This window comes from Ictalurus furcatus, chromosome 3 (genome assembly GCF_023375685.1).
Source record: "Ictalurus furcatus strain D&B chromosome 3, Billie_1.0, whole genome shotgun sequence".
NCBI classification, from domain to species: Eukaryota; Metazoa; Chordata; class Actinopteri; order Siluriformes; family Ictaluridae; genus Ictalurus; species Ictalurus furcatus.
The window spans coordinates 20,555,116-20,699,294 of NC_071257.1; the positions used below are offsets into that span (position 1 = coordinate 20,555,116).

General features: G+C 38.6%; 2 protein-coding genes across 7 annotated transcripts; both read right to left on the minus strand.

Annotated features, from left to right (window-relative positions):
* Positions 1 to 68,566: 68,566 nt before the first annotated feature.
* ly6pge (lymphocyte antigen 6 family member pge) lies at positions 68,567 to 71,001 on the minus strand. Its single transcript, XM_053620180.1, has 3 exons — positions 70,935 to 71,001; positions 69,240 to 69,356; positions 68,567 to 68,874 (listed from the first exon to the last, which is right to left on the minus strand). Exons 1-3 carry the CDS (start codon positions 70,999 to 71,001, stop codon positions 68,678 to 68,680), a joined length of 381 nt encoding a protein of 126 aa, XP_053476155.1. The 3' UTR covers positions 68,567 to 68,677.
* Positions 71,002 to 71,287: 286 nt separating this feature from the next.
* Positions 71,288 to 120,299, minus strand: tacc2 (transforming, acidic coiled-coil containing protein 2). Of its 6 annotated transcripts, XM_053621330.1 has the most exons (20): positions 114,835 to 120,299; positions 113,635 to 113,742; positions 109,154 to 109,429; positions 90,710 to 90,843; positions 87,943 to 89,395; positions 86,415 to 86,475; positions 85,947 to 86,145; positions 84,537 to 84,580; positions 84,302 to 84,411; positions 83,811 to 83,964; positions 83,213 to 83,347; positions 82,346 to 82,438; positions 80,704 to 80,763; positions 78,306 to 78,440; positions 77,905 to 77,981; positions 75,585 to 75,628; positions 73,959 to 74,119; positions 72,687 to 72,793; positions 72,379 to 72,499; positions 71,288 to 72,226 (listed from the first exon to the last, which is right to left on the minus strand). In XM_053621330.1, exons 1-20 carry the CDS (start codon positions 120,234 to 120,236, stop codon positions 72,161 to 72,163), a joined length of 8,940 nt encoding a protein of 2,979 aa, XP_053477305.1. In that variant the 5' UTR covers positions 120,237 to 120,299; the 3' UTR covers positions 71,288 to 72,160. The 6 variants fall into 6 exon arrangements, 5 of the variants coding, with proteins under 5 accessions (XP_053477305.1, XP_053477307.1, XP_053477306.1 ...); XM_053621332.1 differs by lacking the exon at positions 82,346 to 82,438; XM_053621331.1 differs by lacking the exon at positions 80,704 to 80,763.
* Positions 120,300 to 144,179: the final 23,880 nt, after the last annotated feature.

Consider the following 144,179-nt stretch of genomic DNA (forward strand, 5'->3'; position numbering starts at 1 on the left):
AACACAGACATCTTGTTTAAGGTACATCGAAGTATTCAATGTCATTTGTGTTGCAGCACACGTATCTGCTATGCTGGCAGCTGTAGCATATTACTTAATCATGTGGGCTGCCAAATGAGTCCACATGTCATCTATTACCCTAATAACCTTTATTCCAACAACAACAAAGTACTGCAGAATGTCTACAGAGGTGGGTAAAATGGCGAAAAATATATCACTAAACTTTTCAGTATATAGGATATATAGGATTTCAGTACATATTCAATAGGATTTGTGAAATCCTATTATTTCTTGTATTTAAATACAATATATTACTATCCATCCATCCATTTTGTGTACCACTTATTCTGCACAGGGGACTACACAGAGAATGTGAGGCACAAATCGGGGATACCCTGGATGGTGTGCCAACCCATCGCTGGGAACAGACGCACACACATTCGCATTCACACGCTACGGACAAATTTAAAATGCCAATCAACCTACAACACAACATGTGTCTTTGGAGTGGGGGAGGAAACCAAAATATCCAAAGGAACCCCCTGAAGCATTGGGAGAGCATGCAAACTCCACGCACACATCCACATCCACATCCAACGTGCTAACCACTAAACCAGTACATTACTAAATTACACTATATAAAAAGGAGCATTCACTGTTATTCTGCATAACATTGTAGTTGATTCACAGCTACACAGTACGTACACAGACACCCTGAACCTCACCCCTTCTAAGTCAAGTCAAGTCACTGAATTTTTTGTGCTGCATGTTTATAGTTATAATACTACTCATCTAGTCTCATTTTGAACACTTCCTGCTGTTTCACAGTATCTCAGCCTGCTACAAAAACTAGTTCCTCAGCCTTTGAATAGCCTAGACTATTAATGTTGTGTATTGTCTGGAAATAAAGGCACAAGTAATTCTAGAGCATTCTGTCACACAGGTAGATGACTCAGTGCCTGCTTCCCCACAGCTTGCTAGATAATCAAACTTGTCATTAAAAATCTTTATTGATTTTGTTAAATTGGAATTTGGGAGGTTTCAGCCATATGACAATGGCTTTAATGAACTAAATATAATCAAGTGGACAGCACTTAACTGAAGATGCTTTTTTTTTTACAGTCTTGTGAATGTGAATTTCCTGATTCTTTTCTGGCAAATAGAAATGCTACAGTAAAGTCTTAAAATAACTAGGCAAATGAAAGCCAGCATTTTCTTGCCTCTTTGAGTTAATGATCTGATTACAAGTCTAATCCACACTGTTATTGATCAAACTACTTAAAAAGTTTTGTGAAAGTTCGATTTGTTTAGTATATTTAGCAACAATCTGTTGGCCAAACCATCCTGACTGAATAAAGTGTTTAACAATACTCACCTTACTCTCAGAAAAAACCCCTTACCTTAACATTTATTGTAATAATGAAATCATAAAGTCATACTACTCAATCCCAATTCTATTATATGCACTATTGGTAAAATATTGATTTATTTCCTTCACATTAAATGGTGTGTGTATATGCTATTACTCAGGTTCAGAGGCGTTTTTTTTTTTTTTTTTTTTTTTTTGCTTTTTGGAGGTTATGCTGCATTTGCATGACTTTGGAGATTTGCATTGCAGTTGCCCATGAAACCCTGACCAATCATAGGAGAATATGCACTGTGCCTACAGGTGGTTTACCCCGATGCACTAAGTTTTACGTTCTTACATCAGATCATCTGTGCCATGATGAGAGCTGTTTAGTTTTCACCATTCACATCTTTCCTGAGTAAACTGAAGTAAGTGTCTCACTATAGGGATTGCACCAGTGGTAAAGAAGCTAGGTAAATCAACTCCACATGCAAAGATCCCTGCATATAGCTCACATGTAACTTTTAAAAAACAAATTCAGAAAAGGGAGACCAAAATTTTTCCATCACGCCTAGACTGAATGACATGCCCTAGGTAAATGTGCTCATGCAAATCCTTTTAGCAGCCACATGCAATAGCAGCATTCTTGTTTGTGCTGTTGTGTTCACATTCATTATTTACCATATTACCTGCTCCCCCTTATATCAGCCTACTCTCCTTCTCAAGTTTAAAAACAAATAATGTTTTATGTGGTTTAGTATGTATAGGCATCAGTAACTGCGGGCTAGTCCTGTGTATCAGAGGTGCCCTTGGAAACCTTATTGCATCTCAATTAAAACACAAGCCCACAGGCCTCCTCAGAACCTTCATTGCTGTAGTTCTCATCTGTTTAATTAAAACACACCCCTGACAATGCAGTCAGACAGTTCATCCTTTATCACACACACACACACACACACACACACACACACACACACATTATATCCCCTTCCTGCTCCTATCAAGTGTAGAGCAGGCACCTGGGGACCCCCTACTGAGTCAATCAGAGACAAGTGCCATGTTATCATTACAGTCTGTAATGACTGCTTTAGCTGGCCGTTGTTAGGGGGCTGCGTGATGGATCCCAGGAGGGAAGGGTGGGACTGAGGCTCTGGAGATCCTGAAAAATGCTGCACTGCCAGTCAGAAATGTATTGTATGAGTGCCTAAAATATATTCTTAAAATGAACCAAGATCACAACAATCACTTTTAATGCATGAATAATACATTCCAATTCATGCAAAGCATTTAATACTAAACCAGTATAGAAACAGAACATAATATGATTTTAGAATATGATTTTCAGTTGCACATGCCTAACAGATTTGTGCGTTGGGTGATTTACAGATTGTTAGTGTGCAACTTTTCCTTCTAACACCCTTACCACCTGTGAAAATGCATAGGGGCAGACGACACAAGTGAACTAGAAAAAAAAACAAGCTCCCTAAACAATTATCTTGCTACCACCTACACTATCACATTTATCATTTGTTCAGACTATTTTGCCATTTCTGTTTTATTTTGTTCAGTGAATCCTTAGTGATGACTATTTAAAGAAAAAAAACCCATCTCACTATTGAATTTTATTTTGAACAATATAGTATTTGATCAAAATCAAAAAGGTTTTTGGTAAAACATTCTATGAATCCAGTGTTCATATACATAGTAAATATCTATGCAATGTGTCATATAGCTCATAATACCTTATTATTACTGGTATAAATCTGTATACATTCTCACTGGTAGTTAATGATAAACATAATTATAAACAATGAGTAGACATGGTAACTTAATAACGTGATGTGAATCAATATAATTTCTATTTATAATGCACTATGACATTAGAACTTGCCATTCAGATACTATACAACAGCCTGTGTTATATCAGTGTCTACAATGCATATATTGTAGTGTGCTACATAACCTGACATTATTAAGTCATATAGAGTGCTACAGACAAAATTAGGGATGCATCAATACCATTGTCTTCACAGTGTGTACATGTTTTTGGTCTTTACCCATACTGATACCAATACTTATACAAGAATGAGTAACCTACTTAGTATTAATCACTCAAGGACATTTTATTTAGCTCTGTATTTGTTTCCAGAGTTTACATGATGGCCATGAAATGTGAACATGTGCATATTCATGCACTAGGCTACTAGGTTCATCCTGTATAACATATGCATGTAGATCCAAGTTACCTTGGAATGTGTGAGGTTGCAGTGGAGAAGAGCAGGTTTTGTTTCACTTCAGAAAACCGCTTCTGTACAACTGCAATTAAAGTATGGTTCATTGTCTTCATTGCATCAGAATCCCTCATTGTCAATGACCAATATTGGCTGATCATCAAGACTGTCAATATACTGGGTAACAGATGTTATTTTTACTCACCTACTTTTTCATCATGTAGAGTTTGCTACAGTGATGGTTGCTGCTGTGGGCTGCTAGCAATGAACTCCTTGTGCTGATGTTCTGCCACTGGGATGAAATTCACCATGACTCCCGAGCCAAGTGTAGACTCTGGCAAAAAGGAAACGCATGTGTCTCAGTGCTCACAGAAGTGAAGTACTTGCACAATTTCTCTCTATGCTCACTTAACCGTACCACACTCAGGATTACCTCTTTTTTAATGACCACGCTTGCTGATTCTGCTCTGCACTTATCAGATTATCATAATTTTGTGGTCATTGCCATTTTGGATTCTTTTCCCTTTTCATTAGCTTGACAACGTACACTAGGCTTATGCACATAGCATCACAAGCGATGGGATGTTGATACTGAAGCATTTGTATGAATACAAGCAGGAGTAAATCAGCACAATATCATGCCAATATCCAATACCAGTATCTGTATCAATGCATCCCTACATAAAACAATAACCAGAGGAAATTTTCTTTTCTCAAAGGTTTCTCTTTCATATCTTCGGAGACTTAAGTAATTCTTACTGTACTGTTTAATTTACGTATCACTTCTTTCGCAAATGTTTCTCCTAAAATTACTTAGGAGAAATAGATTGAGACAAAAAAACAAACAAACAAACAAAAAAAACGACATACAGTATTATCCAAGTACACTTTATAGTATATCAAAAGCAAAGTGCACATATCACTATACATTATTATGCTTGTAGTAAGCACGGTTTAACTTATATAGTATATTTGAATCATTGCCTGGGCAGATCTGTGTTGAACGCTGAGGTGAGGAGCGTGAGATTACTAAGGTCTTTTGGATCAGAAGAAAAACTGGAGAGACTGGAGACTTAAGCAGAAATCTCCTTTTTTATTCCATTTGATCTGTTTGCTGTCTAGGAGAAACTACAGATAATAAAGAGATCTCTTTCTAAACTTTCTTTTCCTATGGATGGGGATTTATAGAGACATATATAGTATGTCAAGCAATAAGTCATTGTGTATGCTATGTAACACATTATAAATATCCTTAAAATTGATCATGAATGCTGGATTCATTAAAACAACACTTTTTCTAATCTGGCCTTTTGTGAATCACTGCTTGAATATCTCTAATGGCTCCTGTGCGCAAATTCACTGAAATACTCCTCTTACCCAGATACAGCATATACCATATACAGTGAGGGAAAAAAAGTATTTGATCCCCTGCTGATTTTGTACGTTTGCCCACTGACAAAGAAATGATCATTCTATAATTTTAATGGTAGGTTTATTTGAACAGTGAGAGACAGAATAACAACAAAAAAAATCCAGAAAAACACATGTCAAAAATGTTATAAATTGATTTGCATTTTTATGAGGGAAATATGTATTTGACCCCTCTGCAAAACATGACTTAGTACTTGGTGGCAAAACCCTTGTTGGCAATCACAGAGGTCAGACGTTTCTTGTAGTTGGCCACCAGGTTTGTACACATCTCAGGAGGGATTTTGTCCCACTCCTCTTTGCAGATCTTCTCCAAGTCATTAAGGTTTCGAGGCTGACGTTTGGCAACTCGAACCTTCAGCTCCCTCCACAGATATTCTATGGGATTAAGGTCTGGAGACTGGCTAGGCCACTCCAAGACCTTAATGTGCTTCTTCTTGAGCCACTCCTTTGTTGCCTTGGCCATGTGTTTTGGGTCATTGTCATGCTGGAATACCCATCCACGACCTATTTTCAATGCCCTGGCTGAGGGAAGGAGGTTCTCACCCAAGATTTGACGGTACATGGCCCCGTCCATTGTCCCTTTGATGTGGTGAAGTTGTCCTGTCCCCTTAGCAGAAAAACACCCCCAAAGCATAATGTTTCCACCTCCATGTTTGATGGTGGGGATGGTGTTCTTGAGGTCATAGGCAGCATTCCTCCTCCTCCAAACACGGTGCGTTGAGTTGATGCCAAAGAGCTCCATTTGGGTCTCATCTGACCACAACACTTTCACCCAGTTGTCCTCTGAATCATTCAGATGTTCATTGGCAAACTTCAGACGGGCATGTATATGTGCTTTCTTGAGCAGGGGGACCTTGCGGGCGCTGCAGGATTTCAGTCCTTCACGGCGTAGTGTGTTACCAATTGTTTTCTTGGTGACTATGGTCCCAGCTGCCTTGAGATCATTGACAAGATCCTCCCGTGTAGTTCTGGGCTGATTCCTCACTGTTCTCATGATCATTGCAACTCCACGAGGTGAGATCTTGCATGGAGCCCCAGGCCGAGGGAGATTGACAGTTCTTTTGTGTTTCTTCCGTTTGCGAATAATCGCACCAACTGTTGTCACCTTCTCACCAAGCTGCTTGGCAATGGTCTTGTAGCCCATTCCAGACTTGTGTAGGTCTACAATCTTGTCCCTGACATCCTTGGAGAGCTCTTTGGTCTTGGCCATGGTGGAGAGTTTGGAATCTGATTGATTGATTGCTTCTGTGGACAGGTGTCTTTTATACAGGTAACAAGCTGAGATTAGGAGCACTCCCTTTAAGAGTGTGCTCCTAATCTCAGCTCGTTACCTGTATAAAAGACACCTGGGAGCCAGAAATCTTTCTGATTGAGAGGGGGTCAAATACTTATTTCCCTCATTAAAATGCAAATCAATTTATAACATTTTTGACATGCGTTTTTCTGGATTTTCTTGTTGTTATTCTGTCTCTCACTGTTCAAATAATTCTACCATTAAAATTATGGACTGATCATTTCTTTGTCAGTGGGCAAACGTACAAAATCAGCAGGGGATCAAATACTTTTTTCCCTCACTGTACTGTACTTACTGTACTGAACCTCCGCCTACACTTAGAAAATATGAGATTGCCCATGTCAGTACAAGCTAGACCTTAAGCTAAAGCTGTTATTATGAATCAAGAGGTCTGAACAGATCATGATGAGGAGGTGAAAAAGAAAGATTGAGTGAAATTGAGCCAATGAATGTGATAATAAGTAAGTTATGCAACTGAGGATTTTAACAGAAGGTAATAGAGAACCATCTGTGGTTGTGTTAAAAAGTGATAACTTTCACTTAAATACTAGCTGCTGCTAGACAATGTGGCCCACATATGTTTCTGAACAATACAATCCTAATCGAAAGAGAGCCATATACACATCTCAGTACACAAACTTTCGGTTGAAATTTCAGTTGTGTTACACAGGAGTGGGTGGCAGCAATGAATTGCATGTATACACACATTAATCATATGCATGTATTGGTAAAAAAAAAAATCCCCTTTTATACCAACACAGTGCTGTCAATTAGCTTGGTAAAATACAACTGATTAAAAATGGTAGAACAGCATGATCCACCTCTCATGAAGACAAAAACTAAACTAAACCATTCATGCTAATAATGGCATAACAAGGTGTTCTTATAAGTAAGCGCTTTATAAACTGGACATGTCTATACTCTGCAACTGCTCAACAGGACTCAGATAGTAAACCATCACCAACCCGTTTTTGGTCCATGGTTTGCTTCAAGAGAGAGCGAGAAATCCATATCTCATAGAAGATTTCTCAGAAAGGCAGGACTTTAATCTTACCTGCTCACCTGAGATCGATACCTTATTGGAAGAATTTGGATAACATTTTATTCAGTCTTGGCCAGCTCTTCATCATTTTCACGTGTTTTTCCCTTGTCTCTCTCCTGTTCTGACATATTCATTATTCAACCCTTCTTCTCCACTCTGGTCCCACAGGACGGGCAGTCTGGGTAAAGATCACTCCTCGTAATGATCTCTTATTTCTCCCAAGTGACCCTTTCCTTCACCAACACGAAAGAGAAATTCCCAGAAATCCTCAGCCATGAAAAGATAAAGAGAGCAGTAGAGTGAGGCAGATTGGAGAAAAGGAAAAAAGTAAGAAAAAAATACAGATTCTTCCACCCAACTGTGACAGTTGTGTCACTCACACATACTCTGCTCTCTGCCAAGGCATTTGAGTGTTGACTTGATGGGGCATGTACATCCCTCACACTGCTTCAAAGTGTCTGAGGACTTTAACTGATCAGAGTTCCTCATTAAAAGTGGGCCAGGGTTCTTCTTCCTTTAATGTTGCTCCCGTCTCCTGCTGCTTATACCCCTGCTTAGATTGCCCTCTGCGCTAAGACATCATGAATTTATGAGTTCAAAGGGTGCTTCTTATAAAATGCCCCAGTCTGTCATATAAATGCTGAATATAGCAGCACAAATGGATTCTTCTAGCCACAGAGATTTTTCATTATAGTGTATTCTTATGAATGTTTAAATGGAGGATTACTGAGGAGGATAAAATACTACTTCTTATATCCCATAAGAGAGAACATCTGAATATTAGGTAACATTTTGCACCATTAAATACTGATATACCCATTGCTCCTAGGTGCCTTATTGAGAACTGACTGTTCCTACATAAATTTCTGTCTTTTGACCAATAACCCATTACTAGTGCAGCAAATGCAACATGTTTCAAACATCAAGAAGATGAAAGCCATCTGTTAAACAGTACCAGGGCTTCCTGTCCAGTACAAGCCAATACAGCCTCTCAACCCATCTTTTTTCTAAATTCATATTTAATGAATATGAATTATATTCATATTACCTTTGTTCCCTTTTTTGTTGTTTATCAGATTTTCTCCAAATTTACTCACATTCTGCTACCTTAAAAATGGTATCTTAGAAATTAAAATGTAATTTTTCTGTTAAAATATGCAATAATTATGAAAGAATTAGAACATTAAACACATTTTTAAACGTGTTTGTTTTGTTTTACTAAAGTAAGAAATTGCTTTATTTATTTGGCAGATAGTTGTAACTTTGAATAACATTTCTTATTATGGCATCATGGGGTGGGGGGTGGGGGGTTGCACAGTGGCTTAGTGGTTAGCCTTACAACTCCAGGGTTGGGGGCTTGAATCCTAACTCTGCCCTGTGTGTGTGGAGCTTGCATGTTCTTCTTGTATTTTGGGGGTTTCCTCCAGTTACTCTGGTTTCCTCCCCCAGTCCAAAAACATGCTGATTGGCATTTCCAAATTGGCCATAGTGTGTGGATTTGTGTGTGCTTGTGCCCTGCAATGGGTGTCCCCTGCCTTGTGCCCCAAGTTCCCTGGGAAGGGCTCCAGGCTCTCCCGTGAGCCTGTGTAGGGCATGCGGTATGGAAAATGGATGGATGGATTATGGCATCAATGTGAAGGAATCATAATAGTACTAAACATGTTTCTAGCCATTTTACTACAGACATTTTTTTCCTTCTTTTATTCATTTATTTAATAGCAAAACTATATGCCAATAAAATTACACAATTCAAAAAATGAAAGGACCCTGACTCGACAAGCTGACACGTAATAACTACCAGCAGATAAGGTAAACTGAACATCACCTCTCTTCACCTTACTTTTTCTTGCACTTGAACACACTTCAGAGTGCATCTGACTGCCCTGCAAATATATTCTGTGCATGCACGAAAAGAAATAAGCCTTCATTCCTAATTGTGGCAACTGTCTTTGTTAAAAGAAAAAAAGGAGAAAAAACAAGATCCAGAAACATATATGGAACTTTAATTTGAACAAGCTACTGTATTACTCTGTGGCACTTTAATGTTTAAAGTATCTTTGCCCTGTGTAATGTTTAATTGCTCACAGCATGTGCATTGTAGAATGTCTCTATATTTCCATCAGTATGGTTTATTATTTATGTGTTTCCCTTATGAATAGATTCTTACTATTTGATTTTTTTCATTCTGTTGTATACCCAAAATGTATTGTTACACTCTACCATGCTGAAACTAGTACTGATGACTGTTACAGTTTGATCCTATATAGCAGTGACCCCAGGGCTGGAGGCAGTTAAACACTTGTTCATTAAGGCAGGCGGGCTGGCGCTCCACTGGACGGGACAGCGCCAAGAAGTGGACTACACTGAGGAGAGATCGATGGGCCAGAGTAATTAAGGAGCAGAAGGGGAGTGAAGAAGGCCAGTGCCAGTAAATACAAAGCCACATCAGGAGATGTACAGCTATATGGAATACTGCACAGTCATGACCACATACACAAACAAACCCATACATACATTTTATATCTCAACCATGACTGTCTATTCACTGTCTAACATGAAACAAACCAATATAACATGCAATGTAAAACCAAATATATTTAAATATAATGGAAATACTTAAGCATCAAATATGCTCACACCATATTTACACTGTACATGGTTCTAAGAGATATACAAATTCTATACAATTATTTTAACTGCATGTGATGAGATAAACATTATCAGGGTTGGTGGCAGAATCATTTAAACCATATCATGCTTTCACAATTTTCAGTGCATCTAAATATTTGCTTTTTGACAGATTGTTATATTTTGACAGGAAGAAAACTAGAATATTGTCAAATCAGAACAGAACAACACATTTTAAACAAGTCATCATGTGCAGTGTTTATTATTATTTACTATTATATTATACCGACTATTAGGTTTGTATTCAACAGTAATTTGGCAATCTTCTCTCATTTGATGGATTTGTAATTTTATTGTAATCCACAACATAACGAGGGTGACATTTACATTTAAAACTTTTTTCTAACTTAAAATGCTCAAAGTATATTTAGTCAAAAGTGGCATTTAAATTGCTCTGAATTAATGAGTTTGATTACCTGTGATTGCACCAACAGACACATTTACATTTAGAAGCCAGCAGTGCCAGCAAAAAGACCTAATTAATGCATATAATTCTTTATATGATCTATGATATCAGATGATAAAAAGACCATTTTATTGTTCTTGCTTAGTTTTACCATGTAACATTCAACCATTAGCAATTCTAAAATGGAGGAGGAAGACATTCAATTTTTCTTAAGTATGATAGACTGACTACGGAGTGGTTATTATGGAACATAATGTAGTGAAATGTCACTTACATGCTCCATAATGTGCTAGAGCGTGGCCATGGTTCATCAATGAAACCTATTAGACCTAATAACAATGAACATCATCCCATATTTCTGCTCTAAAATAAGATTCATTAAAAAGAGTAGAAATCTGAGTGATCCAGAGAGGCTATGCCCAGATCTACAGTAATTGCAAATTTATTCACTCAACCTAAATTCAAGCCCCTGAAGATTTGGAATATACACAGAAAAATCAAACAATTTGTATTTAATGGTAGAAGGCACAGACTGTGTTGATGTGGATGCATGCAATTTGAAAATGTAATGTTAAATGAATGTTAAACCACCCCGTACTCTGTCTGTTTGGCATTCAGTGTAGTGTATGAGATGTGAGGGTTGTGCCTTGTTGAATTTGTAATATCACAGGAACACAGCACATTAAAAATCTGACAAATAAATTAGCGCTTAAGTTGTATTTAGGTAGAAACCTGGAGGCTTGAATTAACGTCAGTTTCTCTAGTGAACAAACAGCAATGATGGGATTCAAATGTGAAAATTATTACAGTAGGCATTATCTTATTAAATTACTCTTATTACATAAAAGCTGTGTTCACATTTGAGTGTTACTTCACAAACCTTAAGAACTTCTGATATACTTATAACAATTCTGGTTGACCCAGAGTTGATAAGTCCTGAGTTTATCAGGGATAGAACCTGACATGTCAAGTGGGGCTTACAGGTGCCTTTTCTCTTCCACTGGCCCAGTCAAGTAATTGATTGATTTACTGATTCACTCCAAGAAAAAGCTAGCAGAAGGAAAAGGCGGATCAGCAGGTCAAAGAGGAAAGAAGAAGGATCAGGCTCTCAATCTTGCATCTGATGGACTTTGATACTCTCATACTGATGGCTCATTCTAAATCATGAATGGTCTTTTTTTGTTTGTTTGTTAGTTTTGTTTTGTTTTATTTTACTGTGTCACACATATTAAGGTGCTGTTGTGTTTTCCTCTTGTGTGTTGGTAGGAGCAATTACATATTGTGAAATTATTAAGCATGTATTAAACATCCTGTACTATCAGGCACAGTTTTGGAATATGCTCACTAGAAGTCAGTCAGCACACTAGCTCTTTATTTCTCCCCTGATTAGTCAGTTTTGTATAACCTGCAGCACTCTTCATGGACTGTTCTCAAACAGAACTGCTGCTTTGTTCGTGCACTTAAAAAAAAAACAACTGCTGCACTGTTCATTGAATGTTCAAAACCAGAAGCTTCTGTACTGTTCATTGACTGTTCAGAAACAGAAGTATAAGGTGCTGACAGATAATTTTGGTGTGATTGCCCACTTTAAAGTCCATCACAACTTGATGAGCATCAGTATATGATGCCACTACTCAAAACTACACACACTAGCATTTTGATGCAAAATTCATAGCATTCCTTCTAAATGACTAAATCTGTCAAATACAGCACATATTTCATATACCTGTATCAGAATTACTGTCCACAGCTCCAGGGTCGCCGGTTCAATACTGAGGTTGGGTTTTTGTTTGCATGGAGTTTCTCTGCATGTTCTAGAGAAGCATGTCCATGTGGGTTTCCTCCAGATTCTCTGGTTTCCTCCCACCTCAGAAAACATTAGGAGCCAGTAGATGTGTTGGTTAAGATAAATTGCCTCTAGGTGTGAATCAATGTGTGAATGGTGCCCTGTAATTGGACTGGAGTCCCATCCAGGATGGATTCCCACCTCACACCCAGTGTTCCTGGGCTATGGTCCGGATCCACCATGACCCTCACCAAGATGAAATGATTACTGAAACTGAGTTAATGAGTGAGAAATAATGTCCATCTTGGCAAGATTGAAAACAACGAGGAATGCAGTAGTTAGAAAGTTAGAGTAAATAAGACATCCTAGCGTCTTTCTGGATACATTGGCAAGCAGCTATTCTCTACTGAGAAATGCTGTCATGCAGACAGAGCAAAAAACAGAGGCGATTGATCTGATCTGCTCTCATTAAAAGCAGAGTGACCGATTTCCTTCAGGCTTTGGTCCCTCAAGCGCAGGTCAGTCATAAGCTCCAAACAGAAAGAAATATTTTGAAAGCTTAGAGCACAGTGGATTCTGGCACTGCTGGGCTACTGGGATGTCAGGCTGCATGAGGAAAGTTGCATTAAGCTACCTTGTGGTGTTCCTTTTCTGAATAGCAGTGTCAACATGAAGCCGAGTGAGAAATACAATGTGGCACAAGCCACGGCATCCACTCATCATGACATGAATAAATAAAGAGAGAGACAATGTTCTCATACTGTGACAATGGACAGCCTGCAGAATTCTCATTATGGAAGCACATCTCTAAAAGACAGATGAATTAGAAAGCGCTGTGCCATTGCTGAAGAGATCAAAATTGATCACCTCAGAGGAACCACTTACCACTGTCCTGAGTCAGTATATACCCAAACTTACAGCTCTGCATCTCTCATCTCTCTTCTTCATCTCTCTCTCTCTCTCACTCTCTCTCGCTCTCTCTCTCTCTCTCTCTCTCTCTCTCTCTCTCTCTCTCTCATACACACAAACCCACACAGACACACAAAATCCAACATAGTTACATTATAATCAACGTGTAAAATTCTTGTTAAACTGAAATAAAAAATTGATGATGTTCGACTGGGCCTAATAAAGATAATAAAGAAAGGAATTGAATTACCACAGTGCTGTAATTACCCCCCATTTGCTTTACGGTGCAGGAAAAGGTAAAAGATTTACAATATGGGCAGTATATGAAGTTCACTGACAGAGCTGAGGAGGGGTGTGGGGGTCACATTGTTTCTCATTAACAATGTGGTTTGAAGACAGCCGCAAGCCAGCAATATTAATTTAGCTCACATTAACTCTATTCCGACTCAATATGTGATTGCACTTAATGCAATGAGTGGAGTTAATCAAAACTAATAATGTTTGTAGGCTAAGCAATGGTCTGCATCCTGACTCTAAAAAAAACAATGCATGTTTATGTTGAAGCTTATTTTCAACTTCTGTATAAATAATATAATACTGAATTGAATTGAATCTCACTCTAGGTTTATACTGCATGGTGCCCTGTAAATAACAAAAAATCAAATACACATATAGCAGACATAGAAGACACTGAGCATGCACTAGTGACCTTTCACAAGTCTTTTTTTTTCTTGACAACTGTGCAGCGATAATTATCAAGAGTGCAGTGAACTACATGACCTTTCACTTTGTCACCCATACACTACAGACACTGTCAAGGAAACGCAACCGCACCCAATAAAAACTTGTATCATCATCCATGTAATTGTACTATTATTAACACATATAGTATATTCAGAGTGCATAAAAACTTTTTTGAATTATTATTATTATTATTATTATTATTATCCTTTATATTACTATACCTCATTCTTTACCTGTTTCCCCACATCTTTCTTCACTTTGTAACTTCATGTAATAAACTCTCCATCTTTCTGCACTCATTTAACATTATTATTTATTTTATGATTGATTAATAAAAGACCCATGAATGATATCCCTCCACTGAGCATTCACATCTTCTGAAATGTCTGTATGGGCATAGCAGCAGTTTGATGCACAACCAATCTGTAGCGCAGGCAGGAAAGGTGATTGAAATTCATTGCTTTGCTACGTGTGTAATTTGTTACCAGATCATTTCCCACATGGCAAGTCTAACGAGAGCCGAGCTTTTCAAAACCCCCAATTAAACAATGGCTGGGGCTGAAGACATTTCTGTTTGGGCTCTGTACAAGCACTGGAGCTGGGTAGCAGTGATGAGGATGGGAGTGTCTCCTCCAATCAGTGACACTCAGAGAAGTAGGGGGTATACAGATGAGAAACAGTAGAGATACAGAATTAATTGTGGTGCACTTTCCTTGATTTCAATTCTGAATTTGTCTGACAAAACCTTTTTGGAATTGTAACAGCTACAGCAATGTTCACCTTATTTCATTTACCATAGGGGATCATATATTACTCATATATGCTACTAAAGGTCACAAATGGTCAGGAACTTGGAGTCAAAGACAGCAGACGCAGATTTATTGATAAACAGTGCAAGCAAACAGCAAAATAGTGAAAACAAGAATCAAAAAACCTGAACCAGAGACAAAAGATAAAACATGCAGGCTATGAGCAGGACTATGAAACAAACATGACAACAAAAAAAAGCTTCACAAAGAGGTGCTTACAAATTAGAACTTATAAGGGGTGCTAAATCAGGGTGCACCAAGACACAGGTGAAAGTAGTTAGGACATGTGACATGGTCATCTGACATGTTGGGGCTGATGGGAAATGTAGTTCTGTGCCAATTTTGGCACAACCGTGACACTAATAAGCATGCATATAGTACAGTATGTAGTGAGTAGAATTTTTGGCAACATTACCTAAATACCTTGCTCTCATGAAGAACAAAAATGAAAACCAGAAATGCATGGTATTTGTTAGAAACAACTCAAGTGAAAACATAATCATCCATAACTATTGCAGAGATCATTTGAAATCATTATTAATAAGTTAACTTTTTACCACCGAACTCTCAAATGTTTTTTGGTTCATCACATCTTACATGATTTCATACAGTGTATGTTTTAAAATTCTGTTTTCATTATGGTAAAGGTTGCTTTAGCAGATAAAGCCTGTTTGTTGTTTTGCTGCACTTGTGAAAATGATAGAAAAATAGCTTCGCTAGTTAACAGGGAGAACAGGTGTGCATTTAGCCAGCTATGTCTATGTATTTTAATCAGGGAATTTGCTATCTATGGACTTATTCTGAGTTTGTGAATTTAGTGCAAAAGTTACATCAGTATTTATGTGGTGAAAGGTATATTCAGAGATGGATTAAGCACCTGCTTAAATCGATTTTCAGGGTGTGCCATTCAGATTACACAAATTACCTGTATGTAGCTCATGTTTCTGAGGTTGCCAGATTGATTTTGAGTAGAGGCGTCCAAGGCCTTTTTTTTTCAGTATTGTTTACCAATATCAATGCCACAAGCATTTGACCCCAACCCCCCACCCTCACCCACCCAATGTTTTTTTAATTAAAATAATAATTGCAAACTTTGGACTTTTTTATTTTTAAATTTAAAATAGACTTTAAATTGTATAATCATTGCTGTCAAGTGTAGTATAACATAAAGTGACAAATGAAATTACTGATTACTGATTATTGATGATAAATGAATATGATGGCAAGCTTTGAAAATAAAAACCCCATCTAATAATAATCTATTAAATTGCCAATATATTGCTGAATGAATAGTGCTACTTGTAATTATGACATGAATGACTGCAAATTTGGTTTAATTTAACAGTATGGTTTCTACCCTTCTATTATTCAGCAGCACTTGATACAGCACATCCTATTATCTTGCATTTTATTTTTGCATATCGTACATGGGGATAGAGTGGTCAGCACGTTTGTCTCACACCTCCTGGTTGGGGTTTTGATTCCTGCCTTTCATGTTTGCCACATGCTTCAGGAGTTTCCTCTGGGTACTCTGGTTTCCTCCCCCAGTCTAAAGGCATGCGTTGTGGGCTGATTGGCATCTCTAAATTGTCCATAGTGTGTGAATGTGTGTGTGTGTGCGATTGTACCCTGCGATGGGTTGGCATCCCATACAGGGTGTCCCCCACCTTGTGCCACGAGTCCCCTGGGATAGGCTCCAAGCTCCCCACAACCCTGTGTAGGATAAGCAGTACAGAAAATGGATGGATGAATATTGTACATGGACCAAGTAACTGTAAATTGAATCCACAAGATACTAAATGAAGGTCATGAAATCATTATGTGTGCATGGGATGCATGGGAGAACATTTAATTTGCTGTTTTGATATAACTTTTTTTTTTTTTTTTTTTAAATAATTCTAATAGGTGGTTAATTTGATGTGTTCTCCTGTGAAGAAAATGTGCCCGTAGATAAGGATAAGGTGATGAAGCACTATGATATGCTTACAGCTCACATTCATTTAATTAATAAATTTATCCTTTAAAAAAATCTGCCTTTATAAGGGATAAGCAGTGTATCTGATTAAGATCCTGTCTCCAACATCCTCCAGTCTGTGGACTTGAAAGGGACAATACTTAATTAATAGTGCCATATTTATGTATTTAATGTTGGCCTCAAATGGCATTCTATAGCAAAACATGAATTTGCATGAAACATGAATTTCAGCATGACATATTGTGTTTACATTAAACTGCTGGCCAGTGGTGCTGGACTTAATAGTGATCCTTGCTTGCTCATGTGTGGATATGTCCTTGTGCTGCCATGTGTAATAGTGTAAAACTTATTATTTTATTACAATAGGCCTACATACAGCTTGTGTAAATAAGTAAGTACTGAACATACACAATTAAAGCCATTTACTTATGAGCTATTATTATTTATACATCTTACTGTATGTTGAGACATTGTCTTAACAACTAACTACTTACTAATAATTTACAACACATTTCCTCATATAAATGGTTCTACAATTTCAAGCTGAGATGTGAAATCCTTCTACAACACACAACAGAGATGCAGGAACTTAGGACAACATAGATATCCGATATAACAAAACACACTTCAGACTGAAATGTTTACATACAATATTTAATGTAACACTTAGAAGATCATGTTCATTCTTCAAACTAATGTTTCTGAATGCATCAAACACAAAGACAATCACACACCTTAACCATTTCAGACAGAATTTTCCACAGCCAAAGAGAGGGAGTAGGGTGTCAGTCCCTCTGGACCCTGACATGATTAGGTGGTAATTAAAGCAGATGAGGAGATTTTCACATTGAGGTAATGCAAAATTGTTGATGGGTCACTGGACTGCCACAGCTTAACAGAACAATCCTTTATTCTTTATCTCAGTGGTGCATGCAGAGAATAAGCGAGATGCTATAATCAACCAGTCAGTTATTATGTCCATCTGTGAAGGGTGGGATCAGGAAATTAACGTTAGCTGAGGGGGGAACCTGATAAGGTGTTTCAAATGTGAAATCCTTTCAGGCATAGGAGTACTAGTCAGAATCTGTGGTCAGGGAGAATCCTTGGGGCAATGGTTATGCACACCTTTAAGGATCAAGTTAATGGTATAGGGTGTTATAATTTGCACCTGCTTGGTGGGGCCTCCTTTGGGACTGTGTTATTATGTGCAATAGTAATCAGATGAAACCTAGCAAAACCTGGAATTCAATGGATGCTTGCCTCTTCCAGGATCTTCAATAAAACAACACTCTAGACAAAGACAACTCCTCAGTTGCATAGGATACAATGACCCCATGTATTGTATAACCAAATAAATGTGACACGTTATTGTAGAAGTGGTCACATATTGATTTCATTTTCAATAAAAAGACAACCAAAATGGAATTATCCTTCCTCATTCCCTTATAGATGTAGTGGGCAAATCCTTTAAGTACTCATTTTGAACATAACTAATCAGATTCATCCTCCCTAGATTCACCACAACACAACAGATTCAAACATCACTGTGGACCACATGATAACTAGAGCTCAGAAGGACGTTGCTGTGGCACAATTATTATTGATTATTGTATCACAGCATATGGTTGGGTTTTCAACTCTCATTGTTTAGAAAGTGTGGATTAATTTCATATATAATTTTATATAACTACACAGCTCTTAGAGCAGCTCCAGCTCTAACAAAAAAAATCATAGGTTGATATTGATGGCCTGGTTCTAATATGTGATTGTTTCTATAGTAACACCTCATACACAGGGACTTGAATAGTAGACATGCCACATAATATAAGACCAATAACAAATTGATTGGTTGTTTTTTAGCCAAGTAAAGTATATAATCGTTGATTTTTGTTGGGAAAGTTTATGTAACATTTATGGATGGCTTTATAACAGTCATGGTGCTTTGTAAATTTTCTCAGCACAGGAAAGTCTTCAGGACTTATAAACTTCAAGAAAAAGAATACAAGAGAGGCTGGTCAAGGAGCAATTGTTTATAATGTAAGCAATAACAGGAACTTAGTTGGATGGACATTAGTTAACATTATATATAAATTGTTGGCAAATAACACACTACAGGCATGTGTCTGTCATAATTATTCTCATAACTAATCATTTCAAATATCAATTAACTGTTAAATGTGTTTTAATAGGTCAGATGACTTGATGGCATTATGGCCATCATGCGAATATAACAGCATTGTATTAATTGTAATTTTAAAAAAAAATACTAACATTTTATATATGTTATAAATACCCAGATGCAAATCTTTAATTGACTATACTGAGTAAAACAATTTATTATTCTTTATTGAGGTTAGCTTGGCACTATCGCTTCCCTGAGTTGGGACTGTCTACCCTAGTGTATCAGTTATTAATGAGGCTATCAAACTGATTACCAATTACCTACACCATACTTTCTGAGTTATAGTGGCACTACACAAAAGTACATGCACACTCATTCATCATTATCATCAACGGGAACAGCTTTAGCCTGGTATCCTGGAATACACCCTGGATGAGACAACTGTTTAGGGATGAATACAGTAGTAAATCCACCTACCAAACTTTTATTCAGGAGGTGGGAAGAAACCCACATGGACAAGAGACACATTAAATGAAGCTTGAGCTGAACCATGGACCCTGGAGATGTGAAGCATCAACACTATGCCACTGTACATACTCCATTTAATTTATCAAAATATCATTAATTAACTTTCTTTTTGTCAAGTTTATCATGTTAACTTCTATGAGGTTTTAATTATGCTCCTCAATACAGTGAGGGAAAAAAGTATTTGATCCCCTGCTGATTTTGTACGTTTGCCCACTGACAAAGAAATGATCAGTCCATAATTTTAATACTAGATTTATTTGAACAATGAGAGACAGAATAACAACAAGAAAATCCAGAAAAACGCATGTCAAAAATGTTATAAATTGATTTGCATTTTAATGAGGGAAATAAGTATTTGACCCCCTCTCAATCAGAAAGATTTCTGGCTCCCAGGTGTCTTTTATACAGGTAACGAGCTGAGATTAGGAGCACACTCTTAAAGGGAGTGCTCCTAATCTCAGCTTGTTACCTGTATAAAAGACACCTGTCCACAGAAGCAATCAATCAATCAGATTCCAAACTCTCCACCATGACCAAGACCAAAGAGCTCTCCAAGGATGTCAGGGACAAGATTGTAGACCTACACAAGTCTGGAATGGGCTACAAGACCATTGCCAAGCAGCTTGGTGAGAAGGTGACAACAGTTGGTGCGATTATTCGCAAACGGAAGAAACACAAAAGAACTGTCAATCTCCCTCGGCCTGGGGCTCCATGCAAGATCTCACCTCGTGGAGTTGCAATGATCATGAGAACAGTGAGGAATCAGCCCAGAACTACACAGGAGGATCTTGTCAATGATCTCAAGGCAGCTGGGACCATAGTCACCAAGAAAACAATTGGTAACACAGTACACCGCGAAGGACTGAAATCCTGCAGCGCCCGCAAGGTCCCCCTGCTCAAGAAAGCACATATACATGCCCGTCTGAAGTTTGCCAATGAACAACTGAATGATTCAGAGGACAACTGGGTGAAAGTGTTGTGGTCAGATGAGACCAAAATGGAGCTCTTTGGCATCAACTCAACTCGCCATGTTTGGAGGAGGAGGAATGCTGCCTATGACCCCAAGAACACCATCCCCACCGTCAAACATGGAGGTGGAAACATTATGCTTTGGGGGTGTTTTTCTGCTAAGGGGACAGGACAACTTCACCACATCAAAGGGACAATGGACGGGGCCATGTACCGTCAAATCCTGCGTGAGAACCTCCTTCCCTCAGCCCTTGCATTGAAAATAGGTCGTGGATGGGTATTCCAGCATGACAATGACCCAAAACACATGGCCAAGGCAACAAAGGAGTGGCTCAAGAAGAAGCACATTAAGGTCCTGGAGTGGCCTAGCCAGTCTCCAGACCTTAATCCCATAGAAAATCTGTGGAGGGAGCTGAAGGTTCAAGTTGCCAAACGTCAGCCTTGAAACCTTAATGACTTGGAGAAGATCTGCAAAGAGGAGTGGGACAAAATCCCTCCTGAAATCTGGTGGCCAACTACAAGAAACGTCTGACCTCTGTGATTGCCAACAAGGGTTTTGCCACCAAGTACTAAGTCATGTTTTGCAGAGGGGTCAAATACATATTTCCCTCATAAAAATGCAAATCAATTTATAACATTGTTGACATGCGTTTTTTGGATTTTTTTGTTGTTATTCTGTCTCTCACTGTTCAAATAAATCTACCATTAAAATTATAGACTGATCATTTCTTTGTCAGTGGGCAAACGTACAAAATCAGCAGGGGATCAAATACTTTTTTCCCTCACTGTATGGTTAGCAATCAGCTACCCTTTGGGATAGCAGAGTTACCAGTATATACCAGTACTATAAACTTACAGTAAATAATTGTAAAATATATTTACAATATAGTACTACAATATATTTACGTAATTACAATACTTTCTTCAAAATATTACCCCCCCCCCAAAAAAAATTAGCACTTTACAATAACAGTACATGAATAATCATGCAATGATACCTGAATTAATACTTACTTAAACATGAAGTAATGAAGCTATAACCTTAACTATGACGTGAGTCTTATGCATTCATGAATGAACAACGACCGCCTTAAGTACATGTTAGTACATGTTTGTTGGTTAATGACTTAATTAACACGTAGGGGTAAACTAAATCAAGCATGCTCTATAAGAATGAATATGATTTAAACATGCATAATCTCAAATAGTTTATATAATTTGGCATATGCTGCTGCATACACAAACATCACTGGATGGTGCTGGAATTTCTTTCAGAATTTACATTGATTCTCCTTATCAGACATAGAAAGATGCACTAATAATAAACACCAATAATTTCATCTCAACCCATTCTGCATAAATCCTCCATCTATTTCTCTTCAAATCCCACTGTAGTACTAGTACATGCTCTGGGTGGCTAAGACCTGAGGCACTGCACCATGTCCACAAGAGTGAAATTAATACAGGAACATTTAATCATTTAGTAGAAGCTATTCTCTCACATTTAAAACCAGTGTTCTATAAGATTTTCCGGTGTTTTAATCTAAGATATCACTGTGTTTACTTTGACTGCTTTATATGAATCGGGTGCATATTTCTGCAATCGCTAAGGAGGATCAATGTAAATTATGAAATTAATCCAGCGCCAAACAATGATGTTCGTGTAGGAAGCTGCATATGCCAAATTATATAAACCATTTGAAATGCTGCATGTTTAATTTGTATTCTTTTTTTTATAGAGGATATATGATTTAATTCACCCCATGTGTTAATTAATACATTAACTACAAACATGTACTTAAGGTGATCATTATTCCTGCAGGAATTCATAAGACTCACGTCATAGTATTAATTCAGGCATTAGTGCATGATTATTCATGCACTGTTATCGTTAAGTGTTAAGAGAAAATATAATCCACTACATTTGCTAATTTGCCTGATGTTAATTTGGCTTGACTTACAATTAAGGCAGGATACAATTGAACACTTGAAGGTCAAGGGACTTGCTTAAGAACCCAACCATGGCAGCTTGGTATTGCTGAGATTTTAACTCACAACCTGAGTTGCATCTCAAAGGCTTAACCAATTAGCCACCACTTCTATCAATTAGCTTGCACTGACTCAACCTCCCTTTACTGTTGAATTAACTCACACAAAAAGAAAAGTTCAGTGTGTGAACTGAAGTTTTTACTTAAAGTAACTTCAAGAGGGTTTAGTCGCCTAAAATGTATGGTTCTACTAATTTTCAGATGTCAACATTTTACTGTCACCTGAACTGTTAGGTATCCCAATATGCATAGACTTTTCTGGTATTATACTGTAAACCAATACACTGCTCTAATTTCCCAATTGTTTACATGAGAATCCTGCAATTTTACTGTTAAAAAGAAATGCTGTGAAATTACAGCATTTTTACAGTGTAGTTAAACATTTAAAGATGAGTTATATCCTTGTACAAATCTATATTTATTTGGACTGACAATTATATAATAGGTGATTATCTAATTAACAGCTTACACGAAATAGAACCAGTGCTTTTTCTGAGTGACAGACACCCCCCTGCAGACTGCCATGCTCACAATACTGTCAGTTAGAGACTAAATCAGTACCTAGCGCTCATCAGCCACCGCAAACAATGAAGTCCCTTTCTCTGGCACACATGTGACAGAGTTGTTTCTGATTGCACTCCATCTGTTGCAATTTGTTGCTGAAATGTACTATAAACCATTACAAGATATCAGGAAAAAAAAGAGTTCAATAATTTTTTTTAAAATATTCTTTAACCCTAAAATATGGCTAATAACACAAAATAAGCAAACCTTGTTAATGAAGTGAAGACTGTGTCAGCCCAATTAGCATTATGCAAATTCGCTCAGGCACCTCATAGCTCACTTAATATTTCCTTCTTTTCATTGCATAATGTGTACCACCATTAAACTTTTTAACAAAACATTTCCTAGGTTTGTCTTTGAGTATTTACTATGAGAACTTCCTAGATGTCTTCGCCAGACACCACAATTAAAATGTAACCGTTAGTTCACTAAACTTAGGTAAAACAACAGATATGTGCATTTTAAGTGTACAGTAATACAAGCCTCTTGTGTCTGAGTGAGCATGGCACAATTCAGACCTCTGACAAATCAACAACAAAAAAGAAAACAATGAAACTGACACACACTTTCTCTTTTAGAGCAACACAGTCTCAGAAATTTCTGTATTTTTCACTTTCTCTGAATTCCCTGTCTAGATTGACAGCAATAAAAAGGCCCTACAGCTACATGTTGCTGTAGTAAGAGTTACAGCTTCACTAATACAGGCTTTCAAAAATTGTTATATATTGTAATTGTTGTACATATTTATCTTTTTATCCTACACTTATATTTCAACCTATCACTACCCCAATATCATAAGGATATTAAAGCTGATAAGATCACTGGTATGTTTGTGGCTTATTAATCTAATGCTATTCTTCTTCTTACTGCTAATTATTCTCACACATTACAGTAACTGCTTTATCTTGATCAGGGATGCGGTGGATCTGGAGTCTATACTGGTAAAACTGGACACAAGGCAGTAGAAATCACCCCGTATGGCAGGGGTGTCCAATCTTATCCGGAAAGGGCCAGTGTGGGTGCAGGTTTTCATTCCAACCAAGCAAGAGCCACACCTGATTCCACCTGTTTAATCAGTTGATCTTGGCTTTCAATAGACTCAAGTTTTGCTTCTGCTTGGTTGGAATGAAAACCTGCACCCACACTGTCCCTTTCCGGATAAGATTGGACACCCCTGCCGTATGGGATGCTAGTCCGTCACAAGGAACCATTCACACACACTCACCCACACCTAGGGGCAATTTAGTGTATCCAATCTACATACCTACATGTTTTTGGACAGTTTGAGGAAACCTGGAGGAAACCCATGTAGACATGGGGAGAAAATGTGAAACTCCACACAGACAGTAACTCAAATTCAGGATAGAACCCAGGACACTGGCGCTGTGAGGAGACAATGCTAACCACTGCAATATTATCATGCGATTGAAATGATTATTATTATTAGGGGCCAAGCACCACAGGTGAATAGGCACCTATTGTTTTCTGCAACCTTCTTATTATTATGCTTCTTCTTGTTCTGCTCTTGAGTCTATGGCAGCCCATAGAACTGTATGTAGAAAAGTTATGAAATACTAAACAATAAGTACTGTACTTGAATAGTGGTGGTGGTAGCACAGTGATTAAGACATTGGACTTCTGATGGGAAGATTGTGAGTTTGAATGCCAAAACCACTAAGCTGACACTGCTGGGCCCTTGAGCAAGGCCCTTAAGCCTCAACTGCTCAATAGTATAAATGAGATGAATAAGGGCATCTGCCAAATGCCATAAATGACAAAGAATTTGCCCCATCCTGATTTATTCTGTTTTTGTGTGTATCTCATAGCAACTTGTTTCAGAAATTAAAACAAAATCTACGATAAAACAAAAGCAACTTGAGCAAACATAACATACAGTTTTTAAATGATAATGTTATTTATTAGAGCAAAAAAGTTATCAAATACCAACTGGGCCTGTGTGAAAATGTATTTGCTCCTGTAGTTACTAATTCTGAAAATCTATGAAACTGCATTCATAATGGGGTTCAGCTGGACTAGACACAACCAGGCCTGATTACTGCAAACCCTGTTCAATCAAATCTACACTTAAATAGAACTTTTTCAACAGTATGATATTAAAAGGTCTCACCCAGTTACACACTGTGCCAAAATTGAAAGAAATTCCAGAAATGATGAATCAGAAGGTAACTGAAATACATCAGTCTGGGAAGGGTTACAAAGCTATTTCAAAGGCTTTGGGACTCCAAAGGACCACAGTGAGAGCAATTATCATTATTTAATCAGAAAATGCTTTTTCACAGCACTGTAACTTTTGAACAGTTTGCCATGAAATCATGATTGCTCTCTTTAGATTCAGTTGGGCATACCAAGGATAATATAAAATATTCCTATGTTGGTCATTTCGGGTGTTGTCATAAAATCTTGTATTTTATGAATGACTTGGCATGTCGTTATGAAAATCGATATGTGTCATCGGTACCAGGCTATATTTCTGTAATGTTTTAGCGTATATGTCATAGCCATCATGACTTGAGGGTAGCTGCACAAATTCGGAACAGTGGCACCTTGTGCTCACGAGAGCATATTTTTGCGTTTCAGATTGTTCATCCGATTTTCACCAAATTCAACTCAGATCATCTTCAGCCCATGTCAGCAACGTTATGGATTTTGTGTTAAAAAACTATTTAATATCTCAAACCGTTTCCATATAATGCATATAATGCATCATACAATTTTAAGTATTAATACTTTAAAAACAAGCATGCATACTAAAATTTTAAGTACGCATTCCAAAATTTAAGTATGCATACTTAAAAATAGGTTTTCATGAAAGTATACAAAATAAATATTCTCACAAAATCCAGTATGCTTTTATTTCAAAAGATTTTAATCTACGTCTGTAACTCTCAGGGGTTAAATTAAGATTTAGGACATGGGGATGCTCTACTTCTTTTATGGTTGCCATCAACATGGGGAACAGTACTGCACACTGCATATTTTATTAAATGTACATCTTAACAATGATATCATAGAAATGTGATTAAGATTATTTAATTAATTTAATTTAATTAATTTAATTTATTTAAAATGTGTAATGAAATAACAGTATTTCATTACACATTTTTTTGTTCTAAGATATTCATCTAAAAGCTAAAGTTTAACTAAGTTACCCAATGGATTAATTAACTAAGCAACGTTTACCTAATCTACACATACAATACACAATACATAGAAGTTTTTCAGCATAGAAATGTGCAACTACAAATCACTACAAATATGTACAAACACTAAACAATAAGTATACTAAATAAGCATGCATATTTTTAAAGAAGCTGTACACAAAATATGTAAAGGTAGTTAAAAAATCATATGCATACTTCAAATCTGAGTGTGCATACTAGAAATTTAAGTATGCATATTTAAAAAAACAAGTATGCATACTAAAGTTTTAAGTATTCTTACTAAAGTTTTATGTATGCATGCCAAGATTTAAGTATGTTTACTTAAAAATAAGTTTGCATGAAAATATGCTCAATAAATATACCCACAAAATCCAGTATGTTTTTATTTCAAAAGATTTGATCTACATCTGGAAGTCTCCAGGGCTAAATTAAGATTTAAGATATGGAATCATCCTGAATCATACTGAATCATCGTGGTCAGAATCACAGTAGTCTCACAACTGAGACCATTAGCTAAACTGTTATGAGGCATGTTTTCAAAAGTTGGGAGAAAACTGGAGAACCTGTAGGAAAACACACGCAGGCCCACTAGGAATCGAGATCTTCTACACACATGACCACAATCCTTGGAACATGAAGCAATAACACTACCCATTATACCAGCTCACCACTGCAGCAGGTTTTAATTAAAGTTTAACTAACTTACTCAATCGATTAATTAACTAAGCAACATTTACCTAACGAACTAACAATACATATTAATATTTCAGCATAGAAATGTGAAACTACAAATCACTAAAAATATGCACAAACACTAAATAATAAGTATGCTAAATAAGTATGCATATTTAAAAAAAAAAAAAAAGTTGTACACAAAATATGTACGGGTACTTAAAAAATTAATAGCATATTTTAAAACTAAGTGTTCATACTAAAATTTTAGGTATGCATACCAAGTTTGCATGAAAGTTTGCAAAATAAATATACTTGCGAAATCCAGTATGTATTTATTTCAAAAGATTTGATCTATGTCTGTAAGTCTTGGGGGTTAAATTAAGATTTAGGACATGGAATCATACTGAAATGCTTAATTCATTACCATCTAAATGACATCTAAAGCAGCAGTAACTGACTGGAGGATATTTGTAATAAAGGTAGAAGCTAGTGATAGAAGCTATTTAAAACTCAAGAAAAAGTGCCAGACTGAATGAAACAGCAAGATAGAGTGCTTAATGTATATTATATTATTCTTTAATCATTGTTATTTATGTCGTCTGGAAGTCCTGATGAAGAATTCCCTCTTACATAGATTTATTAAGGCTATAAAAAGGATGGGGTAAAAATAACTGACACTGATATCCATATTGCTCACCCAGCCTGGCTGCAGAGCAGTCCCTGCCTGTGTTAAAGCCTGTGTTAAGTAGCACTCACATTGTAGATATGTGGCTTGTCATAAAGGTACAGGCTATTCAATAAGATGTTGATAGTTTTAAGCATGATGTTCATAAAATCAAAATATGGAGCAACATACAGTGTGTACACACAAACATGCACAGAATGTAAAATCTAAATTAAAAGAGCATGCAAAATTCTTTTCTGAGGCAAATTCCTATCATTTCCCTTGGATAATATTCTTTCACACAGACATTCAGATTATCATATTAATTCACCTAGCTGGATTTGGGGACCCTTGGCATTTAAAAAATCTGCTGCAGAAGCTGGAATTGCAATTTAATCTTGCCCATTAATTGAGAAAAAATAAATAAATAAAGCATATTAATTAGCATCACGGGAGAAGGACCATATTGCCTTGGATTAACTAGCAAATAAAGAGGTATTATGTTGTATATTAAAATCAACACCAAGGAGAGGTAAATTCCCTTATAAGATGCTTTACTAATATCACTCTCAGCATTACCATAGCAACAACATGAAGTCCAGTCTCAAGCATCTTTTGAACCTTTATTTTTTTTTTTTTGCTTGAAGATGAACTCTGCCTTATGCACCTTTTAATAACCAATTTAGTTCAGTACTGAGTTTATGAGTTTAATAAATTTAAGAGTTTACGAGTTTAATAAATTAATCATTATGAGACTGATTTTGTCTATCGTTATTTATAAGTTTTACCATTTTTATTCATTTGTACCCAGTTCCCAGAACAGTGTGTCTCTAATTAAGTGACAGTACCATCTGGAGAGATGAAGGCTTGCATATTTCTTCCTCTGAAGCACATGAAGCCTGTCGCTGTGTCACTTACACACTGACACACCTACAAGAAAAAACTCCCTGAACTCTTCTAAGAGTTGGGACTTTAGAATGATCATTGGGGAAAAAGAAACAGACAGAAACACAAAGGAAATATTTATTTTCACATTAATGCTGGTAAGATTCCTTTTCAATATAAATACGAAATCACAGACAGGAGAACGCAGATGAACAAACAAAGCTGTCTACTGCATATTGCTGCCAAACAGACACTGCCTCTGTGGACTATACATCAGTATTCTATGTCACAACAGCAGGACGTCTACAAAGTAAATGAACACCAAAAAAAGTACATGAAAACAGACTCACAGACAACAGTGATAAGGAGGATGCTTACTGACTTTGAGGCAGAGCCTACTCATACATATTTGAATTAAAATGTAACTGTAAGTGTTAGTGCCTGGGGTAGAAGGAAAAGTCGCAAGTCTGTGTAAAAAAAAAAAAAAAAAAAAAAATTAAAAAAAAGGATTGTATGGCATATGAAGGTGTTGCCAATGTACATGTGCATCTATGAATACAGCATGGGAAAAAGAAAGTACACCCTCCTTTATTAAGGCCTAAATAAAAATTGTGTGGTCCTCATCAACTTCTATGAACAAATACCCTCATGTGACAACAAGAAAACACAACAGATTTCAATATGTAGTCATTTTTCCCTCTGAAAAAATAAACTAACATTCAGAAACCAGGTTGGAAAATTATATAATTCACTAACATGTAGAACCATATTTAACAACAGCAACTTGTTAGAGTTTATCAGTCTCTCAGTCTTCTTTTCAACATTGCTTCAGTTCACTGATGTTTGAATGCATTCATTTATGCACAGCTCTCTAAAGATCCTGCCACAGCATGTCAATGGGGTTGAGGTCTGGACTTTGACTTGGCCATTCCAACATTATTTTTTATCTTAATCATATAATATGTAAAATAATAATAATAATAATAATAATAATAATAATGCCCAGCAAAGTGTCCCAAAAATGACAGAAAACAGAATGAAAACAATGAAGATTTAGAGTACGTATCTCCTTACTTTCTGATACTGAGACTCTTTGGAATGTTTTATCTCACTTGTACCATAACAACAACTTGCCAAGAGATGCTTTGTAAAACGGATGTTTTATTTCATCATAAATGAAATTGCATCTCATTGTTATTTTAATAAGCTAACATTTCTAATCCCATCCATCCATTTATCATTTTCATCCATCGTGAAAATATTTCTACATGTAAACTATAAATCATTCCTTTCTGTGTGAAACCATATCTTTCATTTTTAGTGTCCTTGGCAAACACTGGGAAAGGAGCACTTTTCATTATAACCCTAAAATGTGGCAAGCATTGGAAAGGTTAAGAATAAAATGAATGTTTGCCTGTGTTTAATGTAGCCAGTCTGTGTGAGTGCCTATTGTTAGCATCGCAACCATTTGTGCGGCCAGGCGATCATAGAGCCCTGTTAACTTCTTCAGCCAGTAGGTGTGGCTCATATCAGGTCCTGGAGCTGTCCAGCTGTTCATACCTAAGACTCATGGTTGGACGTCTGCCTTTGTGACGATGACTGGTTGTTGCTCTGGGAGATTGCTGTGGTCCACTCTTAGATCCACATGCCACTTGACATTGGTGTTGTTTGATGCCTCGTTCTCACATATGTCCTTCCAGTATTGCTCAGTCTCAGCTCTGGGTGGGACTCTTCTAGTGCCCTTGTTCCCTTGCAGGTACACCCTAGATGGGTCTTTGGAGAACAGCCCATATACAGTGGGGGAAATAAGCATTGAACTTGTCAACATTTGTTTCAGTAAATATATTTCCAATGAGGCTATTCACATGAAATTTTCACTAGACTTTCTTATTAACTCAAGAAATCCACACCTATATGGAAATCCAAACATTAAAGTCCATAAATGAAGTTATGTGTAATAAAGTGGAATGACAGGAAAAAGTATTGAACAAGCTAACTGAAATTTATTTAATATTTAGTGGAGAAGCCTTTGTTTGTAATGGCAGCTTCAAGACGCGTCCTGTATGAAGAACTTAATCGGCCGCAGTATTCAGGTGTGATTTTGGCCCATTCTTTGAAACATATTGTCTTTAAATCTTGCTCAATTGGATTCAAGTCAGGTGATTGACTGGGCCATTCTAACACCTTGATTTTTTTTCTCTGAAACCAGTTGAGAGTTTCCTTTGTTGTATGCTTTGGATCGTTGTCCTGCTAGAAGGTCCACCCACATCTCATCTTCATCATCCTGGTGGATGGCAGCAGATTCTTCTCAAGAATCTTCTGGTAAAAAGCTCCATTCATTGTTCCTTCAATTATATGAATCTGCCAGTAGCATGCAACGAAAAACAGCCCCACACCAGATGCTTCCACCTCCAAACTTCACTGTAGGTATAGTGTTTTAAGGGTGATACGCAATGCCATTTCATCTCCAAACATGGTGTGTAGTATGACAGCCAAAAAGTTCAATTTTGCTCTCATCTGACCAGACTGCACTCTCCCAGTATTTCATAAGCTTGTCCAAATGAGTTTTAGCAAACTTTAAACAAGCTTCAACATGCCTTTTCTTTGGTCTTGCAGGGTGAGCATGTGCAGTGGAGTGCATTGCCTATTGTTTTCTCTGTGACGATGGTACCTGGTGCCTCCAAGTGTTTCTGGTGTGCTTTCTGAGTTGTCTTTGGCTGTTGGGCTACTCTTCTGACTATTCTTCTCACTCGCTGGACAGAAATCTTGTGAGGAGCTCCTGTGCATGGTCGGTTGATGATGGAGTGACGTTGCTTCCATTTGCAGGAACGTGGCTTGGGAGGCTGCCTCGTCAACCTTGGTCAGGAACATGGCTTGGGAGGCCATCTCTTTGACCTCAGACAGGAACTTGGCTTGAGAGGTCATCTCTTTGACCTCGGACAGGAACTTTGCTTGAGCGGTCGTCTCTTCGACCTCGGACAGGAACGTGGCTTGGAAGGCTGTGTCTTCGACCTCGGACAGGAACGTGGCTTGGCTTGGGAGGCCATCCCGTCGACCTTGGACAGGAATGTGGCTTGGGAGACCGTCTCGTCGACCTCAGACAGGAACTTGACTTGGAGTTCTGGAGATGAGGTCGCCACGTTGACCGGTGGCTGGAGCTCGGCAGGTGAGACCACCTCGTGAGTCTCAGGCAGGAGCTCTGCTATTGCTCTCTTGTGGAGCTGTTTGGGGGCATGCCAGCTGCCCATGGAACATTCCTGAGATCAGAAATATGTTCCGGGTATCCCAAGTTTACTACAGGTAAAACAGGTATGCACTGTAGCTGGGCTCCTTTACAGCAGCCCTTGGTCTTGCAGGTCTGTGTCACCTCCATCACTGCCCTGTCGGCTGGGGGCTGAAGCTGAGCTGTGGAGGCCATCCTGTCGATCCACTCATAGTAAGTGTGTAACGGCAGATCAGGCTTGTTCGTCACACTGACTCCCCTCAAAAGTTGATCCAGGTTGTAGCTCTGCCCTGGATGCCTAAACTCCCTCATGAGTAGTTCCGCAAACTGATTTACATTGTTGAGGGCTCTTGACCCTGTACTGGCCAGATGCTCTGCCCAATTATAAAGCCAGGACACAATGAACTTGAGCCACTGCCTGTTGTCTGGCTTGGGGTTTACCAGGCTCGAAAAGTACATTTGGCAGTGGAACATGAACTGCCTTGGGTAGCTGCCCAATCCATAATTCGGGTCCAGGAGTTCTATGTCCATCCACTGAGTAAACTGGACTGACATGAATGGTGGCCAGACATCCCCATGTACACTAGCGTGATGATCTCCCTCTCCTGCTGCATCCATAGTGAGGCAAAGTATTCTGTCTCGTAATGAAGGTAATGGAGGTTAGGACAGATGCAAATGCAGATAAGAGCTTTTAATAAAGAGTGGCAGGCAGACAAATCCAAATCATGAGACAATATCATGTTCAGAAACAGTCAATGGGTCAGGCGATCTGCAAACAGGCATAAACTAGGCAAGGCAAAAGCATGTAATCAGAAACAAGAAACAAGATCATTGACTAAGAAACAAAATGAGGAACAGGGTACCAATGCTTGGTATGGTGATAACACTCAATACTTCATAACGTACAAGATACACGAGGGGTTTAAATAACAAGTGTAATCAAGGGTGAAACACAAGACAGCTGAGAACAATGATGTACACATACGGGTAACAACCAACGAAAATACAGGGACGGAGACAGGAAATAAACCATAACAAATGCATGTGTAAACAAAGTCAGTGTCACTGAACCCGCAAAAGCGTGCTTTGTACTTGTGCATTGAGCTCGCGCTTAGAGCTTGCGCACCGAACACATGCTTCGGTTTTCCAATCATGCTGCGTGCTTCAGCGCTAAGATTGACGGGAAATCGTGACAGAGTCATTCCACTTTATTCCACATAACTTTATTTATGGACTTTAATGGTGTGAATTATTTATATTTCCAGATTTTTTGAGTTAATACTGATGTCTGATGAAAATTTCATGTGAATATCCTCATTGGAAATATATTCACTGAAAAAAATGTTTACGCGTTCAATACTTATTTCACACACTGTATTCTCTTGGCCTCAGCTTCTCTAGTGTATCTCTTCAGCCTAGCAGCCAGAGCTGTGAGTCTTTGTTTGGCAGTCTCTAGAGTCTCACTTATGGACATCTTGTTGTACTTCTTATCCATCCAGGACCTGTCTCTCATGACACCTTTCTGCACCTTTCTTAGCTGACTGACATCCCTCCAGGCTTTCTTGACCTTGGCTTCCAACCTTCTGCTTGTTGAGTTCTTGATACATTCATCCATCCATTTTCGATACCGCTTATCCTACAGGGTCACAGGGAACCTGGAGCCTATGCCAGGGAGCATTGGGCACACGGCAGGGTACACCCTGGACAGGGTGTCAATCCATCGCAGGGCACAATCACATACACATTCACACACCCATTCATACACTGTGGACACTTTGGACATGCCTGCATTCTTGATCTTATACCCAATTGTAACATCAGTAGATTTGATAGATTAGAACTGAAAATAAATTTTGACTAGATCTACTTTAAAGATGTCACAAAATAAGAAACTACCAAACACCGACTACCCACATAAAATACTGAAAAAAGTAAACCATTCATCAATGTATTTAAATTAAGGGCAGAATTTCCACATGTAAAATATATAGCTTTGATGCACTGTTATCAGGTCTGTGTTACTACAATAAATTAAGCTCTTAAATGTATGTATTTAATTTTTGTTTAACTTACATATTTAACCTAAGTGGAAATTCTCCCCTCAATTTAAATACATTGATCCATGAATTATTTTTTCAGTGAAGTATTCTTTGTGCATAAAATGGCATGACAATTTTCATAATGCAGGTGGTGTGATGGTATAGTGGACAGTGTTGCTGCCTTACAGCTCAGAGTTCAGGTTACAAATTTTCACGTTCTACCTGTGTCTTTTTAAATCTCCTCTGGTTGTCTAAAATATGTCAGTAGATTTGCTAAAAATTATGCTACTGTTTATTCCTGTCTTGTTCACAGTGTTCAAGTTTTCAAGGCTCTGGATCCATCACATCCTTGACAAGGATAAAGCTCTTGGTGGAGATAAATGAATGAATGAATGAATGAATGAAGTTTCATAAAGCACATATAATTTTTCTCATAAAACTCATCTTAACTTGTACTGACAGCTATCATGACAAATATTGTACCTGTAACTGTCAATTTATCTCATTAAAACAGATGAGATTTTTCATTACATGGTTTTGATAATGTCTGTCTCTTTAAGCAGTGTTCAAGTTGATGGTTATGAATATTACTAATATTAGTTAAACATGAGTTTCAGTTCGTTTCAGTTCACATATATTTAAATCACTTGGTTTCAGTGTGAAATAGGCTGAGGCTCATCTCTGTTGAAGATAAATGAAGTAATAACAGCATACATTCACCACTATATTCTTCTTCTCTTGAGACACTGATGTCCTGGCAGCAGTAGATATGTTCTGGGGAACACAAATATGCTACAAGTAATTTGTTCAGGACCAGAGGGACTTCAGGCTTGCTTTGCCAGCTAATGATTTAAATAGGACTCAATTAGTGCACTTCTGACAGAACGACAGGTATCATTTGTCAAAATGTAGATGCAAAAAAAAGAGAGAAGCTCACAGCGACTTTTTGAGGTTAAACTTCAAAAAGTTTTTTTTAATTGTCAGATGATTACCTAATCGAAAGTATGGTACAATTTTACATCACATTCTATATATCCCATTATAATTTTTAATGTTACATTTAAATTAAATGTTTAATATTTAAATATTTAATTGAATATTGAATAATTACAATAGGAATAATTATCATAAATGGTGAAGTTTATACAAATTATAAATCCCCTTGACTGACCTCACCAAGCCAAATGTGCAACTGAATGTGCAAATGTGCAAATGAATAAAAGTAATAATAATAATAATAATAATAATAATAATAATAATAATAATGATGATGATGATGATGATGATTTTAAGAAATAGTGATACATCTCTTTGCCTAATGTGCAGTCTGCAGGTAAAATGCTGACAAAATAAAAGGTCAATTCTGAAACTAAAGTAACTGCACTGAAAATATTACTGATATACATTCAATATCCAATTTATTTCATAATTTAAAATAAAACCCTTTCAGCTATTTACTGAAATTGTCTGGACGCATTAAAAGATGCTTGTGTAACCTAAGGAGACAAAAAAAACAGCCTGAGCATTGGGCTTTGTGCAGTTTGACAATGTTAACACAGAGTAATTGTGACAGCTCAAATGAAGTAAGAGGCTGCTGTGGCCACTGCCTCATGCCACCCAGCAAAGTGCAGCGTAACTTGCTGCAGGGGAAACTCCTACACAACAAACCAGAAACAACTCTGAACCTATGGGCTGCCTCTGAAACGACTAAGAGCAAGGGGAGACAGATAGATCAGGGTGTGTCTGGGTATTGACTTTATGTTGAGACCGACACCGCTACTGAAAGGCAAGAGAAACAGCAGCTAGTATTACACTAGAACAAAATGACAAAACAAGCACATTCCGATTTCAGCCAGCACAAAGGAAACAGCAGGTATCGCAAGAAGTGGAGAGAATGCTTGGTCCTCCCCAAGGTCAGCCTCCCTTCATGTATCACATGGCCTTGCCCTGCAGCTGCTGCGGCCCAAAAAAACTACAGCCATGCTCTGGCATTAGGCACACACTCACCAGCAAAACAAATCACCCAACAGACCCTTGTTCATATGATTTCTCTCAGCACTCTATTTCCAAAGGAGCTGTCTTACAAAGGAACATCACATGTGATCTATGAAACAAAATGTGTTAATACTGTAGATAGATACAGACACTACATGTGATTAACTGAGGATTTAACTTTGAATCAAATGAACAAACAACATATGAGTGCAAATCCCATAGCAGAAGGTGTAGTAGACTGCAAGTGTATGCAAAAAATCACTAGCTTTTCCAAATATAGTAGATTGTAAACATGATGGGCTTCTTGGCACAGATACACAGAGCTTTGCCTCACTATGCACTATATACAGAGCTGTTCCATAGTTACTGCTGAGACCTTTCACTCAGCTGCCTCCATTTCTGTAGGTTGTATTTTAACGATCATGAATCAATACACCAAATAAGTGATGTTAGCACATGAATAATTGTTTTCTGCTGGAACGTTCACTAAATAATGAACATCTACATTACTGTAACTATAATTTATAAGACAACATAATTTTGCATAAATGAAATTACAGAATATTATGTTGATAATCATCATCATATTAGTTATTAACTCTAAAGCCATGATAATGTATACTTACTGGTAATTTTTGCATATATTTAGTTGATACAATAAAATAGTAATTTAAAAAAATACAATAAAATATAGTATTTATATAGATTATAAACAGAATATGTTTACCTTAATTTTTTTTGTTATTACTGTTATTTATTATTATTAATATATACAGTATTAGTTTATCTATCTATCTACAGTATATGGTAGCAAATGGTAGCACAGGAGGTCTAAGGAGTGCAGCCTAATATTTTGACATTTTGGGCTTTATATATATATATATATATATATATATATATATATATATATATATATATATATATATATATATATATATATATATATATATTTCTTCCCTATCATTTAGGTCTCCGCAGACTTGGCCATTATTGATTATATAATAAGGCTTGTATCATTAGAGCAGTGTATCGCTAGCCATTCTGGGGAGTCTTCCAACTGGCATTATGGTTTGCTGTGAGGTCATGCAGGATAGCAGTGCTAGCTAGAACACCTTTTTCCTGGAAAAGTTTTTGACTGAGCTTGTCCAGCTTCCCGGCATCCACCTGAGCTGCTCATGAGTCTCAGCTCTTCAGGTTTCCTGCTTTAATCCATTGTGGAGGCTACAGTTTCCTCGGGGTCTGCTTATGGCATTTCTCACCACAGCAGAGCAGCAACCACCCTCACCACAAATGGACATTGACACCATCAGATACAGTCCCTTAAACATGCAGATGTTTACTTTCAACAAACACACACAAACACACACACACACACACACACACACATACACACACACACACACACACACACACACACACACACACACACACACGTACATACATCCACATATAGACACACATATTCCTGGCAAATGCAGGACATTTATTATTAATATAAGACATAATAGGAGGCCTCTAAATTGGAGACGTTCTCTCAATGTCCCAGTGGTAAGTGGGGTGCTGTCAGTGCCCATCTCCAGTTCTGTGATAAAACGGTGGGATGTCACACTTTTATGTGTGCCTTCCGTAGACTGAGAGGGATGTAATTTAAACCTCCCTTTCCTTCCCCTCCCTGTCCCAGGCTGATTAGCCCAGTGCGCTCCCAGACTGGCAGATGCTAATTCAGGAGCTGTAGTCTGGGGATCGGCACCATTAGCGGCAGGTAGTGTGCCGATGTGAGATATGCAAACCTCCAGACAACTCAGCCCAACTGTCAATCACATAAATGAAGTCAGTAGTTCGGCATGGCTAATGATATCTCACTAAACAGAGGACTCAAAGAAAACGAGAGTCAAGTGAGACAGAAGTAGAAAGTCAGACTACAAAGAAGAGAGAAAATGTGAATAAGAAAGAGGCATAATTAGAGTGTAGAGCTATGTGTATGAAGACACAATCACAGGAGCAGACACTGATGTGTGCTAATAAGAGGGTGACCAGTAGCTGTCATCTTCCTGTGTTTTCTTCAGTCTCTTGTGTGTCACTGATGCTCTCTGACTCCCTGACAGACACACTGTGCCTGGGGCAGCAGAACAGGATACTACACCAGCACACAATTTCATTCATCCATCATTACAGTCACACCCTAGCAACTTTCATGTCTTATGCATGTCATATTCATTCTATTCCAAAAGCCAAACAATCAGAACAAATATGAAACACTGACAAGTATAAGGCTGTGATGACACATTGAAAACCTTGATTGCACAGTATGGTCAAGTTAGACAAAAATCTGTCATGAAGCCTCAGATTGAGCTCACCACAATCCCAGACTGCAACCAAGCCAAACTCTGATTATGCAAGAACTGAATTGATAACAGCACCTACCAAGCCAACAGTCTGCTCTGCAATGGAATAAATACGTGTCTCTGATTATTTAAACCACTATTAAACGTACATTAAATTTAACTGTGCTGTTATTCAAACCCAACTGCTGCTTGACCTCCTTGCAAATGGACTAATTCAAGCTGAGTTCATGTTCTACTGTTGCTCATCCACTTTACCAAGCTCCAATATGTCCCTCTGGTAAAACCAAATTAAAAACCTCCCAGTCGTCACATCTTGAAAAATGAAGTTTCTGAAGCCCACTTGCATAAGACTGTCAGTAAGATGCCTGAAGCACACCTACAGAAGGCTCAGTTTTAGAACTGCAGTTTGTTTTTAAACTGAATGGCGTGTGTGCCCCGTGTCTCTCTGTCTTTGGATCTAATGCTGTATGTGTGTGATATTAGAATGGGTTTGTGCAGGATGGCGGTGCCACACTGAAGCTGTGAAGTACTGCACCACTTGGCATCACACATCTCTCAGGGTGAGAATTACGCCGCAAGACTGCCATTGTTTGCTTTGATGTGATATGATTGCACTGTCAGTGACAGTGGAGTCCACACACCACCAGCATGTTCCTCCTGTGCCCCCGTCAGGCCTGCTATTGTTAACCCTCCCACTCTAACCCCCACTGCCCTCAAATACACACACACACACACACACACACGTCAGTGACATCCCACCTGCTGGCCTGATTATCAGGAAGGGTCCCAGCAGAAAAGTCCAGGCCTACATCCTGAGAGGTGCAAATGAACAAGGAGAGTGAGATAGCACAGGTTACAGCCATCGAGGATCGTATCTATTTCTTGCTCAGATGCACCACGCAAACAGACTATGAGCTCAACAGCAACCTTGCGTCTCACACAAACACACTTATCACTCTGAAACCTATCTGTAGAAACCTATACCTTATGGCATGACATATTACTCAATAGAACACATAGCTGAAGCCAAGTGTCTATGTAAAAGTGAATAGTTCTGAAGAGCATTATGTATTGTTTGGCTTTCATTAAAAGCCCCTGGCAATGTGGTTTCACACATGAAATATTTTTTGTGATACTTCAAATCTATCATTTAATAAGCATTTACCAGTGGTTGATTCAAGAAAAAATACATCCATAATTACTAATTAAAACTAAAAGCTACAAAAAAATAAAACCTTCTCTTTTTTTGTCTAATCAGAGCTATGTGGCCATGTTGGGTTGCATGCTGATTCACAGTGTCTGGTTTAATAAAATTGATTAAAATGTGCTATATTCTGCTGCCATTTAATTGCCTACTATCATATGACACCGACTGACTTATTAACCATTTAAGGTTGTGAGTTTTGTCAGTGAAGTTCAGCAAGATCAGATTAACTTTGCTGTATTTTTTCTGTTCATTTTGTTATGAATTCTGAAAAGCATAAAAACCTGAAAAACATTTTCAGAAACTGCAGGCTTTTTAATGCACTTAAGTGTAAATAAGGAGTTACACAACATAATAAAAACACAAACAAAAATTCAGCATGCAAACTTTTTACAGTAGTGGGTGTAAATCATGATTATCTTAATTACAGTGCCGCCACTCTTCTAATTCTTATTGCTTCACTGTTTTAAAAAAAAGTCTCGTTCTAAAGGTAGAACTATTCACCGTTACCACAGATAGACCAATACACTAAAAATGTATATAAAATGGTGAAAAAATAATAAATGCTAATTAGTGTCATACCACAGCAAACCAGCGACTCCATTTCCCTGAATGCACCACTAATTACAAACATGGCCGAAGACGACTACAACTCCCAAACACACACACAGACACATTCACCATCTCCAGAGTACTAATTAGACACACCTGTTCCTAATCACACTCACATTCACACCACTCCTTAAAAGAGATTATTCACACACCTCTCAGTTGTGAAGTTTAGTTGTTTAGTTGCTATTGTTTCTGTTGATTATTAAGCTCGTATCTCATGTTGTTATTCTGACTTTGTTTATTCCCTTGACTGCTCTGCCTTACCTATTCTGGGTTGTTTGCATGATCGTTTGACCTTTGCCTGTCCATGTTTATCAATTTCTGCTTGACCCTTTGGATTTGTGTTCTCATTAAACTGTCATACCTGCATTTGCTTCCATCTCATCCTCCATTACATGACAATTAGATGCTGTTTTGCTCGTAAATTCTCAGTCTTTGCTCAAAAGTAAAAGCACCAAAAGGCTTGTCCAAAATCAAAAAGGCCAAAAATATTAGTAGGGTCAGCCCTGTCATGCTAAAAAGCAACTAAATTTCACTGAAAAAGGTAGTGACAGCTGGGTCAACCCCAAAATGACACCAGAGTGTACTTGGATCTGTTCCTGGATCTTGGAGTTCGACAGGTTGAAAGGAGGCTTGAAAGGAGATTTTCACGCAGGCTGCACTGAAAACAGTTGGATGAGTTGAATTTGTCATTTTTTTCACTCGTTTGAAATTTGCACCAACTTTGTCTTGAAATTAGTCTTAAGTGTCTTAGTGTTCCCCTCAAAGCCACACCCCCCTCACCCTAAACATACAACCCTTTGGATGCTACTGCATATAACAGCTTACTGATCTGGCAAACAACCTGATTGACAGGTAGGTACAGACTCTATCTTGTTTTCATTGGTTGGATGTTGATGGTTAATTTGAGTTGTTTTTACCTCTGTTTACAAACCCTGATATTTTATTGACAGCTGACAGAATGTGGGAGGAACTTCAGCAAATAATATAAAAGTGTTCTGAGAAAAAGTTGCTAAGCCCACTTTTATATATTATAAGCTCCCTGTTGTTGAGGGGAAAAAAACAACATCCACCTTTTTATCAAGTGTGTGTGTGTGTGTGTGTGTGTGTGTGTGTGTTCTACGCTACTAGAGCACCTTGCCTGCAGCGTTGCCATGCATAGGACTGGCAGCATCTGCTGCGGTTCAGCTTTGCTCAGCCTGGCCAGAGTGAGTGGAGGTGCAAGTGGAGCCATCAATTAGATTTTAACAAATGACTTTCTAAATGCATTACCCAGCAGCTGTTAACTCGGCCGAGCCTGGCCTCTCTGCACTTTGGAAGAGTATCACAAAAAAGGAGGGGGGGGGTCACTTTTTTCCCTCCTCATTCTTAGTGCTTTGTTCTACATCACGGGCAGGTGCATGTAAAGTCAGCTATGGCCGGGGGCGGTTGAGTGCTCGATGGCAGAAGCGGGACCTCAATACATCTCTGGAGTCCAAAATGTAGGCAGGGACATTCAGACAAGAACAGCAGACCATGTCCACCTCAGGCAAAGGCCAGAAAGGGCCTCACTTACACTGCTTCTCTCTCCCTTTCTCTGCTTTTCTCTCCCAGTGTCTAGTACTCACTAATACTCTTTCTATCTTCCCTCTTCTATCTTTTTCTCAACCTTTCTCTCTGTCTCCTTCACAGTTAGGGTCAAGTCTGTCTCCTTCTCCTATCCTCCATTCATTTAAAGAGCAGGCAGAGAGAGAAGACCTTTAGCATGTGATGCTTTTTTCCTTCTCAAAACTCACTTAAAACCATCAGTCTTGTTTGCTTCTCCATTTCTCAAACATTTGTTAATATGTAACAGTCCTCTGGCACATACTTTATAACCCATGTCTGAATCATAGTCTTTTTCATTCAGCTGTAATTTGGCCCATATGACACATTATTACACAAGCACACAGCTGAAATGCACCCGCGTCTCATGCACGATTCAGTGGTCATAGCTGCTACAGTTAAGACCACATTTCAGTGTTTTTAGTGCCTTTCAGTGGCTGTGTTAAAATGCTTTAGTGCCACTAATAGCCCATTAAAAGCACTTAAGAGTCAGTGTTGACATATACTCTGACATTCAGAAACAAGCCCTCAGTCAGGAAAGCAGGAAAGCATGGAGGTGTAGGTGCTGAGGGCATTTATTTCTACATGGAGTTGGAGCAGAGAAAATGGGCGCAGGCCACTGAAAAATTAGGGGTGTTAAGATTCACCAATTTAAATCTGTGTATTGATCTCAGTACGTACATTATGGATGCCCACACAACAGGAAAAACTGGGAGGAAATCGTGACTGAATCTAAGCAGATGTATGATACCACGCATGTATCTATTTACCGGTGTACTGTTATTTAAAAACATTATCCAAGTAATTTCCTTACATAAACGGTGCGAGCTCACACTCACTCACAGCACAAAGAGGCTGAGTGACAAGGAAAGAATGTATGTGGTTCAGATAAATTAGCAGATTCATTAACTTAAATTAGCTTGGAGAAAATAACAGTAAAATTAATTTCAGAAATATAACTGAGTTATCCAACTTTCTTTTGAAGTCAGCTGTAAATTCACCACAGAAGCTACAGCTAACAGCAGTGGTGGCTCATGGCTTTTAAAATAGGGGCAGCATAGGTGTCTGTTATAAAAGTATACAGTCCACTTGGAAACTATTGGAACGGCATGGCCAATTAAATTTTTTTTTTTTTTTTTTTTGCTGTAGACTGAAAACATTTGGGTTTGAGATCAAACGATGAACATGAGTAGAAAGTTTATTTCCTGGTATTTATATGTGAATACATTAAACGGAATAGAACATAGCACACTTTGTATCAGACCACCAATGTGTAGGCAAGAAATAATATTGGAACATGTGACTGACAGGTGTTACTTGTTATCCAGGTGTGTCCTGTAAGATTGATTGCTTAAACAATAAAGCAGAATAAATAAGAATAAAGCAGAATAAAGAGAAAAGTGAAAAATCAGTCAGAGGCATTTCACAAACATTAGGCATAGCCAATATAACAATTTGAAATGTTGTGAGAGCTGTGATTTAAAAAAAATAAATAAAATAAAATAGTCAATGACATCACCACCAGCCTTCACAGGTCAGGGGTGAAGACATCACAATCCACCATTTGAAGAAGACTTAGAGAGCAGAAATGTAGAGGCCATACCACAAGATGCAAACCACTCATCAGCAGTAAGAATCAGAAAGCCAGATTGGAATTAGCAAAGAAATACAAAGATGAGTCACAAAAGTTCTAGAACCAAGATTAACCTCAACCAAAGTGATGGAAAGGCCAAAGTGTGGAGAAAGAAAGGATCTGCTCATGATCCAAAACATACAAGCCGCCCCCCCCCCCCCCCCCCCAAAAAAAATAAATAAATAAATAAAATAAATAAAATAAAAACAATAGCTGAAAGATGCTGCAGTAAAAGCCTGGAAAAGCATCACAAAAGAAGAATCCAACAATTTGGTGTCGTCAATTGCTTAATGCAGTTATGTCAAGTAAGGGATATGCTACCAAATATTAAAGTATTTTTTTTATTTAATTTACTTCAAGTCTTATGTGTTCCTATACTTTTGCTCGCCTAACAATTGGGTTGTCTGATACAAAAGGTTCTATGTTTTATGTTGTTTAACACATCTAGATGAAAATACCAGGAGATGAAAGCTGAAATCGTAACTCTCATCTCATATCCATCTTTTGATCTCAAGCCCAAATGTCTTTGGTGTAGCACAAACAAATTAATTGGCCTTGCCATTCCAATAGTTTAGGAGGAGACTGTATATTTATATAGTTGTGTGTGTGTTCTGTTATGTGTTTTATATGTTTAATTTTTTGACCTGGGCTCTTGTCTCAGTCTCACATCACGATGATAAAATTAGTAGTGTCTGTTGTATTTAACTAATTTCCTTGAATAAAGTGTTTAACCCTTTCTCACTTACTCTGCTGTATGTCAGTCCCAGTAAAAGTGGTGCAGCCTATATGTCTGTTAGACCACACATAGACCAGTTTCTCAACGTGGGGTCAGTGACGCATAGCCGTCTGGGTTTTTTTTTTTCTTACAGTGATGAAAATCTCAATTAATAAAGTTTTAATTTTTGTGTTCTTATAGTTAATAACCCATTTGTCTGGTCCCTTTAACCAAATGGGTTTAATTCAAACCTCAATAATGCTTATAAATAATGTCAACTTGGCCCTTATGTGCAATGGCAATGGAAACTTATAAAAAGGAATAAAAAGTTCCAATAAATAGCCAAAATATTACTATACACATTTAAATAATGTGTCTTATATTTCGATGTTCATGAATTCCATTGAATTTATTTTAAAGTTAAATGTGCCCCTGGTTGCAAAAGGTTTGAGAACCCCTGATATATACTGCATAATATTAAACTGTTGTTTAGTATTTAATCAATTTGTATTGCATTGCATATTATGTTGCAGCCTTATTGCAAAATGCTTAGCTTTTTTCGCATCAGTCTGCTCTCCATACCCCATGGAGCAAAAGCAAAAACCACACTGCAAAAAACAGATTTGTGATAACTTTGCAATTATTTATTTTTTTAAACCTGAAATATCACATTGCCATAAGTATTCAGACCCAAAACTCAGTACTTATTTGAAGCACCTTTGGCAGTGATTACAGCCTCAAGTTTTTTGAAGTATGATGTGACAAGCTTTTGCACACTTGGATTTGGGGATTTTCTGCTATTTTTCTCTGCAGATCCTCTTAAGCTCTGTCAGGTTGGATGGGGGTGGTCAGTGGACCGCCATTTTCAGGTCTCTCCAGAAATGTTCGATTGAGTTCAACTCCGGGTTCTGACTGTGCCACTCAAGGACATCCACAGAGTTGTCCCTAAGCCACTCTTGTGTTGTCTTATGTGTGTGCTTAGGGTCATTGTCCTGTTGGAAGGTGACCCTTCAGAACAGTCAGAGGTCCTAAGTGCTCTAGAACAGGTTTTCATTAATGATATCTCTGTATTTTGCTGCCTTCGGCTTTCCTTCTACCTTGACCAGTGATCCAGTCCCTGCCATTGTAAAACACCCTACAGCATGATGTTTCCAGGGGCATCTTTAGATAACCAGAGGCCCCTGGGCTACAGCATTACAATAGGCCCCCTTACCCCAATAAAAATGTCACTAGGCCATTAGTCTATAAATATCCATTTCAATTTGTGCTCATTGAATGAATAAATTCTAATTTATAAAATTTCTTCCTTGTTTTTCTTGCTGAGAAGTCCTTGATTATGTAGCCTGTTTTTTACCAAGGCCAGTTGTGAGAATGACCGCCCAGAGGGTGCATTTATTACTGGCAGTGTGAGAAATAAGCGGAGAGCGATGTCTATGTTTGGAAATACAGACACCAATTTCCATTTTTTTATTATCTTGATGAGAGTTCTTGCAGTGTTGTCAGATTCATTATGGATGAGTGCTTTAAAATGTAGAAGTTCATCTACCAAGTCCATTTCCAAATTACTGCAGTATTTATTTAGCAGTTTTGTTGCAGACACATGCAGCTCTTCTGGAGTCAGGGAGAGAATGTTATTTAAAAAGCCAAAGTGATGGTTTACATTATCATATGAACTGAATCGCCGGTCCAGCTCGGGCACTAGTCTGTCAAATACCAGTATAAATGCGCTAGATGAAAACAGATCCCAGCCTGATATGTGTTGGTCTGGCTCTGTGGCTTCATCACTGTGCTTTTTGCGCTTTCTCTGGCATTGAGTGTTTACTTTGTACACCACAGATACTGTTGGAGACATTTGTTTTGCTATTGCCTCAAAACTGTCAAACTGATTTTGGACCTCTGCCACAAAATACCTCAACGATCTTAACAAATCTACAGCAACACACAAATCAAGATCAACAGTCTGGAGGATTGTGCTTTTCTTGTAAAATCATTGCAGAATTGTGTTCCACGTGTTACACAGGAAAGCAATTTCCAGTTTATTTTATTTAAAAGGAAAGTCACACTCTGCCAGAAATTTAACAACTACTACCACTCTTCTTAACACTTCAGTTTCAGGGCCTTCATATTTGGGTACATCCTTGAGTTGGATGTAATGTGATACTGTAATCTAATGACTTTTTCTGATAACACAGTAATGTAATGCATTACATGTTAAATTCATGTAAATTGATTGCAGTTACTGATGTCAATAAAATTACCTTACTTGCATTACAAATGTATTGTTAAGAAAACAATATTAAGTAAAATGCATTTTAAAATAGATCACATTTATCACTGAATAATTCTCCACTTAGAGTGGTTTGTCACTACGTAACTGAACGTCAGAAAAAGAAGACCACCTGTAATTTTATATCTTCAGTGAACGGAGGCGAGACAGATCAGACAGGGTTTACAGGAAAATATATGGAAACACTCGTGTATTATTGGCTGACAGTTTCTCAATTCTGCCAAACACTAGGTCACAGTCAGTGTGAGGAAAAATGGATATATTTTTTTAAAACCAGTAAAGGGGTTGAAACTGAAACACTAACATTCTCTGATGCTGGACAGGAAAACAAGGTGTGTAAATGTCTATATGAGTTCCAGCTTACATGAACATGATCTGAGTAGAGCATAAGGAAAGATAATGTACTTTGCATGACACTGTAGCAGCTAGTGGTGTTCACTTTCTGAAGGTTTTGTTGTTTCATTGCCACTGTCTTGATTGTCTATAGGGCACGTTTTAGATCCATGCAGCCTGTCTGTTCTGTTAGCATTCTCTAAAGGCTGATTGGTATCAGTTGTTGCAGAAGGCTTGAAATATCCTGTACTTTTTTTAAAAAAAAAAAAAAAAAAAAAGCTTTTTTTTTGTTCAATCAATTTGTGCATTTTTCTTTTATGTTCCCCATTCTCATGCTTCATGAAATCCGCCATCTTTCACACTATATCGCTAGTCACTGCTGGGCAGGTTAAAAAAAGTATGCATCCCCCTTACTGCATTAAAGAAATGTATATTTTATGTATATCTGTATGTATTAATACTATCTGCAAACATTAAAATTATTAAAAATATTTGTTTTAAAAAGAATTGTTTAAAAAAAAGATTTTTATTTTCGTGCAATCAGTAGGCCCCTCCCCAGCGCAAGGCCCCTGGACTTCAGCCCATGTAAACCTGTGCATGTTCCCACCACTGTGCTTCACCACTGGGATGATATTGTGAAGGTAATAAGCAGTGCCTGGTTTCCTCCAGACATGGTTGACCTTCCACAAATTTCTCCCATCTCCACACATGATCTCTGGAGCTCAACCAGAGTGACAATCAGGTTCTTGGTCACCTGTCTTACCAAGGCCCTTCTCCCCTGACTACTCAGATTGGTTGGGTGGATAATTCTAGGAAGAGTCCTGGTTGTTCCAAACTTCTTCCATTTATGAATTATGGAGGCCAATGTGCTCTTGAGAACCTTCAGTGCAGCAGATTTTTTTGTAGCCTTCCCGAGGTCTGTGCCTTGACACAATCCTGACTCTGATCTCTGCAGGCAGTTCCTTTGACCTCATGGCTTGGCTTTTGCTCTGATATGCATTTTCAGCTGTTAGACCTTATCTACACAGGTGTGTGCCTTTCCAAATCATGTCCAATCAGTTGAATTTGCCACAGGCAGACTTCAATCAAAGTGTAGAATCATCTCAGAGATGATCCAGAGAAATATGATGCACATGAGCTAAATTTCAAGTGTCAAAACAAAGAGTCTCAACTCTTAAATCAGTGAGATATGTCAGGGTTTTCTTTTTATTAAATTTGCAAAGTTATTATAAATCTGTGAAATCAAGCAAAAAAAAAAAATAGCTTTGTCATTATGGGGTATGGAGTGACATGAATAAAAAAAATTAAAGCCTTTTAGCATAAGCACATAACAAAAAAATTAAGGGGTCTAAATGCATTCTGACTGCACTGTATTTGTGCAAATTGTTATCTTGGACAGACAGATAAACAGTACACCCTTAATATACATTTAACAAATGCATTGAATAAATGGGAAAGATGAAATAAACAATGCTTCTAATTGAACCATATAAGAACACAAAATAAGGTCCTTGGCTGCAAAAAAAATTAAAAAATAAAATCATAATAGATACACTTGTAACATTGTCTCAGGCCAGAGAATAATACAGCATACCCAAGCAGCAATTTCTCTAAACATAATTTCATTAAGCATGACTGTCCACACTGGAAACAGACAGAGCACACAATGTAAAGTATTTCATTTACTGTGTCATTCAAAAAGAATGATGGGGAATTAGCCACCACCAAACATTCAGGCCAGAAATGTTTACAGCCTGAAGTGTTATTATTCCTGTGAAAACTATTGGCCAAGTAAAAGAATTTCACTTTAAAACCCTGTTGATGCCACATAACAGAAATTATTTAGAGATAGACAGAATGTTCATGTACACAGGAGTCACTGCTAAAAATGTAACATAATGCCTGAATGCCATTTTCTGTGAATGCGGTATAAGGTAAACAAATATGGCATTCAGACAAAGCTAAAATGGTTCCAATAGATTTTTGCCAATTAAAAGGCAGGTACAAGCATACTGACATATGAACTTCAACGAAGCACTTCATCATTTTCCCCAGATACTGTGTAATATCTTTGTATGATGCTTGTTTTTGACAATGTACTGAAAAGCCACAAAACCGCAAACATACTGGTGAGAAATCACAGAAGGTCTGTTTACAAAGCAGTGTCTACTGGGAGAGACGGCGACTGGATGAATCCTAAATGAGTGTGTTGGATCTACACGCTGCTCCCGTTTTTGTTTACTGAGAGAATTAGTCTGGAAATTAATTTCTGCAGCACTGACAGCATGGCCTCACCTCTGAGGTACCGTCGTTGTTTGGAGTGTGATAAAGAAAAGTGTAATTAAATAGTTTATAATGTTTTATTTTGGTTTTATTGTATGTTGGTTGTCCTTTTTTTAATTAAAAAAAAAAACCTTAAGGTATTTGCCTTAGGCATTGTCCATTTCAAGATAATTGCTGAATAAGTGTTTACTGCAGTTAATGCAGTCTCTTTTTTTAATTATGAAAATTAGGATTTGGTGTTTGTGGACATTTGGTTGGCTTAGTGGTTATCACGTTTACCTCGCACCAGCAAGGCTTGTCGGTTTGATTCGCACCTCCTCCCTGTGTGCGTGGAGTTTGCATGTTCTCCCCGTGCTTCGGGGGTTTCCTCCGGGTACTCCAGTTGCCTCTCCCAGTCCAAAGACAGCTATTGTAGGCTGATTGGCATTTCCAAATTGTCCATAGTGTATGAATGGGTGTATAAGTGTGTGTGTGTGTGTGTGATTGTGCCCTGCAGTGGGTTGGGATAGTCTCAAGGCTCCATGTGACCCTGTGTAGGATATATGGTACAGAAAATGGATGGATGTTTGGTGTTTATAATGTATATCTAATGATTGTTCTGAGATCATTATAGCTTGACTGCAATCAAAACCAATCATCATGATTTTGTGCTGCATCATTAATCAATATCTTAGTTACATTGATCCCAAACATCATTGTTCTCATGCTATTAATGTAAATTTTAGTACTTGTTTAATCTTACATGCAGCTCATTGAAATCTGTATCTCTAACTTTTATATTCTCTCTGAACAAGTGTGCACTACCTTACACATACTGCATTCCTTCTTACCTCATACCTTTTGTCTCTAAAAAAGGATTGTCTTAATCAAACAGCAATTTCTTTTATAACTAAATTATGTAAAGTTAGAAGGAGGTTTTGAGGGGGATCTCCTTATCTTTACTCCAAGAATGATTCTTTTCTCTGGGTGCTAACTGAGTTTCAGGCTGGTGGCTTTTCGTATTTGAATGGCGTTTGTTTGATTATGATTATATACCGTTTACATATACAGTATATCATGCTTTAATTAATCTTTTGTGGGTTTTTTTATAGAATGTTCAAGGAACAATGATGATTTCTTTGCAGGATTAAGGTAATTACTATTTCCAAATAAAATAATAATCATCATCATCCTGAGTAACCGCTGTATCCTCGCCAGGATTGTGGTGTATCTGAAGCCAATCCTGAAGTGTAGTGCCTTCTGACATGCTTTTCTGCTCACCATTTTTGTAAAGAGTGGTTATTTGAGTTACTGTAGACTTCCTGTCAACTCAAACTAGTGTGTCCATTCTCCTCTGATTTCTCTCATCAGCAAGGTGTTCCCACCTACAGAACTGCCTCTCTCAATCTTTTTTTTTTTCTGCAGCATTTCTGCATAAACTCTAGAGACAGTGTATAAAAATTCAGCAGTTTATGAAATACTCAAATCAGCCCATCTGGCACCAACAGCCATAGCATAGCCAAAGTCATTGAGATCACATCATTTCCACAATCTGATATTTGATGGTAGTGTTAACTGAAGGCCGGTATCTGCATGAGTTTATTCATTTTGCTGCTCTCACATGTGAAGCATAACAGAGATCTCAGCATAGGCCTACATGTTGAAGAAAAAGAAAAGCTGTTCTTCAGTGAACTGAACAAATGACTCATAAAGTGCATTAGAGTCACATAGCCCTTGAAGAGTACTGTATGTTGCACTTGTTCCTAGTGATTATCAGTGATGTATAACCTTGTTATATTAATAATTTCATCAGATATCATATTTTCCCAAATGTATTAAATATGAGTCTGCATGTAGAGTGTGTAGGTGTAAACGTGATATGAAGGTTTAATAGACAGCGAGCAGCAAGCACTAATAAAAGACTGTTTCTCAATATGGTGTGTACCATGTGACCTTTGAGAAACTAAAGAGATAGAAAGTGGATTGCTTTGCTGAATAAAATGTGATTAACTGGAACAGAAATATATGCACAGTCTCATCAGACACAATGGCTCTCTAAGAATGCTGACAGATTGTTAAGTGGGGAACATTAGATGAATCAGAATAAATCTTATGAATTTATCAACTGTAAATCATGTTGTAATTATGAAAACAAGCCTTGTTTTTTTGGAAAGGCTTGCGTGATGCACTAATCAAGAGAATAATTAATAATGAATAATATAATTATTAATAATTTAACTATAAATAAAAAGCCCTGGCTGCCATCTGTCAGGTTATATCACGTGACCTGTCATTACACTACAGCCACATGCCGTGACCCAACATTTGTGCTCCAAATAGCGAGGTGCAGATGATGTGCTTATTATGTTTAGAAAAGAGTGACTCTCAACTGTATTTATGTTGTCGTGTTGTATTTATAGTAGTACACTTATTCGGGAAACTGTGCAGCAGAACAGAAGACGATATAGCTTAAATGCTAATTCACATCGGACGCCTTCCTGACACATTTTAGCACATCTCATACATTTGCTTAATATGCCATAATTGTATTTTTTTTTTTTTACTCACACATAAGTGAAGTGTAAACTCCATTAAAATCACACTCTCTATTTTTTGTGAACTGTGTTTTAAATCCTGATCTACAATTTCGAAAAAGTTGGGACAGTAAGGAAAATGCTAATAAAAACAAAGAGTGATTTGTAAATGTACTCTGACTTGTATTTAAACAAAAAATGTATAAAGACAAGGTATTTATGTAATCAACTGCATAGTTTTTTGAAGATAAACGTTTATTTTGAAATTGATGCATGCAACATGTTCCAAAAAAGTTGGGACAGGGCAATTTAGGACTAATAGCAATGTGACAAGTTGAAATAAGAAGGTGATGTGAAACAGATGAGGCAATCATCTAATCATAGTATACAAGGATCCTCCAAAAAAGGCCTAGTCCTTCAAGAGCAAGGATGGGTCGAGGATCGTCAATCTGAAAACAGATGCGTAAGCGAATAATCCAACACTCTGAGAACAACATTCCCAAAAGACAAATCGGTAGGATTTGGGGTATTTCACCTTATACAGTGCACAATATAATTAAAAGATTCAAGGAATCCAGTCAAATCTCCGAGCACAAAGGGCAAGACCAAAAACCATTTCTGAATGTGCGTGATCTCCGATCCCTCAGACGTCACTGTCTTAAAAACCATCATGAGTCTGTAGTGAATATTCTGGCATGGGCTCGGGAATATTTTGGTAAACCTCTGTCAGTCAACACCAAACACCAGTCAACACTATTCATAAACACTGTCCAGAAGTGCCGCTGACTTCTCTGGGCTCGGTCTCATCTGAGATGGACAGTAGCACAGTGGAATCGTGTTTTGCGGTCCAACAGGTCAACGTTTCAAATAGGTTTTGGACAAAACAGCCATCATGTTCTCTGGGCCAAAGAGGAAAAGAACCATCCAAGCTGTTATCAGCTTCAGGTCCAAAAGCCAGCTTCTGTCATGGTATGGGGGTGTGTCAGTGCCCATGGCATGGGTAACTTGCACATCTGTGAGGGCAGCATTAATGCAGAAAGATATGTACACATTTTGGAGTAACATATGCTGCCATCCAAAGCAGGACAACACCAAACCACATTCTGCCCAGATTACAAGCGCATGGTTGCGTAAGCAGAGAGTGCGGGTGCTAGCATGGCCTGCCTGCAGTTCTGACCTGTCCCACGATTGAGAACGTGTGGTGCATTATGAAGCGCAAAATAAGGCAACGAAAGCCCGGTACAGTTGCGCAGCTGAAGAAATGCATAATGGATGAATGGAGGAAATTTCTGCTTGTTAAACTTAACCAACTGGTGTCTTCAGTGCCGTAACGCTTAATAAGTGTTATTAAAAGAAAAGGTGATGTTACACAGTGGAAAACTGTCGACTCTCTCAACTTTTTTTAAAATGTTTTGCAGCCATCATATTCAAAATTACCTTATTTCTTTCTTAAAATGGTACATTTACTCAGTTTATACATTTGATATGTTTTCTATGTTCTATTGTGAATAACATATGGGTTTATGAGATTTGCAAATCACTGCATTCTGCTTTTAGTTACATTTTATACAACTTTTTTGCAATTGGGGTTGTAAAAACAAAAATAATAATTATGCGGGTTTACATATAACAGACCCACACATATCTCTCTCTATTTGAAACCAATTATGATCTCATGTGATATGAAACTCTCAGAGGCAGAATTCACAGACAATGTTGGCATTTGTTTTTGTTTTTGTTCATTTTTAGCATTGGGCCATAGTGGTAGGGTAAAAAAAAACAACATTTAATTAATTAACAAAGAACAACAACAACAACAACAATCCATCCATGCATTTTCCGTACCACTTATCCTACACAGGATCAAGGAGAGCCTGGAGCATATCACAGGGAACACCCTGGACAGGGTGCCAACCCATTGCAGGGCACAATTGCACACACATTAAGGACAATTTGGAAATGCCTACCATGCATGTCTTTGGACTGCGGGAGGAAACCCTCAAAGCATGTCGAGAACATGCAAACTCACGACGGAGGTGGGATTTGAACCCCCAACCCTGGTGGTGTTAATAATAATAATAATAATAATAATAATAATAAAAAATATTTTTTTAAATTACAAATAAAAAACTTCTAGTCCATGCCCCCTTCAGGTGAATACTGACACTGATACTGATACAGATAGTGTATACAAAAGTATGTATGCAAAAACACATATGACAGCTGCATGACATAAACTGAAAGACTGTTATATCAGTGAGAGTGCAAACAAATGAGCTAATGCAATATACCAGATTATTCCCAATATGTGCAAAGTACAGAAGTCAAAGTATTGCTTAACCCTCCTATTTTGTTATGGGTCAATTTGACCCGTTTCCACATTTGAGATGTCTGAAATATTGGTTAATCTCTATTTTTCTCTTTGAAATGTTCTGACTTTTCCTCATTTAGGGTCATGAACTTTTTATGAGTCTTTTTAGGGCTTGTCTCAGACAAGCCATAATAAAGGTTTACTCTTTTAAGCTGTTCTTTGCTGTTTTTTGTGTGTATTTGAACTGTGGAAGTCATCTTGACCCATAACATAATAGATGTAACTTTTTTTTCCAACATAATAGGAGGCTTAATACAGAATCTGCACAGTCCTAACATTGAACAAATGTGGGTACCGTGGCTAGATAGATTGTTCAGTTTTAGGTATACTGTAGAAGACTGCTAAGGGCACTGGTTATCCTTATAGCCACAGGTATGAAGGAACTGTGGTATCATTCTTTTCTGCACTGTGGGTGGAGCAGATGATTGTTGAAATAGCTGCCAAATGCCCGCAAAATCTTGTGGAGTGGGTGGGAGGTGTTGTCAATGATAGCTGTTACTTTGGCTATCATTCTTTTTGTGCTGACCTCCTAGAGAGAGATGCCTTCCTGATCAGCTTGTCCAGTCTCTTTTTTTGTCAGAGTTATTCAATTAGACTTTGGTGCTTTCTGTGTATGGCATCAGTGTTGTCTAACTATTCAAATTTATTGTTAAGAAAACACACAGGTATTTGTGTGATTTGACAGATTTATTTGGCACTCTGTGGATGATAATATGGTGTGGTTTGTTATGTTCTGCCTGAATATCGGTTGCTGTAGTTCAGCAGGTTATGTTGGAATTGGTGTTTTCAAATCCATGTGTCCCTTTTTAACTTTGAGCACCTGCCACTCTAAGGGTACAGCCCTGATGGGGTGACACTGCAGTAGAACTGTCAATCCAAAACAGACCCAGTGGTGCTCAGGGTGGTCATGACACGAACAACCAATATAGCAGCCCCTTAATACCTTTGCTGCCTACTATAACCTGTATCATCTAGCATTCATGCCCTCATCTCCTCCCTCTCCAAGTGTCCAGACTGTCCATCACATCCTACACACTTAGTAAATTTAGAAAATGTAAGTGGAGCCCTTAAAGGTCCATGTAGATCTCTACAACAGAGTGCTTCCCCATCAGAAATGGTTACTGGGAGGTCCCTTTTTAGAAGCTAAGGGCCTTTTTTGTATCCAGTTAACCTTCTAAGCACCCCTGAAGAACCTTCTTTTCTACAGTGAAAAACAGGGAGAAGCTTGGGTGATTACATTGTTCTGTCAAAACAACACAGGGAAAAATATGTTCAGCTCTGGGAGGAAATAAGACCATAATATGTTCTCTTTATCCACGTCTCTGACAATGGATCATGTAAAAAAAGAGTATTTTTCTTACACAAATTTGCATAAAGATGCCTGTTACCCTGTGTCACATTTGAGAAACATTGACAGCAGACACTATTATTGAAAAAGGACTACAAGAAATTCTCACCAGAGCATGCAAGGTGAAAAATATGAAATATTGCTGAAAAGAAGTAACCTACAAACATGGATTAATGTCTTTATAAAGACCTACATTACATTACCAGCATTTGGCAGACACTTCTATCCAGAGTGATTTACATTTATCTCATTTATATAATTGAACAATTGAGGGTTAAGTGCGGGGATTTAAACTCACAACCTTCCCATCAGCAGTCCAACATTTTAACGACTGAGCTATCACTCCCGTAATGCATACCAAGACCTGCATAAAAGAATCCAAAATCTCGACATACAAGCTGTTTGTTTCTTAAAGGTTTCCATGAAGAATTTATAAACTGTTCACATGCACTACAAATGTTCCCAAATCCTCCCTACATGTGGTCTATTAATCATTTTTGGTCACTATAAATCATCTTAAATTCATGTGCATGTGGACAAGTGATTAAGTAATTAGTCACAATACTTTGCTGTTAAAGCATCATGTGAAGTGCAGCTCCAGAATGAAAATGAATATGTGTCTGCAAAAGAAATTTTGTACGCAAATAAGTCTAATCAATCTTTGAAAACACACCTTCTGAGTAATGTGTGTGTACAGTATATACTAATTATGAGGCATTATAAACACTATGTGTGTGTGTCTATATATATATATATATATATATACACACACACACACACACACACAGTGGTGCACCACCAATGGTTCAAGTTTGTGAACCATTTATAGTTTGATATTTCTGCATGAATATGACCTAAAACATCATCAGATTTTCACACAGGTCCTTTATCTACTTTCACACAAATAAAGAGAACCCAACTGAACAAATGAGACAAAAGTATCATACTTGTTCATTTATTAATTGAGGAAAATGATCCAATATTACATATTTTTGAGAGGCAAAAGTATGGGAACCTTTGATTGCAGTATCTGGTGTGACCCCCCTGTGCAGCAATAACTGCAATTAAACATTTCCGGTAATTGGTGATCAGTCCTGCACATCAGCTTGGAGGAATTTTAGCCCATTCCTCAGTACAGAACAGCTTCAACTCCGGGATGTTGTTGGGTTTCCTCACATGAACTGCTTGCTTCAGAATCTTTCCACAACATTTCTTTTGGATTAAGGTTAAGACTTTGACTTGGCCATTCCAAAACATTAACTTTATTCTTCTTTAACCAATCTTTGGTAGAACAACTTGTGTGCTTTTGGTCGTTGTCTTGCTACATGAGCCACTTTCTCTTGAGATTCAGATCACAGACAGATGTCCTGACATTTTCCTTTTGAATTCTCTTGTATACTTCGGAATTCATTGTTCCATCAATGATAGCAAGTCGTCCTGGACCAGATGCAGCAAAACAAGTCCAAACCATGATACTACCACCACCATGTTTCACAGATAGGATAAGGTTCTTATGCTGGAATGTAGTGTTTTCCTTTCTCTAAACCTTTCTCTTTTAAGCCAAAATTTCTATTTTAGTCTCATCTATCCACAAAACATTTTTCAGTAGCCTTCTAGCTTGTCCACATGATCTTTAGCAAACTGCAGAGGGGCTTCAATGTTCTTTTTGGAGAGCAGTGGCTTTGTCCTTGCAATTCTGCCATGTATACCATTGTTCAGTGTTCTCGTGATGGTGGACTCATGAACATTAACATTAGCCAATGTAACAGAGGCCTTTAGTTGTTTAGAAGTTACCCTGGCTCCTTTGTGACCGCGTGGACTATTACACTGTTTGCTCTTGGAGTGATCTTTCTTGGTTGCCCGCTCCTGGGGAGGGTAACAATGGTCTTGAATTTCCTACATTTGTACACAATGTGTCTGACTGTGGATTTGTGAAGTCCTAACTCTTTAGAGATGGTTTTGTAACCTTTTCCAGCCTGATGAGCATCAACAATTCTTTTTCTTAGGTCCTCAAAAATCTCTTTTGTTCATGCCATGATACATTTCCACAAACATGTGTTGTGAACATCAGACTTTGATTGATCACTGTTCTTTAAATAAAACAGGGCACTCACTCACACCTGATTGTCATCCCATTGATTTAAGTCACTTGACTCTAATTTCACCTTCAAAAATTCAACTGCTAATCCTAGAGGTTCACATACTTTTGCCCCTCATAGATATGTAATATTGGATCATTTTCCTCAATAAATAAATGACCAAGTAGGATACTCTTGTCCCATTTGTTTAATTGGTTCTCTTTATATATATATATATATATATATATATATATATATATATATATAAAATTCTAAAGAGTTTACAAACTTTCAAGCACCACTGTATTTATATACTGATATAATAATCTGTCTCTGAGGCTAGATACCAGGAACCTCATTTAGAGTATGTGTGTGTGTGTGTGTGTGTGTGTGTGTGTGTGCAGGCATGTATATGTGGAATTTAAGATCTGATCAGGCTGTTTTATAAATGAGGTACCTCATATCTTGCTTCAGAGACTATATTTATAAAGCATTCATGATGCAATTTAGAATTATGAAACAATATTAAATCATTTAATGAGAACAACATATTGAGGCATTCATTTAAAAACATTAGCGCATGCATCATCTTAGTCAGTAAACACATAGTTAGCTTCATTCTTTGTCAGTGTAATTTTGTGGATACCACTGGCTTTGCTAGACAACCCCTAAACATCAAGAGCATAGTAAAACCTTGACAAATTGTTGTTCATTTTATAATGAATAATAAGATAGCCCAGGGTCTTATACAAAGAATCCTCAGGAAAATTAATTGTGATGTCCGCCTACGTAGCAGGGGCATGCAGGCGAAGCGGTCTGCCAGTGGAATGGCAGACGTTCCTGGATGGGAAATAATCAGCAAAAAGAGTAGTGCCTGCTAGACACATACAGACTAATGACACTCAGGCACGGCTTGAGTCTATCCTTGTATGCAGTTGCTGTCTGCCACTGTCTGAAACTCGGTATGTTCTTCCAGCCCACTGCTATCATGAGTTCAGCTGAGTGGGAAGGAGATACAGTACAGACATGCAGAAATGAAGCCAGTAATGCGACTACATCTGTCATAAAACAAAAAAGCAACTGTAATAGCTGCAGTGTGTGTTTATTAAGAGGTCGGCGATGACTGGTGAATTTTGATCGACATCTATTGGAAGGATTCACGCTTCGAAAGGCATAAATATGCAAGTATTATCCAGTCTGAGTTGCAGTGTGATAAAGATGACTCTACTCCTGTGATCTTAACACCTTTTCCGGGTGTTCGAGGAAATTTTTCACTTCACATTATCAAAGCCATCTGCTCCTTGGACCTCCCCCTACCTCGCTTTTCAGCGCTGAGCAATGAAGAAAAAGGAGCAATTTCTCAAATGAGGAACTCTTGCCTAATGGCTTGACTTTAATTCATGCACTCCATATTAAGCAAGGCCCTTGCATATCCGATGGCAATAAGCTGCGTCAGGGCTCCATTACCACGGACCATTATTTAAGAATTAGTGCTCAATAGCAGAGGACCATTCTGCCAGGTATTCCACACAAAATACTTTCTGTGATAACACTGTGTAAGCAGCTCTTTTTTCAGAGGCTTTCTCAATACACCCTGGTCCACCATACAGCGCAGTTCTCACCCCAGCAGGGTCGGCAAAGGCATGGAGCCGGCCTCACTCTGTGTGGTAAATATCAAGAGCCTAATGCTGCTTTAGCCCCTGCAGCTTTCCCTTCACTCCTCTAATCCTCTGTTTCTCTTCAAACACATGAAACCCCATTTTCTTGCATCACCAACACAACGAACCATGCAGTAAATAATCATTGCTGTCTTATTAACAGGAGGGAGATGACAGCTGGGTGTAGCTCCTCATAAACAGCAGAGAGATGTGCTGCAGGTTTGGGCCTGATCTGCAAAAACGAACCACTGGACAAGGCTAATTTTGCTAAATTTCTGCAAGCCCAAACCTTGTAAACCTCATTTAGATGTGAAATAATCATCAAGCAGATTTCCTCTACTGAACAGTCACCGGCAGGCCCATAATTATACCCCACAGCTGAGCCTCTTCTATTACATGGCTCCTTGCCATGACAATATGTACAGGTGAGGATGTGATAAGGGGTACTCTAACTATGAGCTACATTCACACCAGGGCTGTGCTCCAGGGCTCTGGGACTATAATCACCCCCTCCCTACCGGTCCCTTCTGTTATCTCATAGTATTCCTGCATTTGCTCCTTTTTTATTTTTAAAAAAAGTGCATTACTTCCACCTCCCCAAACTTGTCAAAACCAATTTGCTCCCCTATTATCCCTCCAAACTCATTTCACAGTGACCTCCTCCTGCCTCTCCCCCTTTCTCCACATCTTCAAACCCTTGCGTTCCTCAGTAAAAACCCTCAACACATCCTGAACTCCCCCTTTACTAAACAAGCCAGCAACCTTAACCCAGCCATTCCCTCCTGTTTTTACCCTTTCCTTCTATCTCTCTTTATAATTCCCTCCTGTGTTTACCATTTCTCTCTATCTCTCTTTATAATCCCCTCTGCAGTCCTTCTATGGACTTCTCTTTCATCCAGAAACAGACAGACCACAATGCACAAACCAACATAAATCACAAACCAAAAAACAACACAGGAAACAGGAAGCAACAAAGGCAATAGAAAGCAACACAGGGGAAAATGAACTCTTGACAGATTTCAGCAGAAGATTTGATCATCAAAACACTCTACACTTTCATGTGCGATAAAACATTTTCTCAGCCTCTGCTGTCAAATCGCTCTTCTGCCGTCAGTTAGCGCCTTGTCACTGACAACATGGAGGATCTTCATTAGGGGAGAATGCTCAATTATATCGGCTGATATTCCTTTCCAAAACTAATTATCCCAGTTGCACAGCACGGCTGAGTGAGTCTACCTCGGCCCCAGAGCACAGTAGTTACTGGTGTGATTTGCTCTTGGCTCTGGTGCTTCATGCGTCCACGAAGTCCCTCTTTCCATAAATCTTACAGCCTACAATTACCACAAACAAAAAAAAAGTGCACAAACAAATTAACAGGCTTTCATTAATGATCATTCATACGCAGGTCACTTCTGTTTCAGTGCTTTTGAATTTATGAATAACAAATGATCATATTAATGCTATAATGGCAGCAGAACGCAACAACGTTTAAGGTTAATCTAAACAATACTGATGTTGACCTTAAGGTTATTTTATTTCACCTATGTTTATAGTTATTTTAATGCCAAAAGTCAATAGTAAGATAGTTTTCTCTGAGATTCCTGTACCCATACAAAAATATGCAATTTCCAACTATAAGGAAGGCATCTCCAGTGTGGCTGCAGGGTTTCATTCTGAGCAGGAGCTACACCTGACACCATTTGCTTAATCACTTGATCTTGAGTTTTCAAATCATTATTAGTTGTGGCTCCTATTTGGCTGAAATGAAAACCTGCAGCCACAACTGCCCTTTGCAGATAAGATTGAAGACCTCTGCTGTAGGGTATCCCAGTTCTCATTTTGGGATTCAAAAGCATACTCACAAGCACCACTGAGTTCTTAATGCTCCCTTTGGAGAAACCTGCATTGATACAGACTACAGTGATAGTATCATTATCAGTCTGGCCAGCATTATTTTTTAGCCTGTGGTGGACTGTGCATGCAGTATCTGTAGGAACTGAATCTGCTCAATGTACCATGTTGTTCCAGAAAGATACCTTCTGTATTGTTTTTACACTTTGTACATGTGTTAATATGTGTAGTGTGTGTAGGTTTATGTGTATACTATCAATGGATTTGCTAGTATACCATCTGAGAATCAATACAGCAGAGGTACCAATTTAGTTTAGTCTTAGCATTTGCAATTTTTACCATTTGCTACAACAATACAGAAGAAACCTGAAGAAACAGCTTAAGCAGTTGTCAGAGCAAACACATTATAATTTGTCCGGCAGAAAAAAATCAATGCATAGAAATGGAAAATTACAGGACATTAAACAAACAAACAAAAAATGTGTACTCCGCATCACTCTTAGTCCATTAAAGATGATCAGCCATCTACTATAACGTCTCAGATTCAATGGTGGCTTCACACTGTCATGGAGAATAAATAAATTGTAAAGATGGGCAGAAGTTCACCATCCTGCGATAAACTGCATCTACAATTTGTGGAACAATTTCAGAATAATGTTCCTCAATGTAAAATTGTGAAGACTATGAAGATCTCATCATCTACAGTACATAAAATCAACAAAAGATTCTGAAAATTGGAGAAATTTCTGTGAGCAAGGGACAAGGGTGAAAATCAATATTGCATGCCAGTGATCTTCGGGCCCTCAGTTGGCACTGAATTAAAAACATGATTGATTCTGTAATGGAAATCTCTGCATGGGCTCAGAACCTCCAGAACTCAATGTCTATGAACACAGTTCACCGTGCCAGCCACAAATGCTGGTTAAAGCTCCATCATACAAAGAATAAGCTATATGTGAACATTAAGAAACACCGGCATCTACTCTGGGCGAAAGCTCATTTAAAATGGACTGAGGCAAAGTTGAAAACTGTTCTGTGATCAGACGAACCAAAATTTGAAATTCTTTTTGGACACCACGGACTCTGCGTCTTCTAAACTAAAGATGACTAAAGAGGAGAGGGACCGTCCGGCTTTTATATCAGCCCTCAGTTCAAATGTCTGCATCTCTGATGGTATGGGGGTGCATTAGTGCCTATGGAATGAACATAGGCATAGGCTTGCACATCTGGAAAGCACCATCAATGCTGAAAGGTATATACAGGTTTTAGAGCAACATTTACTTCCATTCAGATTCCATCCCATCCAGACTCTGCCTCTCTAAGATACACTTATTATACGCAATCATGTTACTGACCTGTTGCCAGTTAACCTAATTAGCTAAATGTTCCTCCAGCTGTTTCATTTTAGTAACACTTCTTTTCCCAATTTTTTTTTACAAAATGACCTTATTTATTTCTTAAAATGGTAAATTTCCTCAGTTTAAACATCTGATATGTTTTCAATATTCTATTGTCAATAACATATGAGCTTATGAGATTTGCAAATCATTGCATTCTATTTTTATCTACATTTTACACAGCATCCCAACTTTTTTGTAATTGGGGTTGCAGTATTGACATATAATTTTGCACGAGAGCAAAAGAAATCCACAGGAAGGCAGAAGGTATTCTGGTCATGGATTAAACTGCTGTGCTTTCAACGTTTGCCAGTAAAACAGCACCATAGGACCATTTTGTCACATTTCAAAATAACGGAGGTGGGGGACCACTCTAATTATGTACAACTCACCTTGCATCCTTGCCAAACCCCCACCACTCCTCATTCTTCTCACTAATCCTTATCAATTTCTTTCCACTCTGTGCTTACCCCCTTCCACTTGTTGCAAAACTCTGCATCCTCAGAGGTAGTTCACTTTAATTCTGCTTCATGAATCTTTTTCAATAAGACCTCAGTAACTGAGACCCCAGAACCAATGACCACAGCCTGACCCTGGCCAGCCAGTCAGCCTCTCAGACTCGTAAACACAGCCATTGTATCATTTTCTCTGCTCCCCTCTTACACTTTTGTTCTCTTGTTGGAGACAGAGGGCATTTGATGTGGCTCACTACAGTACATGGCTCTAATCTGGATATTTGGTTTGTTTGATTGCATGCCATTTTATTGCGTTGTCCTAATTGGTGCTTCTGGTCAGTGCACAACTCCCAGTACATTGCAGCTGCAGTGGATGTAGCAGCAAATGAAAGCATTGATCAAATGTATATCATGATTCTTCTGCATTTTTTACTTTTGCATTCTTGCCAGATATTATATACAGTACATTAAGTTCAATGTTGCTAGGATAAGCACTGAAAAAAAAGTTTTTGAAGCACTGGATACTACATGCATTAGGTGTCTACAATATAGTGCTGCATTCCACACCCACTACACTTTTTCGGATCACAGCTGTCTAGGTAGCCGGGCAGATGTGGTCTAGTATTTGTGACTATGCAGCCAAAACCAATTAAATTAAAGAGAACTATAAAATGAAAAAAGATCATTTTCTGTGTCTTCATAGAAGCAATAAATTGTTCGATAAAACCTTAGTGTTCTTTCTGATTGACACAAGTGAAGTGGGAATACACCCTACATGGGATGCCAGTCCAATACAAGGCACCATGCACACACACATGCACACATTCATACACACATTCACAGCTAGGTTGCCAATCCAGCTACTGGCATTAAAGTAATATCTGTAAGATATTGTCGATTTTTCCAATCTTCACCTAAAGGAGCCTGCTTAAAAAGTCCACTCATTTGTGAATGGCCCATCACTATGAAGCACAAATTAATGAGTAACCAAATTCGATTTACTGAAGCCCAAACCTACACAGGAAAATCCCTAGTGTTGAATTAACACCCAGAGTGTTCATTTGTGTCCAAATGGACTTATATAAACACTGTTGGGTGTAAATTCAACACTCTGGGTGTTAAATCAACACTGGGGATTTTGCTGTGTATACACAAACATATTAACATATTTTGGTTAAGACCAAAATAAATGCAGTGGGCAGTAATGCTCATTTTAATGCTCATTTTAATGCTCCTTTGCCACTTTGCCAAAGCTCACTGCCATTGCTAGGTAGATAGCTTTTTGGACAGTATTTTCTTGGCAACAAAATAACACTGTCTCATTTGGAAGACATCAACAAATGCCACTTGCACAGCACACTACACATTTAAATGTGTAGTTATTTACACGACTGTGCTAATATCCTAAAACATTGTAAATCAAGTAATAATTGTAATCTAAAAAATTATAGCACATACTGTACATGCATACATCTTTCTTGAATTCATTTGTAAAAATTAAATAAATAAATAAATAAATAAATAAATGATACAGAAAAAAATCAAGTTATTAACACCTCTTGTGCAGTGCCTTCAAAATGTCGTTTGCAAGACCTAAAACCACAAAGATTACACACGTGGAACAAAGAATATGCAAAATTTACAGGATCAAAATAACTGCAGCCATGTCTCTAGCCTGTAAAGGGCATACAGCTCAAAGGTCTGTGGAAGGAAGATATAATTTACTGTAATAATGCCCTTAGGAAGGAAAGGATTAGGTCTGAGCACATACCTAAGGATGATCAAGTGAGAAATTTCTTCCTAGGTGATGGCCACTGTGATTATGACCTTTATACTTGGCATTCATGGCAAATGGTAACATTATTTTTATTTTTATATGAAATCACTTCCCCTGCAAAGTTGAACCAGTGTTGTATTTTGTGATAATAAAATGTTTCTGTAAACTTCATAGTTCACATAAAACTGCCAGGAATTTTTCCAATTTATTTGGACAGGCCTCCACCTCCACTGTTTTTACCACTCCGGTCAAAAAGAAGTCTCCAAGTAAGACACTGTGCACCTTGTGGTGTATAATAACAATGCAATACATTGTTATGTATGTAGGAATATTTTTACTTCTTAGCCCTCCAATCACCGTCCAGTTAGATTTCAAAGATGACAAAATATGCTTAAACTTTACATCACTGGTTAAGGCATTGTGGATCAATGTTGTTTGTTTGTTTGCTTGCTGGCTTGCTTTAAGAGGACCTATTATGCCCCTTTTTACAAGATGTAATATAAGTCTCAGGTGTCCCCAGAATGTGTCTTTGACGTTTCAGCACAAAATACCCCACGGATCATTTATTATACCATGCTGTAAATGCCCCTTTTTAGGTGGGACTAAAAACACGCTGTTTTCATGTATGTCTTTTTAAATGCAAATGAAGTGCTGCTCCTCGCAACCTTTCCCTGCCTTCACAGCTCGTGCTTCGGATACTAGCGCAACAACAAAGGCGGGTCAAAATATATGTTGTTCGCGAGCAGCCAATGAAGACCAGAGGTGGGTTTTTTTGTTACAAACCTATGTAAGTTTGTGCAGGAAGTAAGTTTGGAATTTCTGATGACTCATTTCAGGTGTTCAAAATTGGTTCTTTCTTTTGGGAAACAATAACTTTATTTGTCGTGTGCTTTGATTTTTGAAACTTTGCAGATTTTGTACAATCACAAACAGCTCTATAACAAACTACATGAACGGTAATATCTGAAAAAGCATAATAGGGGCACTTTAATAAATAAGCTGGCTATTGTTAGCTACTACTACAACTACAGTGGACTGAGATGTGCTAAGGCAATACAGTAGTTGTTAACTTCAGTCTCATTGAGCAAAAATTCATTTAGAATCAGTCAGCTAATTCAAAATTTCCCCTATTTAGTTAATGTTATGTACAGTATAACATTGTTGAACTGCTGCAGGACCATAACCAAAAATATTTAAAAATCATGTCTGAAGCACACACTCAGTATGTTTTGAATCTGCACCCAATTATTATAACAAAACTGTATTACCATCAGCTAACCGAAGGATGAATAAAACACGATATTCCTAATAATAATGCATTTTTACTTGATAGCCATCTCCAGACAGACAAATGAAATGAATAGTTTATATCAGTCAATTTTCTCTACATTTTCCATACAGCTTACCCTACACAGGGAGCCTGGAGCCTATCGTAGGGAACTCGGGACACAAGGCAGGGGGCACCCCAGACAGGGTACCATTCCATCACTGGGCACACACACTGTACAGACTATTTGGAAATGCCAATCAACATACAATGCACATCTTTGAACTGGGGGAGGAAACCAGAGGAAACCCGCAAAGCTCAGGGAGAGCAGGCAAACTCCACGCACACAGGCTGGAGGCAGGACTTGGAGGCAGAACCCCCAACCCCAGAGGTATGAGGCAAACATTCTAACCACTAAGCCACTGTGCCCTCAGTCTCAAGTCTAATTATGCGTCATCTTCTTTGTGCCAATTAAAAGAACAGGGATAAACTAAAAAAAAAAAAAAACACACACACAAGTACAGCTGAAATAAGTATAACTTTGCCAGATATTAAGGGCTAAAATGGTCCATAATTAATTATTGTTCTTCCGGGTTTCTTTTAACTTTTACTTCAGTTATTTTCTAGAATGGTATTACTACTTTTACTCAAGTATACAACAATCCTGTGACCTAATATCCTCTAATAATGAAGTGTACATTTGTCTTTGAAGTTAAACTTCTTTAGTGAAAACACCCAGTAGTCATGCACCATGTCCTCATGTCTTAATGCATGTGAGCTGCAAATAAAGCTGATGAGCTCTGACATTGGCAAGCAGAGCACTCAGACTCTTTGTCCTGGAGCGTCACAGTTTGGGGTCAGTCTCTATCCCCCTCCAGGGCAGTCTACTCACACTATCACACCTGCCTGTCAAAGGAGAGAGCCGCAAGGCTCACCGCAGGGAAGAGTAGAGGAATACGGGCTTAAGGAGGAGAAATGCCACGAAAAAAAATTATGTCAGAGCCCTGACCAAAGGAATGAGTCTTTTTCTTTCAGGGGCAGAAAGCATATAAAAATGTTTATTGGGGAAAAAATATATATATATTTTTTTTTTTAAATGTGCCTCTATTTCATGTCAGTGTTGTAGATGGGCAATTACTAATGATGTAGTGACACCTAATACCAGCTTGATAAATATTGCATTTTGTAAAAACTAGAGCTTGAATAGCCACCTGATAATCGGTGTATGGCCTGGGGCAAACTACCCATGTGAGGATCTTTAAGAACAGGTATTACAGTACAGGTATGTAAAAACAGTACAGGTATTCAACTAAAATTTCTGAAGGACCAGCTGCATAAAATTCCTTGCACAAAGGACCAGTTAAGCAACTAACCTGATTAAATGTTGACAACAGTAACCATTTAATTCTTAACTATTAATGATTAGTTATTAGCTATGTATTAAGAAGACACATCAATTTGAATTCATTTCTGAATTTTTTAATTCTGTTTGTTTTTTTATTAGTGCTTCATGTTACCACTTTTAACTAGTGCTATGGACTCTGGACAGGTCTGTTTTGAACTTTTGCACTTTTTTGAATAAATGCATCCTTCTACCATTCTGATCAACTAATACAACTGACTTTAAACATCCTCTTTTCCTTATCAACTTATCCAAGTTGTCCCTTTACTAATTAGATCAGTGAGTTGTCTACAGGTAAAATATTTACATATATGCACACATTTCACGGCAACAGGCCTCAGCTGAGTATCTGCTACAGAAGCCGTAATAGGTCATCAAAAACAAAAAACTGAAGAGTTACTGAACTATGGCCAGTTTTTTTTTTCCTTCGATCGGTTCTGCTCCAGTCTTTTTCGAGTGCTTAGGTTGATCCACCAGTTCATGACCCTTACCCAGAACATATTTGTGTTTGATCATTTTGTAGAACCACTTTTATTTTGTACAATAGCGTTTTTTTTCTTACATAATTCTTAACATTTAAAAATAAGTATTGTTTTATATTGCAGATTAATGTATCAAATTCTAATGTATTTTATTATGAAAAGTGAGCCATGCTCTGTTTAATAGCACTAGAGAGTATACTGCATGTAGTCTACTGTTTAAAGAGGTATCTAAGAAGCTTGCATGCCTCAAAAACAAAGCAAAATACCTGTTTTACACATGGTTGTATACTGCCCTAATTTCAAGCTCCACAAAATACACTGAATAATAGTCACGGCTACTGTACAGCCTGTGACCGTCAATGCTGTGCTAATGATACCATTGATATAATAATACCATTGATATTTTTACTGCTGTTATTGGAACATGTGTTAAACTACCCAGCTAAGACCTGCCATTTGAAAGTTCAGAATAATGGCTGTTCCTTTACAGAGTAGCAGCAGATCCTGTAAATGGTCACGCTATCACTACACAATAACCACAACATTTGTGAATTTATACTGACCCCTAGTGTTAATGCCATAAATAACACTCAGAAGCAAAATGAGACTGTTGTGAAAGTCTGTTGTGTTAATGCCGGAATCTAATGAGTAGGTCTACCTTAAAGAATAATAGATCTTCTTTAATGTTTGTGCCTTTACTTAAATATCTTCAACAACTCACGCATTCATTGAAACCTCAAAGCAAAATCAGATTTGCATAAGATTGATATCTAGAGCATATCTGCAAACAGTGAAACATGTAAGAACATGGAAGCAAAAACCCTAAAATAGGTGTACAGTGAGACACATAAAGAATATTTTAGTGGCAAAACATCAATGTTTTAAATACCCCACTCTCTTGCTAAATGCTATATATACAGAAGGGATGTGCTGAAAAAAGAAAACAGCCGCCTTTATACATACAAATGCATGGTACAAAGAAATTCTTTCCTTTAAATATGGCAGCTAGGAAACTGGGATCAAAGCAGAGGGTCAGACAGTGGTAGCTTGGAAATGCTGGGATTTGATCTCTTTAACTTCCAAAGAATCAATTTATTGGTTGCTTTGCCAGTGGACAATTTAATGTGTATTATATAGAGTATATTATCCTGAGTCTTCAAAGATTTTCTGATCTTCAAAGATTTGATTTATTTATACTTTTATTTTATTACTTTATTTATTTACTTGTTTACCGTTGCCTAATTAGCATTTGAATTAAACATATTCTGTAGCACCATGTGTCTCTAATTCAATAGAGCATTTTTTTTGTTGTTGTTGTTGGAAAAAAATGACTGTGTTGTTTTACTATTTTATATAAAACAACTAAATATAAATATAAATATCGAGTCTGCATGAAGAGTCCATTTGTGTGGTATTATTATTCTGTTTAATAGGCATGACCAGAGACATTATTACACTCAATGGCTATTGCATTCATTATGTGACTTCCCCTGTACGAAGCACATTTAAGCTCGTGCTGGCAATTTTAGCTTGACAATAGATGCCAAAACAGTGGCAGAAGGACTAAGAGATAGCTAAACCCTCTGCTGAGTCGGGTGCCATGTCCCATCACGTTACAGTCATCTGAGTAGCAGCAGTGAACCTTCACCCCTGCAACTCTGTCACCTTTGCTGTTAGCTTGACTGCAGAAGGATTTGTAGGAACATGACTTCAGCACACCGCCTGTTAGAAAAGATTAGAACAGATAAATTCAGTGTCAAAATATAAGCAATACAATTTACATGTACATTTATTCATTTAGCAGACGCTTTTCTCCAAAGCAACTTACAAATGAGGATAATTACTTATGTTTTAATGTGGTTTAGTGGATAGAGCAGCCACCTCTCTCTCTCTCACTCACACTCTCTCTCTCTCTCTCTCACACACACACACACACACACACACACACACACACACAGTGCATCTTTTCAAAATCTTCTCCAGTGTTAACTGAGACAAATTAAACATCTGCCTCTCTAAAAGATGACAATACTGTTTGCACACTTAACAAGAAATCAATCACATTTAAAATCAAGTGTAAAACTTACTGCCATCTCCTTTAATAATAGCACATGCGTCTGAGTAAATTGGACACGATTTGGATCCCTGGCGATTGCAGTCCTCATCTGTCGACCCAATGCAGGTGTAACAGTGCAGTGCCTCACCTAATCAGACAGACAAGACACGCATTGCATGCTTTATTAATCTACTATGCATCCCTTTCTTATCCTTACTTAAGGACTAAGTCTAGAATTGATCTAAAATTCAATAGGTGGGAAAAGAATTACACTGAGCACTATTATTATTTATTAGTAGTAGTAGTAGTGCTTGCTTAACCATCACAGCAACTATAGTAATTTATTAAGACAACCATTAGTAAACATCATAGAAATGTATTCACTAACAACTTAAATCCCAGATGTGTTTTCCCACACAAGCACTATTTGAAATCCAAGGCATAAGGTGCAGACACACACAACCCATCGTAACTGTAATCTAAGACAACCCACACTCACTTTCCTGTTCATCTCATCTATATGCAATCCCCAAAGGTTATCCAAACCTTGAAGAGATGTCATCAATATTGCAGGAGTAAGGCCTACAGCAAACTCTAATCCTGCTGAATTATCATTCAGGTAGCAAGTTTCCAAACGAATAGAAATCTTTTTCAAATTAAATGTGATCTTTTTTGCTCCCACCAGCTTTATTAATGATATATCCTCCAGTAATCAACCATCATATAGCTGTAGTTTAAAAAAACAACTGCCCATAGTTCAGCTCATAGTTATCATTGCCCAGGAAATGTAACAAATTTCCCCAAAGACAATGTTAATATGCTATACATGGGGTCCACATTGCACAGTGTTAGAGCCTCCAGTGGGAATGGATTCATATTGGAAGAAGAGCTAAAAGGAAATTTACTCAGAGAACCAACCTTAATCACCTGAATACTGCCAAGGCCTCTTCATGAATCGTTATCACCCTTGACGCTTAAATCAAATTAAAGCACTTACTGCACACAAGTCAGTCACCTTAACTACTTGAACACAAACAAAACCTGAAAAACCTTTCCTTGATTACATAAATCTGTTATAAATCTAAGATTGAGAGAATCAATATCCTCATGGCAGCTGGTAAAACTGACAGTTATCGCACCATGCACTGCAAATTGATTTAACATCTCTGAACTAGATAAATACGTTCTCCATTGGAGCAATCAATAAAATGTGTTTGTTTGTTTGTTTTTTGCATTAGCCAGACAGCACTGAGCTTTTTTGCAACTCACTTTGGTCTCATTCTTTTTAAAGGAGTGGTTTGTCTCTTGCCATTAGTCCATTAACACTTTGTCCAAATGAAGAAAACAGGAACAAAAGACAATCTTATCAAACAGAGTAACATTCTATGAGAGGCACTTAATGGACTTTATCAAGGAAGCTGGCTAGACGTAAAACTGACAGTACACATGAGGGGAAAACAACAGATGGAGGTCTAGACAGAAAAGATTATGAGATAGAAGTGCTCGCTTTGGTGTTCCTTTAAGGATAAAATAAATGTGGTGGAGAAATGGAAAGAGTACAGAACAGGAAGAGAGATACTTACTGTGAACACAGCAGAGTAGAAGGAAAACACCAAACAACAGGTAGCATTGGACAGCACTCATGTTGCTCTTGGTCCAACCAGATTGATAAGCAGGTTGTTCTCATCTAAACCTTGAAGTCTAAGACAGAGAGCTAATACCTCACCAGTACTGAGCAGAGCCAGATTACCAGCTTGTCTGCTGAGACAAGTCTCACCCAAATAGTGAGCCATGATTTTAAATCTTTCACTTTCCCATCATACTCAGCAGTCAGTTGAGCGTAGTTTTGTAGTACTGTGATGAACTGAGAGTTTGTTTTTCTTTTCCAAATGGGTGCCCAAATAAGCTCAAGTAAAAGGTGCCAAAATGATCCAAGCCACTCAAATGCTCAAACCATTAATACATGCATAACAAGTACATATAGGCTGTTTTCATTCTCAGGGCAATATGTTATAGCATTTCATTGTTTTAACTCGAGTGTAGAGTGGCTTGTGTAGGATCAAACAAAGAGGCAGCAGAGTTTATTGCCTTCTTTTATTGCACTTTGTAAGCAGGTGCTGTGTAGCCAAGTAGAGCTCCTTTTTAAGGGAACATCTACTGTGTCACATCAACCAGAGCAGGACTGAGACAATCCTATTCAAATGAATTGAGCTATTTTAGTACCAGAGACAGAGGACGTTATTAACATATTAAAATGCTTACTAACATATTAAAATGAAATTCAAAAAAATACAATTGCACATCGGTTTTGCTAAGAGGCAACAAAACTAGGGAGTATCTACAAAGATACATGAGGAAGCTGATTAAACCATATCAAAACCTGCATTCGTGTTCCTATGCTATATTCAGCTCATATTCACAAAAACAAATGAAATTAACACATGCATATTTATAATCGTTTCATAATTATATATATATAGACATGTCTTTCTTCTCACTTGTGATTTCAAGTTCAAAGAGGTTACCACAGAAATTAACTTAACAGTCAGCTCCATCAGTGGCTGTCATGGCATCGTAGCAGTTAAACTCATCCTCACTCTCTCTCTTTCTCGCTCTCTCATTCTCTCTCTCTTTCAGACGTACACACACTCTCATAAAATTTCTGTACTGATGGGGAATACATCTCGAACATAGCCACAAGACCCCTATTACAGGTAAATTGGTGTACATCAAAACATCAAAATGCTCGGTAAGTAGTTACAGTGGTATGATAGAGTGACCAGAGTGTCCTCCTCGTCAACAGGGGCCCCATTTCTTGAGGAGTGTCAGTAGTGTTTAAGATTTTGGGGACAGTCTGTGGTTCTGTCCAGCAGTCAATAGGACAATGGTTTTTTACAACTCTCTTTCAGTTCATATATTGTCCTATGTGGACAAGGACCATGTGACAGTCAGCTAGCTCTTCCCCATTTTAGCAATCAGCTCATCACAGATCTTGGTCAATTCTTCGATCTCTTTGTTCTGTGAAAAAAAAAATCAAACATATTGTGTCAAATAATTACTTCATATTTTAATTTATGTTGCAATGAATTAGTTAAGTGTATGCTAATATGACACTGTGTATTTGTCTTATTAAAAACGCTGGGTAGACATTTATGGCAGTGAAGACAAACCTTCTGATCTAGTGTACGCTCCAGGGAATCCACCTTCATCTGTTCTTTCCTCAGACTGGCCTGGTACGCTGCTTGCTCCTGCTTAGATTTGGCACGCACTTGAGCAATTTCTGCATTCGCCCTGCAGGATGCCACAAAGCGCACAATAGTCAGGCACTGCCACTGCACATTACATTCAGATTTTATTTCCACAGAACTCATTTACTCACTAACAGCCATTAGGTGCATGCATTAGGCAGCAGTAGACAAGACAAATCAAAATAATGCTGCAATAAAGCATTTAGAACTTCTCACTGCAGCGCACTTACTTATCCAGTTTCTCCTCGGCATGAATTTTCAGGGCCTGGTAGCGCTGCTCCTCTTTGCGCACTCGAGACAGATACTCCTGTGCACATTTCTTCAGTACATCCTCATTCTATAATGAAAATAGAATTTTTTCAAACCATTAAAGCTCACACGAGATTATGGTCTTAGCATGTTGGGTGTTAGCAGGAGCATAATTGAAAAAAATGAGTTGAGTAAGAACAAACACATTATTTAGAAGTGTGGTTATGTGATATATCAGAGCTGCACTGTCTGCCCTGCCCAGTGCGGTGCCATGTATGTAATGATATACAGTATGATCTGATTTCACAATATTTCAGTGGTATAAATAAAATGCTGATGCACAGCACTTAGAAGAAATACATTTTCTGTCCTCTTGTGCCCTTGTGGGAGTTCACTCACATGTGTGAGCATTTTTATTTTCTAATTCCTCTGGGCTCTGACGGCAGTTAATTTAGTAAGTCTTTAATATTGAATTCAATTTATTTTAGACATTCTGTTAAATATCTGTTAAGTGATGTCTGTCATGATGTATCAGCTGAATTGTTTGTTTTTATCTGTTACAGGTCAAATAATTTAGTCCATTGTATGAACTGGATGAAGTAGGCTATATACTGAACTGTATATTTAAGTGTGATGGAAAAAAAAATATTGTATATCTATAACACCATATAAAACCAGTTTGCAAGAAAGGTGACAGTAATAGAAGACAGAAAAGGGTGTTTTTGCCCTTGTATCAAGATACTGGAGTCGTGGAGTTTCTTCGTCCCCCCCCCCCCCCTTTTTTTTTCCTTTTGTTCTTTTGTTGTTGTTTTTAACTAAATTTGTTATTAGTAATAACTAATAATTACACATAGTGCACAGCAAATCCGGCCTACTACTGGAAGACCTACTTCTACATGAATTACTTAAATTAGCACAAAAATAAATAAAAACTTTTTTTATTTCTACACTTTTGTTTATAAATGTTATTAAAATATGCTTTTTTTAACGACAACTAAAACCAAAAGTAATTAATCAGTGGTGTACTTAATTTTGTGTTTTTAGTTTGCTAGGTAATTTGTAACATTCAAATTGTTTATCTAACAGTGGGTTACGATTATGTGTTTCCTGAGCACTCACTATTAAGTCTGATTTCACTTTGGTGTCTCATTTACTGCTGCCCTATAATGTGCTATAAAACAGTCTATATAGTAAACAGGGGATGTTTGAATAAGGGTCTAAGTATGTGTTTATCAGCAGACTTTTGACTTCACCTTACGAAAACCTTCTAGAACATCTTTCATTTTCTCATAGCGGCGGAACAGATCAGCCAGAGACTTCTCCACTGAATTGAGATCAGCCAGTGCCTGGTCCTTTTCCAGAATGAGCTGTTGGATGGTGTGATGGGACAGAGACTTCTCCCTCTGCTCATCCTCTAAGATACGTACATACGCACGCGCACACACACACACACACACGCAGATGAGACCGCTGCCAACCCTGCTTTAATGTCATAATACTGACAATGATGTGAAAAAGTACTGCTAAATGTCATAAATAATTAAGTATCACACACACAGTCACACTCAATTCCACACAGTCAAATCCCCACTGAGTAGACAAACGGAAGGCCAGCAATAGAGACACTATAAATGGATACAGAATTGGAAAATATGATATGCATTGGATCATTAATGATGATCACTAATATTTGATGACATTCTGTTGAACCGCATTTCCCCTGTGAAGCATGCAGACGAGACACACAGTAAATGATGGGCAACCAAAGAGACACAGGGTGACAGATGAGACCACCACAGAGGATCATTTGACTTCCCTTTACACAAGAGACTCTTTCAGAAACACCTCTGACTCTATGATATCACAAGAATTATGGACCACTTCTAAGTTTCGTGAGAGACAGGAAGAATATGAAACATCCAAAATTGCACATGTCAAGTATGGTCCTTATGTTTTATGTTTCCTTAACATGTCAGGACTGGAAATGTGAGTAGTAATGCCCTGGATTTGAAATCACAAACAGCTAAACATCCAAAAATGGGGGGAAAAAAATGTAAACACATAAGGAGACAAGGATGGAGAGACTCCACCTTGCCCGATCTACCAGATGTATTTGGGCGCTAAACAAACAGGCAAAAAGAAGAGTCCTTTTGTTACTTACCAGGCATGCCTGATTGGTTTATCAGGTATTTATGGGCAAAGGAGGGAGGCAAACAGAAAGAAGGGATTGTGTTAAAACAAGCCAGCTGGGAGTGATATGTGGGAGAAAGTGTGTTAGAGATATAAAAAGAAATCCTCTTCCTTCCACTGAGGTGTCACAAGATAAAATAACCCAAAAGCACAGATTTACATCAAAGAAAGTGAGTGGTGAAATAATTAAATAACATAAGCAAAACGAATAAGCAAGAAAGAGACTTGGTGTGGAAAAAGGGGAGAAAAGTAAAGCTGAACTGAGTGAGAAATAGAATGTCACTGCTGGGGCTGACAACTCAAACAAAATGTGTGAGCAAGAGGGTATGAAGAAGCTATTATATATCACAGCACAAATATATATCTAACATTAAAGAAAAAAATATAGGGGAAGGATAGAAAAATAGCATTAAAAGTTAATGTTGTAAAAGACAATTAGACAAGAGCAAAAGTTGAGGAGTGAAGGGTAAGAGAGCCTGTGCTTGGAAATGATCCACAACCCCCCAATCCCCAAGATCAATCAAATTAAGTGGTATGTGACTCTGTAGATATGTTTATGACTCAGAGATTAGTGTCTGATATTCGGTCTTGTTGTGAATAATATCTGTAAAAGAAAATGACAGTAGAGCTGCTATACAGACATAATGAACCAAAGACATTCAGGTGTATTGCAGACACTTAATACTCACCAATCATTTGTGCAATGGTTTTCTCATACTCTGTAACTATTCTCCTGCAGACAAAGGAGGAAATAAATTTGAATTGATTTGGACTAAAAATATATATATACAATTCATAGTACACAATTACCGAGCGAGATCAGAATGTTTTCTATGCTTGTGCTGTTTCTCACATTTTTATCTGTGCTTTCTAGTGATGGCTGGCTGTGCCATTTTTCCTGAAGTTCCCCTACTAAAGGCAGTGCTTGGAAGGCTGCTGTTTGTTGCCAAAAGCCCAAGGGGCAGCTTATTTTGGGAAAAGCAGGTTGCCAGCACATAAGCAGATGGATTTGCAATGCTTTCTAGGTCTTCCTTATGCTAAGACCAATCAGTCTAATCAAGTAAGCTGCTGTCTTTATTCCCCCTCCCTTTCAGCCTCCAGCACATGCCTGGGCCAGAAAAAAAGTAAAAAAAAAAAGTAAATAAATAATAATTAAAAAAACAGCTGGGTAACTTCTCTTAGTATTTTTCTGTGTTACAATACAATGTTTTATCTTTTACTGTTACTATATGTGTGTGCTATATGCTATTACTGTCCAGTCTCATTTAATACTATCAGGTCTGTTAGATCCAGTGTTATACATTAGAAATATTACTCAGTGTAGTGCATATTAATGATATGATTTTGGACACAATAGTTCAACTTCATGTCTGCCTACACCAGCCACTTGCAATTATCCAATCAGCCAATCATGTGCTGGCATCACAACGCATACAATACTACAGGTACAGGTCAAGAGATTCAGTAAAGTTAAAAACTGAAATTCCAATCTTCAACTGTCCAGTTTTGTTGAGACTGTGCCCTGTTCTTGGCTGACAGGAGGGAAACCTGATGTGTGGTCTTCTGCTGTTTGTATGTTGTGTGTTCCAAGATGATTTTCTACTAACCATGGTTGTAAAGATTGGTTAGTTGAGTTACTGTAGCCTTCCTGTCAGTTGGATCCAGTCTGGCCATTCTCCTCTGTCCTCTCTCCTCAAGGCTGAACTGCTGCTCACTTGAGGGTTTCTTCCACACAATTCTGTGTAAACTCAGTTGTGCATAAAAATCCTAGGATATCAGCCATTTCTGAAATACTCAAACCAGCCCGTCTGGCACCAACAACCGTGCTATGGTCAAAGTTAGTGAGAACAAATTTTGATGTGAACATTAACTAAAGCTCTTGACCTGTATCTGCATGATTTTATGCATAGTGCAGCAGCCACATGATTGGCTGATTGGATAATAGCATGAATGTGCTGAATGAGCAGGTGAACAGGTGTTCCTATTAAAGTGGCAGGTGAGTGTATGTCATGCTCTGATGGGCCATAATCAGCAGTATAGTCTTCCCTCATTTCTTTATGTCCCTTCCCTGTCTCTGCCACACATCTAGGCCTTTTTAATTGGCTTCTCACATGGGCCTGAGCTTTGAGAAAAGGTTGGAGAGAGATAAACAGATTGACAGATGCACTGAGGCTGACGTGTTGGTCATAAAAAGATTACCGTAGCAGTTGGCAACACTATGTAGTCTACAGAGCAGTCAAAGTGAACAGGTAAGCCTTTATGGCAGAGGTTATTTGCACCCGGGTAAAAATAGAAATGTATCCTATTTGCACCCAATTTAGTTATTGCCAATTCCCACCCTGTAACATGGTCTCCCTCCCTCCCTCTTGTGATCATGACAGCCAACATTCCTGGAGCATGAGGGCTGATCCATCCTACCGAATAAGGAAACTCTTGGTCCAAGTCAGTTTGAAATTACATGTCAGCTAATAGTCTAGTGTCAACTAGCTTACTAGCAAACCTGCCTAACTATTTACACAATATACTTAGCCTAATGTTAACTAATTTGCTATCACTTAGTTTTAATAAAATGATATAAGGCTCTGCCTAACTTTAAGAGGATTTTAACTTGTCCAGCATATGTTAATATTAAAAGTTAAGAGTTAACATTAGCAAAGCTAAATACTTAGCAGTGGTAATTCAGTGGTTAAGATGTTGGACTACTGATCGGAAGGTCATGAGGTGAAAACCCCAGCACTGCCAAGCTGCCACTGCTTGGCCCTTGAGCAAGGCCCTTAACCCTCAACTGCTCAGTTGTACAAATGAGATAAAATGTAAGTTGATCTAGATAAGGGCATCTGCCAAGTGCCATAAATGTAAAAGTAAATGTTAGCTATAGGCAATGTTAGCTCAGTGCTGTAATTATGTAGCTAGCAAGCCCAATGCTACCGATTAAGGACAAGCTCTATTACAAGTACAGTTTTGTTTGCTATTTAAGGGTACAGGTCAAGTAATGTGATGCTCTCTTACTTCATCTCTTCAAGTTCCTGTTGACTGTCCTCATACTTTCTCTGCCATTCCAGCACTTCTTTTTCCTTGGCAACAATCTGATGATGCAAGCAGCAGCATATTATCCATACAGAATGGAATAGATGTGAAGGATCAGATCATACAGTAATGTATAAGACTGAGTAATGCTCGGTGCTCTTAGGCAATAGGAGTAGTATAATGCATTCTTAATCCTGCTTGTGTTGGAAAACTACATCATTAACAGACTGGATAGAGTGCAGAACTGACGTGTATAATCCATCATTGTTTTAGCTCAGATTCCCAAACAAGTGGGGACATTAGTGCACTCGGTTGTTGATCATAGAAACATAAGATTTTGTAGTAAATCTTGTCTGAGAATTGACACATATACACTTACATACCTCTTCTCTCGCTATGCCCAGTGAATGGTCCATATCCTGGGGGAGATAAGGGCTTTCAGCTTCACTGTATCCCGTCCGGGAGTATAAGGAGCTTTTGGACACACCACTGTCTCCAGGGGAGGCCAGCTCTCTCTCCTGGTTTGGAAAGATGGTAAGTGTTAGGAGGGATGATAGATATAGCAATTAAGGTTAACTGTCTCTAGCCTCAGTTAGAGGTGTGCATTGGGACTGGGATCACATGGGACCCCCAGGACCCCTACCAAAAAGTTGCGGGAGCAGGTGGTTTTTACCAGATATGAATTGTGTGGGACAAAAAAATGCTATATTTATGTATCATAGGAGTGTTCTAAGTGCTTGTGCTGAACAACATATACTGCATTCATTCATGGTTAGTAACTGCTTTATTCTGGTCAAGGTTGCTGTGGGTTAAATTACTAATTTGTTTATATTTTCAGAATCAGAAATAAGTTCATTAGAAAAAATTGTGACCAGGTGCAAAAAAATAACTGCAGGAGAGGGCGCGATTGGTCAAGGGTGTCTGTGGGAGTGAGCAGGTTTGGTCAGAAGTCCTTCAGAAGCAGGCAGAAGTGGGATTTTTAAAATGGTCCCACGCACACCTCTACCCTCAGTGATTCACACTCTTCAGTCATACACTCATACTAGAGGGATTCTGAACCAAGCCATGAGGCAGCACAGTGTCTACAGGTTCTACACAGCAAAGCCACAATGCCAATGAGAGCAGGATTTTAGCTCGGATTTAAAGCTTTGCGCAGTTGGGATAAGGCTTCAATCTGCTGTTGAGCTTCACCTAAGAGGCTGTGATAGGCTCAAAGCAAGATGGGTGGAAGCAGCTGCTCATTGTGAAAGAGCATAGCTGTGACTGGGCCCAGGCCAGGGAGGAAGGGTATTCAGGAGGGTTCAAAGAATTACCCATGTGTTAGTGACATGCTGGGGCAGTTAAAAAGAGCAACATGTATACAAAGGTGTTAATTATAATGATTTGCACATGTATGAATAAACAGTTATGAGATGCACATTTTCTGTATCAAAGACGACCAACCAGTCCTGTGTACATTTGAGGATTAACTCCAAAAGTAGCTTTGTAATAACCCCAGACACATTCAGATCCCAGGACCCGAGTTTAAGGATCACAACACTCACTATTAATCAGTTTTAATCCACATTAAATTGGCAACAAACAAAAAAAAAAAGCAGTTGAGGAAACCTCACCCAAAAGTGTAGGACAAAATGGGTTTCATGAATTCCTGAATGGGTCTTTTCTATTCTTAGCACTTTTCCACAAATAGTGAAACTAAACAGATTGTATCTTGTGAACAAACTTAAAAGGAAATCCTGCCATGATTGCAGATTCGACCTCTCTCTACACCCCTAATTTTCCAGTCTATTCATAGCCCTAAATGTAAGCACAATGATTTTGTTTCCACTTATAACCCATCTGCTGACTGGGAGCAAATCCAAAAAGTGGAGGATTAGGAGATTATTTGGTTGAGTTCCAGTTTTACAGAGCACACAGAGGCATATGACAGGACATAAACACATACATTTTGGGTCTGGCCATAGTATTTATGATTATTTCATATTCCACCCTGAAGCTCATTGCTGTTGTGGAACGACTACTTCATTTGCAATGTCTTCACTTAAGACAATGTTTGTCTATGAATATCAATGGATACTGCATTTGTGATGCACAGGATAAGCTGTTTATGTGAAATTATAATTGTGAGAGCTGCATGGCTGAAATTATCAACATAATAGTGTGATTAACTTTGGATGATGCTATACATTAAGCATGGTATTTTCTGTGATTATAATTATATTATAATTATGTAAAAGTGTTCACATAATTTCAGGATGTATTGTGAATTTAATGGTGTATATTATATGTATATATTCTGAAGTAATGATGTGTATAAGGGCAACACCACACAATGTATAGCGTCTACAGAGTAGACTCTACACTATAGCTTGTGGATGCTTGGCTCATTATCTATACATTTTGTGGGGAACTAAATGCTGTACCTGTGTGAACTGTAAAGATATTTGATAGAGTTTTCCTTCTGTCTTCAACAGTAGTGTCCTATGGGTTTGGAATCAAAAGTCCAAATGGAAATGGATGTATGGTGTTATCTGTGCCGTGTTATGTTCAGTGTTAGCTGCACATGCATGAGATTTCTTGTAACTATTGTATCCTTTAAACAAAGCTAAAAAGAGTGGGCAGCGTCCTCAAGGGAGTGAGATTGTGGTGCTTGCGGAATGAAATGACAGAAGGTATGTGGGATATAAGGTTTATTTCACATTTATGTGTTAGCTCAGGAAAGGTTTTAACCCAGTGTGAAAAAGAGAGGGAGTTAATTGATTCTAGTCTGAATCCTCTTACTTTAGCTGTGGATGAACGGTCGAGATTCCAGCGGCGTGGGCTGGGTTTCTTGAGCCGAGACTGTGAAGCGTGCAAGAAAAAGACTTGACTATGGAATGGGGAGAACATAGGGTCGTCTCAATGAGTGGGCGAAAACAGCGGCTCAGGGCCCTGCACTGACTATGCGTCAGCTAAAATTGTAGCAAGAGATTGCGTGTGAAATGAATGTTGAAGTAAAATTATGCAATCAGAATGAAACATTCAGAAGAGCTAATGAGAACTCTAAGGAAATGTTTGCCAAAACAGATTAGTTTTTAGTCATTACAGATCAAGAGCTAATGTTACTCAGAGTGTGCTTTGCCATATGACAAAAAATTAACCTAGAGGGTGCTTCTTATGCTTCAGCCGGGGAGAGGAAGGCATGTATAACTTAATTAAATGGATGAGGAAAATATTTCTGCCGACAGCAGCAAACGCCAACTGTAAACAAAAACATGGCAGACCTGTCAGAGCGTGTATGAGAAATGATTGTGATCATACAGAATGAGATAAAAAAATTAACTGCAATTACAATTCGCAAATATGGCCACAAACAGCAAGGTTTCTGTTTGAGTTGCACATATTTCCATATCAATCATAGATACCAACTTCGTTTAAACCAGTCTCCGTGTCTGTTTTAATTTTCTATGTGCTCACTGTTTATGCACTCACTGTCTTTTGCCACTAAATCTAAGTGGATGATCTGGCTTAGCAGCCAGCTGAGATGGCATCTGAATGGTGTGCAGGTACATGCCAGAGCAGTAATGGAGCACACTTACTGCCTCACTCTGTGAGACTCAAATGGGAATTTATGCCATTGAAGCCTTCAAGGTGTGAACATTGTTAGAGAAATAATCCTTGGTAAATAGCTATGGCAATTCAAATCCTTAATATTTAAGAATTGCTTAATTTACTAGGCTGTCATTCAGGTGCTGATTGTGTTTGGTTCTATCGTTTATTTGTACAGTACAAACAGCACCAAACACACACCACATTCGCCCATCCCAGACCCTGCAAGAAAAATACTGCACTTGGCCCCACCCTCCACTTGAGACAACCCAGGGAGAACACAAATGTGTTTGTGAATGACTGGATTAATTATTTTTTGCCAAAGGCCCACTTTTTTCTCAAAAAAACAATATTAGTCAATAAGAGTGCTATTCACAATTTCCAAACCAGCGGTGAGACACTGTATGACATGTATTAGGACAAGACTGCTACATAAACTAAACCCCAGCATAGCATCCCAAGTCACATTGATCATTGTTTCTATGCATCTCCTATCCAGGCAAACATGCAGGATTGTCACAAAGCCCTTACAGAAGACACACACTCCACTCTCGAGAGAGAGGGTGTCGGTTTGGGAGGGAGCAGCACCAGTCAGGGAGCAGGAGCCAGGTTAGAGAAGTCACATGACAGGAACCAGGGATGAATGTGAGTGTTGGACCACTCCCATAAATATGTTGAGGTAGTAGGTGGGTATGCACTCACACCGGGATGCAGTCAGGTAAAGGAATCACACGTGCTCCCACACACAGCACTGCAAACACTCTGCTACTGCAGATGGAAAACACGCACACAAACACACCCCAGCACACCCACACACAATGGCACAGAGCAATACCTGAGGGGAAACAGTGGATAGAGAAGGGCTCTGAGAGATGTTTTGGGCTACCTGCAGAGCCTCAATCCTCAGAGCTGCGAGGACTAGCTCTTCCTGGGACGCAGGGAGAGGACAAGGAGGAGGAGGAGAAGGGAAAAGGAAAAGCAGCAACGCAAGGGGAAAGGGTGTTGGGCGAGGAGGGAGAGACGGGTTAGAGTTCAAACTCTCACCTCTTATTTGAACTCACTGAGTTCAGAAGAATACATTAACACTCCCATACACACGCACACACGCACACACACACACACACACACACATACATACACACACACCTATATAAACGCAGTATAGACACACATCCTGTATTACACATACAAGTATAATGTTACACATGATGTTCAGAGCTGAGGCCAAGTCCATCTCTATCATCAAAATTGTTCAAGTATTTAATTTGGATTTGGACACATTGAAAAAAATGCCACATAAGCTTTGATCACAGTTCAAATCAAAGAAATATTCAAGAGTTTTCTCAACCTGGACTATTTCTATCACATCTGTAGCATATATGCGATTAGCACAGACACAATCTTCAACACCTTTTTCTGTACTAAGAAAAGAACTGACAACCTGAAAAAAAATTTGTTGCTGGGTTGACCTCAGCCCAAGAACAACTAACACAGACAGATGTGATCGACATAGAGGACAGAGAGATACACCAGCACATAGACAACTAAAATAAAATGCAAAATGACTTTTGCAAAAAAACGCCAAAGCTGAATGAAACCACTCACACAAAGATGCCACCATCCAAGCACACAGTCCAGCAGAAGCGGTCTGAGGGGGAGAAGGAGAGTAAGGGGCTCAGCAGGCATGTCACTTTCTACACACCTGCAGTTTGTGGGCGAAGGCAGTGGGGTTGGTCTCTGCCAGGTCAGGTTCCAGGTAGCTGAGAGGGGTGGCTGACTCACTCAGCCTGTCTAAGAGGGACAGATCTGCGGGCTCCCCAGGGCCTTGAGAGGGGGACTGTTATGGAGTTTACAGTGGGAGAAGGACAAGAGGAGGAGGAGGAAGGTGTGTGGGTGTCAGAAATGTGATGCAAACACACATGATGTCTCACCAAAGTGGCCTGGTGTAAACGTTAAGCTGGAATTTTGTTTGCCTTGTTTCTCTGGTGGGGTTCTGTTATGTTATGGCAAGTGGATGAGATGCCAAAATGATAGCAGGCTGTTTACAGGCTAAACCCAGATCATCACAATGACCATAGACAGACATAAAACCTGCCATTTGTCTCCCTCTAGAGGTTGAAATTAAAATAGCACCTTTAATAGCCAGCACATTACATATCAGCAAAACTAAAAACATGACATAGTGTAAATCCTGTTCCAGACCTACAGTACAGATGAATTTATTAAACATTTTCTCAATTAATGATCATGTTATTAGCAATATCTGGTTGCACTTCCAAAGTTTGATTAATCATACTGACCATTCCATCTCTCTCACTGCTTTGTGTCCAGCTCTGGGAATGGACTTCCCTCTTTTTGCTCTTCTCCAGTGTTAGAGGCTCTGGGGCTCCACAAGATGATAGCACAGGTGATTTTCCCTCCACTGAGATCTTAGCTTCCATTTCCTCAAAACTCCTACAGAGGATGCGCAAGTAAAACTTTATGAAGGATTGAGATTTTAAGCAGGGTGTGTGCATGTGGATAGGAAGAATAGGAAAGAAATATCTGACAGTTTTAAATGCTCCCCAGAAAGTAAACTGTTTTTGTCTTGGTTAGATTTAGGGTTAGATTTATATGCAGGTATAGCATTAATTCGCTGCATTAATAATTATGTTATAGGAAGGTCCTCACAAGGGCAGTAAGATAAACAAACAAAAGTGTGTGTGTGTGTGTGTGTGTGTGTGTGTGTGTGTGTGTGCACGTGTGTGGGTGTGTGTGTGAGTGTGTGAGTGTGTATGTGTGTGTGTTTTACCCAGTACAGGGGGAGTTGGGTCCTGAGTGGTGTATACTGGATCCCTGGTTTGTACTGTCTGTCACTGAATCCAGATTTAGGTAGAGGGATGGCTTTTTCACTGACAAAGGCTGGCAAACACAAAGTGACCCCGATAAATGAACACACTGACAGAAGTAGAACATAATTCAGTTTATTCTGACTGGTACAGTATTCTCAGTGTGATTTTTAGCTAACCACTAAAACAGATACTTACTGGAGTGGAAGTTCCAATCTTCTCCATGTATTCAATCTCATAGTCTGTACGTAGACAGAAAACACAGAGAAGAGAAACACAGGAAGTGAGTTTGAACAACTCCTGTGCAATGACTGGTTGAAAAGATGATAACACCACAGTCAATACACACCCTCTCTGTAGCAAACCCATTTTGGCCTCTGGACTTACAATAATGAAGTGAGAGCATAAGCAGGACAGTATCACTGTAGTACATCTGATAAACACACTGACATGCGCACACACACACACACACACACACACACACACACACACACACACACTCACACTGTCTGTTTGTGTTTGTCATCCAAACTGTTATCACTGAGACAGCTAATATCACTTTATCAAATTAGTGCCAAGTGTAAATAAGAAATGTAATACACTTAATATTTAAATCATTCATCTATTCCCTCTCTCTTTTTTTTTTACTCCTTTTTTATTTTCTCCTCAATTTGTTTGTCAATTAATCTCATATCTCAGCTGACCGCTACAGACCCGGAAGAGGAAAGTCTTCAACAAGCCACCTATATCTTATCAAACTCCTGTACATGTGCAGCATCATAACGCACTCGAATGAGAGCCATAACTGCAAAATTCTCTTTACATGAGCTAACAGATTCCTGAGAAGCACATACAGTATAACTCATATGTTATTTTAAGAGACAGGGATTCAATTTTAACACTTAATTCACCACCCTGGCATATTAACCATTCAAGCTCCTGCCATGCTATTAATTTATTCCTCTAAATACACGTGATTCAGCAGCTAAGTATTCAGTAACTACAGCAAATCTAATGCTCAAAGAATGTACTTATGAGAGTGAGGAATGTAAGCGTGAAACTGATGACAGATCCTGGGAGTTTAAGGGGTTAGATTTCTATTAAGTAAAAAGTAGCTTGTTTATGAGAAATAATCATAAATGTACAGTATGTGAAGTCCAGTGCTATCTCATGTTGTAAGCTATGCCTGAAACGCTACATCATCTGAAATGGTCATAAAATGGTGCAATTTTACGCATGAATCACTGCTGAATATTATGAGCTTTCATTATGTTTCATTTTACTGGTTAATCAGGCCTTCCACCTTTTGTCAAAGCATCTGTACACTGAGTTTGTTAACTGTTCAAATTATTGAAAATGTGTTTGCGTGTTTAATTATTGCAAATTCTCCATAGATGATCAGTATCTAAAGGGGGTAATACTTGAATGAATCTCTTTTCCAGAGCAAAACAAAAAGGTGTTAGACTATGGACACATATAGACTCATAAATCTAAAATTTTGCTATGAATATGACACACTTGCATGCTTTGTATGTTCATGGAAAAGGAAAGTACACATACAGATGCACACACATGCCCACAACTATTCTGTCTGTCCCCAGCTCTCACCATGGCTCTGTGCTGGTAAGCTGCTCTCATTGACGAAGGCAGTGAGGTCAGAAGGCTGAGGAAAGTCCTGGACGTCAGACGTCAACTCCACTTGCAAGTCATGCCGAGCTGCCCATTTCTGATTGGTAGAGGAGGCCAATTTCTCTTCATCTGTGGCATGGTCCTGAAGGTGATCAGGCATGGCATCACCAGAGGAGTCCTGAAGGGGGTGATGTTGAGTGAGATGGTAGGGAAATACACAACACTGTAGAGCTGACAGTGAAGAAATGGCCAATAAGAAAAAAACCAACTGACAACAAAGTGAGTTTATAAGGTTCAATCTAACAATTCTGTGATTTTAAGATGATGAAGCATAATATTTTGACCTCTCAATAAGGAGCAGATACAACTCTTGAACTATATCTGTATTATGCTATTTATTTTACTCATGAATTCCTTATAAATTCTCAGAATGTCAGTCTTTGTCACCTGTGCAACCTGTTCAGATAGAGGTGACCTCTTTGGTGACTTCTTCACTCTAAATGTGTTACTGTGAAACACAAAAAAATTACATCATGAGGGCTGAAGCTTACCACTGTTTAATTTCAATAACAAGTATGAAACAGAACAAATGCCTCATTCCTTGAATTTTCGTAGAACATTTAGGATATAAAGTTTTCAGTCTTGTTTTCTGTGAAACTTCATTTGAATACATACATGCTGTGTTGCCTTTTTTCTAAATTCTAAACAGCCAGCATTTAACAATTATATAAAGAATGTCTAAGTAAATACAGTTAAAGGTATAGTCAGTGATTTTAGCTTTAGTTAGATGAAGCTAGTTATTTTGAAACTCAAATTCTAAGCAGATACAGCCTCTTCTCTTTGGTGTTCCCTCCAACGCTATACCTCCAAACCACCTACAAGTGTACCACAAGCTTGAACACAAGCGAATGCTAGTGCAAAAGGGGTAGCCTTCTGCAACATGATTTATAGTCAGGTCTTTGTCTTGATTGACATAATGTCAGGGGTCATCACAACTGTTTTCTTCTCCCATTTACAGCTTGAAACTGGAGCTTCTCATCTGAATAGGTAGCTTATTCACAGCTGCCATAATGTGAGAAGAATCAAATATTACACAAAGTGTTCTGACTTAAAAATCACTGACCCTACCTTTAGCAAGAGTGAAATACTGGTGCATTTTTCAGAATTAGTAACTGGCTTTCCACTCAATGCTATTGTTAGTGTATTATGTGTATGTGATGTGCAGTTTTCCCCTTGTATTCTACTATTTTTTGGAAGTTGGCTTCTCCTCTAACTGTATATTGGTAGTCCTCTGAAATTGGGCTTGCACATTAATTTAACCCCTGGTGGAAAATAAACACCAGATTCACAAAACTGAACAGAAGTAAAACCATTAAATAAAGGTTACTTGTATATGTAGTTTCACATATGTTGTTTTATAGCACGAGTCTAAGTCCTGGCTCAGATACAGTAGAGTTAATATTACCCTGAGGCTTACTTCAAATTGCTCACTAAACAGACCAAGCAACCAGCATCCAATATGGCTGACCAGCATCAGAATGCCATAAAATCTGATTTTTATTATTTATGTGTCAGGGTGTAGATGATGTGGACATGACATAAAAGTTAGAGAAATGACTGAGTTAAAGATAAAAATAGTTCTCTATAATGGCAAATGAAATCCTATGAAAATAAACTATTACAAATGCTGTAGTCAGAAAGCAAATGGTGATGTATGTTATCATTACTGATGCTTGTTTATTCTTTCATCCTTTTACTTACAAGGTACAACAGAGAGAAGAAAAACCACTGGACTTCCTGTGACACATGAAAGTGACATGGGAACAAGTGACAGGCAGACTGGTGTCTCTGTCTCTTTCTCTCTCTCTTTCTCACTCTCTCTCTCTCTCTCTCTCTTTCATGACCACAATAAGATGAATAGAACACATGCTTACATTGGACAAGACAACTACTCTGATGCTGGGCTTAGACTTACGATTTGAGGGGCTTTTTCTTGTTTTTGGCTGGCTTATTCTGATTTCGATCCTCCAGCTCATCAACATTGTCATTGTCATTTTCATTGTCATTGCTGGACACTTCTAAAGATGCCACTTTTGGAGGTGAATTTCCCATCTGGGTGGATGGCTTGAAAGGGTCAATGGAGTCATCAAACGAGTTGGGATCAAAGTTGTAGCTTGCCCTGGACTTGGGAGGGGAGTTAGGGATGCCTTTCCCTGCAGAGAAAGGGTTAAAATTATGATCATCCCATTTGCTAGGATCACTGTTGTAGGATGTCTTAGGAATAGGAATGTCATCATTGTCATTTAAATGGACTGCAGCAGGTGTGTTGTCTAACTGCTCAGGTTGTGGGGGGGCCTTCTTAATCCCCAGCTTTGGTTTTCTAAGAGGCATCTTGCCCCCTTGCTTCTTGCCCAGTTTTTTGGGAGGCAGAGGAATGTCCTGTAGTGTATCTCCACTCTCCTCTGAGTAATCAAACTCCAGTCTGACTGACTGCCGCTTGGTGATTGGCTGCTCCTCAATGCTGAAGGTTTTCTCTGAGGGAGGTGCAGGAGCAGCAGGGGGCTCCTCTGTAGGAATAGGGGTGGGGTCAGGGGTAGGGATAAAATCAGGTTTCCTACCCAAGACAGGAGAGTTGGCAAGCTTACTGCCGCCTGTGCAAAAGGGGTCAATGTTTTCAAAGTTATCTGGGTCCCATTTGTAAGTGGCACTGGGAGGGATGGGGGAGACCTCTTCAGGAACCGACAAAATCTCTTCCTGTGCTTTTGCAGCCACTGGTGCTTCAGCAAGGCTACTCTCCTCCTCTACAGGTGGAGGACTCTCTACTCGAGACTTGATTCTGGTCCGCCTGAGGGTGCCAGCAGGGCTTGAGCTGGGAGAGGCCGAGGGACACTCTTTCTCCTCTTGTGTTTGTAGAGGACCATCTGCAAGAGGCTTCCCTTTCTTCTTCACCTCTGGGGTACTGCTGGATGAGACAGTTCTGGAAGTGGCACTCTCAGGGTTTGAGTTCTGCCTGGAAAGAGGTTTTTTCTTCAAAGAGCCTGGTCGAGGCTTTTTGACCCGTCGTAGAGTCCCAGGGGCGCTCTCTGTGCCTACACTGAAAGATTCCGAACGAGGATGAGTGGATCTGTTAGAGGCTCCCTCTGCAGGTCTTTCTCCAGGACTAGCGCTGTCTAAATCCCCAGACTGGAAGCTGAGTGAGCGGGTTAGGGGTGTACGACTTTCTAGCCCTGATGAGCCCGAATCAAATGCTGGTGCTGAGATGGACTCAGTGGTAAGGATGTGTTCGATGTTGTAGGTGCCACTGCTTGCAATGGGCTTGTCTTCATCAAAGACAGTAGAGGCAGAGCGACTGGGAGGATGGAAAGAAGGAGTATCTAGCACCTCACTAGCACAGTCATCTACTGTAGAGGCAGGCAGAGGACAGGAGTCTGGAAAACAGAAGCATAAAAGGCAGGATTTTTAATAGAGTTTAGTTTTGTACCTAAGCTTGCTTGTGTTAAAACAGTAGGCACATTGACCTAATATATGTTGTATATTAGATGTTGTATATTATCTATATATGACCTAATATGTGCTGAGTAACAGTAAAATAATCCAAGGATTTAAGAATTTTTGTATTTCCAGCAGCCTACTGAATTTGGTTTGGCTTTGTTGTTCTTTAAATGAAGACACTGGTTGAGTATAATGCGAGAAATGTTTAGTTTTAATACATACTGCTGCATATATTCCTCACACCTGCTGCAGAATTTGTGTCTATATACAAAAAAGGTTCCATCTACCCCTACCCAAAAGTGTACTTCTTTCCTTTTCAGAAAATATTCACTTTGTTTGTAGAACCCCTGATGAAGACCCCCTTTTGAACATTTTGAACCATCAACTATCCATAAAACCTAAAGTGTATAAATATTATTATTAAACTATAGTTTCGATTCAATGTTTCACTCAATGCTCTGTTACACACACTGTGTGTGCAAAACCTGTCTGTCTTACTGTATTGTGCCCTCTAGTGCACTGCCTGTTGATTTCATACACTTTCCTATCTATGTGTATTGTGTGTGTGTGTGTGTGTATACAGTATAAGTTTAGTATTCTGTTCATGTTCAAAGTATCTGACAATTTTGTATCTGAGTGTATACTGTGTACATGTCTTTCTGTTCTGCTATGATAAGGAATAAAAATGATATTAAAGCCTGCCTACATTGTAGCTGATTTTAAAAAAAAGCTGCAATTATATTGCACTTAATAATTTCATTTAATCTCTGCTTATACACCAAAAGTCATGTCAAGTCTAATTCCATGCAGTTAAGCTCCAGATAAACACTGACATTCTTACATGTGGCCACTCTGCTCATCTAAATTGTCTTCACTATTTCTGATCTCCTCTAGAGGGCCTGCGTGGCCAACCTCTTTGTCTAAAAATAAAAATAAATAAATAAAACACAAAGAAAGATTTTATATCTTACAAAAATACACATAATCCATGTAAACACTTGTGAAGTGTTTGGTATTGTGTCTGTGGTATTTTTTGTATGTAATAGTCTACAATGAGGTTTGTTCTGTTAAATAGTACTTTTCTTGGTTGTGATGGAAAACATAATAAATGTATCAGAAACCATGCACACTTTGTAAACAGTTAACAAATATCCAGTATATAAACACAGGCAGAAAAATGATGATCATGTTGATAGATAAGTCTCCATCTTTGGCCAGCTGTAATGGTGATTGTGTTTGTCAGTGATTACCTGTGTCTGTGGGGATCAGGGGCTGTGTGACTGTGATAGGCTCCGGCTGCTTGTCTGAGGGAAGTGGAGGGGCCGCGGTCTTCACTGGGGTGGTGGATTCAGGAGTCTCAAACGTGCCATCAGAGTCTGAGCTCCTAAAACAAACCAAGGGAAAAACAGAGAGATAGTCAATTATATAATACTGCGCTGAGATACATAGTTCAGAGAGGAAATTTTTTTCCACCGTGGGTGCATAGAAAAACATAAACACAACAACACCATACATATAAACCATCATAAACAATCACAGGCATAGAGGGGGGAAGGGAACAAAAAGAAAAAATCAGGATCATAAAACAAATGCCAGAGCATAGGATGGCATCACTATGTCTGATTACCTATTGTTTAACGCTCGTATAGCAATATATGAATAGCAATATATAGCAATATATGTATAGCAATATATGAACAAAACTCCTACCATAGCTGGCCTTTCTGCACATGGGTAGTCTATACCTGCAGCCAGAAGGAAGGGGGTTGAAATATTGATAAAGTGGGTGGTCTGGATCATTTAAAATTTTATGTGCCTTCCGGAGCGTATATGAAATGACACAGTCTGATAAATTAGGGGTGGGAATACCAATATTTTTTCTCGTTAAATTAGTTATCTTCAAGAGTTTGTTCTTATTGGTAAATGTTAGCATATGGAAAAAACAAATGGCACCATACATAAGAACCGGAAAAAAGAATCATTGTCCTTATTAAGCAATGCAAGAATGGCAGTATCATCTGCATATTTAAAGTAATGAGTGGTGGTGACTGGACTCTTGACAGTCATTTGTATAGAGAATATACAATAGTGAACATCATTATTGCACACTGATACTCATTTGACTTAGGAAGCATTTCAGATTTTGAAATATAAATTCACGTTTTTAAATAAGCAAATATATATGCATCCCATGTGATGCATATAGTTTATATAGTCAGCTCTATTTATAAGCTTTTGTATTTCACGTCATGAGGAAGTAGCACTGCAGGATATCAGCACTGCTCCCATCACCATCACACTCTGAGACCACATGGAGAGACATTAGAATGCATTTAGCGGCCTGTTCATTTATGGCACACACTTTGCAGCATGTTTTTTCTATCGCTGGAGGAATGTTGGGCTACAGCTGGAAATCAAAGCGCTGAATCTGCTGTAAAATGATGGACACCATGGCTCTGACATGCAGCCCTGCCTCTGCCTCCCCCTTTCTTTCTATTTTTTCTCACAACAGTCAATCCATACACACAAACTAACCACTTTCACATATACAATATGCCACAATAAGCATTAACCTACTTAAAAAGCCTTTCTAAATGCCATTTTAGTGCTAATCATTAGTGCAAAATATCTTAATGTCTGTGTAATCAGGACTTTAAGATGAATATACAGGCAGATTATCTGACATAGGCACACATAGGTACACAGACTAGGCAGTTAAAAATTCTCAGTGGATTATTCATTCAAGTACAATCATTGTGATTCAAGTCCGCAACATTTTTCCCGATTTGCAGACCCCACCCAATCTCCCTGCATCGGTGTCCGACTATTTCGTCTCAGTGCTTGACAGCATCTCTCACCTCTGCCTCACCGGCCCGCTACCAGCCTTGATCATATAGTTGCTTCTGGAGCTCCAGGTGAGGCGCTGGAGAAGTCCAAGTGTAGGGTCTCCCTCGTCCCCTTTGCCAGAGCCCCCCAGCAATGTATCCCAGCCCCATCGTGCCCACTGCAATGGGGACAGAGTATGCCATGCATTCATGGCCATCACCACCACTAGGTACACACTTGCAAATGCAGAAACACTCCAGCTGCTCTGTCAGTGAGCTATGCTCCTCACTCCTCATACAAGCCTTCTTCCCATTCTCCTCTCTGCTACAGCACAGCTCACACACTGGCTGTTCTTATAGGCTCATCCTATAGCATTTCCTTTAGTGGGGTTTTCCAAAAGAGACAGATAATCACCACCTACAGGCTCCCAGCCTCCCTCTCTCTTGCCTGTTTCTCTCATTCTCTGCACTCCTCACTGTCTGCCTTTTCCCCTCCCACCCGCATCCCCACCCCCACCCCATCCTTCCTCTCTCTCTCGCACTCTCTCGCTCTCTCTCTCACACTCCCTCACTCTTCTCAGCATCCCCTTGCCTTCATGCTGAGCAGTGAATCAGGTTCACGATTCTATCTGCAGCAAATATACTGTAATAATTCAAACATTTGTAAAAGGCAGAGAAACAGGTCTTCTGTCTAAGTAGTTAGTGTAATGTGTAACAGTGTAGTAGTCCTTTCTAAGCCTGTTTCCTCTGCACTGCACATTCACCTTCTTATCACCTTACCCCATCTTTTCTTGCTGTACTTAAATCTAATAAATGTATTCAAATTACACTCAAAAGCCCAAGTACTGATCTAACATACAGATTAGGCATGCACATGTGTGTTTTCTTCTTCTATCTGTACCTGCACAATTAATCAATTTGAATTCCTCAATCAAATAAACATAATCAACTGTAGAAACAAAGTGAAGTGAATCCCATTTGTGATTGTGATTTAAAGATGTTAAGAAATTCATTCATTTATTCATTCATCATCAGTAACCACTGGTCAGGGTCACAGTGGATCCGGAGACTATCCTGGGAAATCTGGGCACAAGACAAAATTCATCCCAAATGGGACACCAATTAATCACGGGGCACAATACACACACAAATCCAAAATGAAACAATTAACTTAGCCAATCCGCCTACCTGCATGTTTTTGGACAGTGGGAGGAAACCAGAAAACCCAGAGGAAATCCACGCAGACAAGGAAAGAACATGCAAAACTCTACACAGATAGTAACCCGAGTTCAGGATCAGACCCTGGAGCTGTGAAGGTTCAACTCTATCCTCTGTGCCACCATGCCACATTATGAAGAGGTATAGGCTTATAGTGTGTGATCAATCATTTCTCTTAAATTTTCTCTTTAAAACGCTAAAGTACAATAAAACTTGACTGAATAATAGTATGAGCAATATCAAATCTTGACTTCAATCTTGACCAAAGATCTTTCATTTAGCTATTATTGTGCAGCTCTAGGTGTAAAGAGAACACACAACGCTTTAGCCTTTATCTTCCATCAATATTCCAGAACAGTCTTGAGCAGTCTGACCCAAGGCTGATTGAGGAAATATTGACTGTAAAAACAGCCAACCTAGTTGAGAAGGAAAAGAGCATCACTGTGATGAACATTCATGACTACAGCAGTAGAACCAAACTGGGAGCAGAACCATACTGAATGCACACAAGAGGGCAGAAAGCAGGGTTAGTATCAGACAGCTCTTATAATCTGTGACTACACTTACCACAACACAGTGCCAAACCCATAGGCAGCTACATAGACTATCTGAGGTGAAAAGTATGTATATTGATCCAGCTCATGCTAAGGGCTTTCACTCATGTTCAATGGCACAAGCCCACCTGCTGTGTGTGCACTCTGTCAGTGTGAACAAAGCCATGGGGGATTTAGGAACATCTGTGTCCACTTACAATACACATGGTTTAAGTGTGTTTCTAATGTGAGATGCTGGATCAGTGACGGTGGAAATCAATGAATAAAGTGTAGAGAGCTAAGCATCACTCAGGGTGGTCAATGCCAAAGCCAAAGTGGGAGTTTAAACCTTTTTATCTCTATGGAGGAGGAGCACCAATGATGATCTAGTGGGTTGGAAAAACAATGACTGTTTGCTAAGGAACTACATCCTATAACTCCAGAATAAAACTTGATAAAGAATGATGTTTTCTGTACAATTATATAATTCATTCTGCTACCTGTCTAGTAGATATCACTCTCAAGCTTTCCAAAGCATTTTTTGTTTGTTTGTTTTGGGTATGGGCAGTATGAGGCTACTAAACTCATATTAGTATTAGTAGTTGACAAAACTAATGGGGTGATCAGTTTATTCCACCCACCTCTGTTCTTTGTAGGGAAATTTTACCATAGCCTTGCAAACAGACTGTTGCCATGGCAACTATGTCTCAGGCCATATGCTTCCCTGGGCACACATCGATAGCTTACACAAAATCTTGGCTGAGCCTTTCCTTTTTCTTTCTCTCAAATGTGCACACATATAATCGCACATCTTTAATTGGTTACATTTATCACAGTAAACAGAAATGCACAAAAAGTGGTCCTGTCAGTGTATGGTTATGTAAAGTGCTAATTTATTTCTCAAATATCCACAGAACATATGAGTTGCAGTGCTGTAATACCAAGCATATGCTTCCCCTGAGTGTTTTTAAAGCCATTTTTGCTGCACTGCAATTTCGAATGAAGCAATGCTTTGACGAGAACCCAGAGAACAAACGGTTTTACTGCTATTATTTCCTGCTCATTTGGAAGGAACTGAAATAACTGCTGTTATGACACTAAATAACTACTGCTTCAGTGAAAGACAACGGAAACTCCCTGCACTGTTGACAACATGGGCGAAAAATACAGGATAAAGGGAAGAAGAACGAAACATCGGCAGCAAGCAGAAGGAGACAAAAGGGAAGGAAACAGAAAGACAGATACAGCCAGCACTGTCTGCATGGAAACAGCCAGAATCCCTGGCACACATATACGTCAGCACCGACCCTGTGCTTGCCAGTGTGTCCCAGCCATTTCTGTGTATGAGTGTGCTGTCTGAGAAGACCTATTCTGCTGAAAGAGGAGGATGAGTGTTCCACACCTACAGGCTAGGAAAAAATAAACAAATATGATAAACTAATGACTAGGAGGTTCATTACATGATTCCTAATGAATCTTATATTGCATTGTATATGTCACTAGATAGGGATGTGAATGGCAGCATATAATTCTACTCTATTAGTATCTGCTAGGCTATCCTCTAGTCTAATTATTTAGAATTCAGATCAAACAACAAAAAAATACAATACAGGAAGTAATGATACATTTCTTCTGAATGCTGGAATGTGATTTATAAAAGAAAAGTCAGAAATAGACTACATTGTATGATATTTAGAGGGCAAGAGGGGGAGACAAAGCAGGCAGGAACAGAGGGGGGAAATACTGCTGATTATATAATACTCAGCAGTATACAACTATACACTTTACAGCAGTTTTGGTTGGTACATCATTATTAGGTTCAGTTCTCAGCCCCAAACTAGATAACTGTTTCTCTTTTTCACACCTTTCAGAGTAAAATAAAATAAGTCCTGAAAAACATCCTCTTCCCCCCTAATAACCAGTAACTCTGTTTACTTCTCCTCAGCAATGCTAGCAATGTGATTCAGTTACCCTTCACTTCCCTTTATTGTGTGCTCGAAGTGTTCCCTTTCCCAATGTCTGTTCCTGAGAAAATCAGAAGCAGGAAATAACTGGTGGATATTCATTTGTGTTATGAGAAGAAGATGAAACATTTACTGCACTATAACAACCAGAATTACAATTAAATTAAAATAAAAACAAATACATGATAGACAAGCCTGCATAATAGCATTCACTACTCTTTTCTTTGTGCTTTGGATTTATGTGTCCACTGGCTGTAGTGCATGTTTATATGAGATGCAGAAACTCAGGGGAATAATCTAATGCCAAACCATAGGGAGATTGTAATACTTAGGAAAAGTATTGCATACTTAGCACATAAACAGAATTCCTGAGACAGTTACTTTCCATCTCCATTCTGCGGCATGCAGTAATGCACCAGCTCTCCTCGTGCTGAAGTAATTCTGCTCTTTCAATATTTCATTTCTTCTACATGCCATGCCCCAAAAACCTGCAGCCATTCATCTCATGCTAAAAAATGAATTTGAAATGCAAACACCAGCAGCCAGTAGCCTTGATTTCTAGTCCTGCTTATCAAATCCCATTTCATGAGTCATCCCATTGGCCAGTAATCCCAAATGGATCATGAAATATAGTGGTTAATAAGAATTAGTGCCACAACCCACCAAATCCCACATGATCCATCTGTGTCTCACTATAATGTCATGAAACATCATATATCATCAAGGATCTAGTATCTGTTGTACTTTTTAAGCTTGACAGCACTGAATACAGTTACGTGCTCTAGGCATTTGGTTTGAAATCAATACTAAGAAGTCAGGAAAAGTCCCAAACAGAGGCCTAGTTAACTGTTTTAGTTTAGCAGAAAGATGTCTAAACATTACAGCTCTAGTGGAAGAAATTGGTTTTCCTGGTTTTGGTCAAGTTTTCTTTGTGCAGCATTTCTTGAAACATTGTGAATGAATGTGTCCAAAAACCTCTAACAGGATTTGTTTTTCTTCGCCTCAACTACCGTAAGAAATCCAGAAATAGTGCTGTAAGTCTTACATGTAAGTCATTTTACATGTAAGCAATCTCTACATAAACAAAGAGGACTGTTTAAAAGATACACACGCTTATAATAACAAAGTGGTGCCTAACCGCTTGTCAGTAGCCTTGATTTACAGATGATAACAGAGTCTGGGAGAAACAGAGCCATGACCACAGAATCAGCCACTCCATTTAAGTATAAGAAGCATGTTCCAAATAAACGGTCATTTTTCTAGAAAATAAACCACAGAGTCATGATGAGATGACGTTTTCTGCAACCAATCCAAGAATCATTGTGAACTTGACATCGAGGAGTAAGCAACACCAACAACAGAATAAACATTTATATATTTTACTTGTTTCACAGTATTCATATTACATTTCATATATATATATATATATATATATATATATATATATATATATATATATATATATATATATATATATAATGAGGGTTCTGTGCTGTTGACTGAGTGCTTTGTGTCAAACTGACATCCAAATATTGTTAACCATATTCACACTCCAAAGGTCCTTATGAAATTCACTGTAAAGTCTACTGAAGTTTATTTTTTTTTAAAAAGAAGAAAAAAAAAAGGTATGACAATATTACATGGGACCATTTGAAGTGGTTGCATAAGCAGACAAAAAGCTTAATCATCACTTGATGAACTGTACTCTTTGATGCAAAACGGTGTGCTTAACTCTTATTTGAAGTGGCATAAAGTGCCCATAAAGGACTTCACCAATCCCACCATCCACCCGTCAGATACTCCACAGCTATAAACTTAAACCAATAAAGTCACATAAAATGCTGAATAATATTTATCTTGGCATAGTGGTTCCACAAAATAATCATTAGACAAAAGATGAAGGCACAAACAACCTACATTTTGACCCCATCAAGAAATTCATATTCTCTGAATATGTGCATTGCAAACACCAACAGTTGTACCCTCCACCTTTTCATGGTAAACCGGTGACAGACAATAGCACTTATCATATGTTCAAAACCATTTTTCAAATGTGAATTCAATCCCCCTGTTTCCTAAAAGAAAGTGACAAAAGAGCTGCTGACACAATTTTCCACACTTTGCCCATTGTGTGAGATTTAATCATCACATTTTTTGTTTATTATTTTTTGTTTATGACCAAAGTTTAGGACAATAGGTCAAACACTAGAAAATGAGCATTATTGCTCTTTGTGTGTGTGTGTGTGTGTGTGTGTGTGTGTGTGTGTGTGGTAACCCCAGATCATGATCACGTGGAGAATATGGTACATTTTCTCAACGTACATTTTTGTATCTTATAAAAAGGTAACAGTCGCCTAGCTGTCCTATTCTCAAATACTCATTGCTGTATGAGCCATAAATAACTCTCTCTTCTGCCATGTCACCATCCCCCCTTCTTCTCATGTACTTTATCCTTCTATTGGAACACCAGCTCACTCAGTCCTCTTTCTCCATGCAGCACTGCCCTCCATTCCCCCACAAAAACACACTCTATATCCAAGGTAGACAGAGTCCCCTATCCACCAGATCTGACCACATTCACTCTATTCAATATATGTTCTACCTGGATGTAAACACAGCCATACATGACGGGTACAAACATGACGTCATCCACCATGGAAGGTCCACAATAATAAACCATTGTCTTCGTTTCAGATCGCATGCTTGAATCGCTATGCCTGACTGATAACCATTTACACATCTACACTGAGACCATCTGGCTATCGCAACAACACTGCTCAGTGAATCCATACATACAAAAGTGAGCATGTACACAAGACAAACCGAACAGGTGAACTGTTCATTACGCAGCATATTCTCATGACAACAATAACAAGAGACAACAATGAGATCTTCAAGAAACTCCCCTTCCTCTCCTTTCCTCTCTTCTTTTCTGTCCTCACTCACATGCTCTCCGGACGCTCCTGAAACAGACAGGGAACCTGTCCTTGCTCGGTGGACTCCACTGCTCCCATTCTCGGCTAATTTCACCTCCACCTGCTCCTTTCCACCGTCCTCCTCCTGCACCTCCTGCTTCTCCACCTCCCCCTCCGCCAGACGGTGGGTGACGGGGAAGGGGAGCGCAGAGTCTGCTTGTCGCTGTCAAATGAACAAGGGTAAGATGGCATCGGGGGCAGGCTGCGTGGCCAGACTCAGCATCTACCCATCACAGAGTCTCCCGATTCCTCTATCCAATAATCCGCTTCTCACATGCTGTCTCTACATGGTAGGGGGAGGAGGCTGAGGCCTGCTTGTATCCGTGACAACAGCAGAGCTTCAAGGGTAGAAGAGCGAAATAGTGTACAAAGGTATTAAATAAAAGATGCAGAGAATAAGAGAGAGGAGGAAGGAGGATGATATGATGCTACTTCACACTAGTACCTCCCCTCTCTGAAGCACTGACCATTCAGCAAAGCTAATGTTGGTTAGCTCCCCCCCCTGCATCTCTCTCTCTCTCTCTCTCTCTCTCTCTCTCTCTCTCTCAGGGCTAGTTAGGTATAAACAATCAGGCAGCTTTTCCCTATCTATCAGCCCCCTGGTGTCCTATCTGCGAATGGAACGTAAACAATAGAGCACCCCACACAAAGCTATGTAACACATCCCCCACCACGTCCTCATTCTCTCACTCTCGCGATCCAAAGCACAATTGCACCTGACATTTAAAATTAAACAGAACCTAATCTCCTTTTCACTGCTTCTTACTGTGCACTTTTTTCATGAGTTATAAAGAAGCTGCTGGTGAGTTTTCATGAGGGAAAAATGGAAACTTCCATCAGGAGTAGACAGGCAGCTGAAAACAAAAAGGAGTTCAATAATAGACCCTTAGAAAGATCCCTTTCTATGTGTGTGCGTGTTTTAGTTTATTCATGAAGACTGACCCTATTTCAGTTTCGTATTGTTTTAAGCACTAAAGCCCAAACAGCACATTCATTACTTATATTGTCTGAACATTTATGATACAATTAATGTCAAACTCAATAAATCCTGATAGGAACTTCACTTACAAATGACTTTTCCAGAGAATATCATGACTTTCTATCCTTATAATGATTCTGAATCCTCCTGCTTGTCCAAGACAACACAATGAAAGATGGGCTTACCAATGCGAGAGCTTGTGCTAACTGCCTTCAGCAAATTAATTCTGTCAGTCCTGAAGGAGACCGGCTGTATTGCAGATCTATATAACTTATACCAACATGAAATATGGGAACTAGAATTTTTACTTCATAAGAGTGGAAAAAGAGAAAGCAGAAGAATGAATAAGAGACTAAAGAAAGATACAGTATAACTGCCTACAGGGCAGACAGTGGAGCTCTCGCCAGTCTGCCCAATCCACACACTTTATATTGATTTACAGTGTGAAGGAGCAGTGGATATGGGAAACTGGGAGGATGAAGGGATCTGAAACATGAGGATTATAAATCTATTGTCTGCTCATGGCAAAGCAGAACAAAGAACTTTTCACACAAGACCAGCTCTACCTATTGCCTTTTAGGACTGGGAGTCTTTACTAACTTTGTGGAGAGACAGATCTTTGGCACTCCACTATATTAAACTATAATGAGGAAAATCTTCATTCATATAATTTAAACCTGATCTAACAAAGTAAACATATATCATAAATCTCTCATGCCTCATGTAAGAAATGGCAATCAGACTAGTTCATGGCTCTGGTCTGTTAAATGAAACATCACGGCAATTGAATGTGCACTTTGACCACAACTTCCAACTATATTTACTGATGTCTTTTCCATTGATCTAAATGCAGATCAATTTTATCACTGGTCCTGTTAAAACAAATCCACCTTTGCAGTTGAAAGGAAATTCTCTTATACCATGTACCCTCTTATATTATGAACTGCTATCAAATACCTATGATGAATGTATTCATTTAATTACCTTGTATTCATTTCATTACCTCTGTAAATAAGCTGATCAACTGCTATCCTTTATTATACTAATAATTTATTTTCGTGTCAACATGACACAGGACTCGTTCTGTATCATGACTATGTGCTGTGTGTTTTGTCTAAATCTCTCTGACACCTGGACCAGTAGAAACCGTCCACGCACTGCTGTTGTCAATGTGTACAATGTGTATAAATACTTCTGTTTTGAATGAATAAATCGGACGTCTCTGTGAGCATGCATGTGTCAGTGTGTGTTCATTAGACTCCCCAGATCTGAAACGCTCCGAGGAAAACCACACTTTCTAGCTCATAGCAGCACAGAACTAAAAGTTAATAGAAGTAAATAATTGTAGAATTGTAGAATAGGCTAAAGAAAGCATGACGGAGATCTGGAGACGTAAAGCTGAGATTCCTGAGATGAGTGGAAATCTAACAGCAGTCTTTGAAACTGAAGCTCCTGCATCGATGCCCCAATAATGAAACCTTTTTCAAAGTCATCTACATTTGTTCTCTTGTCACCTTGACCCGAAATCGTGGTCAACTGGACCTGCTCAGCATTAAATAGTTTTTTCCTTTGATTTGTCACCTTTTAAATCACAATATAAATCATAATGTGGACCAGCGGAAAATAAAAGTAATAAACTAATAATGCTAATAATTTCTATAGAAATATACAGTTACATATTATATTTATACATTGTTAAAATGTAGTTCATGGCCTTCTTGTGTAAATGAGTCATGATCATAGCATAGTTTCTGGTAAAACACACAAGTAAAGGGAAAGTTCAGCACACCAAATAAGGTACAAAATAACATACATAGGAATACCTTTATTTCTGTTGTCAAAATAAAGAACACACCAAAGTGTAGACTTCTATAAAGGTTTCTCACCAAGCATGAGCTAAACAAAGTAATTTGGCACGTCCCTTCCCTGCTGTTTTACCTACCTTTCCCAAGAGCAAGCTTGTCAAAATAAGAGGAACAGACCAAGAACGTCTACCATGGAGAAATTAAACTTATATAATGCTTCAAAGCACTTTGAAATAGATTCCACAAGTCTCTGGATGTGTACTAAAATGATGAACATTCTTCCAAAAGATATTCTCTCAAATAGTTTTTCAACTGGGTTCAGGTCTGATGACTGTAAAGGCCATAGCATATGAATGATACCATTTTCATATTCAAACCAATCAGTCACTTGTCATCCTGAAAGTGGCCACGCATCAGGATATATGTTTTTCATCATAGAAAAAAGATGATCAATCAGAATAATTTTGTATTGATGTGCTGATTTAAATTACCCTTCGCTCTAAACTATGTCAGCAAACAGAGCCCTTGTTTCCCCTCAGTGTATGGGCAAATTCCGGCAATTCAGGCTTATTCCGTTATCTTGGTGTTCACCAAATTTACATTTGCCCACTTGTCGAGAAGATGGAGAAGGATGACTCATCAGACAAGATCACTTTTCACATCTTTGTAGACCAGCGATTACAGTTTTTGAACCACTGAACTCTAAAATGTGCATTCAACTTAGTTGTGAAGGGTTTATTAACAGCAACCTTACAATAACTCCTTAACTATGTAGTTGTGATACTGTTCTTGCTGACAGTTTGATAATATCGGTTGCTCTTCTGTTTTTCCTTACATAATCACACTAATGTATGAACATCACCGTCATTGAATGTGTGCTTTTGACCACAGTTTCCAATTGTTTTCTATAGATCTAAATGGAAAATTACTTTAGTCACTGTTCATATTAAAATATAGCCAATTAAGCAGTGTTGACTGAAGCTCCTGCCATCCGTGCTTCAATAATGAACAGAGTCACTTAAATCTTGACCCACAACCAAGGTCAACTGGCCCTGCTCAGAATTAATTTATCCCAATCTGTGTCCTAAACCTAACCTAACCCTAGAGATCTCTAATATGAAACACCAATATCCTTTGCAACCAATCATAAAGTCATCCCATAAGCTAAAAATAATAACAATATAATAATAATAAAACTTTACGAGAAAAGAAAAGCTCAGCAAATGTTAATTCAATGACATCTACTGTAACTAGAATGCACCAATAAAGAACACAGATGCTGCTGCTGCAGTCTCTCAAAGTAACTCAGAAAGGGAGGGAGAAACCGTGAGCCTTCACATATGCTGTAACTGTGAACTATATTTCTATATTCAGAGGAAATGGAGCAATTAAAGTTTAAAGTAATTCAGCCAAAAACTGCACAAAAACTGGTTTTGCAGCAGAACCGTTCTACTCTACCTGTCCAATTTTGTTACATGCAAACGGAACGCATCATACTGTTGTGATGGAATAGGAGATAAGCCTAGGATTACAGCAGACATAATGATAGAGTTTATAGAAGCAGTGGCTGAAAAGGCTGACATTGAAGTAAGCTTTCCTGTTTCACTAAGAAAGCTCATTCATCTGTGTCTTTCTTGTGTGCGGGCTGTGAAACATTAATGTCAGTAGAAATGTTTGAATGCCTGATATGTGAACAAACAGTGACTTCAGTTAATTTACTGAAGGCATCTGAAAGCATTCCAAAGGCAAATAAAAAACTTGGGAAGCAGATTTTTTTTTTTTTTTTTTTTTTTTGTAGTTGTTTGTATATTTGCTCATTCCTACGCATCCAATATTGGTAATGTCCTATAATTTTTTTTCTTGAGTTTTCTCTCTTGTGTTTTCAGCTAATTATATTGTTTTATAGATTTAACACATTTAGCCTAGCATATTTACCCTGGGTTGTTATTCCTCGGCTATAAAGCTTTAAAAATATCATATTCATTTCCATAAATTTTAAACAATGAACTAATTTTGGGCTTAGTAGGATTATATAGATTGGTACTTGATCGGTACCTGTACCAATTTTATATTAAATGTATGGCAAATATTTATGGAATTAAAATTGTGCCAAAAGTATTGAATGTAACTTTTCAAGAAACAAACAAAAATATGCAACGAGAAAGAAGAAAAAGACTCTGAAACTGAAAACAGTGAACTCAGTGGAAAGAATTTAACATTGTCTTCAAATAACCAGCATTCTTTGTTAACAGTTTTCTAAGCTTCCTTTTGCTAACGTGTTGCCAGAGTTTTCATTTATGCTTTCAAAGTTTTCATTTACGCTCCAAAACTTTATGTTTGCCATTCTGGCACAAACCTCTCATGTGGGCGGGCTTAACAGCGATTTACTCTCATTGGCTAGTGATAGTCAGGCCTTTGACTAGGCCACACCAAAACTTTAATTTTGCTTTTTTTTTTAACCATTCAGAGGTGGACTTACTCCTATGATTTCGATCATTGTCTTGCTGCATAATCAGTTGCACTATGAATGCAGTTTCATAGATTTGGGGAATTAGTAATTATGGGGGCAAATACATTTTCACACAGTAGGTATGGAATAAATTTTTTGCTTCAATATATAACATTAATATTTAAAAACTGTATTTTGTGTTTACTCAGCTTGCCTTTTTTTATCTTAAATTTTGTTTTACTTTCTGAAATAATTTAGTATGAGATATACACAAGAACAGAAGAAATCAGGATGGAGCAAATACTTTTTCACAGCACTGCACATTCCTCTGTGCAACAGTGCAGTATAACATCAGCAATTGGATAGTGTATGTAAGTTAGGGTGGAATTTGGATGGTGAGAGGACATGGGGGCATTCCACCTTGTATATTCGTGCATATTCATAGATCTTTGCATTCTTAATGGGTAAAATGCTTATCCTCTTAGGCAATTTTAATAGTTTCTTGGGTATTAAAAACATGCTGGGAAAACATTCATTCATGCTGTGAAGACCACATTCCTTTATTTGAATGGTTACAATTAGGGATGCACCGAAATGAAAATTCTTGGCCAAAGCCGAAACTGAATATAATAAAAAACTTGGCCGAAGGCCGAATACGAACACGTTTTTTCGCGTTTTTTTTCGCGTTTTTACCATTTATTTTGCCATTTTTTTCACCATTGCATAAATTAAATAGTCAAAATTTTTACTATTTTGTCTTGCTTTTCAAACAAAAAAATCAATTACAAAAACTATCATTTAAAAATATTTATTTAACACTGAACATTTTTTTTTTCATTCCAGCAGGCATAGGCTACCAACAAGGCACAATATAACTTTAAATAAATAAATGAGTAAAATAAAAATATTTTTATGTGGTCACCTTTGAGCTCCCCTTGAATAGCCTATGTTAGGCCTATAACTGACTGCTGAAAGAATGTAACACTCTGTAGTCTACAACTAAAAATTGCATTAAAAAGTGCATTGACAAGAGTGCGATAAATGGTTCTATTCGGTTCTATACGGCTGATTATATTGGGGATATATACTGCTCGCATCCCTGTACACCTCGCGGAGTATTATCGTAGATATAGTATAGTTAGATACGTTGTTAATGTTATGTCCCTTGATAGATTTAGTTAGCTGGTTTTTCCGCTCCCAGTCCATAGTACTAGTTCATGTTTCTTGTTTTGTGTTTTGACCCTGTTTTCTGTGACCGATCGACTTGGATTCCTGCTTTGCCCCATTTATGCCTGTTTGCCGATTGCCCGTCCCTTTGCCTGTCTTGACTACGTTTTTTGGATTACGATTTGGATTTGTCTGCCTGCCCTTAAATAAGTACGTCTTTACCTGCTTCCGTACTCTACTCCCTTATGTCTCGCGACCTGACAGAAACAAAATAAACGCACGTGTCCCCAGTAAACATCCGAAGAGCACGTAATTCGTGCACGTAGCTCGTGCATGCGCGCGCCCCCTCATCGAGGTCGTGACATTCGCGCATCTCACTCTGGTTGCTAGGCTGTTTGGTCGCGTCATCAAACACGTCATTGTTCGGTCAAATTTATTCTGCCTTTTCACTTATTTCAGTTGCCGAACATTCGGTGCATCCCTAGTTACAATTGATTTGTTATATTAATCCTGCTTTCAAAGGTAAATATATTAATATATTTTTATATATTAATACCACTTTGTGTTGACAGAAATGTGTATCATCATGGGCAAAAAGCATAAGTTCTGTACAGTCAGTATGTACGTCATATATTGAAAGCAGGGCCAATGTCGAATTAATATGAGGTAGATTGGAATGTCCTTAGGAGTTTAGCAGACATTCTTATTCTGATGATGTACTGAAATACATGAAACAAGATGTTTTATGCACACAATTAGGCAACCGCCTAACTCATATTATATTCAGATCTGTTGTGTGTGTGTGTGTGTATGTATATATATATATATATATATATATATATATATATATATATATATATATATATACACACACACACACACACACACAACAGATCTGAATATAATATGAGTTAGGCGGTTGCCTAATTGTGTGCATAAAACATCTTGTTTCATGTATTTCAGCTACAATGTAAAGTAGTGAGTGTACAGCTTGTGTAACAGTGTCAATTTGCTGTCCCCTCAAAGTAACTCAACACACAGCCATTAATGTCTAAACCGCTGACAACAAAAGTGAGTACACCCCTAAGTGAAAATGTCCAAATTGGGCCCAAAGTGTCAATATTTTGTGTGGCCACCATTATTTTCCAGCATTGCCTTAACCCTCTTGGGCATGGGATTCCCTCTTGGAAGAGGATTCCAGTGGCAACCTGTGAAGCTCTGGTGAACTAGAGCTTCACAGGTTGCCACTGGAATCCTCTTGCACTCCTCCATGACGACATCACGGAGCTGGTGGATGTTAGAGACCTTGTGCTCCTCCACCTTCCGTTTGAGGATGCCCCACAGATGCTCAATAGGGTTTAGGTCTGGAGACATGCTTGGCCGGTCCATCAACTTCACCCTCAGCTTCTTTAGCAAGGCAGTGGTTGTCTTGGAGGTGTGTTTGGGGTCGTTATCATGCTGGAATACTGCATACTGATCATGCTCTGCTTCAGTATGTCACAGTACATGTTGGCATTCATGGTTCCCTCAATGAACTGTAGCTCCCCAGTGCCGGCAGCACTCATGCAGCCCCAGACCATGACACTACCACCACCATGCTTGACTGTAGACAACACACACTTGTCTTTGTACTCCTCACCTGGTTGCCGGCACACACGCTTGACACCATCTGAACCAAATAAGTTTATCTTGGTCTCATCAGACCACAGGACATGGTTCCAGTAATCCATGTCCTTAGTCTGCTTGTCTTCAGCAAACTGTTTGCGGTCTTTCTTGTGCATCATCTTTAGAAGAGGCTTCCTTCTGGGACGACAGCCATGCAGACTAATTTGATGCAGTGTGTGACGTATGGTATGAGCACTGATAGGCTGACCCCCCACCCCTTTAACCTCTGCAGCAATGCTGGCAGCACTCATATGTCTATTTCCCAAAGACAATCTCTGGATATGACGCTGAGCACATGCACTCAACTTCTTTGGTCGACCATGGCGACGCCTGTTCTGAGTGGAATCTGTCCTGTTAAACCGCTGTATGGTCTTGGCCACCGTGCTGTAGCTCAGTGTCAGGGTCTTGGCAATCTTCTTATAGCCTAGGCCATCTTTATGTAGAGCAACAATTCTTTTTTCCAGATCCTCAGAGAGTTCTTTGCCATGAGGTGCCATGTTGAACTTCCAGTGACCAGTGTGAGGGAGTGTGAGAGCGATGACACCAAATTTAACACACCTGCTCCCCATTCACACCTGAGACCTTGTAACGCTAACAAGTCACATGACACAGGGGAGGGAAAATGGCTAATTGGGCCCAATTTGGACATTTTCACTTAGGGGTGTACTCACTTTTGTTGCCAGCAGTTTAGACATTAATGGCTGTGTGTTGAGGTATTTTGAGGGGACAGCAAATTTACACTGTTATACAAGCTGTACACTCACTACTTTACATTGTAGCAAAGTGTCATTTCTTCAGTGTTGTCACATGAAAAGATATAATCAAATATTTACAAAAATGGTGTACTCACTTTTATGAGCTTATATATATATATATATATATATATATATATATATATATATATATATATATATATTCAACAAACATATGATCATCAAGTTCTGATGTCATATATTTGCTATGTGATGAATATGTACAACATTTTAATAAATACAGTACATCATGACTTAAAGAAATTGTTTCACAGTTCATAAGCGCATGAAATCTGTGTATTATGCACCATCCTGAATCTATAAATTAAAAAAACATAAATAAATAAATAAATAAAAAATTCCCATACAGCTTTCCCATAAAAAGCATTTATTTCAAACATAGACAACTAAAATGATATGATCATAAATTGTATACTACTTCTACATGCATTCACTCACTATACACTGTAGTGGGCAGCAGTGTGTAGATGGAGCCAGGCAGTGCTACTGAGCGCAGCACGCACAACCTCTACATTAGAAAAAGAAACTGCATGCTATTCACACGGTCTGTCAACGTGGCTGAGTCATCCTGTCCACTATCCAAACAAAGCAGTGCTAGTGAAATGCTTCATCAGTGGCCAGTGTTACATTATAGCTCAAATATATCTGTGTGTGCAAACATATGACAGAAAACATCAGTGCAGCATATTATTTTCAAATTATAGAACATGATGTCGATGCAGGAAGAAGGATTAAAAGGAAATAAAAATATATAAAGGTCTCCTCAAATTTCCACTGAATATTAACAAAAGGCTAAAAGGATCTGCCTTTACCTTGTGGAATTTGTAATGTGCATAAGAAATAGAGGTCTATACATTTCTGCCAGATGCATTACTGTGCTGCCATTTTTATGAGAATCAGCAGGGGAAGAATGCTGAGGAAGCATTCGGCAGCTCGGTATATCTCAGCATGTCGCATTAAGGCTTTAGTAAAAGCTGCCATTATTATTCATCTGCAGGGAAACTGCATTAAACAGCTAAAAGTGAATGATGTCTCTCTTGGCAGGAACAGGCCTAAGGCTCACACAACGAGCAGAGCGGCCACCTATGCAAGTGTTGTGTTAATTAAGACAGGCAGCCAGAGAGCACAGAAAACATTAGCAGTGAATCAGCACTCTTAGGAGTGTGTGGTTTCCATCAGCATCTACATGAAGAAGAGAACACTTAACATTTGCGGCTTACCAGATTACCTTTCCACCTAAACTTATTGTAGAACTATCTCAAGGTTAAATTTGTCTCAGCCAACAGCTGCACTCTCACAGGTGCATTTCACACAAGAATAAGAGATGGAAGAGCTGTGTACCTGGCTGGAGGACTTGTGTCCTGGTTGTGCTGAAGCTGAGGAAGGACTTCTGCAGCGTTTGGGACCTGATCCGGGTCAGAGGGAGAAATAGGGGGTGCAGTCTCAGGTTCGAGCTCTAGAAGAGCGCTCTCTGGGGGTGTGGGTGGTGGAGTGGGGAATTCAGAGCTATCACAGAACAGGTGAGCAGGGAGAGCTGGCAGTAATGTGTCCTCCTCTGGGGGTGCGGGGAAGGAAAAGACAGACTCACTCCCATCAGCTGATTCTGACAGCAATGGCCTGGACAACACACAAATACACAAAGGGGTAAGGAGAGCTTGACAGAAAAATACATCGTTCACTTTTCTGTGTTTAAATCCTCTATGAAAACTTATTTGTATTCTTTATGTTTTAATTGAGGATGTAAATTTTTCATTGGTCTTTTCTTTGGTTTTTGTTTACTCTTTTAATTTGCTTTAATTCTGTTTTATATTTCTTGTACAGCACTTTGGTTTCAACATCTGTTGTTTGATAAATCAATAAACTAAACTTTACAGAGGCTAAGCCTAAGGCTTGTTTTGTGACAGACAGACAGACAGACAGACAGACAGACAGATAGACAGATAGATAGGTGAAGATTTTATTTTTAAGTTGTTTATCAATGGCAAGTTAGGCTAAGTGACAATTTAACAAGACATTGTCAGCCAGACTGCCCCTGCACACTGTAGGCTTATAATACCTTAACAGTTGTTTGTATACAATAGCTAATTACATTTACAGCCAATATTTGGGTCTGTACAGTATTTATTAATGAGAGTAATTACTAATTGCTACTAATGGGACCATACTGACAACCTCAGGGAAATATTTAATATAATATGTCACCTACAATACTCCTAAAGAGTTCTTGTCTACAACGTTCCTGGATTCTGTATTAAGTCAAGTTTTTTTATACAAGGTTAGGGATTTGGAACAATTTTGTTTGAACTCTTTCTGATTCACTGGTTCCTTTTATAATTCTTGATAGTTCTGGTAAGAGGAGCGGTGCAACATGTTGGTCTAGAATGAAATCGTCACACAAATGCAAGAATTCACCAGAGACTCCACTTCCAAGAACACACCGTGGCCTACAAATATTCCCATCACGGACTATAATCTCCAGCACAACACTCCCCCGGCACATTCACAATCTCCAGAGTTCTAATCACACACACCTGTTCACAATTACACTCACACCCTATGTTATCCAGTTGTGGAATAAGGCTCAGTGTGCCTTTATCTGACTTACCAAGTCTTGTATTTGTATCTCACTATTCTGGATTTTGATCTTGCCTCGTTTTTGGATTTTGGATTTCTAGACACTCAAAGCACTTTACATGGTATGGGGGGGAATCTCCTCAACCACCACTAGTGTGTAGCATCCACCTGGATGATGCGACGGCAGCCATAGTGCACCAGAACCCCCACCACACACCAGCTATTAGTGGAGAGGAGAGAGTGATGTAGCCAATTCAGAGATGGGGATTATTAGGGGGCCATAATAGAGAAGGGCCAATGGGGGAATTTCACCAGGACACCAGGGTATACCACTACTCTTTTAAGTGTCCTGGGATTTTTAATGAGCACAGAGAGTCAGGGCCTCGGTTTAACGTCTCATCCGAAAGACGGTGCTGTTTTTACAGTATAGTGTCCACATCACTATACTGAGGCATTAGGCCCCACACAGACCACAGGGTAAGCACCGCCTACTGGCCTCCCTAATATCACTTCCAGCAGCAACCTTAGTTTTCCCAAGACCTTCTGCCTGTTCCAAGCTTATGATCCTTGCTTCATGTTTTGGTAGTGTTTGCCAGTCTTTTAATAAAAAAGGCTAACCTGCATTCGACTCCAACTCTGTTGCATGACAATAATGCTATACTGGAATATAGTATTGGAATGTTATTTCAGCTGAATTACCAGCATATTTTTATGCAATATATACTAAGAAAATATAAACATAAAACCATATATTTTGCATAAAACCTTAGTCATAAGGCGACGCGTGGGTCGGGTTCGCCCCCAAAGTAGAAATGAAACGTAAAATCCACTAAAAAGTCATACATCATAATTGGTATTGGCCAATGAAAGATGGCAAAAGCCCAACTGGGTAGACAGCAGACGGTCCTCCAGCTGCTCATAGTGAGGGCCAGCCTCCTGCCACACTCTAAAAATATACCTCACTTATGCATCTCAGCCTCCAGATATCCACACTCCTTCAACAACTGTTCCTAGCATAGCATAGCATTTCCAACACACTGTATCCTTTAATCAACAAAGTCCCATACTGCCACCTCAGACCTGCTTGTCTCATAATAGACATTTAAGTTCAACATACTTCTTGTGTAACTTATCTAGAGTTTTAGAAAAACTCTAATTTGTGTCTCTGACACAAATACACACTAACATATACTTTCACACAGCCTAATCACTTGGGAGCAGCTGTATTCGCTGAAATAGACCTAGAGGCCCAGACTGTGTTTAATAGCAAACAGACTGCAATAAATAAAAGTAGTGCTGGCATATAACAATGCAACTAGTGTGTACTAAAGCAGTTTTCACACTTTTTTTAACATGCCACCAGAAGCAGTTTCAGCTAATTATAGTTGAGCTGCCGTATAAAAAGGTTACATACTTTCAGTTTTTTTCCCCCAAGTCTGTTATGATCTACTGCTTCCCAAACATTTTTTTCTGGTGATCATGAATTACCATGATACCTCTGACTCTTTCACATACCCATTTCTTCCAGCCACATCACTCTTGCATGAACATTGTTCCTTTAACTTCAGATGAATTAGCTTTCCTGAGCATCCAACATTGAGGTGCCCTGTTAAGAACTCAGAACGGCATGACTAGAATTTCTAGCCAAACCTTTTAGTGGTGTAAACAGCAATGAAAATATTAACAAACTGTACACAATTGGAGTATGTTGTTGCATGCAATTATTTGCCGTAACATATCTATAAAGGAGGCCCTATGTCTAGGGCCGAGGTTTCAATATAAATAAATAAAATACATTTTTTTACAATGTGAGAAGCTTTTTAGCTTGGCTTACCGTAGACCTTCTTCTATGATAAACTCTGATAACAATTTTTATTATATAACAATGAAAAACAAACAAATATCTGGAAAAATTAATTTGTACACATCAAAGGACATAGGTAATATGTGGTTAAGTCAGTGAAATCTAAAAGTAGAGTAACTGGCCACATGCAGGTGAACACCATCGGTTATGTTATGGTGAGCATGTGTGGATCCACTTGTGGCTTGTTAGCACGTGTTTATATTAGTCCGAGTGGAAAGAGCTGAATAAATGGAGACATTAGCATGCAAACACCTTTGTCTCGAATTTTATTTACTTTCTTCACTGAAACATGTTTCAAATGGGTGATCATACTGAGTATAGTCATCTGTTTGACACCAGGAATGAGAGAGAGAGAAGCAGGAACAGGGAAAGAAGAAAGATGCTTCTCTACAGCACATAGATTTCCTCCTACTTTCCATCTGTTGTGCCCTGACAATTATTAGCACTTAATTTACTCTACCCTTGAGCCTCAGCAGCATCAAAGAAGGTGTATGACTAAACTTCAGGAACAGTGAAATATGTGCAGAACTTACCAAGTGTTGGAGCGCACAGAGTCCACTAGCCTGATTGAGTGCAGACTACACACTACAGCATGGAGGGTATTCCCTTTAGGCACTGCACTCAAAATACCTCAAGACACTTTGCTGGTCTCTCTCTCTCTCTCTCTCTCTCTCTCTCTCTCACTCTCTCACACACACACACACACACATACACACACTCACACACAAGCATGTACTCTGACTCATTCACACTGGTCTCGAGTGTGCCACTGTTCCATCCCTTTTGTTCTACACTGATAGGCCTCTAAGAATGACCTCATGTGAGGGTGTTGGCGCAAATAGCAAACATATATGGATGCATGGTTGCACATTCTTGCACTCACATTTGCCAGAACACACACACATTCACACATGTAGGCTACATACTTTGTGGACCACATCTACAAGAGAATTGGGGAGAATCTGACAGCTACCTTTCAGTTAGCTAAAGCCACTCACGCACTAGAACAAAATACCAATGATTACCAGCATGAACTAACAAGCTAACTTTTGTGGTTTAAGAAATAAGAAGGACATTAGACTTTAGAATGTCTGTCATTCACTGGCCCCGTTCTGTCTCTCCTAGTACACTTCTGGGTCAAAGGCTATGACTGACAGGCAGCAAGTGCTCTAAGGTGTGGCTGTGTAGTTGTAAGGTCAGTAAAGAGTGAAGAAGACAGAATTAGAGAGAAAGTAAACATAGCACTGATAAATGAGCGATTAAACCACAGTTAAATCCTTTCAGAATGTAACTTTGGACTTTAACTAACAAAAAACAAAATCAACATCTTACAGAATAAACTAACTTTTGTAAAAGTGGTAATGTTGTGTAATAAAGTTCCTACCTGCTGTCAGGTGGTTCCTCTGGCTGCTCCTTTACTACAGAGTCACTGTCTATAGTAGGGGAATGAGACTCTAGTTCAGCCTGAGGTTTGTCAAGAGTCTCAAAAGGTCTAAGGAGAAACAACAGGCATTGAAAACAGGTCAAGAGATGACCAAGAGTGCATCGCAATACAAAGATTTCATGGGCAATTGTTTATAGTCTCTGTGAAGGCGATGTGTCGTTGGGTGTCTATATGAATAGGCTCTTTCTTGCCACAAAGGGCATGAGATGATGTCATTGCTGAGATCACCTTCAGGAGATAATGGGCCATAGTAGATGTGCAACCTTTCATTAAACCACTACAGTAATTTACACAGTCTCAAAAACTTCCATATCTATACATCCTAACTTTCTGTAAATTGAAACTGAGATTCAAATATACCATAAAGTTATAGTACATTTAGAAAAAATGTTTCTTCAAGAGTTCTTTGGATGTTCAAAATTCCTAAAGGGGTTCTAACTGGGACCTTTTCTGAAATTAAAGGGATCTATATAGACCCTAAATGAATTCCCCTAGAAGGAGATTGGGGGTGGTAAATGTAACATTTCCATCATAATCTGAAGGTTAGGCTATGGCTAGTCTAGTAAGATAGACCTCTAGACTTTGTTAGAGTGTGTGGTAATGTTTGTCACTAAATATAGCCAAGAACAACATTTTTTCACAGGAAGAGGCCTGTAAACCATTTTTACTCACCATTTTTCAAACACAACTATCAAACAACTTTTAATGAACTGCCGTAATGACTTTTTTCTTTTTAGTCCAGTGACTGCTTCCTGCTCTGAAAACCTCAGTCAGTTTCATGTTGAAAACCGGTGTACAGATGAATGTATACACAGAAGTGCAAAGACCCAATCAGATTGCAAACTTCAAGACTCTAAAGATTGTGACCAGCTATAAAAAGACATGAGACACATGGACATGTAGCATCTGATGCTGAGACTAAACTCAGCTGAAAAATATAGGCAATGTGAAAACTTTTAACATTTAATGAAAGGCCTCCTGACTTCTTTTTCATACAAGAACTACCATGTGAACTACCACAATCATTTATGGGATTAAACACTTGAAATGTATATCTGCTAAACACTTTATTTTATGGATTTAAGTTCTTCACTATGAATAGTAGCTACATAAACTCTCTCCTAAGCAGTTCTCAAGTACCTGTTATCTGCAGATCCACAAGGCGTCTCAAGCTTATATTTCTGTTGAGTCTGAGATATAGAGGCCGCCTCTTTCAGTGCTCTGAGCCAGTCTGAACACTCACATGATTCTTCTGTGTTGGCTGTTTTTTGATTCAGTTCTATTACAGGACTAACAGCTGCACCTGGGCTCTCTGAAACATCCTCCTCCAATAAAGCACTAGTCTTCATAGTAACTGACCTGTTTTCATCTGTTGATACTTGTTGAGTGTATTCATTGCCATCAGCTGTTTCCTTCTGAACTACTTTGCTGAATAAAGTGAAGTCCACGTCTCCAACTTTTGAGCCATGTTCCATTTTCAATTCTTCTGAAGCATTTTCATAGATAGTCTGAATAAAGGAATTGGCAGCCTCATGACCAGAGTCTGTATTAGCATTGAGTAATGTCTGGGAAGGGTCCTGTGAGGTTGACAACGTGGCAACAGCAGTGAGTTTGGGACTTGATGACAACTCTTTTTCCTGTTCAGTCTGGAATCCATCACTGACACTTGATTTTATGAGATCAGTACCACCACTCACTGTGAAGGAACCCAATTTCTCATCTTTGTGTTGAGGCAATTTTCTCTCATTTCCTTCCTTTATGTCTTTAAGATCACACTCTACGGCACTAGTCTCAGGCCTTGCAGACTTCTCTGTGAGTTTCCTGCCTTCTGCTGTCTCATTCTCTCTTCCCTCTTCTTTGCCTTCACTTATCTGTTCCTTCCTGTGCTCCATCTGCTTGACCTCTCCTGAAATAACTGTTGCTGTCTTCTTATTTTTGGCCTCCTCTTCGGTTCCTGCACTTGTTGTGAAGCTTCGTGACTCAGTATGCTGTGCTTCAGGATCAAGTGCATCCTGCCACTCTTTGTTTTGTGAACATTTGGGATCCAAAGATGCCTCATTATGTTGCTCCACCTCCAAAGCCAAGATTTTAGTCTGAAGGGGTGAACAGTGGAGTTCTATATTGTGAATTTCAGCTTTATTTATCAGTTCTTCATTGTCCATGTCTTGAGAGACATCAACAACACTCTCACGCTCCACGTTCTCAACAGGAGTTCTGTAAACAGATGGCAGCATCGCCTCAGTCTGAACACTAGTACACACCTCAGTACACTTGTTCTTGCCAAAGGTGATAGCACTGAAACATTGATCCACTGTTTTGGGTTCATGGTGTGAGGTGCTAGAATTCTCACATGGTTTGGGTAAATTGCTGGCAAGTTCTACAGCTTTACAGAGGTCAGGTACGACTTCCTCCAGACGTCCAGGTTTATCCACACTGACCTGTGATTCACTTGTATTGCCCAAGTGAGGTTTGCCGTCACTTTCTTGTGACGCTTCAATGACAGACACTGGCAATTCTTTCAGCTCAGTGTTGAGCTCTGTATTGTCAAGGGCTGCTGCTGAAATGCGCAGGAATTTATTTTCTTGATTGTCTGTCTGTTCTTCTTGGTTACTATCTTCTGTACTATTTTCATTAATGTCTTTAATTATAGAAGATACATCTCCAAAGCCTGTTGGTTTGATACTGGGTTCACTTTGCTTTAGCTTACCATCAAGACATGCATCACCATCAGTAATGATACTGTCATGATCCATCAGCAGCTTGACATTTTCCAATTTCCCAAAACTACTACAGGAGTTCTCAGATTCAGCTCTACTTTCGAAAATCCCATTGGCCTGCGCTTCATAACTAGGACAGCTAAATTTGGGTTCTTTTAGTGAAACATCATCATACCTCTCCAAAACTCTCATTTCCACTGTTTCTGTAGTTTTTTCTTCTGTTGTCTCTCTGTGATCCACAGTTACCTCCCTTTGTTCCACATTGGTTTGTACTTTTTCTACATCTTTCTCCAAATTTTGATTGCTCTCTTGTAGTTCATCTGAAGGGTTTGTTTGCTTGCTTTTGTTTATCTCTTCTTTAAGGTTTCCAGACAGTCCATCCTCCAATGTGTGTAAGTTGTTGATTGATTGCTCACACTTCATTTCATTTTCAGAGACATTAAATTCATCTGTAGTAGTTTGTTCTTTGAATAGGCTAGCATCATTTGCACAATCTGGTTCTTCAAGTTGTTCCACCTTAATCACCTGATTTTCTTCTTCAGTATTTTCTTGATATGTTTTATTTGTTCTAACAGTATCATCTTTATTGAAGCTACCTGTATCCTCTATTAGCACCTGATTTAGGACGGGGTTGATTTCAGAGGCAGCAGGTTTGGGGCTTGAGTGTTGTGGTATCACAGTGGAAAGTTCAATCGCACAGCATTCCTTGGCCATAGAGGTGTCTATCTCAACAAAGCAATTCGGGTCTGCATAGGCAGATGGTGAGGACTGAATATCAGCCATTCTGTCCTCTGATTCAGAGCTGACATAGCCAAATGAAGGGTAAACTTTATCTGCTGTTGATGCATTTGGCTTAGAAATAGCATCACATTTGTCATATAATTTGCTTTCATCACAGTGTTGTGGAATGAGTATCAGAGTATCTGTATTTTGCTCAGTTGCTTGTCTTATAGTACTAATGTCTGCTATATCCTTTGTGTGTGTGATTTGATCCCATTCATGATGAGTACTAAATTGTCTCCCTGGTTCCCTTGTTAGAACATCCACTTCAGGTTTTTCATTTCCAGGGACCTCTTGTACCACTAAATCAATCCCCTTATTTGCTTTTTTATCACTATGTAGGCTGCCAGGTGCCAAATTAGTACCTTTCACTTCTCTATATGCTAACTTGGTATCCTGCACAGAAGACGCTATGGCAGTTGTTATAGCCGGGATTAACACATTCATACAGCTGTTATCATTTTCAATTTTTTCTCTCTTTGTCTGCACAGGTTTAGAACGCTCATTGGGTGTTTCTACAGGATCACTTTGAATATTGGAAGATGAAATTCTCCCTTCCCTCCTGCCATATACTGCCAAATCAGGAGGTTCGAGATCTTTTGTAGACACAATACTCATAGCAGCTTCTGAGACTGCTCCACTGTCATGTTCTATACCTGTTTGAGATTGCAGCTTACTCATGTTCTCTTCAGGTTTTGCTTGGAAACATTCCTCCAAGATCACAGTATTTGATTTCTGGTTCTGTTGTGATATGCCTGTATTGTTAGTAGACTGGCTTGATTGGATCTTATTTGCATTTTCATCACTTTGTAAGCTATCTGGTGCCAAGTTAGGACCATCCACTTTTTCTTTAGAAGCTAACTTGATATCCTGCTTGGAAGAAGCAGCATCCGTTAGTATATCTGGGATTAACACATTCAGACAGCAAGAACTGTTATCATTTTCGTTTTTCTCTCTCTTTGTCTCCACAGATACACAATGCGCATCAGATTTTTCTACAATATCAGTTTTCACAGTCTTATTTCTCATATCTGCTGCACCAACACTTCCATTGTTCAGAGTGCTGATTTTATTATAGTTGCATTGTGCTTCCTCTTCTGAGAAAGAAACATTACAGTCATTAATGGCCTCCCAGTGACTCATCATAGGGCCAGGATGCTTGAGCACAATAGGTACTTTAGGATCACTTTGAATGTTGGAAGATGAAACTCCCCCTTCCCCCATGCCAGATACATCTATTTCAGGTGGCTTGAGGTCTTTCGTAGACACAACACTCATGGCAACTTCCGTGACTGCTCCACTGTCATGACCTAAATCTGTTTGAAATTGCAGCTCACTTGTGTTCTCTACAGGTTTTGCTTGAGAAGATTCCTCCAAGATCATAGTATTTGATATCTGGTCCTGTTGAGATATATCTGTACTGTACTGTTGAGATATATCTGTACTAGACTGTCTTGACAGCATGTTTTCTACTTTGGAGCATTCAGCAGCAGATAGGGTTTCCTCTTCCTGAACAATACATAACGGTTTCTCAGGTGCCCCAGGTTCAACATCCATTTCAGATTTTCCATCTTTAGAGTTCTCAAGTAACACAAAATCTATCCTCTTATTTGTATTTTCATCATCATGTAGGCTACCTGAAGACAAATTATTACCTTCCGCTTCTTTAGATGCTAACTTGGTATCCTGCACGGAAGAAGCCATGACAGTTATATCAGGGATTAACACAGTCATACAGGAAAGGCTGGTATTATTTTCTATTTTTTCTCCTGTAGTCTCCACAGCTTCTCTTTTTAATACAGCATCAGTTTTTACAATCGTACTGCTCATCTCTGCTTTAACTTCCTGACTGCATTGCATTTCCTCTCCCAGGAGAGAAACATTACAGTCATTAATGACCTCCCAGTGACTCATCATAGGGCCAGGAGGCCTGAGCACAATAGGCACTTTAGTATCACTTTGAATACTGGCACTGGCAGAGGGTATGCTCCCTTCCACTGCACTAGATACATTTATAGCAGGAGGAAGCTTTGGATCTTTTGTACTCACAGTGCCCACGGCAACTTCTGAAGCTGGTCCAGTGTCATGACTGGAATCGGTCTGATATTGGTGCTCACTCATGTGATCTTCACATTTTGCTTGAGGACATCCAATAGAAATTAAATTGGGTTGTTCAGTATTTGATTTTAGGTCCTTCTTGGATATGCCTGTACTGTCAGTAGATTGACTGGACAGCATGCCGTCTACATCTGTGCAGGAGAGGGGTTTTTCTTCAGATTTTATGCAATGTTCCTGAGAAACACTTCCTGAAGTTTGCGACTCTAACTTCTGCTGTACACGGTCACTCAGAATGCTCACATCATATTCCACTGATTTGGCTTCCGTTCTATCCACTTCTTTGGTGGTGAGCACAACCTCAGGTTTTTTCTCTACATCAGACACAATGAGGTCAGAAAGACTGATGAGGTCCATCTTATCACTTCCATCCTCTTCCATAATAGTATCCTGCAGTTCAACCCCTTTTTCATTAGTATCCTCTAATGAAGGTTTATGCTCCAGGGTGCTCTGGGTGATTAGTACAATTTCATCCTTTTTTTGAATCTCTTCTTTGTTTGTTGTAAGCAGATCAGGATTTTTGTTCACTGCATTGTTCTCAGAGGTCTCCATATCATTAGTACTCATAATCTTCAGTGACTCCTCAACACTCATTGTAATGTTATTAGTAATTTTATCTTTTGAATCATTTTCTTTTTTGCCATCAATATGCTTTTCAGGGTTTTCAGTCACAGTCATGATTTCCACTGTCACCTCAACCTCACCGGTGCTTTCACATATGGGATAAGCTGCATTTTGGGGTGGGTCTGGTTTTCTGTTGCTAAATAACCCCTGAAAGCTAAAGCTTGTCTCACTTACTGGGTGCCACAGATTCTCATGGACCGTTAGTGGTGGCAGAGAAGCAAACCCAGTCACCTGGCATGGCATGTCATCTTGAGAGCCCCCAGTTCCCCCATCCACTTTGTTAAAACTTCCAGTGATGCTCCTCATGTCCAGCTGAGATGTAGATGATAAATGCTTGTCTTCAGTCTTATGGCATGTGTCTTTTCCTGTCCCCGCCTTGTTTTGTTGGGTGCTGTTAATTTCAGTTTGAATCCATGAAGTATTCTGTACCTGTTGATAGCTGGTCTGTACAGCAAGATCTCTAGCATCTGCTGAAGCAGCTTGCAGATGTGAAAAATCGCTGTTTGGCTGGTTTTCACCCAGTGCATTAAAACTCTCTTTCAGAGGAGCCTCTTTCTCTGATGCTTCCTTGCTCTCTGTTTCTGTGGCGTTTAAGAGGAAGACAGGAGAGGAGGGGTTGATCAAGCCGCTGACAATTGTTTTGCTGCTGGTCAACAAAGGTAAGGCTGTGTCAGCTATGTCTGCTGTGACCAAAGTAACGAGTTCATCCCTTTGCTGTGGTTCCACCAGTGTCACTCCGTTGTCATGGAGAGAATAAGATTTAGTCACTGCCAAGGACAGTGCCTGCTCTCTGTATAAAGTCTCTGCTCCACCCCTTTCTTTCCCTCTCCCCTCCTCTGTTCCTCCCTCTCCCCTTTTCTCCAGTGACTCAGAGCTCTTTCTCTTCCAATCACGTCTGTCGTTAAACTCTGGTGTAGAGGCAGCGACCACAGTCATGTCCGCAACACTGACTGTGCCTGTCTTTTTCTTGCCAGCTGCAGAGAGAGAGTCCATCCCCAAGGAGCAATCAACTGTCAGACCTCCTCCATTCCCTTCATTTTCTTCAGAGTTTTGTAGCATTTCGCTGCTCCATCTCACCTCAGATGCTGCTCCTACCTCCTTAGCTTCCTTTGCAGGTGAGTTATTAATCTCTGGAAAGCTTAGAGAACATAAGTGCACTCCTGTTGCAATACTTTCACTCCATTTTCCATCAGAACACAGAGATTCATGTGTTTCCTGTGATTTTGTGGTTCCATCTAAATATCCTTTCTCTGTTGTCTTCACTCTTTCTGAATCTCCAGTTCCCTTCTCTCCCACTCCCTCGCATTCTATCATTTCTGGCATTGTGGATGTCGTCAGTGGCGGTGTGAAATCAACGGCTGATGCTGAAGCCTCCTCAAGGGCACTCTCCTCCTCCGTCTTTATCCCTTTAGTGCTAGTTCTGCTCAGAGAGTGTGTTTTCCCCCACACCACTGTGTGTGTGCCAGCTTCACCGCCTATAAAAAACACATTCTCCTCCTCCTCCAATGGGCATGCCTCTGAACCGCATCTCTTTTCATGCTCATGTTCACTGGCGTTTACATCTCGAAAATCAATCACAGTGCTATCAGTAGATACCTTATATACACATTTCTCATGTTCAACTTCACTTGTTGAGTTGAGGTTTAGGGTTTCATATTCTGATATTGACTTACAGGGTCCATCTGTCCCAAAGTTACCCTGTTCTTCAGTACTCTGCAGATGGTCCAGTGTGGGGGCAGGTGTATTCTCCAGTGGGATAAGATAAGCCTGATTCGATAAAGACTCTGGAGATGAGGAGCAGAGATGCCCCAGCTGTCCAAGGTTGTCTAACAACTCAATTTGATTATCTGCTTTTGTCTTAATGTTAGGGTTTGTTTCTGACTGAGTCTTTGTTTGAGTAATAATTTGTACATGCTTCTCTGATTCCAGCGATGTCTGTGTGTTTAGTTGTATTTTATCCCAATCAGAGTTCTCTGACATGGAACAACAATTAATGTCATTTTCTGTAGAAAATTCTTTTGGTGATTTATTATCCATGACTGTAGTGGTAATAATTTGTGTGCCTGTTTCAGGTGTCATCTGTGGCTTTTCCACAGTACCTGTTATAGATTTACCCTCCTCATTTAGAGAGTCCTTGGAAACTACTAAGCTGACACCTTCTGATACTTCTTGTATTTCATATATTTTATTTACTTCACTTTCTGATTTTGTTTTGTCAATGTTTGTTTCCCTTTCAGGCTCTTTATGAAATTCTTCCTTTGGTTCACTGTTCAATTTCTCACTGTGTTCTTTGGGATCTTCGGTCCTGGCATGCTCTGGTTGTGTTTTCCCTAGTATATAGTCTCTGAAGCTAAACACAGTCTCCTCTGTACAAGATCCTAAATCAGTAGTTTGTGCTCCAACATTTCCATGGCAACTCTGGTCACATCCTGTTTGAGATTCTGTGAGTGAAATTGGCAGTGACATAGGATCCTCCTTGATACTTGTACTCTTGAGTTTCTCATTATCAGTTGCAGACACGGCCTCCGACAGACGGCTGTCAGTCTGATCTGTACTGCATGACATGATTGAGTGTGAGGACATACCAAAAGAGGCTATTTGTTCCTCACATTCCTTAAAGGCTTCTTGGAGCTCACGGTCCACCAGTGTTGCTGAGAACTGGTGTGATGGTGCATTTTCCTGAATCATTCCAGCTGACTGGAGCTCTGGAACAGATGAGCTCTCTGTGGAAACTGCCTCTCCATCTTGGCTATATGGGATTCAGCAAAAGAGAATAATAGAAATAAACTTTGGCAATTAAAAAAAAAAGATGCCAGCGGTTTATTCTACACAGAAATCCTCAAACCAGTGCACACCATTCCACAATGCGAAAACACCCCATGCACAAACACAGCACACCAAGCTGTTTTGAGCACTCTAAGTGGCAGCAAGCAGATACAAAAATCTATTTATTTCTACCCAAATCCTTTTGATTTGCCAACACAAGCACAGTCATACAGATGGTGTCAGCCTCATGAAACAAGCATCAGAGAGAGCTGTACATTATAACCACTCTCATGCTCCTGCTTCTGGTGCTGAATCACAGCTGCTGAGTCACTGGCCAATACAATAGCACCAGCTTGTACAGGCACATTGCCCTCATGCTGCCTCTGTCTTTTCAACCTCAGTAATTCTCCCTCTGTGCCTTCATTTTAAGGAGACATGCATAGAGTGAAGCTAATATTTATCTAGCACATTTTTCTCTTCCAACTGAAACTCTATGGCAATCAATCATTCCCAACCGCAAATGGAAACACACTCACATAGTAATCACAAGTGATAATAACAAGGTCACCTTCTGGCATTCATTCACAATGTAAGCTGTAAGGTAATAACACCATGTACTGCTGTCTTTCATAGAAATTATGTTGAAAAAACTGCAGTTTTCAACCTACAAACACACCCTTAATCTTAATAGCACACCCTGCCAGATGTGAGAGGAGAAACTGGGTGTGAATGGCAAGCCCTTGCCTGCATGCCGTGCGTTAGTGTGTATGTCACATATCCCCTATTGCTTTCTGTCTTTTTCCAATCTAGTAAATTATTGGATATAGTGCAGGGGAAATAAACACTTTTTAGCAAAATGTTAGCAAAATGTTATATATATATATATATATATATATATATATATATATATGCATGCACACACACACACACACACACACACACACACACACACACACACACAGTACTGTGCAAAAATCTTAGGCACCCTATGTTTGTTTGTTTTTTAGTACAAACTTTGTTATAGATTTTTATTTTATGACTTCTACATTACCAAGTCAGTACAAACAAAAACATTTTAGACTTCCAAACATTAGTTTTCCGGCACAAAATTAAAAGTTACAGAAAATTTTTTGTATGTCAGTAGAGAAACCAGCATATTAAGTGTTAAGAGACACTTTTCAGACAAAAAAACATAATGATGGCTGCTGGATTTTACTGCAAAAATAAGAAGCAAGTGCAACAGTCAAAGTCTCCAAAGTCTCCGTGGCTGGTTCTGCAAGATGCTCAATAAAACTTACAGCTCATTTCCTTATAAAACTGCACTAATTCTACCTGAGACACCTGTATATATATATATATATATATATATATATATATATATATATATATATATATATATATATATAGTAATAAAAAATTATATGTATAGAAAAGAAGAGCATATTGAAAAAATTCTCATGGCTGGATAAAGAAGCTGTCACAAGGTTGTGATGGACTTTAACAGGAAACATGGGCAGCACATCACCCACGACACTGTTGCCAAATTATTAACAAATTCAAAATGACTGTGTTGCCAAATCAGTATAATGGTCTACATAGTTTTATATAATAAACTGTTTTCCACCATTATGAAACTTGCTAAGTCTGTGCGCGTACATCAAATCAGTGAATCAGAGCCTAGTGGTAGTAGCAAAATATTTTGGATATTTTCTGTAATAATGTTTGTGACACTGTAACTTCCTCTGTGGTACTGTAACACCTTTGGGATTCTGCAATGCACTTTAAGCTTGAGGCCATGCTTTTGTCAGCTTTGTTTAAGAGTTATTGAAAAGCGGATGCATTTACTTTCCTTGTGTTTACACAGGATGTGTGCACATTATTAGATGTGGGCTGAAGGAAACGTGCATAACATGCACTTTGCTATATCACACAGGTTTGGGCCTGGTTGGTGTCTGACTGCATTCTGCTATCTATTACCTCATTACAATGGCCACCAATGGTGGACTGGCTTCCATGTAATACTGCACATCTCCCAGCAGGGGGTCTCCTTTCTCACCCGGCTTACTGCTACTTATTCGTACAATTCATACACAGGAACACACACACACATAGAGATATGCTTGAACATGAAATCCTAACACATCCTAAGAGCCATGTTATTTTCTTTACAAAACATGCCCCTGAATAGCTGATGCAATAAGCATAATGATCATTTGCTGACTAGCACATGTCATAATGTTCTCAGATGGCTGACGGCTTCATGTTCTTGCGTTAATAATTAATCACTTGTCTGCAAGGGTGTAGCTGTGGTTTCAGAAGTGGGTGGAGCACTATCAGATTGGGATCTATATACAGTACTTCAGTTGGGATTTTTATCAAACAACCCAGATTCTAAACGCCGCACAGTAGACCTACCTTATTTAGCAATTATGCTTGGAAGTTTTAGTTAACTTTGAAAAAGTTTTTCCACTAAAATGAACACATGCAGCTGTGAACTCATGCATACACAAGCACACCCACACGCATATGCTTTTTGGCTCATTTTATCTCCTTTTTTATCTCTCATTTTATACCCCTCACTGTTCTGTGTGGAATATTTTAAGTTAATAAAACAGAAAAGAAAAGTATTCAGCCCTATCCTCAGAAGATCAAAAGTTTGACACCAGACAATGTCACAACTATCTGCATCCAGGAGTCCAAGAAACAAAATTGGCTGTATGAAGGATGGCATTACTCTCTGCCCTGTCAATCAGTGTGATGCTAACCAATCATGGACGTTTGTGAATCATGTATGAATAGAGAGCAGTTAGTGCTTTCCTCTGAGTGGTCTTGTCTTGTGTCTGTCTTGTGTCATAGCATAAGAAGCCCTTGGAAAAGATGCAGTGGCTGGCTTCTCAGAGGAAGCACTTGCTAGCCCCTACACGCCCTGGCTGTTAGCCATCATGTGATAAGAGGAAGATTTGCTAGTGGGTGGGAATTGAAAATGACCCAACTAGGAGAAAATGGGGTAATAATAATAAAACAAAAATCCTTCTAGATGTCATGTGCCTTTTAATTACATTACTCTGCAAAGAAGTTAAATAATTAATGTTTCCATTATACCTGCACTACCACTCCAGCGGCACACACGTTCGTGCACAGGCCTGCCTAGCATGCCAGAAGAATGGCAGCTTCTAGCAAATTTTCCACAACAGTGAGTCACAGAACTCTGGAAACTCATTCAACACCTGCAGTGTTAATCTGCCTTTTAAACTCAAAGGGATTGTCAGGCCAGGTGTACGGCTTAGCTTTTCTTTTGAACTGCACACGTGTGGCAAAGACTGTGTGTCAGATGCAGAGATACAATATATAAAACAATATTTTCAATTCGTAGCACAGTCTGTAAATAATTCAATAGAAAAACGACTGGCAAGACAATCTTGGCTCTGCACAATAAATTCAGAAAGTCACATTCAACATGAGCGTATTTACATTAAATATACAGTAGAAACTGTTGTGCTTTTTATACCCATATTGCACCCACATGCCCACATTTCAGGGAACATTACATCTAGAGCTGCAACTAACAATTATTTTGATAATCGATTCATCTGATGATAATTTTTTCAATTAAGCAATTGGTTGGATTAAAAGGCCAGTTTTTATTTTCTGTATTTTTTAAAAAAAAAAACATGTTATTTCACATTCTGCCCAATGTTGTCCTTCAAACATTGTGCATATTGAAGGCTATGAAAAAGCTATTAAATGTATCTATGTGGGTTATGCTGTACATTGTGCAAAGGATTTTTTAAAATATCAGCATTATATTTTGAAAAAAAAAAAAAAAACAAGCTTTAAAGCAGAAGTTAAATCACTATATTAAAAATGCTAAAAAATAAAAATAAAAAAAGAAAGAAAGAAAAACAAAAGCACAAAGTAAGTGTTAACTGGTAAGAGGTTGAATGTTGAACTGAATGTTATCATCTGAACACAGTAACATGTTCCTTTATTCTGTAAATGTATGACACTTCTTACATTTATATACAATTACATTTTATAACCACATTACAGCTTCTGCTCTCATAAAAAACACAATTACTTTTGTTTCTAAATATAGCTAAATACAGCATCAAACAACATATTTGATCAAGTGAATATTTTAGTCAGTTATTGCGCTTCCTTTCTATTGCGGGCTGTTAGATTGACGCGCATGCGTGGACTCACGCTCATTCAGTGAAGTTTAATGGAGACTCACTTGCTGTCAGGACGAGTCTTTATGTAAAATGGAAATACTGGCGTGAATTTCTAACATTTACAGATAAGGATATAAATGTAAAAATGTAATGTCTGCACTGAAGAAAACATGTCTGGAACACATTAAACAGCATACACATCTGTCGCAGGATCTGACACAATAAGCCATGTTTATACCCTTACGAGTTTGTTTGAAGCGCTTAATATAAAACATTCTCATGTTTTGGATGACCTTGATCGTGCACTTTTCCCGCAGCAGCTCACTCTGTGACCTCCGCTGTTTTTCAGATGTGTTTTATTCATAGAAATGTGTTTTTCACCATTGGGAAGTGACGTCACTGATGGGGGTTTTCCACACTGACGTCACGGACCCAACTAATCCGTAGTGAAACTTCTTGTCGATTATTTTAATTATCCATTATTATCAATTAGTTCTTGCAGCACTAATTACGACCTTGGAAATTAAATGAGCATCAGCATAAGTTTTCTACATCTACAATTTACAGTTTTCACTCGCAGACAAAGATGACCAAGCCACCATGCTTCTCATATGAGGTGCTATGCTTTGGTCTGTGTATTGCCTTTCTTTCATCATTTAAGTACAGGTCATCTAACCTGTCCGTAAGAATTTTTACAGAGCTCAAATTAATTTTAAAAATATATCCTAGCAGTTCTGTTCATACCAATAGTTTGCATATGTTGGTAAACACTGTAAGGCCATATGAGACTGTACTGAATTATTAACTTAATGGATGTTGTATCTATGTTTATCCTGAATCATATTCTTGAATACATTGAAGAGCTTTTCTTTGCTAGGGTTAACCACACCAGTAAGTTCTTGCTTTTTAGCAATATAATATTCAGGTACATACAGTATGTGATTATTGGCTATGAGTTTTTGTGTTGTTGTTGTTGTTTGCTTGTTCTCCAGATGTTTTATAATGGCCTGTTTTAGTGGTAATACCATTTTTTTTTGGCTCTAGAGACCACATCTATCATCAACACCAGATCTTTTCTTAGCTCTTTTGTGCAAGTTGAAAAACACAGCTGACCAAAAAAACAACCAAGCAGCCAACAGCACACTTACTAAACGCTACCTAAAATGGAGGGACAGCACATAAAAATGGCAGGGATATGTGTAATTTGGTTCAGTAAATAAATAAATGCTGCTTAATGAAATCAAATCTGATGTGTTGGAGTTCAGAGCCAAAACAACAAACTGTCTCATGTTCAATTACTATAATTACTCTGACTATGGACTACATTAGGCTGCCCTTTAACTTACTGGCTTTTGGTTAAATCTTGCAACATGATTATAAGGAACTGTGAATGTTTTTACCCCTTTATCAGTAGCAAAAGAACACTATGTACAGAGACAAAGGCCTTGTCTGACTGTATGTTGCACAGATACGCTAATTTCTTTGGGGTTTATCTAATATATGCACTCAAACTCATAAATACAACATGCCAGAACTGCATTTTTAGAAGCTAATTACAAAATATGTAGTGAGAGATGTCTGCACTCTAGCACTTTACCCAGGTGCAAAAAATCATGTCACACTTTTTTGTGAATATATTTATCTTAGTACTGTTTAGATTCTACATTTCAATTTGGTTGTGGATGATTTATTTTATTTTTTAGCCTAACAATGAGTTTGGAATGTGGTGCAAATAAGGCTGGTATAATGTGTAAGATAAAGGTTCATGTTTTATAGCAATTATTTCTATTTCTATTTCTATTACTACCTATTTAAACCATGGGGGTTTTTTTCCCCGTAACGTCTCACACATTGTTACTTCCTGTTTTATGTTCACTGTGTGATTCAAACTACTAAGATAGGTAAGGTTGCCGTTCATAAAGCATTAAAATTCAATTTTATTTTATTTGATATTTTCTCATACAGTGTCATTAGTAAATACAAATCCATTTTTTTTAGTTTGGTTGTTGAGATGAAACAAAGATTACAATGGAAGAAAAATCCAGAACCTGTATACATGTTTTTTAGAGGAACTCATACCAGGACTGACAATGCTCGCACTAACACAGGGTTATCGTTGCACAAAATGCTTTTGTTTATGTGAGTTACACGTGCAAACCAAATGTGGGATGAGGATTTGCATCTGATATCTTCTTCAGAGACGTGGCATGCTGAAACATGTCCCTTTGTTAACTACATGATGTCTAGCATTTTCTCTAATTCCAAGTTATCAGGAAGTCCTTGTCAGGACCAGCGTGACGCATATTCTTCAGCACTCATGTGTCTACGTTCGCAACAGAATAACAGAGAGAGAGAGAGAGAGAGAGAGAGAGAATGAGTGAAAGGAGCTGGAGTCCTACCTGAGTGACGCTCCCCAGGTAAAGTTGAGCTCAGTGCTCAGATCTATGCTGGGCAGCAGGTCATGGGGAAACTCGAGTTCCTCTTCTTTTCCGCTCCCGTCCTCGTGAGTATGTGTGTCTGCCTCTGCCACAGGACTGAGACTGTGGAGTGGAGATAGCACTTCCGTCTGGACTACTCCATTATCTCCGCTGGTGGATTTCTCAGCTTCTGGACTGACTTTCTCACTGTGAACTTCAGCCTGACAGACACAAAAAAGACTATTAATAGCGAGAGGAGTTTCAGATCTATGACTGATCATTCAATTGTCTGTGTGAATGAGATTAACCATTCACATTGTGAAGTATGCCTTCGCCCTCTTCACAAAACGATCCTGTAATGGATGAGATATTTACTAACCACTCACAAACTGGTTAATTGTGTAAATCAACCATGAACACATTTTGATCTTTACATGCAGAGGCTTTCACATTTGATCTTAATACACAAACACACCCTGTGTCAACTCAATGCGGAGCTAAATCGTTTTTTGTTTTTTTTGTTTGTTTTTAAACACACACCCTGATCTTTTGGCATCATGCCATCATACAGCAACAGACAAATCTACAATGCATGCTTACAGCATGGTGTTATATAAAACTGAATTCCAAAACAGTGCAGCAGCCAGAAAAAAAGAAAAGTCAGTTTACTACTGTTAAACATTAGCACTAGTGTCATAGACAAGTCATACCAATTCCTGGACAACAGAGAACATGTGCTTTATTTGTTCCAGACTGTCTAGTTCAGGTTTTTATTTTTCCACTGAAAAGGGTATTGAGATGATTAGGCATACTGACTGAGCCGGTTCGACTGCTTTCCTTTCTGTTCTTTCCCAAAGCTATAAAACAACCTCGTCTAACCAAGCAGCTACGCCAGAAACCATGGAGCCTTTTACAAACATCTAATCATATGTCGGTATTCTACTGCAGAGGTCCATGAATGGCAAGGCCTCTGAAATATTTAACGAATGACAGAGTAAATCTAACCATAAGTACAGTTTCTAATCTGCAATCCACTGCAATAAGCAGAGCACAAGAACAGGACTCTATGCAATTAAAATAACTATGTACATGCACATCAGACAGATAAACACCTATCTTATCATTATCTCACAGATCAAGAAAGCATAAATCAGTGTTGGTGGTGTATCCTGGCTCTGATTGCTAACATGTTGGGGTGTCTATGATAGTGATGCATTAGAGTTACATTACTCCAGCAGCCCAACACTAGCTTTACTAGATTACTATGTCTTCTAGTTGGAATCTCTGTGAATTAACTGCTATTTATGTACAAAATTCTTTCATTTTATTTGTGTTTTTGTCATCTGTTAAGCTTGGCAAATTAACATGAGCTCCCAAAGCAAAATAAAGGCACAGAGAAGGATATGTACTAGGAATGTGCAATAACAAAATGTGTTATTGTCATTGTGGTGAATTACATCACAACATGCTGTTCTGAGAGTACTGTAGAGTAAAACGAAGCTGATTGGCTATTCAAATGTCCTACTGTTCCTATTTATCTTTGTTAATAGTTAAAAAAAATTTCAAAATGTAGGATTTACAGTTTTTCACATTGTTTTGCTACTGTGTTGTGTGCAGTCCAAAAAAATCATGATACAGGAATTCACCTATCATGAAAACATCATGCTAGGGCTGCAACTAACGATTATTTTCATGATCGATTAGTTGGCCAATTATTCTTCCGATAAATCAGATTGGGGGGGGGGCAAACTTTCAGTACTATTTTTTCGTTTATTAAAAATAAAATCCACAAACAGTGTTACAAATATAAACTTCAGACTAAAACTTTACACAACTGTTTGTCCAATTATATAAGACTGAAAAGAACCCAATACACACAGACCTGCAGCAGAATATATATTATTAATTTAGGACTGTAGTTTAATTCAGTGCTTTTTGTGCATCAATAAAACATAATGCATAATTATTAGTATATATTAGGTTATATTATATAATAGTATTTATTCATTATTTTTTATGGATGCACAAAAAGCACAGAATTAAACTACAGTCCTAAATTAATAATAAAATCTCACTTTCACTGCACCTTGTGGTTTCTGTTACTCACTGCCTTTAGGCATATTATTTTACTTCTGTTTACTTTTGATCATAGTGTTTTAATTGGACATTACAGATCTTACTCGTGCTCCCACTGTGTATCAGCGTGTCTACACAGCACGTGATCAGCAACGCAGCCTTGTTACTAACACATCACTTCCGTTATAATAAACGACAGAATTTACACTGCAAGCGCGCAAATACAGCATATAATGACAATAAACTTAAATTAAAGTAAACCTTTTAAGCAGCTTGCACCAGTTTCCCCAAGCCCTTATACACAATACAGCATTTTGGATATAAACACATGTTTGTGTTCGTGCATCACTGTCGTGCTTCCCTACTACACAATCTCTGCTTTAAAGTTTGATCTTCTCCACGGTGATTAATATAAAATGCCCCCCTGCCTTAGAGGACTTGGAGGTCGCACACTTTCTTCCTTAGTCACTTGACGATTACGCCTCCGTCTGATGGTGACTGGGGTCAAGTTGGGAATAAAAGGTAATGTTGACATAAACAGTAAACTGAAGAAAGTCATTGTTGTTGATTCTGGGTATCTGCTAAAGCTAGTGGCGTCGGATTAAATGCGTATGACATCATGTGCCACTGACTAGGAAGCGGCTTGTACTTCCCGTTTGTAAACTAGACCGTAGAGTGCACAGTACATAATGTAAGTGAAAGGTTTGAAATATTTCTGTTTATGTGTAATGAATCTAGAATATATGAAAGTTCCACTTTTTGAATTAAATTACGGGGAAAAAATGAACTTTTCCACAATATTAATTTTTTTTAGATTCTTGACCTCTTATTCAAATAGCTAAGTGCCCCATTATTGAGTCATTGTATTATCATATTGACCACAAAAAAGACTACACTTCATCAATCTGCAGGAACATTAACATTTTTGGGCACAACAATAGTTGCCTTATAGCAACTGCCTTATACCAACATGTCATTATATGCCACCCCCCCCCCCCCCCAAATAATCTGGCTCTTCCCATAACTATGTGAATGCTATTGCTGTGACTTTGAATTAATTCAAATCATTGCTTATTTAAAAATAGTATATTGTTTAAAATGAGAACTTTAAGGATTTAGCTTTAAAGAAGTATTTGTTGTTATGCCCAAATCACCAAATACTTTACATTTCGATAGAACATGTTAGATCAACAATATTATATATCAGTTGCCGTAGTGAGTGCTGGTGCTTATAGATATTATGTATTAATCTCAGTTAGCCAGTTCGCAAAAAGTGTTAGACCGGCTTTTTGCAAAGACGTAAACGCTGTCTCTCTTCTTCTTCTCAGTGATAAACGAGTGTCAGAAACGGAAAGTTGTGCAGCGCCACCTTGTGTACTGATTTCTGCTTTTCAATAAGTTCCTTCTACTGTCAGGGAGTGAATTTGCACTTTAATTCAGCGAGTCACCCGCGTTTAGCGCCTGGGTGTACACAAAAAAATGCTGCGAAAAACGGACCATAGTGAGCAGACCTTTAGGTTGCAAAAATCTAAAGTTACACGTCTAGTCAAAATTACAAGTAAAAACAGAAAAGTACAAGTAGAGAAGCCACAAGGTTTGAAGTGAAGTCCTTAATAAATACACATTTACTCAAGTCAGTCTTCAATTCAGTCTAAAGTCTGCCAACTTCACTAATCCATTTCACTCTGAGATGCAGAGTTTACATGCATCAGAAATAAAAATGGAATAAAAATGTGTGGATAAGTCACTGTAATGAGCTACATTTTCATGGAAAACTCTTGACATCAAGGATGTGGTGTGAAAAACGTTTCCATTTGTTTGACTTAGACTCACATCCAAAAGGAAAATATTAGTTATGTTCATCTTAAACTTGAACAGAACAAAGCATCAGGTATATTCCCTGTACCATCAATCTTGCTTTTTCTCTTCACCACAATGCCAGTCCCTTGTGGCTCCTGTACTTGCATAGGCTCATTCTTAACATGACTAGGATCCTTTTACACACCTGTTTAATGGCAGAATGGTGACTTGTGTTACTCCAACAACCATTTCTACTCCAAACAACTCTTTTCTTTTAAGAACTTTATTCATCTATTACCAAAACGGCTTGACAAATAACATCTGTCATTCAACTAGTGAATATAATATAATATTATATTATAATATTATAATATATATATAATATAATATATAAGTGAATATAATACACTTATTTAGAATATACTGATGTATATTCTTATCCAACAATCCTAAATGAATAATCACCATCACATTATTCTCAGTAAATGCACATTTACAATCATGATCATTAACTTCTTATCCCAAATCCAAAGTTACATTCATGCCATAAGTATATCATTCTCATTAGTTTCACTCTACTTATGAATAATATGCTTTAGACTCAATGGCAACACAAATCTGTGAATGTAAGGGGTTAAAGCATCCTCTCAGAGATCGAGAGAGAGTGCCGGTGTTTCTCACAGTATTATAGAAACTTCACAGCTTCCTGTTTCCTGTCTGAATTCTGAACATGTACAGCTCTTTGTCAGCACACAACAATATAATATACTGTTTATCACTCAAATAGTGTATCAAGTCTGTAAAAGAACCAGGATGTAAACCATGAATTAGGACCTGTTCTGATACAGCAAGTATAGTTAAAGTTAACGCTTGAATTGGGGTAGTGTCTGGCTTTGTGATTTAACCCTCAGGTACTTACGAATCTGAGAAATGTGGGTTTCCATAGCATGTATCGCCTACAAGCCCATTATCCTCCATTAAAGTAGCTCCTTGCCAACAACAACCCAAGTCGCACACTGGTTACTATGGCAACAGTAATAACCCTAACCCCAAACACCTTTGAGTGAACAGTCCATCCAAGCTGTTTCTCTGTGTTAAATATTGTTACGGCTGGAAAACCTTTTGATACCTAAATACACTGATTTAAACACTGATTTCTAATGTGTGCAGATAATGAAAATCTGCAGTACTCTGAGACAGTATACACAAATTGATTAGCACACTCACCTTGGTTTAGAAGAGAACACACACACACATGCAGTAGTCTTGATAAAGTCAAGGAAAGGTGTGTGGCAGGGCCATGTGTTATGATGCAGTCTAACCGGGACTGCAGTACATGTGTCCTCCCAACGCTCCTCAGTCAGCTCCCTCCTCCTGTCCTGTTGCCCTTCTGAGGACAAGTGTGTACACACGCTACACCTACAGCAGTGTGTACTGTTGTGTGAGTGTGTGTGTATGTGACAGAGAACATACAACACTTCACAGGTTGAAGGAAAGGTGCCGGCTCTTGTACAGGACTACTAGACTCCAGTAGCAAACACAGGCAACTTGAGGAAAAGCCCTCCCCCTCCTCCACACTCTTTCAACATAGCACACTTCTCTCTTCTCTTCCCTCCCCCTGTCTTTCTTATGCCCCTCCCTCTATCTCTTTTTCTCTCCCTCCTTCCACTTCTGCCCTTTTCTGTCTCTTCCTGCTGATTGGACTGAGAGCTGCAGTGACACTACTACTGCAGGTGAAGGCTGGGAAATGGGCCAAAGGTCACATTTATAGTATTTCCTTAGAGGGAATCAGGTTTCACACAAAGACACACACACACAGCAAATTAGGCCATGTTTCCCAGATTTGAGATATAAAACTCCCAGAGCCGTAATTACTCCAGTTCCTAATAATCCCCCTGCCCTCTTTATGGTGTTCCTCATCACTGACTCTGAAGGCTAAAGAGGCTCAGAAATGTCTCACACAGCACACACTCTGAACACCAAGCTGTGTTGTGGTAATTGTTGCTATTTGTTCAGTTTAACTCTCTCGCTTACTGTCATCAACCCCAGTCTGTCTAAAACACTTCAGGCCATAAAACTATGAACACACACACACACACACACACACACACACACACACACACACACACACACCCCATAAAATCCCATTCTCAGGCCATGCATCCAAGTGCAGCCCACTAATACCTCATGTGTGGAGTCAGATGCTGCTTCCTGAGGAGGAAAAAGCACCACATTGTCTGTTGCGCCCTCCTGTGGTGGGAACACGCAGGTGTGAAAGATTAAAAAGGTTAAGGTTTAAGATAAAAAAAAAAAAAAAGGGTTGCGTGCTTTGAGTCAGTATATGTTTATGGGGTTGTTGGTGCTGGCAAACAAACAAACGATAATTAAAATAATAATAATAATAATAATACATGTAGTTATTGGAGAGGGAGAGAGAGAGAGAGAGAGAGAGAGAGAGAGAGTTCAGATGGGGTTTTTTTGTTTGTTTCATGATAATAATATAAAACAGGACAAATAAATAAATAAATATCGACAAGCCTACTTGTTCACATAGGCTAATTGTTCGTTTTTTATTATTAATAATAATAATTCCTTAGATTTATATAGCGCTTTACATTGTATGGGGGAAATCTCTGCAGAAAATACAATGAATAAATAAATAAAGATTGATACTTGTTCACCGGTTTATCACACGTGCGCTCTCTCTCTCCCTCTCTCTCTCTCTCTCTCACTCTCTCTCATATCAATGGCTCAGGCCTCCGCTTCACCTCGTGGCCACATTACCACCTCAGGTACACATTATTTTTTTAAATAATTCAACAGTTCGTCGTCAATTACTCCTTATATATTTCTGGAAAATCGTAGTTTTCTGTCGTTTTGTTTGTTGTTAGCTCTGTGTGCTGTGATGGACAGTAGGCTAACTTTTCCGTTATTTCAGTTAACTTGGTGGAGTGATATGGAACTGTAACGCGGTCCAGACCTGACTGGAACTACTTTTGCTGTACATTTACTGAAAAATAATTACACACCTCAGAACGTCTGTCAGCCAATCAGAATAGAGAATTCAACAGCGCTGTATAATAATAATAATAATAATAATAATAATAATAATAATAATAATAATAATAAATGAGCAAATTCACCCAAGCACCAGCAGCATACAATTTAAAGTTTAGGCTGATCGTATTAAGATAATCCCTGAGTACTATAATGCTAAATGCTTTTTTTTTCAGTCTACTTAATGACATGACATGCATAGATTTTGACTAATATCTAACTGTGTTAGAACTAAATATCAGAGCTGCATGAGATGTGAAAAGGTATCACATGAGCAACAGATTCACAAATACAAGCTCTCCGTCAGAGAATCTTCAAATCAAGGTTAGAAATATTAAAAGCAAGAACAGAACTGCGTAGACCAAACTATGTCCATTACCAATAATCCAACAACAGTTCATATCAAAGATAAATAGTCACCATCTCTGACAAATATTGGTTTATTTCCTGCAGCATAGCACCACTCACTCTGTCCCGGTCTCACTCTGTTATCTCAAGGGCAGCATGACAAGGACAAAAATGCATATTAGTGTGGAAATGTAAACAGCCTCCACCAAATACCACAAATATCTTCATGACTCTGTGTTACAAAAACAGTAAGCATGCCTATTAGTACACCATCGGCATTAAAATAACTCCTACAGCACTATGGAACATTATGCAGCACAAGAAAGCAGGTCCTGCTAGCATCCTCGTTCTTACCGGCAAGCCTGAAGAGCTGCTCTCATTTCCCATGGTGCAGTGTGATCAGGCTCTAATCTCACCACTGTCGCACAGCACCAGCACTGCCAGACTGAAGGACCAACAGGAGGAATGATGAGCATGGAAAAGAAACCAGCAGCTGGTGCCAGACACTGCTCTCTTATCAAATGTCTGAAGGTGTTTTGAGCTTTGTACAAACAGGAAGAAATATGTGTGTGTGCATCTGTGAGTGTGACATGTATTGAGATTAGAGGCCCATGATGCAAGCACCTTCTCCTGGAACAAATTACACAACTACTGACCCAAAGTTTGAAGAAAACCTTCATTTTCTGATTCTGTCTTCAGCAAAAACTAAAGTAGCAGGTGTGTGTGCTTAGCCTATAGCATTCCCTCAGCATGTTACAAAAAAAAGTAAATGATTAACCGCATGATTTATTAACACAGCATTAACATGCACGGAAATGGTGAATTTTTGACATTCCTCACTTACACATGGCATGTCTCTGCTACTAATGAGTCAGGCAGAACCTTATAACTCTATTATAATGGTATGAATATGAATGTACTTGATGTCTATTACGAAAACCTAATCCATACAGCACATAAACCTATTCTGAGCTCATGAGTGTAAGTACAAAAAACATTTCAAATGACTCAATTAAACATGGAAAATTAAAGGAAACCCATAAGAAAAAGTACCCAAACAGAACTTGACTAAACATGGCATTAAAATGACCTTCACAACTGAGCTAACTACCTTATGTGATTTTATGTGTTAAATGTCACACATCAGTGCTGTCCTGTTTATTCAATCCTCATATTTCTGTACTCCAGTTAATTGTGTATACATTTTATGGCTTAAAAAAAAAAGAAATCAGAAATTCTGTCCATATAGCATAGCATCCATCAGCATCCTTATTAATATCAAGAAAAATAATTTTAAAAAAGAATGATTTTCACTACACTTATACTGAAACTATTTTTTTGTCTTAAACATTAATAACTTATTATTATATCACCACATTTGATACTTACATATCATCTTTGATATACATATCATATAGAGTTTAAAACTGTATATTTTGATAGAAATAAAAAAAAATTGTGCTGTTGATGCTTTGAAACTCGTTTTCTCTCCCCCCATTTTTTAAAATAAATTATATTTATTTTTTATTCTAAAAGCAAGTGTTATAAATCAGCAGATCTTAGCACAACCTCAGCTAATATGATACATCAATCAGTAAACCCTCTTATACACGATTATATTCAATATTAGTAATACTCGTACATAGTTGTATTATGCATTTTTCCCCCACAAGGACAGTAGTAGCAGTGCTCTAAATACACCTTAGGATTACAAGATGGCTGGTCTGATCGGGTTAAATTACACTGACATTTAAGTGAAAGGGAAAGTAAAGTTATACTCACATACCTGTCAGAACTAGCACTGTGTATGTTCTCTGTACAGCATGTGTGTTATCTATATACACCTACAGTATCCAAATGTCGATTAATTTCATAACATCACTTAAAGCATGATGAGCGTGTCTAGAAACACACAGATCCTTAATCTGTTAAGATTAATAAATTCCTGTTCTGGGAAAACCCCATACTATACATGAGACATACTGGGAGAAGAGAGTTGCACATAAGCAGGCTACACATCTGGGTTGAATGTTTCAATGTGTGTGAGTTATTATATCCCCTCACCCCCACCCTCTCTAAAACCACTGTGACCTCTGACCTGCAGAACTCCACACACTCATGACTCATTCAAGTGTCCAGAGCCTCACACACATTCTGTGATCCACATACCATCAGTCAACCTGCCCCCTTCTCAGCCATACAGCCAAGGCATAAGACTGTTTACATAGAAGGCCATTCATGTAACCACAGAGCAAGTACCACATATTTCTCTGAAAGTGGTCCATAATGAGCGACACAAAGCAGGTTTAGGTGCTGCTCTCTATCTCCCCCTACTGAGATTCTTAAACAGACTGGCAGTTTTTGGTTTGAGCTTTATCGAAGGGTGTTACTCCAGCATTTATGCCTTTAGATCTAATCAGTCTCCCAAAAAGTGATATCAGTGCAGCAGTCATCATGACAAAATAAGCATAACTATGTTTGTCTGTAAGACTTCAGACAGTATAGCTGCTGGATTGTTTGTGTGCCTGCATGGTCATGTGACCAGGCCTTGCCAGCAAGCACAGATCTGAATATGAAACATGTTATAAATAGACCCTCCTCCTGCCATCTCAACACCAGCGTCAGCCGCACTTGTCTTTCCTTCTGGAACACAGTCATGTGCTTTCCTCTCATTCCTAAATAAGCTGCTTTCTGTAATAGCTGCAGTATCATTTCCTCATGCATGCCAACAGTGATCTGTGTATAGGTTTAGCTTATGAGAGATTATATTTATGTATATCTGATGATCTAGAGACGTGCCAAGCCTGCGGTCAAATTAAAGTGACTGTGGTGTGAGGTAATGCGGAGCTGTCCACAAATCCTCCGTATTAATTCGACATTAGTTCACATCGACCCCCTAAATGCTCCATGTAGAACATCACATGGACATAATCTCTGTGCGGTAATATATGAAAACAAAAAATCTAATCCACCTGTCATGTCTGATATTTGAGGGAATCAGTCCTGATCAGAACTTCTTCTGTGTATGATATTGTTAGCATCTATTTCTTAGCTCAAAAATGACAACACACATTTACCCAACTGTTAAATTGTACAAAAACTTACACAGTCCAGTGACAGCTTTATTTAACAATGAAACATAAAAATCCAACAAGTACACAAAGGTAACTGTTATCTAGACATACAGAAACACAGTAAATCACCTTTGATTCTGTTCGCTTCAAAAATACTCACCCACCTTAGAGAATCTTTAGTAGTTATTCCCCCTGGCCCATACTTTCCCATCTAATTGGTGCAAATACATAGCCAAGGTTTGAATCCATTAATATAACCTTTGTATCTAAACTAGCTGTACTTCTGAGAAACCTGTCCCAGAGGACGACTAGATCAGTACAGAGGGCTGAATAGGTGAAGGCTGAGGAGGGGAAGTAAGAGGGCAGAGTACGGGGTGAGCGTGGCATCATGGGGGGTGGGGTGACTGGATGTTTATTTTCTCTCATGGGTAGTCAGCTGGAAGGGACAGCCACTAGGTAACATGTAAACAAACACCAGGCCACAGTGTGGTGGTCAGGATCTCACCCCTAGTTAACCTCACACTGCTGACAGAGTAAGTGCTGAAAGGTGACACAGCATGCTACCCTTTCTCTAGTGCCGCAGCACTGAAAACACTCTACAGCTTTTCCTCATTTATTTAGCAGGAATTAGACCTACACTGGTGTTAATGTTCACTCTCAGCACTTTATGTGAATATTTTTAGACGGTTCACTCATTTAGATGTAATCATGGTCTCTCCAATGCAGAAAACAATGCATGCTTATAAATACAAATGTAAAATTGTGGGCAGAGAATGAACAGTTTGTTTGTACAGGTCTCCAGTTCAGTTTTGCTTTTACATAAACCAAAGTTGTCATTGAAACATGCCAAGGCTTTGCAGATGAACCATCACTATACTCTTTGTGGTCAGCGCTGTAAAGGAGCCCTGCTGCTAAATGTGACTATATAATCGACCAACACAACACACTGCAATTATTGTTTATTGGTGAGCAGAAAATAAATGGATCCTGACATACTACTGGCTAAAAACTGAGGCATGTAAGGCTTAAGGTATGCAGTAATGTAAGCTCAGGAGGGAATGAAGAAGTCCTTAATGCTTAAGCATATTGTAGTGTATTATTTGTGTGATGGCCTGGAAAAACCCTTCATTTGGTCAATTTTTGACATTGTCTACTATAAAGCTGCAGGTTTTCCTGGACTGAAAATATTGTTTCTTTTGCATACATCTCATTCACAATAAAGCTACAGCATATTAAAATCTGGTTGCTTCCAAAAGTAAAAAGGGACAAACTTGCACCGAAAGATTCCATTTCAATTCCACTGAAAGAAACACACTTACTGTGTCAAAGCAACTTCTATATATTGACTTAAATTGAATGTAATTTAACATGTAATAAATAAAAGAATAAAAAATAATAAATATGACTACTCACTTTATCAAAGATTATAACAATGGAAAACAAGCAATCATTTTTATATTAAGCATCATCAAAATCATACTCTCTAGTCTGAGCAATACTCATACTCTCTCATATCTTGAGCAAAATCACCTCATTTGACAAACTGGAACCTCATAATCATCTCTGCACTTAACCGATCACTATTCGCCCTTACATTAGTGCTCAATATTCGTGAATTCATTCAGTGAGTTTTGTTCTATTAGCTAAATTTCCTTTTTTCTAGTAGCATTGAAACACTACAACTCTACAAACACTGCTGCAGCACAAGCGGCAATGCAAGTGCATCAGGGATCATTTGACAGCTGGTATTGATTAAGTTTATGTCCATTTTCGATATATAATGCATAACCAAGAACTTGATCAAAGCACTGTGTAAGCAAAGGACTCTTGGCTAGCAAGCTAGAATTTAAGCACCCTTCGGGGAGACTGACCTTTTTTTTTTCAGCCGTGTTTGTTAAACTGGCTCTTTATCTACCTAACTCAATCTTTGCAGAAAGATAAGAATAAATCAATGTAGAAATCCTTCTACATTGTTTTGGGGGAAATACAGTCAGGTCCATAAGTATTTGGACAGTGACACCATTTTCGTAATTTTGCCTCTGTAAACCACCACAATGAATTTAAAATGAAGCAATCGAGATGTGATTGAAGAATGACGTGAAAAGAAGAGTGTGGAGAGGGAAAGGAAAGGCTCATGATCCAAAGCATACCCCATCATCTGCCAAGCATGCGGAGGAAGTGTTATGGTATGGGTATTTATGGCTGCCAGTGGAATATTTTAGTTAAAACCCTTGAATTAAAACTGAAAGTCTATTGATTGCTTCATTTTGATTCCATTGTAGTGTTGTAGACAGGCAAAATTACAAAACAATTGTGTCACTGTCCAAATACTTATGGACCTGACTGTATATTAATGATTTCTTAAACAGCAGCAATATTGTACAGGTTTTCCTAGATCACAACATATTTAAGATGTAAAATATGACTAATAAAAATGGCTTGATAAACTAAGCCAAAAGGAAGTGTAGTAAATAAATCAAACTGAATGACATCATAGACTTCTACAGGGTATACTTAATCCTTTTACTAATGTAATAGTTTACTGTAACTATAACAATAACAGATATAACATTTTTGCTATGCTTGGTGATATTTGACTCAATTTATCTAATAATCACAGTAATCATGAAAAGAAAATAAATTTTTAATCACCACCTGCCAGCTCACTCCCCAAAACACATCTGTGTGAATCATTTAGTCGTGTTGCTACGCAAGATTTATGTGCTCTGATATCATTCCACAGATGCATCAATCTCAAACTAAAGTCACAATACTAAAGCATCCCTTCTTAGATAAAACAGTGCTGTCGGACTCATCCACTCATTTCCACTGCTCCATTTTCCCCACTTCCCCTCGGCCCATCCCTCTTTTCCTTCTTCTCTCTGGGGCGCTCTCCTGCTCTTCTCTCCATCTCTCCAGTACTGGCAGTAATAACATGATTCCTCTCCTTCCCTCTTTTCCTGACGTCACTCTACTCCAGCACAAACATCACCCCTCCCCCCACCACCCTGCACTGCACGGTCACGATCACAAGTATCCCTCAATATTCCATCGATCTCTTGCATCTCTCTCTGCATTTCTTTCTCTACCACATCATCTGTTGCTTGCTGTTGCATAGGCAGTGATGGAGGTGTTACCTGGTTGCGTGCGACTCCGATGCAGCTTCCCATCCTGTATTCCATGTCCTCCTGAGGGGAGGTGACAGCTGCGCTACAAGGCTTACAGAAATAGTCTCTGCAGAACTGCATTGCCACTACAGAGAGATGGCATCGCAGAGCTGGCTACGATTCATGTGAGGAACTGAGTGCAAATGTGTAAGAGTGAGAAAACCCTAGTGGCTTGTGCATGCAAGTGTGTGAGCATGTGTGTGACTAATAAGCTTCACCGCCAGCACTAATCAGAGTACTGGTGTGGCAAACATCTATATGCTGTGTTATATAAGAGTGCAACAATGAAATCAGTTGAAGAACGCAAAGAGAAGAGAGAGCGCTTTGATTTCCTTTCCTGCATTCCTCAGGAGTAACAGAGAAATGGTGGATGGTAGCACTGTGAGGGTAAAAAGCTCCTCTCTTTCCCACAGAAACACTAACAGAGCAGGAAGAGGATGGGGACAGGATTGAGTGAAGCTGAGTGAGATGGGGAGAGGTAAAAAGAGAGTACATCTGAGATTTTAAAGGGACCACAGCCAAAAAAAAATAATTATGCTGCCTTAACCATCAAACAAAAACGCACAATTCAGAAAGCAGAACGACTGACCACCGACAAATTAGATGGAGTATCCTCAAACTAGACTGCATATAGTACAGTGGCTTCAGAAAAGTACTCAGTGGCTTTCAATTTTTGCACACATCATTATGTCCATACATCCATCCATTTTCTGTACTGCTTATCCTACAGAGGGTCACGGGGAAGTCTGGATCCTATCCCAGGGAACTCGGGGAACAAGGCAAGGATGCAGGGCACACACACACACTACAGACAATTTGTAAATGCCAATCAACCTACAACGCATGTCTTTGGACTGGGGGAGGAAACCCACGAAGCACGGGGAGAAACTCTGCGCAAACTCTGCGCACACAGGGTGAAGGCGGGATTCGAACCCCCAACCCTGGAGATGCGAGGCAAACGTGCTTACTTCATCATGTTTATGTATATTGAATTGAAAATGGATTAAATTGACTTTTCATACATATACACACAATAACCCATAATGCCAAAGCAATTGATTGATTTATTTAAAAAAAAATTTTTTTTTTCAAATTTATGAAAAATTTATCAAAACTTCCTTCTCTTCTACTGTATAGAAGCACCTTTGGCAGCAATTACAGCTTCAAGCCTTCTTGAGTAAAACTCTACTAACTTTGCACACATGGATTTCAGCAGTTTCTCCCATTCTATCTGGCAAATCAGATTGGATGGGAAGCATCTGTGAACTACCATGTTCAGCCCTCATCACCATGTTCTACGGGGTCTGGGTTTTTGCTGGACCACTCAAGCACATTCCAAAGCCACTCCAGTACTGACTTGGCTGTATGCTTG

Coding starts and splice junctions, on each gene's coding strand:
- ly6pge (XM_053620180.1), bottom strand. CDS start 71,001: ATGGCTCACTATTTGGGTGAGACTTGTCTCAGCAGACAAGCTGGTAAT. Junction 69,357..70,934: donor TCTGGCTCTGCTCAGTACTG/GTGAGGTATTAG, acceptor CTGTCTGATTAG/GTGAGGCACTGCACTGTTAC. Junction 68,875..69,239: donor TATTATTAAAGGAGATGGCA/GTAAGTTTTACA, acceptor CTTTTCTAACAG/GCGGTGTGCTGAAGTCATGT.
- tacc2 (XM_053621330.1), bottom strand. CDS start 120,236: ATGAGGAGCATCACTGGAAGTTTTAACAAAGTGGATGGGGGAACTGGG. Junction 89,396..90,709: donor CCTGATCCCCACAGACACAG/GTAATCACTGAC, acceptor TCTGTTTTCCAG/ACTCCTGTCCTCTGCCTGCC. Junction 72,794..73,958: donor TTCTAGAAGGTTTTCGTAAG/GTGAAGTCAAAA, acceptor TTTTCATTATAG/AATGAGGATGTACTGAAGAA.